This window comes from Cryptomeria japonica, chromosome 2 (assembly GCF_030272615.1).
Source record: "Cryptomeria japonica chromosome 2, Sugi_1.0, whole genome shotgun sequence".
In the NCBI taxonomy this organism is placed as follows: Eukaryota; Viridiplantae; Streptophyta; class Pinopsida; order Cupressales; family Cupressaceae; genus Cryptomeria; species Cryptomeria japonica.
In genome coordinates, this window is record NC_081406.1 from 169,281,285 (window position 1) to 169,425,463 (window position 144,179).

Genomic DNA, 144,179 nt, shown 5'->3' on the forward strand with positions numbered 1-144,179 from the left:
TTGATTTTGGCCCGTACTTTTTTGTAATGGTCATGTTCGAACGAACCCGACCATTTTTAACTGTTGGGTTTCGTTCGAACTCTAGCCGACGCATTTTTTGTTTTTTTTTCATTTGTGGAGTCGTATAAATGTCCATAAGTTTTTTTCATTTTTTATCACACAAATGATTAAAATAATTCGTATTTTTGGATGAGAGAAGACATTTGAAAATTATTTTGAGGGCAATAATTTGAAGGTTTTTTGTAAAAGCATGGGGAACAAGAAGAGAAGGCAAAATAAGTCTTCAAGGAATTATTCTCCCGAAACGGAAGAAAGATATCGAGAACAAAGAAGACAAAGATATCATGATGCAAGTATGTATTTTTAATTTTGTTTCTATTTAATTTAATATGTATTACGTAACAATTAATTAGTTCAATATTTTTTATCTAATATTTTTAATGAAAATTAATTTAAAAAATCTTAATTAAATTAATTGGAAATAATAGGATTAAAAATAACCTTGTTTTAGTTGGAAAGCATAATTAATTTGAGATAATTCATGTGTATTTGCAAATTTCAAATTCCATCAACTTGCTTGTTGTGTAAGTGCATTTTTCTCCTATATAATTAAGTCCATTTATAATAGATAAGACCTATTAAGTCATAAAATTAATAAGACCTATTATGTCATAATTTCTAGCTTCTAAATTATATATATTGAATATTTAATCTACATGTACAAGTAATTCCATGTGATAGGTCCTTTAATATCACATAATATATCTATCTTAAGGGGAGTTAAGTATATTAATTGTAAAATGTTTTTTCATACGTGGTCATATTGATTTTAATAATAAGGCCTATTAGGACTATTACGTTGATTATAGGTCTTAAATGTGACACAAATTTATAAGGTCTATTAAACATGTTGAATAATTTAGGTGAACTATTTATATGACTTCACGTACATGCAAAAACATTTCAGATTAGGAGGTCTATTATGCAATAATAGGTCTTAAATATACACAGATGTGACAAATTATAGTCCACCTACATTATGGTCCATAACAAATTAATATGAGGTCACCTTTATCGTATGCATGCATCAAAATATTTGTACTTTTAATTTTCAAAATTGGAATTTCTAATTTATCAAAATTTTATTTTGTGTTAAATTAGTGCTCAAAATTAGAGATTGAACTTTAATCCTAACCTGAGAACAAATTGAACTTTAAACCTAAACAGGTAATTTAATTAGAGTTATAACAATAAGGTCTTGAAAGTAATTAAATTTAATAAACCAAATTGAATGGGCTAATTTTAACATGTAAAGCTTTAAGCCAAATTCACCCCTATTCTTAAACCTAATTGAATAATCTCTGATTAATTTAAGAACCTTACACAAACTCTTAAATTATGTGCACAACGGGCTCGAGAAGAAGGGAGTTCTAAAGCGAGAGTCGAGGCAAACGAACTTGTTGAAGAACACAATATAGTTGATGAACATAGGGAGGAGATTGTCCAAGTTGAACCAATGGAGACCTTTGAAGGAGAGGGGTCAGGCTCCTTACCTCCTACCACTGGTATGGATGAGCATATTGTGGATCTAGCTAAACGGGTGAAGAGAAATATTTCTTATAAAAATTTAGATCATTTACTTGAAATGGATGTGGATGAGTTGAAATGTTTTAGTGAAGAACCTAGACATACTAAAAGGAGGTCAATGAATAAAAGTGGAAAAGAAATAATGTCTCATTTCAACAATCTTGATACTACACTAGAAAAAGCTCAATTGTTATCAATTGTACTTACTCATAAAGGCTTAATAGATCCAATGAAATTGTTGGGTATAGATACAACAAGTCAAAAGAAGAAAACTTCTCAGCTACAAAAATCTATTGTTGATAATGTTAAGAAAGGTATGGTGAACATTGGTAAAAAATCTCGAAAACTAGATAAGACCATTTCAAGAAGAGTGATGTTGACATCTTTAGTAAATGAAAGATTTCCTCAAAAAAGACAAATCTCTTCACTGTCATCTGAGTTTGGTTTTAGTAGAAGGACAATATCTAAATATGTTAAAAGGAGAAAGCTTTTGGATGATACTACCTCAGAAGGGAATTGGGCAATTATGTGTAGAGCTCTCGTTCTGATAGAATTGAAGATGTTGTTAGGAACTTTGTGACAAGTTTTTGGAATGATAATACTCATCCTTCATCAAATAGTAGAGATGTTATCAAGCAAAGGATTGGTCCTGATCGTTATGATCTACATGTAAAACATTGGATAGACACAACAAAACATGAATTGTATGTATTGTTTACTAAAACAAACCCTCATATAAAGATTGGACAAACCATGTTTGAACGGTTAAGGCCATATTATGTGAAGTTAAACAAAGTTTTTGAAACTTGTTGTTGTCGTTATCACATCGAATTTGACTTGTACTATCAGGTGTTTCGAAAGATTAGAGAAGATAGTGATGGTTTTGAAAATGCTCCTCCTAAACGAACAAGTCAATTCATAGCATCCATCTTATGTGATAAATCAGATGATAATGCAACCGGTCAAATAAATTGCATAAGAGGAATTTGTGGAACATGCGGGGACATGGCTAAATTGCCTTTGAGAGATGAAGATATTGACATGAGAAAGATGGTAAATTGTAAGAGTTACAAGTACAAAAAATTTGAAACAAAATTTGGAAAGGAATCTACAAGGCTAGATTATGTAGAAGAGGAAATACCTATTGGAACATTTATGGAAAATTTTTGTAAGTTGATAAAACCATACATATGCCATGGTTTTTTTGCCAAGTGGCAAGTAGAAAAATTTAAAAGATTAAGAGACACTTTACCACTTGGAACTATTCTATCTGTAGTTGACTTCGCAGAGAATTACTCTTTTGCACATCAAAAAGAGATTCAATCAGAGTATTACTTTTCAAAGCAAATCACTATTTTGGTGCATGTGTGTTATCGACATGCATAGATGAATTTGGATGGTGTTGATAGTACATTTGAAAATCGTGTCATTAAGAAAGAGTACCACTTCTATATCAGTGATGATAAGGAGCATGACACACTTTTTGTACAACATTGCTTTAAGAAGTTTTTTGAATATTTGAAAGATAGAGGCATAACAATAGTTAAACATTTTGTTTGGTCTGATGGATGTGCGGCACAATTCAAATCTTCAAGGCCATTTTATGCACTATGTAGATATCATCGAAATGACAAAATACCACATGTTTGGAGTTTTTTTGAGAGTGGTCATGGAAAGGGTGAACATGATGGTGCAAGAGCTTGTATCAAACGTGCTCTAAGAAAGCATCAACTAAAGTACACAGGAGAACGTATAGAAGATGCACATGATGTTGTTTAATGGTGTAAGAAAAACTTTGAGCAACCTAATTATCCTACGGAATCATCATCGAGAACATACAGACCCATTCCATATAGAGTGTTTTGGGAGATAACAGGTATGTGTTCTCTTTTAGTACTTTATTTAATTTTTTTTAATTTTTTAAAAAATGTTCCTAGTTCAAATGTTTCAATTTAACAACTTGATCTAAATGTACATTCTTGTACACATGTACATTTTGCAAATGTGGATAGAAAATCAATGCATGGATGCAAGAGTATGGAGAGGACAAGATCTTTGCATTGCGTCATGAGTACAGATAATCGCCCATGGACATTATACACTAGGGATTATTCATGTTTTTGTTCTGAATGCATTTTTGAAAACTATGTTGATTGCAAGAACCAAGAGCTTGGATATGTTAGTGAATGGAAAATGGTGCCACTAGATGTTTCTGACACATACGAGGATTCAAATGAGGATGAAAACTTTGGAGACATTCCTTTGATTTCTGGTGATTACGATCATATTTCAGGATTGATTAAAAAAAGTACATACATGACGTACACATGTAAATATTTCCTTAAAAATGACATATAACTTAGAATTTATTTAACTTGTGTCAAATTGCAGGAGATATTTTTGCAGTCATAGCAGAAGATGGAAATATAGAAGGTGTTAGTTATTATTTATTGTGTTGCATAGAAGAGAGAAAGAAGTTATCAAAATCTGAGATGAGTGATGGAATGTCATTTCCCACAGGTTTGAGTTTTGATTTGAATATATACATGTACAAATCGCTTATGTGGAAATTTTTAATTTCTCACGTTTCTTACATACATGTACATGTAGAATCAGTTGTAGTGCAAGGGACATATTTCAAACAAGTTAAAATTGTTCAACATGGGATTCATTTCACTGAATACCAAATTGACAACAAGGTATATTAGTATAGTCACTTGGTCATTGTTGTTGGCCTAATTCTTCAAACAGTTCCATGTCGAGGGTGGTCTCAAAAGTGGAGACTAGATAGTGAAGATCATGACAAAATATTAAGTGTTATTGAAGAACGTTCTGAACCACTTGATGTGGTATGAAGTTCTATATATATATTTAGTAATCCAAAGTACGTGCATGTGGTTCAGCCCACATGAATTGAATTAATACTCAAGATAAATTCTAGACCTCTTAACTTGTTTTGAAACTAAAGGGGAGATATTTTTTTAAGTTTAAATACATTATATCAAATTAGGATGTATTCAAAGTTAATTCAAGTACATGTACATGTTTAAATGCATGTTTAATTTGTATGTATAAGGTACTATATCTAATTCTAAATGCATCTAATTTGTAAGGATCACTAGTTAAAATAATTTAATTTAAAAATGCATATTTAAATTAGAATGTAATATGTACATTTGTAAAATTGATATAATATGAAATTGGGACATTTGTAATTAGGACATGTACATGTTGTCAACTATTTAACTACAGTATACATACCTAGAAGCTCACATACCATGTGAACTATTCAATACATGACCTATTAAGTTTAGTTTGTTCATTTCATACATACTCTTTTGTTTGAACATGTTCTTTTAAATGTTAATGCATATCTACTTGTATTTCTAACATGTGCACGTGATATATATATAATCCAGTCCAGTCCATCAAACATAAAGTACATATATAATCTAACATGTATGTACATGTGCACACGGAATATATAATCTAACACATGTACATATGCACGTGAAATATATGTATTCTCTAGTCTAAACTTCATATCACATGATGCAGTGGAAATATATATAATCCTATCAAACACAACAGAGATATAAAGTATATTCTAGTGTAAACTTCATTGTACATGTGCACATGTGAAATATACAATCTAATCAAACATGTATTTAAATCTAATCTAAACAAACATACAGTATAAATCTAATATAATCAAACATGTATAAATCTATATAATCCGATCAAACACAATGAAGATATAAAGTATAATCTAGTCTAAACTTCATTGTACATGCATGTGAAATATACAATCTAATCAAACATGTACATTTAAATCTAATCTAATCAAACATGTATAAATCTAATCTAATCAAACATGTATAAATCTAATATAATCAAACATGTATAATCTGATCAAACACAAACCAGGTATAAAGTATAATATAGTCTAAACTCCATGTACGTGCATGACTATATATAATATGAAAGTATATAAAAAGATAAATGTAAATGAGCTATAAAGTCTGGAGCAAATCAACAGGGATCATGTCAACTACGAACTGAGCGACCATCTGAGGGGGAGTCCTCCAAAAGTAGAATTTATTTAAATATTAAATATAATATATCTATCTCTCTAGACATGCATGTACATCAAATCCAAGTAGAGTTAAATAAAAATTTAAATATAAATTGTAACATGCATGTATACATACATGTACATATATGTACCAAAAACCATAACTAACTTGTACACTAACAACATCTAAAGAATCTCTCCTACGCACATGCTCAGAGCTCAAGGAAGGAGTGACATGAGCTAATTGCCAATTTAAGGATTAGTCCACGATCAATTTAAATGATCTACAAATTAAAACTTAGAACTCTAGATTATTTATTAAACATGATATATATATATTTATCCTACAAATTTGCAACATGTATACATATCTTCTAAAAATTTAAACGCACATGTACATGTACATACCTGTGTATCACCTAGAGTAGGTTGTATAATTTGATCCTGTCCCGTGATCATATCAACAACATCACTTGTGCCTGCATATCTCTCTCTAGCTGTACGTATCACTAAGGAGTGCAAGGGGCTAACTTGATGAGTGGGCATCATGGATGAAGTGTCTGACTGTAGTAGCATGTCCATAAATCCAGTATGGCTCAAATCTCTCAGCTGATCCTCAAATGAGTCCAAACCCTCATCTGTGATATGGACCTTATCAACTCGTATCTCCTCAAATGAATCCAAGCGGCCCTCATCTGTGATATGGACCTGATCAGCTCATAGCTCCTCCTCTGCAGCAACAGAGTGATCTGTAGGTGGGTCAGTGCCTAGAGCATGCATAAAGTGATGAGAATGCTGTGACTGCCTCAGGGTATGCGTCGATGCCGCTATAGCCTGACCATCTCTGAGAATCTCCTCTCTAACATTAGCCAATGGTATCCCAAGTCGAGATGAAATAAAGCTATAAGCATGTAGTAGGTCATCGGCTAAATACTATGACATCTGTACATGTCTACTACCTCCTACTATAGTTGCTACCTCATCTAGGGAGGGGATGCCAGCAAAAATATACCGATCATCTAAATCTGAAGCCCCCCCATGACTAGGAGATGCATGATCTATGGATGAATCGCGAGCGTGGTCGACTCATCATATATTTGCCCACCCTGTCAGAAGATATGGTGGTTGTTGCTGATGCAATATGTCCAATCCTATCAATTGCTTCTCTCTGAGAAGCAATCACAACATGATCTGCTATGGGTGCCATGGCTGGGACTACTGCAAGAAATCTCTGGGCAACAAGGTCCCTGTGTCTAGGTGGAGCTCTATCACTCCTACGATATGCATCTCTATCAGCAATCCTACCCCTCCCCTATCCATAATATCCTAGAATATCAAGGTAGTTTGGTTTCATCTGACAATGAACCTCAGCAAATACGTGTTGTGCAAAGTATAATGGTATCTGGTCGTTATTAGGATAACGACCATGGGCAGCTAAGAAGCATGGGTAAATCAGTGATGCAACCTGTGGGTCGATACATCTGGTGACCTGATATCCCATCACCTTACTCTTCTCCTGATATTGTGGAAAGCATCTCTCCTTGATGGTCTCCTTCGAGACCACCCCCACCACATCAGCAAAAGAATGAGGACCCCTCACCTCACTCCTCAACTGTCTATATATATCCTCTATAACCTCAAGTGAGAATGAGGTATGAGAAACTAAGCGGTCCCTCAATGTCTGCAAACTATCAAAAATGGACGTGCATGTACTCTTGTACACGCCATTAGTACGAGGGTCATCTAATATGGCCCTCAACCTATGCAACTCTCGATCACTGTACTAAAAAATAGTAGCAATGTCGAGCAAGGGGGGATCCGGTTGTGGAGGATCAACATCGTCAATGTGTGGCTCCTGATGTGGAGCCTGCGCAGGTGGATCCTGATCAGGAGCCTAGAAGGTATATCCTAGGATGCCATGTATCTAGGTACATGTCATAAAGTTAAAATAAATATGTAAGCAGAGAGAGAGAGAGGGAGAGAGAGAGAGGGAGAGAGAGAGATATCATTTTCATGAGAGAGAGAGAGAGAGAGAGAGAGATTATACATATAAATCTTCATGAGAGAGAGAGATCATTTTCATTTTCAAAAAATACATGTAAAAATTTCAAATATTTCAGTAAGAGAGAGAGAGAGATAACATATATTTCAAAGAGATAGAGAGATCTAACACGTGTATATTTAAATCTTTGACATACATAAAAAATTCAAGAACATGATATATAACATTTGGGCTTGGATATGATTATATTTGGGCCCATATGATTATAAAAGTTTTAAATCTGCATTATGTGATCTTAACGGGAATGTCATACGACCCCTTAAGACACTATGTGATGAACTAAGGGGTATGTTGTTCACACTAGGATTTTATAAGGGGTCATGCATATGTTAGGACACTATATGATCCTAAGGGGAATGTCATATATGCACAGTAGGATGTTATAAGGGGTCATATGACCCCTTAGGACACATAGGAAATGTCATATGTACAGTAGGATGTTATAAGGGGTCATATGTGACCTACTAAGGGGTCACGCATGTGTCAATGCATGCGTGACCCCTTAGGACCACATACAACCCCTTAAGACATTATGTGATGGACTAAGGGGTATGTCGTTCACACTAGGATTTTATAAGGGGTCATATGCGGTTCTAAGGGGTCATGCATATGTTAGGACACTATATGATCCTAAGGGGAATGTCATATGTATAGTAGGATGTTATAAAGGGTCATATGACCCCTTAGGACACATAGGAAATGTCATATGTACAGTAGGATGTTATAAGGGGTCATATGTGACCTACTAAGGGGTCACGCATTTGTTAATGCATGTGTGACTCCTTAGGACCACATATGACCCCTTAAGACACTATGTGATGAACTAAGGGGTATGTCATTCAAACTAGGATTTTATAAGGGGTCATATGCGGTTCTAATGGGTCAGGACCACATATGACCCCTTAGGACACTATATGATCCTAAGGGGAACATGTCATATGTACAGTAGGATGTTATAAGGGGTCATATGTGACCTACTAAGGGGTCACGCATGTGTTATAACACATGCGTGACCCCTCAGGACCACATATGACCCCTTAGGACACATAGGAAATGTCATATGTAAAGGTAGGATGTTATAAGGGGTCATATGTGACCTACTAAGGGGTCATGCATGTGTCAATGCATGTGTGACCCCTTAGGACCACATACGACCCCTTAAGACACTATGTGATGAACTAAGGGGTATGTCACGTTCACACTAGGATTTTATAAGGGGTCATATGTGGTTCTAATGGGTCACGCATGTGTTATAAAACACACGCGTGACCCCTCAAGACCACATATGACCCCTTAGGACACTATATGATCCTAAGGGGAATGTCATATGTACAGTAGGATGTTATAAGGGGTCATATGTGACCTACTAAGGGGTCACGCATGTGTTAATGCATGCGTGCATGCATGACCCCTTAGGACAACATACGACCCCTTAAGACACTATGTGATGGACTAAGGGGTCTGTCGTTCACACTAGGATTTTATAAGGGGTCATATGCGGTTCTAAGGGGTCATGCATATGCTATAACACATGCATGACCCCTCAGGACCACATATGACCCCTTAGGACACTATGTGATCCTAAGGGAAATGTCATATGTACAGTAGGATGTTATAAGGGATCCTATGTGACCTACTAAGGGGTCACGCATGTGTTAATGCATGTGTGACCCCTTAGGACCACATACGACCCCTTAAGACACTATGTGATGGACTAAGGGGTATGTCGTTCACACTAGGATTTTATAAAGGGTCATATGCGGTTCTAATGGGTCACACATGTGTTAAAACACTTATTGATGGACCAAGGGGTATGTCGTTCACACTACAATTTTATAAGGGGTCACGCATGTGTTATAACACGTGTGACCCCTTAGGACCATGTATGACCCCTTAGGACACTATGTGATCCTAAAGGGAATGTCATATGTACACTAGTATGTTATATGTGATCCTCTATGACCTCCTAAGGGAACGTATAGTGTCATCAGGGCATATGTGGTCTTAAGGGGTCATGTTGTGCGTGTAATAGGATGTGAAAATGGGTCACATTGTAGAGGATTTTTTTTGTCTAATTTGTTTAAATTTGTTATCCAAATTTTCTAATGTTTATTTAAATTAAAATTTATTAATTTTTCTAAAGTTTAATTTATTATATTTACGTTTGCGACATTTTTCTAATTTTCTCTTTTTGCTAATGCTTTTCTAAGTTCTGATTTACTACCTTAGTTTTCTATGTTTTTCATAACAATTTTTTAAAATGTTGAAAAAAATATACATATATACAATTATGTAATTTTAAAAACAAATTGACACATTTCAGTCAAAACATTAAATTATCAAACATTTTTCTAAAATAAGGAAAAACAATAAATTATCAAACATTTTTCTAAAATGTTGAAAAACAATAACTATATACAATTATTTAATTAAAAAAATAAATTAACAAACAAATTATTTATTAATTTAATAAAAAAAGACATTATTAAACCAAACAAAGGGTTATTTTGTGCACCTGATATTATAAAGGTCGAAAACTGAAATATGAAAGACGCTAGTTGCTGCAGACAAAGCTCGGTGACGTGATGCTGACGACTGGTTCGATCCAACCCCCACCAGACAGAAAAAGACAACTTTGATAATGACCCTTTAACTGTCACTTTCACTTTTTATAAATGTTTTAAAAAACCCTAACTGAAAAATGGTTCGAGCGAACCCGCTCGAACCCAAAAGTCACCCGCAGTTCGAGCGAACCAAGGTCCGTAGCGTGGTTCGCTTGAACTCCAAGGGGTAGTTCGAGCGAATACCCCTATTTCGCTCGAACACCTTAAAAATTGAAGTTCCCACTTTCGCGAAAACCCCTATTAGAAACTTTTGTGGAATTTGAAGTTGGGCATGTGATTAGACCAAGGAACGGCATGGCGGACAGGTTGTCCAAATAGGCAACGACTCTTGATGATGAGACGAAAAACATAGTGAAAGATTTTCATAATCTTGAGCTTGATCTCTGAGTTGGAATAGTACACCACCATTTTTTCAAAAGCTATTAATGAAAGGGTGGTGACTACATTTTAATATGGAGGCCACCTTTTCCTTGATTACACCAAGGCAACAATTAGCATTTATGGGCATAGTCACTAAGTAAAGAATGAAATACCTTTTCAAATTTGATGAAGATATTTTCATTCAAATCATGGAAATCCTTTTGGGTGAAGATTTTTTGACAACCAAACACAGGTACAGGATAAATATAAACATTGTGTCAACAGTGGTGGCATGGGAGTTGGAGATTGGATGGAAAGAAGATGTTGAATGGGTGTTATCAAAGGGTTGTGTGGAAAATGATTGGTTGTATGGTCTACATTCGATGTTGGAAAGGGCAATTTCGGGGGCAAGGTTTATGCCTGCAGAGGTGGCCAAGGGAACAAATGAGGAGACTCCTCAACAACTGATATTGTTTATTCACTAGGCATAGGGGATGAACAAGGATGAGTGAAGGGCAGAAACGTATATCAGTTAGGATTCGTTGATTCATTACTTATGGGTGAAGGAACGAGAGCGAGCCAAATGAAAGAGGAAGGCAGGGCTAAAGGAAGAACCAAAAGCAAGATTCGAGATGAAAGACCAATGGGTTAATGGGTCTTTGAAAGCAATGAGGAAGAAATGAAAAGAAAAACATTGTTTTTTGTTCAAAGCTTGTTTATGTAGTTACTTTATCGACTGTTATATGTTTTAAACTGCTAAATTGTATAATTGAGTGTATAGGGCAAAATACTGGTAAGTGGGAGTAGGGTTTTGGTTGATGTTTTGTTATACTATGGATATCATTTTGGAGCAAACTTTTGCAATGTCTCTTTGTAATGTGGGATAAAAGATACTACAACTTATGTACTTTGTTTTGAATATCAATAAAATACATATAATTGTCGATAAAAAAAATTATGATTTTCAAAAATACTAAAAAATAAAAAATATTTAAAAAAGATATATAAAATATAATTATAAAGAATACATATAATAATTAGATTTTTTTAAATAAAAATATTATATTTAATTTTTAATTTTTTAAATCGAATCAAATCCTAATAATTGACTTTATTGTCTATATTTTGACATAAAAATGAATTATTCGACTAAGGTTCGACTCGCTGCAATGGCTCAAGTCAGAAGTGGACTACTATTTTTCTAAACCTGGTCAGGATTCAAGCTCTGCGTAGACTAATTTCGGTTAATTCGCCGCAACAAACCAAAACGACAGGGAATTAATTCGCAATTCCTTCTAGTTTGAATGGAGAAAGTCTTTGAATGCGACATTAAAGGTAACCTCATTATTTCACGCCTGCAATAAATGATTTCTGTCACAATCTCTGGACGGGCTTCTGCATTTAGCACATAGGTACATCTGAACAATCGATTTATTCCATTCTCTTCGGATAGATTCAATTAAGCCGTGCAGAAAAGAATAGAAAATAGTCTTTTGGATGCATCTATTTTGGTTTCAAAATAGTAGTACGAATTGACTAACACGCGTGTTAGTAATGCGTTTTACATGTCGATTTTGTAATAAATGACTGCCATTGACTAACCTGTCGCTGACTAACCTGTAGAAAAAATCTGTTTTGAAGAAGTCTGTTTTGAAACCAGAATAACTTCGACCCACAAATCTGGTTTCCCTAAATCTGAAACCCTAATCCAAGTCCTGCCCTGCTCTGGAGCTGGGACCGGCGCTCAAATATAATCGTGTTACTTAAAAATGATGTCTGTTCAAAAGCACATAGCAGACTTGTTCAACATATGATGCAAAGAAATCTAGAATGTAAAGATCAAGGAAGAGAAAAATTGGTTACCTTCATTCTTACAGGGCGATGAAGAATTCCAAGAAGCCTAAGCGATCTGAGAATGTGATGCAGAACGTAAAGAATTTAGCCTGGAAATAGAGCGAAGAAAGAGTGGGGTTATAAAGAGGTGAAAAGGAGGGCATGCGCAAGAGAGTATTGGACTACATTCATTAATGGCGGCTTATTGTTCGAAACTTGTGTTATCTCTACGGGAGACCAACTCCTGTCAACAACTATCAACTTGGCCTGGAGTATAAACGATGGTTTTTACGGCAGGTGATTTGATTATACGACAGATATTACGTATCTTCAAAAGGATTTTATACAGTCCATCGCTCTGTGTCTCCCTGAACATCAATGGATGTTCATCTGCAAACAATAAGGAGGAAAACTAGGTAGAAGCCATAGAGCAAAGGATGGATTACTGCGGAGACAGAAAGCAAAATGAAACAACAGGTTTAAGGAAATAATCTTAGCCACTTGTTATCTTATGTGCCAAGAAAATCATCTGCCAAAACAACAAGGCAATGTATGCCAACGTTGTAAATTTGAGTTGTCTACAAGATTGAGTTAAAGCAATTAAATAAATCCACTTTCTTTTATGACCATGTCATCACACAACTGTTAAACTTTTAATTAAAAAAATAAAATGTTTTAATTATAAAGGAAGAGCATCAGTTGTTGAGCATGTATCAATTGTTGTGAGGGTTGTTGATACCTTTTGTTCCAAAAATTGAACAAATAAAATCTATTGTTTGAAACATAAAATATCATTTTTTGTTAGGAAATGTACCATTAGTTGTTAGGAAATGTATCAATAGTTGTTAGGAAATGTACTAATATTGTAAAAAGTAACCAATCAAGTGATGTCATATCAGCTGCACAACTATTGGGGCCTCTTTTGCACGCCTATTGGTCTCACTTTTTTGGGGGGCTGTTTTGGACACCTTGGCAAAAAGCATGCTTATGTGGCACCATACTTGATGATGTGGTGCTGAAAGCTTAGTTATAAGCAGGGGACTTGCCAAGTAAGCTACTGTAAAAAAATGGGAGTGATTTAGAATTTCCACATAAGATTTTGAGAAGCACAAAGTTAGGATGCTCAACTTCTGGTACTCTTCCCCTATTAGTTATCAAACTATGCTTGTCCGCCCCTAAAAATATTGAAAGAAGTGCGCAAAGGAAATGTGTCTACAGCTGAAAACTATAGTAACCAACAATAAGATTTATTTACAAATTTTAACATTTAGTTTGTGATGGTAAATTTGTTCTACTTAGCTTAACCCTTTAGGTGTTCTATTTTGACTAGTTGGACATTTTAGATGTAATTAATAAATTAGTAAAGAGTAATAACTTTTTCTTGTTTGAATGATTCGCTCAAGTTATTTTTAGTTTAACTTCTTTTATACAACTTATTTTTGGGGACAGAGGTTCCTATTATTCGAACTTTGAGTCTCTATGTAGAATTATGGAACTAGCATTTGGTTATTCAAGAGTGGATTCTTGAAGCATAGTTAGTCACTCTATTTAAATCTATCTATGAGATGAAAGGATTAGACACAAACATGGCAAAATGTTTCAAATCCCTGATAGTTGTTGCACAAATCATAGATTTTCAAAGAATCAAATAAAGAAAAGAAAAGCCATTATATAATCATAAAGAAAGAAAAATAAACCAAAAATCAAATGATACAAAGAATTTAAAAGAGTTATTTTTTTAATTCAATGAACCTATCCAAGATAAGTTCCACCAAAAACTGGGAGATTGCAAGAATGAACCATCAAGCTTCTTTTTCCTAGCTTGCTCAATCATGAGAGCCACAAGATCTTACACCATAGGCTTCGCATATCTATAATGAAGCTTCGCCCACACAGTTAAATCATCATCAACCAAAGATACAATTTGCATGTGTCTATTAAACTTGCCTTCCAATAAATCTTTGTTAGAAGAGGCTCTAAATAATAGTTGAAATTGATGAAGCTATTGAGAGAGTCTTTCCTAAATAGTCCCAAAAAAGAATAAGCATGGTTACCTTCAAATTCTACTTCATCTCCTATCATAATTTAATAGAATTACAGTATTGATCCTTCCCAACAAATAGAAGAAGCTCTTAAATGACTCTAATAGTGTCACAAATAATGATCTCAATTTCATTATACATTCAAATTAAAGATATATGCATAAAAATTGAATATAATATCTTTTAGAAATTTACTTATTCTTCCTATAGAAAAAAATTAGGAGAGAGAAGCAAATAGAAATTGAATTTAATCTCTACTATATCTCTCCCTCCATTTCTCTCTCTATTATAAACATAACATGACCCCATTTGTTAAATGGGCTATCAATTGACCTCACGTAGCGCAAATATATTCAAAATATAGAACAAAAATTTATCTAATTGATGATCCTATTTGTCAAATGAACAGACATATGTCAGAAAAAAGCATTTATTTGTGCACATGACACAGTGTACTTCTGAGAAAGTGTGTTATGAATGGTGCTCCTTTATTTGACTGAAGAGGATCTTGGGCTTGAAATTTTCACCACACACTAAAAGGGATGAGGTGACCATAAATTGATGCATTCATAATGAGATTTTTTATATTTTTCAAAAAATAGGCTCATAAAAATACAAATATTAAAATCTCATAAATGGTGAGTTGGGCCATCATGAAAATTGGTGACATAACCCAAAATGGTACTAGAAACATGTCCATGTGATGGTTTTCCTTGAAGCCTCATGATTTTCAAAATTTTGCTTTTTGACCAATACACGACAAGTTTGTACAAAACAGGGCTCAAGGATGATGACTTTGAACTGAAACCACATAATTACACAACCTAAAATATTTTGACAAGTACAAATCTTAGATAAGCCAGATATTGTATTTAATGCAAAAGTCTAAATTTTGAGTGTTTGAAAATTGGGGCAACACTATTAAAAATAATAACATTAACATTAAAAATATTCATATGATCTCTAAGTTAGAAATATCCATATTGTTAATAGCATATACATTAATATTAGTATTATTAAGGATAACATCAATGACATTAAAGATGATCCTTATCCATGTTACGATTTACAAAGAACAATAATACTGATGTCATAAAATTTAATCATTAATATAATTTGATAATTTAGTAATTAGGTAAGTAATAAATTTAGCTAGATCAAGATACTAATTTTTTATTGTATTGGTATGCAATTTTTGTTGGTATTTGGATGCGTTGCATTGGTTTTGTCATTGATGTCAACACTTATCAACACCTATCAGCACTTGGAGATCTTTGGTTATGTTCACCGGCATGTTCAGTGACTTATACACAATCACCGGTATCTGGTTCTCCAACAGGTTATATTGTTCACCGGCACTAAGGATGACCTGTTATCATTTGGAGATTACTTGGTTATGTCGAAGACATTGTTTTGACACTTTGTTTTGGTGATTTGGTCATTGATCTAACCGGGTTTGCATATTTGTTGTTACCAATAAATAGGTCTAGGTTATGGACCGACAAGCACTATCAGCACGACACGTTATGGAGATGATTTGTTATTATTGTAAATGCATTGAGTCGACATCATGCATCGCATATTGATTCATTTGTAATTGATTTAATTGTAATTTTCTTTGTAAGCTGACCTACACATTTGGTCTTAGGTTTTGGTATATATGTAAGATCTCATTTGTGAGATTGGATGAGGATATAGAGGAACTGGAAAAAGGATTGTAATAAGGTATATGCGAATACAAGCAGAGCTATACACACAGACATCATTTGAAGATTCAAGGAAGGTATGAAGAAGACAATCAAAGCTTAACCGATACTCAATCTAGCATATGAAGATGTTATTTTGAGCAGTACATTATCATTGGATTTAATCATCCAATTGTAGTCAGTGTGACTCCCATTTTGTGATTGAGCAGTGAGCTCCAGGCAGTTGGTCTTTCTGCATGTGCAGACCCCTTATTGTACACACATACTATCTGCAGTAGTATCATCTGATTGTGGGTAAGGTTTCCCATCGTGGTTTTTCCCTTTACAGGGTTTCGACGTACAAATAACTGTGTTATGTGTTGTGTATGTTATTTGTCTTTTTGTTTCATGCATTAAAATTTACCGGTACTGTTATTAACTGCTAAACTGTCTATCGACATTAAGTTTAGTTTACTGGTATTATGCACTAAATTTGGTTAAGTTATATTTGGGTTGAAATTAATAGACAATTGATTCACCCCCCCCCCCTTCTCAGTTGCTTCCGGGTCCTAACAATTTTTATCGAGTTTAAGAAAACTCTTTATTGTAGGTTTTGATCACAATGAGAGTTCTAGCAAGATTATGAAATATACGTATGTGGGTAAGTGCACAAAGATGGTGGTCAAAAAGGGGGGTATAAGTGGACACTTTTTTTCTGAAATCAGGTGAACCTGAACTTGGAGGCAAAATTTGAAATTCATCCACTCAAGATATGAAGATAATCAAAGAACAAATATTGTAGTACTCTGAATCTAGTTCTCAAACTACTAAACTTTTTCAAAATTGGATAAGATTAAGGGGGTCAAATCCTTCGCGCACGAAAAATTGACCCTAATTTTTTCTTAAAAACATAACATAGTTTCTAGCGTGCACATCAAAAAAGTCATAGTTAGATTTAGTATTTTGACAAATCCTTTGGCAGAAAGTTAGTTAAAAGTGAGCACTAGAAGATGTGTACTTTTTTGTAATTTTTTATTGAGTATTTTTTTTAAATTATTTTTCCAATCGAGCACATTCTGAAAATTAGGTACATGTTCGTGCGCGAAGCATAAGTTGCACTAAACAAATCGAAAATATAAATTTTTTTTAAAATTGTAAAGAATAAAGTGGACTACAATAATATATAAAGTTTTTTAAATTTGGATAAGTATATCAAAAGTTATTCAAAAAATGGTGCACCTATGTTTGTGAGAACTATGGAGACACTGGTAAAAGAAATTCAATAATAATATGTTATTGTTGTTCAAATTGAAAAAATATTATATGGCTAGAAAGATCAGAAGATGGGTGAAAATATGGTGGCCATTTTAGAAATACCCACTTGATGAAGTGTAAACCTGATGATGACAAAGTCGATAAACCAAGTTGATAAAATAAAACACGTCAAAAATGAGAGAAATGGAGGGAAATCAAACTTCCAAACCGTAGCTTTGTCATCCAGGCCTATTTCCAAGCCTAAACAGTCAAAAGCGCGTACGGGGTACTTATGGTTTAAAAAGTGTGTATGGGGTACTTATGGTGTAAGAAGCGTGTATGCACTCTTTTTACTATAAGCAACATGTACATGCTCTTTTTACTATAAATAGAGTGTACGTGCTATTGTATAATATGATATTGTATATATAATATGTGTATATATATATAATATATGTAATATATAATATGTGTATAATATGATATTATACATATTATACATATAATATATAATATTTATATATATATACATATGTATATAATAATATATAGTATATTAAGTATATATATACACATGTAAGTGTATTGTCTCCCCCTCTCAAACACATACAAGGTCTCTCTCTCTCTCTCTCTCTCTCTCTCTCTCTCTCTCTCTCTCTCTCTCTCTCTCTCTCTCCATACCCCATCCCTCCCTCTCTCCCCTTATCCCTTCCTCCATAGCCCATCCCTCTCTCTCTCGCTCTCTCCCCTTCTCCCTTCCTCCATACCCCATCCCTCTTTCTCTTCTTCTCTCCCTCCCTCCCTCCATACCCCACTGCAACTGTGTCTGCACTTCTATAGAAGTAAGTGAATTTATTTCTTGTTTGCAACTTCCTCTTTGATTTTTATCATGTATGCTCTCCTAAGAAAATTGACTGATGGATTTGTGTTTGTATATTGAATAGGAGGAATAGGGTTTGAAATTGAACCAGGGGTGTATTACCATGACAAACAAGGAAACCTGCAGCAATATTCTTCTCGAATGTGTTTTTAATGAGCTGAGCAGATGTGGAAATTAATGTCAACAAAGAAACATGATGAGTCAGAGTACCTGCAATATGTTTTTTAAAAAGAAAGAACCGGTAGGAAGAGAAAGAGAGAGAGTAACACAGATGATGTCTTGGAGAATGATAGTGGTGGGTATGCGAGAGTTCCCATGTTGTTACACAACACCTGTCACCTAAAGAAATTAAAGTTTGTTGTATGCATGGAAGTGGTAGTATATGGTGATCATCACTTGTCAAACGGCTTGGAACGGTACATACCCATGAAAGAAATCAAGTGTGTAATTCCTATAGTCACAATCGAGATCAATCCTATAAACTTGCAAATTTAATAGCATCATATGTTTTAGAACTTAGGCAATACTCTTAGGGTTAGGTCAAGCTCTTACACTTGCTTTTTAGCGAAGCCTCATTGTTTGTTCGCTTGGAGTCTTGTTGTATGATGTTCTATTCATAACTTTAAATTTAATATATCATTTTATTTATTAGCCCACCATATGAGCCCTTAGGTGTCATTAGAGGTCGTATTGTTTCCTAAGAGGTCATATGGTGTCTTGTGACCCCTTAGGTGTCATTAGAGGTCGTATTGTTTCCTAGAGGTCATATGGTGTCTTGTGACCCCTTAGGACACCATATGACCCCTTAAGACACCATAGACCCATAACAACACCATATGGTGTCCTAAGGGGTCATAAGATGCCATATGACCTCTCAGGACACCAATGACCCATAACAACACCATATGGTGTTCTAAAGGGTCATATGGTGTTCTATGACCCCTTAGAACACTATTTGGTGTTGTTACAAGTCCTATGGTGTGCTAAGGGATAATATAGTGTCATATGACCCCTTAGGACACCCTATGACCCCTTAGATGTTTTTAGGGGTCATATTGTGTTCTAAGGGTCATATTGTGTCCTGGATTTGATCTCTCTCTCTCTCTCTCTCTCTCTCTCTCTCTCTCTCTCTCTCTCTCTCTCTCTCTCTCTCTCTCTCTCTCTCTCTCTCTCTCTCGCTCTCTCGCTCTCTCTCCATACCCCATCCCTCTCTCTCTCACTCTCTCTCGTTCTCCCTTCCTCCATACCCCATCCCTCTTTCTCTTCTTCTCTCCCTCCCTCTTTCTTTTCTTTTGTAATTCCTATAGTCACAATCGAGGTCAGTCCTATAACCTTGTAAATTTAATAGCATCATATGTTTTAGAACTTAGGCAGTACTCTTAAGGTTAGGTCAAGCTCTTACACTTGCTTTTTAGCAAAGCCTCGTTGTTTGTTCACTTGGAGTCTCTCTTATGCTGACAATGGTCTAACTTAGCTATATCAAAACTAAACTACTGAAGTTCTATTGTATGATGTTCTATTCATAACTTTAAATTTAATATATCATTTTATTAGCCCACCATATGACCCTTTAGGTGTCATTAAAGGTTGTATTGTTTCCTAAGAGGTCATATGGTGTCTTGTGACCCCTTAGGACACCATATGACCCCTTAAGACACCATACGACCCATAACAACACCATATGGTGTTCTAAGGGGTCATAGGATGCCATATGACCCCTTGGGACACCAATGACCCATAACAACATCATATGGTGTTCTATGACCCCTTAGGACACCATTTGGTGTCGTTATAGGTCCTATGGTGTGCTAAGGGATAATATAGTGTCATATGACCCCTTAGGACACCATATGACCCCTTATATGGCACCACTAGCTAATGTTTCTAGGCTAGTGGCGAGGGATTGATGATGCTCAAGTTCAAATGTTTTCAATTTAACAATCAGTCTATTGATTTTAGACATATTTTTTCCTAACTGATTAATTAATTGCTCCCGTGTTTCGGGTGTGCGGTCAAAAGGAGGAATTGGGGGTGTATCTTGTTGTGGATTAGAAGAATCTAGTTTTTGAAACAAAAAATGAAAAAACCTAATCAAAATTAATGAAATTAAATTCAAAATGTAAAACAAATTGAACAAACGGGAAAGAAAGACAAAAATAAACAAAAACTAACCTTGATCCATAGTCTAGAGGAGAAATCTAGCACCCGTTCGCGGTTTAGGAGAGAAATGAAGAAAAAATGAAGTAAAAATGCACTATTCACGGGAAAATAAGACCTAGTTTTTTGTTTTTTTTTAACTTTTTTTGACAAGCACCGGGTACGTGGTTATCTTGGGATTATTAGTGCGTACGCGCTTATTTTCCTATAAGTAGCACGTACATGCTCATTTTCCTAGGTGTAGCACGTACGCACTCATTTTCCTAAAAGTAGCGCGTACGCGCTACCTTCTCTAGGCTCGAGAAAAACAAACCTAAGCGCGTACGTAGTGAATTCAAATTTTAGAACCGCATACGCGCTGCTTGTTTTTCCATGTTTTTTTGGGGTGGTGTCCACTTTTCTGACCACCATCTTTGTGCACATACCCATGTTAAGACCAATATTTTTTTGTTATCTATTGTTTCCAATAAAGTGTGGTAGAAAAACCTTTTACCTTGGACTCTCTCCTTCCATCTCTCCCTCTCTCTATATATATTTAGCCCTCTCTGTTACCCCCTCTATCTTTCCCAGGTTATAACTATCTCTATATATTTATCTCTCATCTCCCCTCCCTCTCTCTTGTATTCACTCCATCTCTCTCTCAATCTCTCGATTGCGTTATCACTCTCCCTAGATATCTCTACCTCTTTCACTATACCTCTCTATATCTTTATATCGCCTTCTATCTATATATCTCCCTCTCTCTTCCCCTCTCCCTATCTATATATTGACCCATCTCTCCCCCTTTCTCCCCCTCTCTCTATCTCCCCTTATATCTCCCACTCTCACTCCATCCCTACCCCCTATCTTTTTATCTCTACCTCTCTCTCCCTCTCTCTTCCAATATATATATCTTTCTCTTTCTTTTCCGATATATCTATCTCTCCCTCTTTCTCTCTTCCTCTCTCTATCTCTTCTTGTTCCTTTTTGTCTCTCTCCATCTCTACTTCTCCCTATTTATATCTCTTTGCATTTATATCTCTATCTTTCCCTATAACTCCCTCTCTTTCCCTCTCCCTATTGTAAACATAACATGAGCTATTCGATAATGGAGGTTGATTATCTTCCTCATTTAAAGGTTTTGTTTAAGTCATGTTTGGATATCTAAAAGTGGTCACATAGTTGATTTAAGCTATCACTTCCTCATGGAGACCTTTGTTGTACAAACAACATCATTTGCTAAATATCCTACCAAATGATATCATGTACTACACAAATATATACTAAAAATGGACCAAAAAATTCCTTAATTGACCTTCCACACCTATTCGGCGTACCCATTGCACACCAAGGTGCAATTGCTAGTTTGTATCAACAATGGATAAAACGCATGAGGCGGGTTGAAAAAATTTGCCGCCAAGCTTTGTGTGATCTTCCTGCCAAGAAAATTTTAATAAAAAAATAAGCAACTTCCACACTGGGAGAATTTAATTTTGACTCAAGAATAAAGAAGCTCATTATTATTTTGGTTATAATCCTTCACTAATCCTTTGATCAAAGTTACTTATATTGTGAAGGGCAATTGTTTTAACAGAATATTAACTAGTATATCTATATTTAAAAGATATAGGTAAATTATGTCGAGAGATATCATATAAGAGAAGGGAATCTGACGATTGTAGCAATATTATTAGTATACAAGAGTTTCAAAAATATGGATAATAATAGAGTTGCTTAAGTATGTACCAACATTATCTAAGACAACAAGATGAACCTGCAATTTAGAATCGTTAGATACTCACAATGTCAAGCCCACTCCTCCACTAACCTCTCAACACTACTTGATTTTATTGATTGTTCCCTTTTAAAGATTATGGCACTCTTCAACTATCATTTGAATGTAACGATTTCATATAGTTGGAGACAAGTGGCGAGGGTTCTATTTTTTTTGGAGTAATAAAATAATACCTCAACAAAAACCAAAAGATGGCATATGTCATGCATTTACCCGTCATTTGCATATCAAATTGTTTCAAAATTGAATTTTTGTTTACGAACATTTTGATGTCATTGTAGATGCCTCTTGGCATAATTAATTATAAAAATTATTAAATGCGATTTTATTTGAATTTTTTAATGAGGGAATTAAATAAAATATAAAATATTATTTTATTTGAACTTTTTAATAAGAGAGTTAAATAAAATATTAAATGTGACTTTATTTGAACTTAATAAGAGAGTTGTTTGTGTAACATTTTCATTATGCTTATTTATTTATTATTAATTAGTTTGGATAGATTTTTTGTTTTATTTATGAGTATTAATTGGTGTAGATAATGGAATCATAAATAAAGGGTACATTTCTTAATAATCAATAGTCTTAGCTTACAAATATAATAGTTTGATTGGGTAAGAGGTATGCAAACCTACCAACTTCGTGAGGGCTCAAACTTGGATGGGTGTTGAAACAAAACAACCTACAACTAACAAACCACACCCTCATCAATTTTTATAAAAATTGCTTACTTGTAAGCAATAAAAGAAATTAATAATTAAAAATAAACTTAAAACCTAATTTGTTGTCTAACATCTAGTCCAAGAGTAATTTGAGTCGCACCTAAAAGATTATGTATTCCTTTCTTTATTGGGGTTGACTTGAAATTGCATTTTTCAATGTCATCTATTCTTCATGCTTGGATGCTATGTATGCTTTTTTCTTAGATGCGATGAAATATTTGTGCTTTGATGTTGTGTATTCTTTGTTCTTGGATGTGTTTATGCTCTTCTCCCCATGTGTATTGTGTGTGTGCGTGTACGTGTGTGTTTGGCTCTTGTGACTATCTCCTAGCATGGTGGAGTGGATATTTTGACTCCACAAGGTTGGGTGGCATGGAAACCACCATTAGGGTATGGAGGATAGTAAATTGAGATTGCTTAGTGGAATCTTCTCTTCATAGATTTACTTTATGTATTTGGTTAGTTTCATTTCAAATGCAATAGGTATAATGAAAGGACATTTGAGCTCTTATATGATGTGATTGTAATTCTCTTTTATGCACATATCTATTGAGATGGGATGCAATGTAATTGAATCGGTTGCATTAGTGATTATGGTTTATGCGACTCAACATTAGTACTGAGCACAATGTCATTGTGATTTACTTTTATGATCAAATGTTGTAATGGTAAAAAAATGCAACAACTTGTATTTTGGGCTTAAAAGGAATCCAGTGAATCTTGGTTTTGTTGATCCACCTTGTAGTCATTATGTCTCCAAGCAATAACCTATAGTGTTGTGAAGGTTTCACGTCAATTTGGACTCTAGTATCATAAGTGTTTTCCCTTGTATCTTTTGGCTTAGGTCACAAGGTATGAGCATTGGTGAGGTCATAACACACCTCCCTACCTTCTCCTTTGCTTGTTAGAGGTCTTGTGTTCTCAAAAGAGAGAATTCTCCATTTTTCCTTGTGACATTTTCATCATTTTTGGACTCAAAACTTGTTATGTGCCTTCTTGTGTTGTTTCGAGGTGTTTGGCCTAATCGTGGGACCCCACCCTAGTCGAGAATCATTCATTGGTCTAAACATCGACTCTTTGCAGGGGCTACAACACCCTATCAAGACTACAATGCTAATAGAGAAGACTAGCACAAGAGTTGGACTATAGCACTTGTGCATTAGTGTCCTCTTTGGGCAATGATGTCCTTAGAATGCCCAATTTTGTTTCATTGTTAAAAGGTGATTTTTGATTGTTTCTCAGGGAGACCCTAAATACAAAAGTTGTTCCCCTTGCTCACTTGAGTCTTCCCAAGTCATCATTATGTTAACAAAAATCTTGCATCAACTATTAGGACATCTCCCTATCTTGGTTGTTTAGAAGTGACCAATCATCCTTTTGTTTGGGTGATAGTTTGTACCTACTGGTTAAGAATTCTCTTATGTAGTTTGGCATTTATGTTTCAGTTTGACTAAGGTAGTTTTTGAGTGGACCGAAGGTGATTGTGCACCCTCATCCTACTTCTTGTCTCAGAAATCAACAGGGTTGTCGTTTAATCAACCATTGTTGGCCCTTAGGCATCCTTTGTTGGTGTCAATCTTTTGAGCGTGCTGTGAAGTGTCTTAGCATGGATTGGAGGTCGATGTTTTTCTCATCCTGCCCTTGTGTGGTTTCACAAGAGAAAGCAATCATGGGTTGTACCAATCATCTTTTAGACATTGTTCCTTCCTTCTCATCGACTCATCTTGGTTGAAGTGTCCATGTTTGTTAGTAAGACATTGGTGTCACCTTACGTATGTGATGGTGAGATTGTTTTGGTTGTTGTACAACATCTTGTTGCATCTTCATTGTTGTAGTCTTAAAAAAAAACTGTTCTGCGAGGGTTTGTCTTGGTCCTTTGGGCAAAGAAATTTCATATCAGATGTAGAAGATGTCATAAATAGGACTATTTTATTCAAGAATATACTAATATGATTGATAATTATTTTTCTAAACCTGCTCGGGATTCAAGCTGGTGCTCGTTTAATTGGATAATAACAAACTAAAACGACGGTCAATTAACTCGCAATCCCTTTCAGTTTGAACGAAGAGAGTCTTTGAAAATTTCACGCCTGCAATAAATGATTTCTGTCACAATCCTTAACGGGCTTCTGCATTTATCACAGAGATCTGAACAATCAATTTATTCCACTCTCTTCCGAGAGATTTAATATAAGCCGTGCAGAAAAGAAAAGAAGATATAGTCTCATTCATTAGTATTACTATACAAATCTAGTTTTCCCCTAAATCTGAAACCCTGATCCCTGTCCTTATCTGCTCTCGAGATGAGACCGGCATTCAAACAAAATCGCCTTAATATACTATTCTGGGTTTTCCCTGAACCCGAAACCCTAATTCATGGCCTACCCTTCTCTCGAGATGGAACCGATCAATTTATTCCCTTCCCTTTCGATAAATTAAATATTAGCATTATTAGTATTACTGTATAAATCTCGGTTTCCCCTAAACCGGAAACCCTAATCCATGCTCTGCTCAAATAAAATCGATGGCTGTTCAACATATAACGCAAGCGTTGGGCTTTTCCTCACCGACAGCAGTGTATTCATAAGCTCTGGAGTCGTAGCTGCGGGGAACATACACAATTTCATATTTTGGAGCTTCCGCTTTGTTCTCTTTCTTTGCATCGTTCTGAGGCTTCTTCTCCTCTTTTTTCTCGCCCTCCTTTTTCTCCTCTTTCGCAGGTCCCACGCTCAGCAGTTCTGTGAAGCCAAATTTCCTGAGTTTAGAAGTTAAATAGACGGGATCTACATCCCCTATTACAGTCATCTTCCTCTCCTTCATGTCCACCGCCACAGAATCCACCCCTGCAACACAAATAAACATTCATTCATCAGATTTTGCAGCAGAATAAGCTTTCTATACCAGGATTACAAAGCGAGGAGGAGGGGTTTATATACCTTGAACACCTGCAGCCAGTTTGAGGGCCTTTCTCTTGGTGTTTTCGTCATCCAGAGCCAATTTCAGCACTATTTTCTGCACAATACAACCGTCAGCAAGCTGCAAACTAAATTCGAATCAGTATGTAAAGATCAAGGAAGAAAAAATTGATTACCTTCATTCTTATAGGTCGATGAAGAATTTCAAGATGCTTTTGTGATCTGAGAAAGTGTCGCAGAATGAAAGGAATTTAGCTTGGAAAGAGATGGAACTAAGAGTGGGCTTATAAGGACGTGAAACGAAGGGCATGCGCAAGAGAGGAAGGCTCGCGGTAGAAGAGTGTAGGAGTACAACTTTATGGTACAGTGGGCTCCGCCATTAGAGGACCAGGAAGCTGCAAACTCAATTATTTGTATCACTAGTGGATAAAACGCGTGAGGGTTGATAAAACGCGCCGCCAGTCTTTGTGTGATCTTGATACCTATCTCCAAACGGACTTTTCACGCCGGGAAAAAAATGACTTAAAAATAAGGTAATTTGACGCTAGGAGAATTTAATTTTTGACTCGAATAAAGAACTCACACGCCGGAAAATTTTGACTCAAGAATAAAGAAGTTCATTATCCTCTGATCAGAGTTACTTATATCGTGAAGGGTAATTGTTTTAATTGAATATTTACTAATTAGGTATAAATAAAATATTATATGTAATTTTATTTGAGTTTTTTAATGAAACATTTAAATAAAATATTAAATGTTATTTTATTTGAATTTTTTAATAAGAGAGCTAAATAAAATATTAAATGTGATTTCACCTTTTCAAACAAACCCCATCATTTTTAGGATCTTTATTTATTATTAATTAGTTTGGATAGATTTTTGTGGTATTTATGAGTATTAATTGGTGTAGATAATGGAATCATAAATAAAAGGCACATATCTTAATAATCAATAGTCTAAGTTTACAAATATAATAGTTTGATTGGAGTAAGAGTTATGCAAACCTACCAATTTTGTGAGGGCTTAAACTTGGATGGGTGTTGAAATAACACAACCTACAACTAACAAACCACACCCTCATCGTTTTTTTATAAAAAAATGCTTACTTGCAAGAAATAAAAGAAATTAATATTTAACTACTATATCTATATTTAAAAAATATATGTAAATTATGCCGAAAATATAGGTAAATTGTTCTAAGAGATATCTTATAATAGAAGGAAATCCAACAATTGCAACAATATTAGTAGTATACAAGAGTTTCAAAAATATGGATAATAATAGAGTTGCTTAAGTATGTACCAGCATTATCTAAGATGCCAGCATGCACCTGGAATTTAGAATCATCAAATATTCACAATGCCACTTGATTTTATTGATTGTTCCCTTTTAAATATTTAGGCACTCTTCCACTATCATTTGAATGTAATAGTTTCATATAGTTCTATTTGGAGTAACAAAATAACATCTCCATAAAAACCCAAAGATGGCATATTTCATGCATTTACCCGTCATTTGCATGTCAAATTGTTTCGAAATTGAATTTTTATTTACATACATTTTGATGTCATTATAGATGCCTCTCAGCATAAAAATAAACTAAAAAATTTACATGTGATGCCACCTCTGCGAGTATATATAATGACCCTCCCTAACTTGCTCTCTAACATCTAGTTTAAGAGTAGTTTGAGTGGCACCTAAAAGATTATGTATTCCTTTCTTTATTGGTGTTGACTTGAAATTGCATATTTCAATGTCATGTATTCTTCATGCTTGGATGCTATGTATTCTTTGTACTTAGATGCGATGAAATGTTTGTGCTTTGATTTTGTGTATTCTTTGTTCTCGGATGCATTTATGCCTTTCTCCCCATTTGTGCGCATGCACAGGTGTGTTTGGCTCTTGTTACTATCTCCTAGCATGGTGGAATGGATCTTTGGACTCCATGAGGTTGGGTGGGATGGAAACCACCAATTAGGGTCCAAAGGATAGTGAATTGAGATTGCTCAGTGGAATCTCCTCTTCATGGACTTTCTTTATGCAGTTAGTTAGTTTCATTTCAAATGCAATTGGCATAATGAAAGGAAATTTGAGTTCTTATATGATGTTATTGTAATTCTTTTTTTATGGACCTCTCTATTGAGATTAAATGTAATGTAATTCAATTGGTTGTGTTACTACATATGGTTTACATGACTTAGCATTGGTATTGAGCATAATGACATTATGATTTATTTTTATGATCAAAAGTTATAATGGTAAAAAGAATGCAGGAACTTGTTTTTTGGGCTTCAAATGAATCTAGAGAGTCTTGGAGTCATATAGGGTAGTATTGTTGACCCACCTTGTAGTTGTTATGTCTCCAAGCACTAACCTTATAGTGTTGTGAAGGTTTTAGGTCAATTCAAACTCTAGTGTCGTAAGTGTTTGTCCTTGTATCTTTTGGCTTAGGTCACAAGGTATGAGCACTCATGAGGTCATTACACACCTCCCTACCTTCGAAGTCCTTCACTTGGAGGTGTTGTTTTCTCAAGAGAAATAATTCTCCATTTTTCCTTGTGACATTTTCATCATTTTTGGACTCAAAACTTGTCTTGTGCCTTCTTGGGTTGTTTAAGGGTGTTTGGCCTAGTTGTGGGACCCTACCCTAGTTGGGAATCGTTTAATGGTATAAACACCAACACTTTGTAGGGACTAGAACACTCTATCAAGACTACAACACTAATAGAGGACACTAGCACCAGAGTTGGACTATAGCGCTTGTGCATTAGTGTCCTCTCTGGGCATTAGTGTCCTCAGAATCTTAGTTTCGTTTCATTGTTGGAAGGTGATTTTTGATTGTTTCTAAGGGAAAACCTGAATAAAAAAGTTATTCCCTTTGGTCTCTTGAGTCTTCCCAAGTCGCCATTATGTTGACAAGAATCTTGCATCAACTATTAGTACATTTCCTTGCCTTGGGAAGCATGTAGGTGTTTAGAAGTGACTCGTCATCCTTCTGGTTGGGTGATAGTTTGTACCTACTAGTTAGGAATTCTCTTATGTAGGTTGGCATTTATGTTTGAATTTGTCTAAGACGACTTTTGTGTGGACTAGAGGTGATTGTGCACCCTCATCCTACTCTTTGTCTCATAAATCAATATTGTTGTTGTTTAGTCAACCAATGTTGGCTCTTATGCATCCTTCATTGGTGTCAATCTTTTGAATGTATTGTGAGTGTTGTGAAGTGTGTCTTAATGTAAATTAGAGGTTGGTGTTTCTCTCATCCTATCCTTGTGTGATTTCACAAGATAAAGCAATCATGAGTTGTACCAATCATCTTTTGGATGTTGTTCCCTCCCTTCTCATCAATTCATCATGATTGAAATGTTCATATTTGTTAGTATTTCACTAATGCCACCTTACATATGTGATGGTAAGATTGTTCTTATTGTAGTTAACGCAACACTTCTTGTTGTAGTCTTAGAAAAATTGTTATGCCAGGTTTTATCTTGGTCCTTCCGACAAAGAAATTTCCCTTTAGATGTAGAAGATGTCATGAATAGGACTATTTTATTCAAGAATATACTAATATAGTTGATTATTATTTTTCTAAACCTGGTCAGGATTCAAGCTGGTGCGAGTTGGAATATGGTGGATTCTTTGCCTCTTTTTTTTACCAGATGTGACGTGAAGGGGAAATTCTTTTAACTCCATAGAAACAAATTAAAACGACATGCAATTAATTCGCAATCCCTTTTAGTTTGAACGAAGAGTCTTTGAATACGACATTAAGTAAACTCATTATTTCACGCCTGTAATAAATGTTTTCTGTCACAATCCTTAGACAGGCTTCTGCATTTATCACACAGATCTGAACAATCAATTTATTGCATTCTCTTCCGACAGATTTAATATAAGCCGTGCAGAAAATAGAATAGTCTCATTCATTAGTATTACTAAACAAATCTGGACTTCCCCTAAATCTGAAACCCTAATCTCTATCCTGCCCTGCTCTCGAGATGAGACCGGCATTCAAACAAAATCTTAATATACAATTCTGGGTTTCCCCTGAAACCGAAACCCTAATCCATGGCCTGACCACCTCTCGAGTTGGAACCGATCAATTTATTCCCTTCCCTTTCGATAAATTTAATATTAGTAATATTAGTACTACTGTACAAATCTGGATTTACCTGAAACCTGAAACCCTAATTCATGCTCTGCGCAAATAAAATAGATGGCCGTTCAACATATAACGCAAGCGTTGGGATTTTCCTCACTGACAGCAGTGTATTCATAAGCTCTGGAGTCGTAGCTGCGGGGAACATACACAATTTCATATTTTGGAGCTTCCGCTTTGTTCTCTTTCTTTGCATCGTTCTGAGGCTTCTTCTCCTCTTTTTTCTCGCCCTCCTTTTTCTCCTCTTTCGCAGGTCCCACGCTCAGCAGCTCTGTGAAGCCAAATTTCCTGAGTTTAGATGTTAAATAGACGGGATCTACATCCCCTATTACAGTCATCTTCCTCTCCTTCATGTCCACCGCCACAGAATCCACCCCTGCAACACAAATAAACATTCATTCATCAGATTTTGCAGCAGAATAAGCTTTCTATACCAGGATTACAAAGCGAGGAGGAGGGGTTTATATACCTTGGACACCTGCAGCCAGTTTGAGGGCCTTTCTCTTGGTGCTTTCGTCATCCAGAGCCAATTTCAGCACTATTTTCTGCACAATACAACCGTCAGCAAGCTGCAAACGACATTCGAATCAGAATGTAAAGATCAAGGAAGAGAAAAATGATTACCTTCATTCTTTACAGGGCGATGAAGAATTTCAAGATGCTTTTGTTATCTGAGAAAGTGTCGCAGAATGAAAGGAATTTAGCTTGGAAAGAGATGGAACTAAGAGTGGGCTTATAAAGACGTGAAAAGGAGGGCATGCGCAAGAGAGGAAGGCTCGCGGTAGAAGAGTGTGGGAGTACAACTTTATGATACAGTGGGCTCGGCCAATAGAAGACCAGGAAGGTGCAACCCCAATTATTTGATTTAACAGTGGAGAAAACACGTTGTGAGAGTTGAAAAGAGGCGCCGCCAGGCTTTGTGTGACCTTCCTGCGTATCTCCAAACGGGCTTTTCACGCTGGGAAAATTTTGACTCCAGAAAAAATAACTTTCACGTTGGAAAAATTTAATTTTGACTCCAGGAAAAATAACTTTCACAGTTGGAAAATTTTGACTCAGGAATAAAGAACTTAATTACCATTTGGGTTACAATTTTTTTTATCAGAAATAATGGTCATAAAAGCTTTGTAGTGTGAAGGGTAATTGTTATAATTAAACATTTGTAATCATAAATAAAATATTAAATGTAATTTTATTTGATTTTTTTTTTTTTTTTAGTGACATTTTTAATGTTTATTTATTTATTATTAGTTAATTGAAAGTTTGAATAGATTTTTGTTTGTTTTATTTATAAGTATTAATTGGATGTCTATAGAATTATAAATAAAGGGTACATCTATTAATAATCTATAGTCTAAGTTAACAATTATAATAGTTTGGTTGGAGTAAGAAGTGCAAACCTACCAACTTAAGAATAATTTGTTTAATTGAACATTAGCCATCATAAAAAAAAAATCAAACGTAATTTTATTTGAATTAAGTAATAAGAGTTGTATTGAGTGACATTTTTTATTCTTTTGATGCTTTTGGATTCGATTGTGTGCAAAAGATTTTGAACATCAACATTTCGAAAATTGATTTTCAAAATCTTTCGCACACAATCGAATCCAAAAGCATCAACAAAATTATTGCATGCATTGTGGAAATCTGATAGCATTAATTGACATTTTTAATGTTTATTTATTTATTTTTAGTTAATTAAAAGTTTGAATAGATTTTTTGTTTTATTTATGAGTATTGATTGGGTGTAGATAATGGAATCATAAATAAAGGGTATATTTGTTAATAATCAATAGTCCAAGTTTACAAATATAATAGTTTGCTTGGATAAGAGGCATGAAAACCTGTGAAGGCTTAAGCTTAGATGGGTGTTGAAACAACACACCTACAACTAACAAACCACACCTCATTCATTTTTATAAAAAAAAATGCTAACTTGTGAGCAATAAAAGAAATTAATATTTAAAAAAATAACTAAAAACAATACATAAAGCCCAACAAAATTGGGTCAAGTGGTGGGGAGCAAGGAGTTTCACACCATAGACTTAGGTTCAAGTCTCATTAGACAAGAGCTACCTTGTAGTGACCATGTGAACACCTAAGGTAGAGGTTATACTTCTGGTAATGCATGAACCAATGCCCCATCCTTATGTTTCTTCATGAGGGCACTTGAGGTAAGGTCAATTGTAACCATACTAGGGAACCAAGTCCAACCCCTTATCCTCCATGAGGGCCCTCAAGATCTCATATCGTGATTTATCTACGACATGTAGCATAGGGCATTTGGATGTCATCTAGAGGGATACATCCCTAATCTAAATTTGTAGCATATTGAATAAATAGAAGGTTGTGATCTCTATTGATTTTTGGTTGTTTCTTATTTTGTTGGTTCACGGTAGAGGAGGAAGCTTCCCCCTCCCAATCATTTATAGATACTCTCTTGTTTGATCTAGTTCTTGATCACTATTTTGGAAAAAATAAATTGATGTTGCAATTATTACAACTACTAAGAAGAAGGTATTTTTTTCAAGAAAAAATATATAGCATGTATCCTAGGATTTTGGTGGTTATCTTAGGTTCCCCCTCCTTTTAATAGATTTTGATTTGTCACATGTTAAACATTATAGCAGCTGGTTTACTTGGTATAATAATATAAAAAAGACTGATAATATTTTAGTTAGATTAGATAGGATTTTGGCTTCTTCTTCTTGGTTCAAAATGATATATATATTAATTTAAGGTTTTATAGAAATTGGATTAGCCCATGGCCCATCCTTTTAAATTTTGATAAGGATAGCTTCTCTAGAAGGATTCCATTTAGGTTTTAAAATTGTGGTTGAAATATAAGGACTTTGATGACATTATTTCAAATTTGTATAAGGGGCACCAATCCCTATATGCTACTAAAATGGATATTTCTTAAAAAAATAATAATATCCTTGAAATTTTTAGATTAAAGATTGGAATAGAATGGTGTTCAAAAATGAATTTTCTAAGGAAAAATGGTTTGGAAAGTAGAAGGATAAAAAATCAAGCTAGAGATCATGAAGGCTAGATATTTATTTCTTTAAAACACGAGGAGAAGTCTTTTCAACTTAAGGAAATCTATGAGTGCAAAAAAATATTTGAGAAACATAAGTCTATAATCAAATGACTTAACACAGAGAATTGTGATACTAAGTTATTCATAACTCTTTTAATATGAGAGTAGAATAATTTTAGTACAATTTAGTTTCAAAAAGGTTTGGAGGGATTGAGTTTTTCACTATTTTCCATCGACCTCCCTTCTATTTCTTGTAATGGTTATTTTGAAGGATTTTTTTCTCCTTCTAGAAGGCTTAGACAAGGATATCCTTCATCCCCTTATTTATTCTCTAGGTTGAATCTCTTATGAGATACATGACTTTCCTTCATAATAAATATTTTGTACTTGGTCTCAAAACTTTATCTATAAGAAACCAAAAATTAAGTAATTAGTGATATCAATAAGAGTTTCAAAGGTCATATTCTTATTTGTTCTTTAAATATGATATATTTCTCTCTAAAATCTTCAATAATTAGATCCTTACATATATTTAGGGAAACCAAAGCTTAAGTAATTAGTGAAAGGCAAGTGTATTTGTGTGTTGCCTAGCACGGGTCTTTATGATTCCTAGGTGACATGACACTAAAAACAATGTTATATTTGTTAGTGAGATTTCTTCCGATTTCATTTTTTGGCTTTTTTTCTATCTTATTGATAATTAGTCCACTTCCTTTCTTATTTATTTGATCCCTCTTTTCATCGTATCTTTCTTCTTCATTATTGAAACTCTTTCACTCTACATACACCACTTCATAATTAATAAAGGAATAATCAAGATGTAACAAATTTATATTATCAATTAAACAATAATATGCAAAAGAGAACACAATGTTAAAAAAATTAGTTACAATTATACTTATATTGTTAATTAAAAAAAAGTATTATATGCCCATTCAAAAGAAAACCATATAAGAGAAAATATCAAGTACATAATATGATTCCAATATGATCTTTACTTTGTTACAACTTCAATATAAAACCCTTACAAACAAATATTTACTTTTAAATGATGTATTCTTCTTTATTAGACCATCATCCTCAAAAATAAATGTCAAATTTTAGATGATGTACCCTTATTCATAATCTTATTACATAAACCAATTAATACTTAGAATTAAAATCATCATATAAACAAATTAATACTTACAATGAAAACCAAAAATTCTAATTGATTCTTTGTAATCTTGCAATTGTGCGCTCACTAACAACTCATATAATAAGCTTTTATGTGGATTTCTACCCAAAGTGGATATAGAAAAACATTTTATTTTAGAGTGTGATGTCTTCAACAACAACATGGATAAATATGTTAAAATCTTGACAGCTAGCTCTTGGTTAAATTTATTCATTAAGGGGAATATTGACAAAATGAGTTTGCTCATCATCAACTTGCATAAGATAAGGATTGATGTACAAAAGAACATTTTGTTTTAGAGTGTGATGCTTTCCAAGACAACATGGACAAATATGTTAAAATCTTGATAGCTAGCTCTTGGTATGATTTATTCATTGAACAGAACATTGCCAAATTGAATTTGCTCATCATCAACTTGCATAAGATAAGGATTGATTTACAAAAGAGCATTTTATTTTAGAGTGTGATGCTTTCCAAGACAACATGGACAAATATGTTAAAATCTTAATAGCTAGTTCTTGATATGATTTATTCATTAAATAGAACATTGCCAAATTGAATTTGCTCATCCTCAACTTGCATAATATAAAGATTGATTTACAAAAACCAATTTGATTAGACTTATTATCTGATAGGTTATGTTTAAGCCTTGTAAACGTTAAAATTGTTTTCTTTTTTCTATTCTAGTGAGAATGAAGTCAAAGAAGAGTCCAAATCTTCCTTGCGTGAGAGCCCCTTTGGAGGTGCCCACTTGTGCATCCTTGGATTGTGACGTTTCATAGAAGAGCCAGCTGTTGCTTCGCTGGAAGGTCACACAAAGCCTGGCGGCGCATCTTCTCTCTCCTCTCACCACGCGGGATTTCACAAATAATTGCATTTGCCTGTACGATAAAGCTGTCTCCTTCCGCATTCTCCTTCCCTGAATCTTCCCTCCCTTGCAGTTTCGCTTCTTTATATGTATGCTCACTCTTACATCCGGCCTACGCTAAATTCTTTGCATTCTGCCACAGATTTGCATACTTACCAGTCAAAACATCTTGTCATTCTTTATCGCCCTGTAAGAATGAAGGTAATTATCATTTTTCTCTCCCTTGATCTTTACATTCCGATTGGAATGCTTTTTGCAGCTAGCTGACGGTTCAATTGTGCAGAAAATAGTGCTGAAATTGCCTCTGGAGGATGAAAGCAGGAAGAGAAAGGCCCTCAAGCTGGTTGCAGGTATCCAAGGTATATAACCTCTCCTCCTTGCCTTGTAATCCTGGTATTTAAAGTTTATTCTGCTGCAAAATCTGATAAATGAGTATTTATTTGTGTTGCAGGGGTGGATTCTGTGGCGGTGGACATGAAGGATAAGAAGATGACTGTAACAGGGGATGTGGACCCTGTGTATTTAACCTCTAAACTCAGGAAATTTGGCTCCGCAGAGTTGGTGAGCGTGGGGCCTGCGAAGGAGGAGAAAAAGGAGGGCGAGAAGAAGGAGGAGAAGAAGCCTGAGAGCGATGCAAAGAAGAACAAAGCAGAAGCTCCAAAAATTGAATATGTGTATATGCCCCCCAGCTACGACTACAGAGCACGTGACTACACTCTTGTCAGTGAGGAGAATCCCAACGCTTGCGTTATTTGTTGAGCAACTCTGCTGTGTGCTTTTGAAAAAGACTGCTATGTGCAAGTTTAAAAAATATTATCTCGAGAGCAGGCCGGGGCATGGACTAGGGTTTCAGGTTTAGGGGAAACCCAAATTTGTACAGTAATACTAACGAGACTATTATCTTTTCTTTTTGGCACGGTTATGTTAAATTTGTCGAAAGGGAAGGGATTAAATTGATCGTTCAGATTTATGTTATAAATGTAGAAGTCCCGGCCAGGGATTGTGACAGAAATCATCTATTGCAAGAGATAAATAATGAGATTACTTGTGTGCTGGTTTCTGTCTCCAGAACAGGGCAGGGCATGGATTAGGGTTTCAGGTTCAGGGGAAATCTGGATTTGTATATTTTTCCTTTTGTATAGGCTCATATTAAATTTATCGAAATATAGGCGAAAATATTACTGGTTCAGATCTCTGTGACAATGCTGAAGCCAGGTGAAGTCTGTGTGAAGTAATTAATGGCAGGAGTGAAACAATTTAAGTATCTTATCCACAATTTTTTTCCATTTCAAGCTAAAAAGGATTGTGGTGCTAAGGTTTGGTCTTCACGAGTCGAAGTATTTCATTAAATTTTTTTTTTAAAATAATTAATCCTTTAATTCCTTTCGCCTATCATGCTCCCAAAGAGGGCTGTGGTACATGAAGTGAATAAAAAATAAAATATAGTCTGTACAGGTATGTGGGTTGTGGGTTTGTTCTTCATTGGTTTCGAGTTCGGTTAAGCTGTGGATCCTTTCTGTAAGGGATTAGTTTTGTAATATATAAATGTGTAATGTGTAATATAAAAACTGATTACATCTGAAATTTAAGATAGACCAATCAAAACAAGAGGAGAAACTTGACCTTTAAACCTTATAGACTAGATGTAAACCTTTGTAACTATGAGGAACGTATATGTTGTGACTATAGAAGTAATTCGTGCCTTTATGTTAAAAAATGTGAAACAAAACCTTAGTAGAGATAAAAATTCTAGAGAAGCAATGTAGTCAATGATCACAAAATCACTAAAGATGTCCATATCCCATATAGGATAATCTTGATCACTTGCACTATCGAAATGGATATTGTGTCAATTGGAAGTAAATTTAGCCAAAAAAACAGCAACCTCATTTCTTGCCTCCCCTTTTAATATGACTCCACTGGATAGCATTGAAACCATGAAGAAAGATGTCAATGTCTATTTTACATTCATTATGTCTAAACATAATCATACATTAACAAGCAATATATATTTATGTTAACTTTGGTTGACAATTTAATGCTTATTTTTATTCATTGCATATATATTCACACCCATTTCTATGCTCGAGACTTTATTATATTTTTACTATACAAATATACATGTATTCACTAGTGCCATATTATTCATTAGTCTATATTTTCTCCAATGCTCATCCATTCAATCATTGTCTCAAAGCTAGCACTTTTTATCGTAAGTCAATCTCAAGCGTCTCAAGATCAATCTTGAGGATCTCATAATTGATCTCAAGTGGCTTGGGATTAAATCCAAGATTATTAAATTTAATACTTAAATTATAAAATTCTCACTTCCTTTTAACTAGCTATTGTTAGCCAACTTAACAAACATTTTTATAAATTGTTGTTGTCTTGGTATTTATAATCTATCAATGTGTCAATAATACATACACAGACAAAGAAAAATCATAGGAGATTATAAGGAGAAAGCACCGAAGCAAATTTTATTTCAAGGCATAAATCATCTCAGTCTATATCATAAGATCATATAGGTCATTCACATGTTTGTATGTGTTGACTTCATTTGTACACCTAGAATTGTAGAAGTTGGTCCATTTAGGTGATTGACCTAAGAGAACTTGACCTAAGAAATTTGGCAATCTTCCAAAATGTGTTAATAAACGCCACCTTGACAATTTCAAAGACAAAAGGTGAAGGTATGCATTCGCCCATAATTTCAACATTCTTTTAGTTCAAAATGGTGCAACATAAATCAAATTTGCACAAATGTTTAGATTTGCAATATTCAAGATCAAACTCGTGGTGCTTAGGATCGATATGCAAAATTCTAAGAGCAACCTAGTTTAGAGTTCATTATATTTTTTTAACACAAAAAAGTGGTGATTTTGAGTTATGGTAAAAATTATGATCAAAACAAAAATCTATCGATTGGCCACCAAGATTAGCTAAGTGCTTTCATTTACCTATTTCCAAATGTAAAAGTTTTGATATATGATCTATTACAACTCTACTTAGGGTCTAGTCATGATTCTTATATTATCCTTTCATCTACCTAGGTCAAATTTGTATGCATGAAAATGATCCTTAGAACTTTCAAATTCAAATTATAAATTGGGCATGACTTAGACTCCCTCCTAACTAGATCAAATTGAGTAAGAAAAATATTAATTTGCATACTATGGCATTGTATAAAGGGACAAACCTTGATTCACTTTTAGAAATGATCCATTTGAGCATCACATACTATTATCATTTGAGCATATAACATTTTATTGGCTCCCAAAGTCACATCTCCAAAAATCCTAAAGGTAACACCAATACCTAAGGCAAGGGAATAGGGTGACAGGTTGGACTTATAATTAGATTCTACTAGTACTTACTTGGATGAATTCATGAGAGAGAACAAGTCTCTCCTTCACCTTCAAACTTTGGTAGGCTTGGGGTTGTTTCCTAAGGTTATTCTATAGGACAATTAATGATATATAAAAGTATATTTAATCTTTGAAAGAAAACATGCCCAATTGCACCAACTCCAAGGATTGTCACTAAGCCCAAGTGTTGGTTTATAATACAACCTTAATTTAGTAGAACATAAGAATTATGCATACAACTAAATATAAGACTAAGTAGTATTACTCGGTATGAATCCCCTTAAATTTAAATTGCAACACATGCATAATCTACAAATCATTCTCTCACAACTCATTGAATATATGATCAACCATAGGCTCACAAAGAATTTATCGTAAAATTGAAATGTTGAGTTATGAGAGAAGGAAATATCTAATTTGTTCTTATTCTATCACAAGACAAGAGGTAAGATTTTTTATTTATTTTTTTTAAAATTCACTACCAACACTAGCTCCTACTTCATTTGGCGATAGAATCAATACCTACAATAAGTGAAATAAAAATTTTGAACCAACAAGAGAACACAATTTGCATATTCAAACTACTTTGGAAGGTCAAGAATTCTGCATATTGTTGACTTACATCAAATATCCATTGCAAGCCAAAATTATCCCATATGTATTAAACAAACATCTCCATAAACATTTTCTAGTGTTTTACAATGCTCTACCATTAACTACCCTACCAATACAATTAGATTAGCAATTGTGGCTAGAAAAATGTTATAACATTGCTAATGAAATTATGTAAAATTCCCTTGGCAACATGGATTCATCTAGCTGGACAATAGGTCCCTTGGATGAAAAAAACACTCTTAATCTCCTATAAGATGGAAATTTCCATCATTTGATGCCCTCTAATACATTCATGCTAGCTTTATACATAGAAGGCTCAAAAGATCAACCATGATTACCTTTTACATTGATATATACAAACATTACATCCTAATTACACACACAACCCTAATTTTGTAGCTATTTGAAAAATCATGGCTACACTTGGGAAGAAAATTTATACTAGATCTTCATGTAGTTCTTGATAGCATGTGGAAATCCTACGACAACACACGAGACTCCTAATTATTGTGTAAATTTCATCTCAAGTGTGAAGGAAGAGAAAGTAGTTGTTGACAAAATGCTACAAGCACATGTAACAAAGATGTTACAAGAGAATGTAACTAAGGAGAAATAATAAGATGTTGTAGGTGAAATGTTGCAAGTATAGGTGTCAAGTAGCAACCTGAGCTTCTAGAGGAGTAGATAAAGCACAAAAAGGTGCATGTTATAGAAATATGGGAAGATGTAGATATAAAAGATTGCATGGTAGGAGAAGAGGGGATAAAGTTAAGATGGATGGATAGTAGTGGATCAAAACCCATAAAGAGAAGAGAAAAGAAAAGGCGGAACAATTGCATGAGAGTGCAATAGGTATAGGTGCATGAGAGTGCAATAGGTAAGAGGTTGAGGGTGGCATTACAAAAGGATGTTAATTCCAATGAGTTGTCAAAAGAGGAGGAAGAATATGAAGAGACCTCTAGATAGTCCCAACAATTGGTGTAGGCTTAAGTTTACTTAGGTAACCGACATTTTAATTTTTAGTTATTGCTGCTAGTATTTAATAATGCTTAGAGTGCATTTAATTTTTTGATTGAGGTAGTTATCTATGGTAGTTGTTCATACCTCATTACACCTCTGTCATATATTTGGGGTGTTCGTCCATTTTGTATCATTTCAATCGATTATTCTCTTTTGGCGAAATAGCTTCTCTTGGTTGTTGTGAAGTGTTTTTGTTTGCAAGTTGAGTTTTTGGGTCCTCTAACACCAACATGTGTGTAGGGGTTCACATATTTTATTACGTATTACATACGATGTAGTGGCGATGTGGGTCTTAATAATTGGCATGAACTAGAGGCATAGAGTTGGTCATTTGTAAGATTTATTGCACTTGTAGCCATAGATGGTTTCCACTTGCAATCATTGATGGTTTTCACAACCATCGGTGAGGGGGCTGCCATAGTGTACAAGTAATTGTAACAAAGGTGGCGACTTGCGTCCAAGAGACATGTAACAAAGAAGAGAGTGGGCATTGGATTACTTGCAACCACAAGAAGTCATATTGGGAGAAGAAGATACTTGTAGCAACTAGAGTTTTTCTCTTGGAGCAATGGGAACTTGTAGTAAAGGAAGTGAGATATTAGGAGTAAGAAAACTAATATAAACAAGAGGTTGTGAGGTGAAAAAGCATCATGAGAAGGGAGCGATGATGTTGCAGGTACATATATAATAACACAGTAGAATGAGAGCTCTTGTATATCATGGAGGAGGATGCAAGCATGACAAAGGTTCATATCATATAGTGGAGAGTACATGGTTGCTAATGGAGTAGTAGTGGTCGAATAAAAAGGGGTTGTAAGATGAGGAGGTGAAGATGGAAGTATTGGCTATTGATGTGGATGTAGAGAGAAGTTCATAGGTGTTGTAGGAGTATGTTTATTGGCTACATGGTTGTGTAGTACACAAAGTGGTCAACGAAGAGACCAAATATCTACGAGAAGGTGACAAAGACAAAAGAAGAGTGGTTAAAGAGGGGTCATGATGGATCAATGATATAATGGGATAAGCAAATGGTGGCAAGGAAGGTTTGAGTGGCTATTTTACGACCATGATTTAGTGACAAAATGGTTGGAGCAACAGCATGGAGAGTTTGTTGGGGAAAGAAGTGATGGTGGTAAAGATGGGTGAGTAGGTAGAATGTTGGCATATTCAATATTGATGGCATGATAGAAGAGGGTGAGGAGGTAGATGAGTTTGAATGCTCAAGAACTTTGGCAGGATCCAAGGAAGAGGTGTGAAGATAGGTGTTCAAGAAGGTTGTGTGAGAATATAGAAGACGACAAGGAATCAAAGCGAAGTTGTTTGTTAATAGCCAAAGAAGAAAGTTAGACAAGACCCCTAGGATGGAGTGTAAAAGAAAACAAATAGCAATTGAGAGGAGTTGGTCAATTTGACAAGCTAAAAGGAGTGTGATTGGTGAGGTAAAATAATAGGAAAGTTATGAGGAAACCATTGTGACTTAAAGTTGTAGGCAAGGCAGAGAGTTGCGGACAATGGAAGCTTAATAAGACTAAGGTGGATGAATATGCCTAAAGAGATAAGCAAAAGCAAAGACGTACAAGGAGGGAAGAGGTTTTGAGCAAGCTAAAGAAGTTGAAGAACATGCACAAGATCAATTCAGTAATATGACAAGAGAAAGAGGTTAGATGTGTGTGAGTAACAAAAGAAGAAAAGTTGCATGTGAGAAATTAATGGCCATGTGTAAGTGGCTAAGGTTATGTGCGAGGGAGAGTTCAAAGAGAGAGAGACGCTGAGTGTGTATACAATTGAGGAGTTGAGTATGCATGTGTGCGATTATGAGGAAAACAATATTTATATATACATACCATTTATAGTAATTTCAGGTACGTGTAATGGTATGCATGTATGCGATTATGAGGAGTTGAGTATGCATGGATGCATGTATGTGTAATGGTACAATTTAAAGTTACTTTTTGTGCGCTGTACGGAGCTCATCGATCTACATAGACTTATCAAAAATTCTCTCTTTGTAATCTCCTACAAGATCAAATAAATAGTTCAGAACAAATAAAACAATTTTTTTAATACTGTAAAAGCAGATTCAAATTTTTTACTGTTATACTATTAACAAAATTCAGTCTCCTTATTTTGCGGCTGCACTAAACACCTTAGCAAATCTGAAAAACACTTGCAAAAGGTTTTGTAAATATCAAAAATTAAAAGTTACAGAGCTTAGTTTAATCTCAAAAATCTCATATTCAGTTAAACAGAGCTTCCGTGCTCATGGATCTCATTTTCCTGAAAGTGACAAAAAGAAAGCAGCAAATTAAAACCATGAAACGCCGTTGCCGGGGATCGAACCCGGGTCACCCGCGTGACAGGCGGGAATACTCACCACTATACTACAACGACTTTGAAGTTGCAATTTATTTGTATTGTTTCAATTTTATTAAAATCTGTTTCAAAACATGGCTAGCCAATCATGTTCTGCATTTCTTTATTATTAGTACTTGCTGTTAGTCAATACTATTGTAATGGGTTTTTTGTTTTCCCAGTGAACTAGTTATTAAAAAAATTAATTTGAACCAATCACAAACAAATTTTCACTTTTAATTTTTTCAATCTTTTTATTTACCAAAGTCTAATTGTACAATTTTTAACATTATAAATTACGAAAATTATTTTTCTTACACTTATTGGCTAAATACAATTTAGCTGCGGATTTTTAGGAAATCCAAAATAATTAGTTTTAGTGGCAACTATATAGCCAGAAATATACGTAACTCCAATTAATAAATTAAATCAACTTTGTCCATGTTAACAAATAATTATTTATTCATTGAAAGCTCATTTAATTATACAATAGATATATTTTACTTTATTTCGATTTAATTTTAATCGAAGTAAAGTAAACCCTTACCATAATGTAAACCCTAACCCTTAACCCTAATATTAATCGTTATCCTAACTATGATGTAAATCCTAACCCTACCCACTATATAAACCCTAACCATAACACTAAACTTTAACCCTATCTTTAATCACAATCCATACCCTAAACCCTGACTATAACCTTAATTCGAACCCTAAACTTGATTGGAACCCAAATCCTAAACCTAACTCTAACACTAATCATGATGTAAATTATAACCCTAGCCATAAACCTAACCCTAACCATTATCCCTAATCATAATTTAACCATAATAAGTTTGCCATTAAATAAAGTTTAATATATCTTAGATTTTACAACACATATATAATTGAAAATAATCTAAATAGATATATTAAATTTCATATATCTCTACATAATAATACAATAATACAATAATATTATAATATAATTTATTTTAATAAAAGATCCTATATAATTATATATTGATTTATTTTATGTTTTCCATGTTGCGGGGTGCCACTGCCACTAGCATATGCTTCTCAAGGCGCCTATTTTTTACCATAAAGTCAAATAGACGCAAGAGAAGGATAATTATTTATATAGATTAAATTAAAATTTAAGGTATATATGCTAGTTAGTTTTAGTGGCAACTATATAGCCAGAAATCTACGTAACTCCAATTAATAAATTAAATCAACTTTGTCCATGTTAACAAATAATTATTTATTCATTGAAAGTTCATTTAATTATACAATAGATATATTTTACTTTACTTTGATTTAATTTTTTTACTTTACAATTTTTGAAAAATAATTTTAATTTATTTACATTGTTTACTAAAAAATTACTATTATTTATAGTTATTTTACTCACTTAAAAATTATTTTATTTTATTTTCTTAAAAAAATTATTTACTTAAACTAACTCTCTAGCAAATGAAACATCTATAATATTAAAGTCTTAAATAATTTTAAAAATTCAAAACTAAAATAAGATAAATATTTAATAAATAAATTTTTTGTTTATATAGGAATAAAATATTTTTAAATTTTATCACATGAATCTAAAACATTTTATCATATATAATCTTTCATTTTAATTTATATATTATGCTTTCCTCTTTGTCCCAAAAATTAAAATTGAAGCATTCGTTAAAAAAATATTAAATAGAATTATAATACTTTTTTAAAAATTTAAATTATAAATTATTTCAAAATAATAACAAAAATACATTATGTAAGATAATATAATAATAAAAAAATATTATAATAATTAAAATTACAATATTATTATACCATCTTATATTATTTTTCTATTAATATTAAATTATTTTTATTATTATTATAATATTTTAAAATTAGTATTAAATTATTATTATTATTATATTACTATTTTAGAAAAAAAAAATATAAAAATATATCACAAACTCTAAATTGTTTTTAAAAATATAATCAAATTCTAAAACATTTAAAATAATATTATAGATTCTAAAACCTTTATGTTCTTTACAATACCGAATATACAAATATCAATACTAATAAAATAATAATTGAATGCAAAATGTCTTTTCACCATGAATTAAAATCTCTTTACACTTTGAATGAAACTTCCTAAACCATTTCAGTCGATCAGTCATTGCCTTTATCGTAGATTTAAGGCTTATATTTAACCATAAATAATAATGAGTCATAATCCTCGATATGCATGGACTTCTAGAATGGGCAAACATAAAAATGTCAAATTGTATTTATAATTTTTTTGTTCGAAAGACATTTCATTTCAAGAGTTACTTATTCTTTTACCTTAATTTTTTAATTTAAATTAAATCATAATTATTATTAAAACTATACTAAAAACAAGGCAAGTACTAGCCACTATGTGGCACTTGTTTAATTAAAGTTGTGAAATTTTTCAAATTTTGTAAAATAAAATACATCATGAAAACTTGATCAAAGCCAAGCTCACCACATAGAATGAAAACATCTATATTGATCATCATTCATGTGACAAGTTTTTGTGCACAAGTTTTCATGAATTAAAGTTAATAATTTTGTGGGTTCATTTATTTGCTTTCTTATGTTTTTTTATTGAGGAAATTTGAGTTATGTGATGGTTGCGAAAATCAACCCTCCTTCTTGGAACCATTGATTTTTTATCTAGATCACCATAAGGGAATTGACTAAGGTAGACTCCCCTTTAATTATTATTTTGCAATGTTTCCATTCACATTTCAGTTTGACTAATTTATAAAGAAATTTGAACAACTTTTATACCTAGTTGAAAATGATTAGTACACCTTTAATCTATTAAAGAAGCTCTCTTGAAATTTGTAGTTGATTGTCTAATAAGGTCAAGGTTGCCCTAGGAGACCTAGATTGCCTTATTAGCTGTTAAGAAGTCTCTAAGCAACCCACCAATTTGTCATTTCTTGATTTCAACCTTAACACATGCATTGCTCAGGTTTAATTTTTTCATGTCTATGCTAGTCTTTGACATTTAAACAAGATAAAATATTAGAGATTTGTCTAGTAAAATTGGTTCATTTATTATATTTTATCTTTTCCCCCATGATTTAAGGATATAAAGTATATTGCTTGCTCTAGAAATTCCCTTGTAAGTCAATAGTTGAAATCTTTTGTTACATTTCTACATGTGGTAAGCAACATCCTCTATTACATTTGGGACCATATTTTCAATATTTATTCCATTCATGTGTATTGGGACTTAATAATTTCTTATCAAATTACATGTTTTATACTACTCTCTTATAGTTGTGCATTTTATAGAAGCTTGGAACCTCTATCAAGAGTCTCCTCAACAATTTTTCAAGATCTCATCATTTGATTGGACACGTTTTATCCCTACTTAGCATCATAACAATGCTTGTTAGGAAAGGCCAAAGCTATCATATAGTGTGTATGGTCTTGGGCGGACTTGACTCGAATGATCATAAAGCTTCCAAATATTACAAGTACTATCTACATCTAATTTTAAACATTTTCCTATTAGGCCACCCAACCACATAGTTGAATCCACATTCTCTTATTGACTATTTTTTTTAATTGCATAATTAATCATTTTGTTGATTTATTTATTTATACATCTCGATTTATTTGCTTGTGCATAGTTTGGTCTAGTGTCTTTTCAATTGTAATCTAAGTTCTCTTGATTGTTAATTATTTTTAGACTATTTGGAGATATTATTAGTGAGATATTCATTAGCTGTGATAAAAATAAAAATAAGAACCATCTTTATCTCGTCATCATTTTTCTTATTTCCTAATTCTTTCATTTGGTGAACTTGACTTTTTCACTAGTTGCTTTCTATGTATTATTAACTCTCTCTCTCTCTCTCTCTCTCTCTCTCTCTCTCTCTCTCTCTCTCTCTCTCTCTCTCTCTCTCTCTCTCTCTCTCTCTCTCTCTCTCTCTCTCTCTCTCTCTCTCTCTCTCTCTCTCTCTCTCTCTCTCATGCCTCTATTTATTTCTTTTATAGGGTGAGATCTTATCCTACTAGGACAATTCCATATTGTATTCCTTACTTAATTCTAATAATGGTCGAATCATTTTCTTCTTTCGCCTTTGCTAATCATACCACTTCCTTTTTCTCTACTATAGAGAAATTTAATCAAGAAGCCTAATCAAACCTTCAAAACTAAGTAAAAATTGCACAACAACTATTGTCACTTAGATATACAACCTTGCTAAGTAATCCACCTAGCTATTTAGTGAAACATGGGAAGATCTCTCAGAGTTGGACTCTGATAGTTTGAGATCAACCTTCGAAAAGGGTTGGTTCCCTTGGCACTTCACCTAAATTAATCTAAACTACTACTACTTTCTAAGGAAAAAGGGTGAAAAGGACATAAAATTAACCTAACTGCTACGAAGTTGATGCACCAAAATATTTTTTGGCACCTATAATGTTGTTTTAAACATATGCGACTCGGTCAATAACTTAAATTGCAACATACACAACTCAAAAATTGATATGTTCTTGCATAAGCATCTCATAACCAGGTTTAACATCTAGAACAACATTTAGGAGTTAAGAATATCTCTAAATGACAATTTATCATAACTAAATCCTTGAACTAATGGACAATATAAATTGCGACTTGGAAAAATATATATCTCTATAAAAATGTAATAGAAAAGGACTTGAAATCAAGGATAAAATATTATATCACAAGATTACATTAAACATTTCCAAAATCTCATAGAGTATATAGTTCCTTTGAACATAAAAATAACTTATATCATTGATTTATAAGTACAAAATTGAATCCAAATCTATTTTATGTGTGTTTTATCTAGAGAATTGATTTTTACAATGCTCGATGATCCTCATGATGAATTACAATACTACTTAGCCCAAAAAGAACCTTCTAAGAGTTACAATACATGGCCAAGAAAGAAAGAACTGGATGAAAACTTATCATAAGTAACCTATTTCTCAATCCCCAACAATGGAGAGAAGATATGACATACTTGAAAATCACAAATGACACATTGTTCTTGACCAACCTCCACGTGGTGCTAGGCAACTGACTTCTTTGTTTTGATCGAAATGGCTATCCAACTAACAAAATGACACACTTCCTAGTTATAAAAAGTGCTTGACTATCAAACGAACGAGCCATTTCATTAGTTGGATAGGCATCGAATGTTTTGACTCTTTTGAAAACAAAACATTCTCCAACTAGCATGTAGAGGAATGAGTTGATTTACTTCTTCAACTGAAGAGTTTACCACTTATTATAACTGTCCTTGATGACCATAACTTCCTCAAACTGCTCCAGTGTGAAAAAAGGGCATGTGGCTTAATGATTTTGAGGGGAAAGGTATTATTCCATGCATTGGATTAGACTTTTTTTTCTACTTTCCTCAACCCTTTTCTACCTTCTTTAACTTGTGTCACTACCATGATATTGTTAAGGTGTAAAGATGGATTATATGGATAGACCTGTTGGCAATTAAAACTCATCAGGTGGATTATAGTGCATGGATAATGGATTGGGGTTGTCATTGATGACAACTCTTCATGGGAATCCTATCTGCTAGTCATGGATTTTGATATCCGGTGGAGAAAGTGATCCAGTAATCTATCTCTGGTATTTCAGGATAAGCATAACACTTTTGGTCTGGAAGCGTTGTGGTGATTATAGTGGTTAGATTCGTGCATGGGATTATAGGGTCGACGTAGAGAAATCATTTGGACGCTATTTGGTTGATCCACATGTGTTTTGATGATCCGGTCTTAGCCGACATCGGGTTACACGTTACATTGCATATTATGCTTGGCCGACTTAGTGAATGTTTATTTGGTAGTTATAGATATATAGCATTGATGTAGAAGATCTTTTTGGATGAATATATGAGCGAGTTGTGATAGAGAAACCCTTTTGGCACAGTTTCACGTGTGCATTCTTGATCCGGTAGCTAACTGAGAAGCGAAACATAGCAGAGTTGCAGAGGTGTTACAGTCATATTTCTTGCACTTAACCGAAACTCATCCAAGCATTGTTTGATGCTATTTTGGAGTTCAAACATTGTAGTTATCATTGTAATTGACCTGTAAGTTAGTGAGACTTCCATATTGTAATTGAACCTTTGGTTCTAGGTAGTGTGCTTGAATGCAAGTGCATTCCCCTTATGTAATATTTATGTACTCCTGATCACAGTATATGAATATTGTGGGTTCCAATCCCACTGTGGTTTTTCCCTTTCCGAGTTTCTACGTAAAAATCTTGGTGTTATTATTTTGTGGTTGACTAACTTGTGCTTCTGCATTTTACTTTGTTGCATTTGCTTCTAGTGGTTTGAGAAAGGTGAATCCTCTGGATCTGGACAAAGCAATGCAAAACCTAATCATAAGAAGAGCAAGAATTCTCTAGTAAGACAACCTAATACCCATAAATTCAATGGTAGATGTTTTACTTGTAATAGATTTGGGCATATGGCAAATCAAGGCAAAAGTAGGATGAATAATGGAATCAATAATATGAACAATGGTCCTACCTTTACCGGTCAGTGTTTCATGTGCAATAATTTTGGTCACAAGTCAAACATGTGCAGAGCAGTAATGAACAATTTTCAAAACAAGAGATGTTATGCTTGTGGAATGTTTGGACATATCTCTAACCAATGAAGGATGAGACCAAATCAGATGAATTTCAAACCTACGCAGAGAAATGTTGTTTGTTGTGCATGCAACGAAACCGGTCATATTTCAAAATTCTGCAGAAGCAAGAATAATGATCCAGTAAACAAAGGAAAATTATATGAGAAAGGCAAAGCAAAGGTAGAAGAGATCAAGAACAAGCATGAGAAGATGTGGGTTAGAAAATATGAATCCAAGGCAGATAGTGGATCTGCACCTGAATCTGGTGCAGGATCTTCATCTGGTAACTAAGGCATTTGGCCTTAGGGGGTGGCATCTTCAGGCACAATATTGTAGAACCCCGTGGAGAGATCTGTGATCAATCATGGTTGATTGCATATGCTTGGAGATGATTATCCAGAATTCTTCTTGCCAATCTTGGAATCCGGTAGAATGGATTATGCTAAATAGGGCATCCGGTTGAACCTTACCAGTGCATTTATGTCAACTTAAAATTAGGGTGTGCAAAGTTAAAAAAGGTAAAATGTGAATAATTTCTCACATTGCGAGCAAATATTTGAAGCTGCAGAGCAAGGTGAACCAATTTCTAAGGTGATCATAAGGCTTGAATTCATTCGACAAGGAGTTCTTGTGCATCAACATAAGAAAAAAGTATTTACCGAAGTGTTTGAACCCTAAATTTCTTGAAATGTCATCTTCTTCTGTTGATACACCTTTGGTAGTAGAAGTTTCTGAGCAAGCAAGGTTGTAATTTAAAAGACATCCTTTTAATTTTGTTGAGGATGACCCCAATGTTACTTTTTCATCTGTTCCCTATGGAGTTTTTCATGTTGATGATGTGAGGGCATATATTCACTGCACAATTGAGGAAACTGGAAATAAGGACATCCTAACCCTGTATGCTGAGTGGATAATGGATGAAGTTGGAAATCCCAAGCTGAAATATGCACAACTGCAGAGGAAGGGTTTCACGTAGTTTGTTTACTTTTCAACATTCGATGAAGATGACTGGGTGAGATACATTTTGAATTGTGTCCATGATGAATTCATATGGTTGGATAGACCCTACAAGATAACCAAGCAGGCCATCCATCCAGTCACATGCCTGAATCAAACTGGTGGGAAACCTAAGCTGAGGAAGGTGACAAACCCTACCATTACAAAGCTAATTGGTGCTCAATTTGACAACAAGTCAATGACAATTGATGATATCTTGGAACACGATGTCAGATTTGGATCTAAGATTATTGGATACAAATTTTATTAGTTTAGCAGATTGAATTCGATCTCTGGTACAACAATATATGTAACCTATCAGATGGTAAAAGAAGGTATGCAGTATGATTTGTGTTCAATTCTTCTTGAAGAGCTCTTGAGAAACTTGATGAAAATTTTCAAATTCGGTTCATTGATTGTTCATCTAGCATTGTACTTCATGAATGAGATCCCTGACACAGGCAGAGTCCAATGGGATTATGACTTACCAGTGGCCTCTTAGATCAAACAAGGTCTACAGAGATTGGGAAACAGAGAGAATTAGACAGTTGTCTTGTGGAGCTTCTTTAAAACCTTCCAAGGCATAATGAAGAATAGAGTAAGGATCCCTAAGGAGGTAGTAGACAAATATGCAGACTCTATCTGTTTTATGATGGATAAGAACCAGTGCCATATGGAGGCAGTAGAACCTAGAACAGTGTGGATAATACCAATGGGTTATAAGGTTGATGCTCAAAATATTTAAGGTTATGCTCAACGCCTTCTGAGAAAACCGGTTGACCCTTCTGAAGAAAAATTTGGCATATTCAAGGAGAAAGACATAGAATTGCATAAGAAATTAACTCAGCTGGAAAGGAAGAGAAAGGTAACAAAGATGGCAGAGGTAGTGGCAGAACAGATGGGCTTTACCAAGGAAGCTATTTAGAAGGCTAAGGAGAAAGAAGAGAGTGAATCTAAGAAGCCCAAGTTGAACTGGTTCCTTCCCAATCAAAGCCTAAGGAGATTAAGTCTTCCTCTACTCCAGTAAAGTCATCTACAACTCAAAGCTCATCTGAAAAAGAAGTATTGAAGCAAAAGAAGAAGCCTAAGAGAGCTTATGTATCTTTATCTCTCATTTCTTCTAAGACTGGGTCAGATGAGGAACCAGAGAATGCAAAGAAGAAAGAAGAATTTGTCCGGGTGATTAGGAAACCGCAGTCTGGTGGTCCTCAGCCGAGCAATAAGACACAATCTGAACCCTCTCTAATTGGTAGGCCTAAAAGGGGAAGAAGACTAAGGAGAAAATTTGATAAGGATCTTGAATCCAACAAGGTGGAAGGTAAATACACCATCATTCCCCCATTAACTGCAAAATAACTAACTAATGAAATAGGTAAGGATGGTAAGCTTAAGAATATCAGTGTTTACTATGATAATTTTTATGAGAATGAGCATAGGGAAGTTGAGGAAGTTGTTGTGTTGCATATGCATAACTTTAGTAAGTCATTAATTGAGTTAGAACGCAGTATTCCGAAAGATATGTATAATATTCTGATGCTAGAAGACTAAACTGCAAGAAAATTAGATAAAGAAATGAAGATCGTGAATTGATAAATATCAGTGCTTGCATATCTCGAGAAGAAGTTGATAGACTTATGGAGCTGGCCAACTGGAAAGAATTCAGAAGCAAAAATAGAGTAAACAGGCTCATGGTTGACATGGTTGAAGAAGTAAGAAAAGAAACTGAGGAGATATGGAAAAAGTTTCTAAAGATCATCTGGGTGCCAATCAATGATAATGAATCACAAAAGGAAGATACCTCTCATCTGGTAGACCAAACCCATTCAACCTTTGATGCAACAGATAGTCAAAATCCTCTGGTTGATCACCCAAAGATGGTGGAAATGAAAGGAGAAGAGGCTCAAGAGACTCCTAAAGATGATACTACACCAAGTGGTGACATCAGTGCATAGGTTAAGGATAAAGAAGTAGCTCTCACTGAGAAGGAATAGGATAAGGTACAGGAGAAGGGAGAGAAGAAAACGAACAATGTCTCGGTAGTCATGGCAATTGACACTCCTAAGGACAAAGGGAAAATAATACTCCCAGAGATCTCCATTAATTTTGATAAACCTCTTGATATTGGTCAAATGTCTCCAACAGAAAGGTTAATGGCAGTTGCATTAGTCCAAGCTAATGGTAGCTACAGTAGTCCAAGCTCAAGCTAGTCAGAACTTTGTGAAATCAGAGACCGAGGACAAGAAGCTGATTGAGTTGTTAGTAGGTGTTTTACAAAAGGTGGTACCGGAAGTGCAATTAGATCCTAATTCTAATCCCTCTGGTAAGCTCTTACAAATAATTTACAATATCAGTACCAATTTTGAATCACGAGAGAAGGCAACCACCAAGAAGGTATTGTATAGATTCAAGGAGGTGAGAATGAAAACCTTCTAGAAAATGATTGACAATGACAGAGTTAGATTAAATAAAGGACCGCAAACTATCTCTAAGGCATTGAGTGAGGGTGAAAAGATATACAAATCGTGCCTTTCACTGTCCAAATTCACCTTAGATATTGATAAGCATATGAGTGTTTGCTAGGGCAAACTTGACAATATATCTCAGACATTTGATTCAAATGTTGCCCTTGCCAACAATATAGAAGGTCAGGTGATGGCTTTAACTAATCAAATCTTGAGCCTAAATTCAGAAAAGGAGAGAATTCTGAGGCGAGTCGGTGAGCTCTAAAATGTTATTGCTCCCCAGATGGACACCATATTGAGAAACAAAGTTGATTGCTTGAAGACAATGGCTCAACTAGTTCCATCAAAGTTGAAAGATGTAGAGATATATGCCTATGTTTTCAGTGCATTCATCATAGTTTTGGATAACTTGACGAATGGGTGGGATACCCACTTAGGATTTTTGAAGACCATTTTTGCAGATCTATCTTCAAGTATGTATAATATATCTGGTATATACCCCTGTATATAAGTTTTTGAGCAACATCCCATCTTTGGCATTGTTGTCAAAGGGGAAGAGTAGAGTGAAAAATGTACAGAATGATACAGGTTTTTTGAGATTTTCATCTAAGGGGGAACCTTAGAAATTTTGATCCGATGTACAGGTTTCAACACTCATTTTTCTTGAGTGTTGCCATCAATGCCAAAGGGGGAGATTGTTGGAAATTGACACTCATCCAGTGGATTATAGTGCATGGATAATGGATGAGGGTTGTCATTGAGGGAAACTCTTCATGGGAATCCTATCCGGTAGTCATGGATTTTGATATCCGGTGGAGAAAGTGATCCGGTAATCTGTCTCTGGTATTCAGATAAGTAGAGCACTTTTGGTCTGGAAGCATTGTGGTGATTGCAATGGTTATATTCATGCATGAGATGATAGGGATGACATAAAGAAATCATTTGGACGATATTTGGTTGATCTACATGTGTTTTGGTGATCTGGTCTTAGCCGACATCGGGTTACACATTACATTGCATATTATGCTTGGCCAACTTAATGTATATTTATTTTGTAGTTATGAATATATATGACTGATGTAGAAGATCTTTTTGGATGAATATATGAGCGAGTTGTGATTGAGAAACACTTTTGGCATAATTTCACGTGCACATTCTTGATCTGGTAGCTAACTGAGAAGCATAACAAAGCATAGTTGTAGAGGTGTTACAATCAAATTTCTTGCACTTAACCAGAACTCATCTAGGCAATGTTTGATGCTATTTTGGAGTTCAAACATTGTAGTTATCATTGTAATTGATTTGTAAGTCAGTGAGACTTCCATATTTTAATTGAACCTCTGGTTCTAGGCAGTGTGGCTGAATGCAAGTGCATTCCCCTTATGTAATATTTATGTACTCATGATCACAGTATATGAATATTGTAGGTTCCAATCCCATCATGGTTTTTCCCTTTCCAGGTTCCCACATAAAAATCTCGGTGTTATGATTTTGTGGTTGATTATCTTGTATTTGTATATTTTACTCTGTTGCATTCGCTTCGGGTGGTCTGAGAATAAGTTTGAAAGTTTATTTACTAGTAGAAAATTGATTCAACCCCCCCCCTCTCTCTCAGTGTTCCTTGATTCCAACAAGACCTTAATCATGGATATCATACCTTATAGCTTGTCATTATTTACTTTATCTATGACACTACCATACATGCCATTGACTATGCCCCTCTTAGCTTCTCTTGTGCTCCTTCTATCATAACAATGTATTTGATTGTAATGATGATGACTTTCCAATGAAACCCCTTTTCTATTGTTGTTTTATTGTCATGTTGTCATCCAAATCTACGACTCTGCTCTTGTAGAGCATTATCAAACCTCATGAAGTCTTGAAATTTGTCTTCATATCATATAACATGCTACTATTATCTGTAGTCTATAGCTTTTTGGTTTTTGTCATATCGTAATCTTTCATTAGGTTTTTGTGTTTGTCCTAAGATCTAACTTCTCCTCTCTGAACTTTTAGAGATTTTCATGTAATGTGACCCTCTTGTGATTTTTGTCATGCTTGCTTTAAATCTTTTGTCATTTATGAAAGTTTTTCCCCTTAGAATAGTTGTTCATTATCCTTTTTTTTGTATTCTAAAAATACTTTGTCTTTGAAATTTCATAGAATACTGTTGAAATGTGGCAACTGATCAGCAAAGTACTGTACACTTAGTACGTATCCTTGTCATTTTTTTTGTTGATGAAAACCGACATTGTAATAAAACCCTAAAAAGGTCGACTTTGTTTGTTTCCCTAAAAACGCATGTTATAAGCGGCTGGGATGCTTAAGGCATTGTAATGTTGATGTACTATTTTTGCTAAATAATAAGAAAGATTGGACGATTGTGTATGGTGGACATAACCCATTCTAGGTGAACCATGTTATTTCTCTGTGTTATTTGTGTCCTATTTTATTCCTTTATCTTTTGTATTTAAATCTGCATATAATTGTTAGTTCATATTTGCTTTGAATCTGCTTGAAACCCTAACAATTGGTATCAGAGCGAGGTTTTCTGTAAATTGGCAGGACTTTCAGATTTGAGTGGGAGCAATGGAGGATTCCAAATTCAAGGTCGAAAAATTTAACGGCCAGAATTATCAGTTATGAAAAATGCAGATGGAGGATTACCTATATCAAAAGGATTTGTGGCGGCCATTAGAAGGAAAGGCAAAGAAAGCGACCACAATGTCAGATGAAGAATGGGACATTTTAGATAGAAAGGCACTGGGATCCATTCGATTGTGCCTTGCACCGTCTGTAGCTTTCAATATAACAAAAGAAAAAATGGCTGTAGATTTGATGGCAACATTAGCTAAGCTGTATGAGAAACCATCGGCTTCGAATAAGGTATTTCTTATGAAGTGTTTGTTTAATTTGAAAATGAGTGAAGGAGGATCTATAGCGGAGCACTTAAATGAATTTAATACAATTACCAGTCAATTGTCTTCGGTAAAAATTACTTTTGCAGAAGAGGTTAGGGCTCTCTTGATTTTATGTTCTTTGCCAGAAAGCTAGAATAGCTTGGTTATGGTTGTAAGTAACTCTGTCTCTGGAAAAAATACTTTGGTATTTGATGATATTGTTGGTGTTATCCTAAGCGAGGAAATGCGAAGGAAAATCACAGGTGAGACTCCAACATCATCAAGTAGTGTTTTGAATGTGGAGAACAGAGGAAGATCAAAGGAAAGAGGAAAAGGCCCTTGGAATGAGAAGTCACGAGGGAAGTCAAAGAAAGGATGCTCTCAATCTAGAGGAAAGAAAGATTGTTGGTACTGCGGAAAGCCTGGTCATCTAAAGAAAGACTGTTGGTCTCGGAAAAACAAAGAAGGAGACAAAAATGAAAATGACAGTAAGGAAGCTAATATTGCAAGTAATACTTTACAAGATGCTTTAATCTTATGTTTGGATAATGTTAATGATTCCTGGGTAATAGATTCTGGGGCTTTATTTCATGCTACACCCCATAGAAAATATTTTTTAGATTATATTCAAGGTGATTTTGGACAGGTATATTTGGGTGATGATGAGCCCTATCAAATTGTTGGAAAAGGAAAGATAAAGATCAAGTTGCAGAATGGTAATGACTAGTTTCTGCAGGAGGTAAGACATGTTCCTAACTTAAGAACAAATTTAATTTCTGCAGGGCAACTAGGTAGTGAAGGTTGCATAGTTACCTTCTCAGATAGTATCTGGAAGGTCAATAAAGGATCATTAGTAGTAGCTAAAGGTGCGAAGGTGGGCACATTATATTTGTGTACTGGTAACACTTACTCTACCTTAGCTACTACAGATAAAGTTACTGCAGGGACAACAACAATAGATGCTGCAAGAACAAATTCGATAATGTGGCACCATAGGCTTGGGCACATGAGTGAGAAAGGGATGAAAATCCTTCACTCCAAAAATCTATTGCCAGGACTAAAGAAGATTGATTTAGAGTTCTGTGAAAATTGTGTTTATGGCAAACAGAAAAGAGTAAGATTTCTCAAGGTTGGGAAAGAGAAGAAGAGTGAGAAGTTAGAGCTTGTGCATTCAGATGTATGGGGACCGGCTCAGGTATCATCTCTTGGTGGCTCTTGTTATTATGTTATTTTTATTGATGACTCAACCAGAGAAACACGGGTATATTTTCTAAATCAAAAATCAGATGTTTTTGAAACTTTTAAGAAATGGAAAGCTTTGGTTGAGAGTGAGACAGGAAAAAGGTTGAAGTGTCTCAGATCAGATAATGGAGGTGAGTATTGCAACAAGGCATTTGAAGATTACTGCTCCTTAAATGGGATTAGAAAGCAGAAGATAGTTCCAGGAACTCCACAAGAAAATGGTGTGTCTGAGAGAATGAATAGGACTATCATGGAACACGCGAGGAGCATGAGATTGCATGTTGGATTGCCCTTACATTTTTGGGCAGATGTTGTATATACTGTTGTCTATTTGATAAATAGAGGACCTTCAACCCCTTTGGATGGTGGTATTCCAGAGGAGGCATGGACTAGTATAAAGGTAAATTATTCTTTTTTGAAAACCTTTGGTTGTGAAGCTTTTGTCCATGTTGATAAAGAAAACAGAACCAAGCTTGATGCTAAATCTCATAAATGTACCTTCATTGGATATGAGATAGATGAATATGGCTATCGGTTATGAGATTTTGAAAATAAGAAAATAACTAGAAGTAGAGATGTTATATTCAATGAGAAGGTTATATATAAAGAACAGATGCAGGAAAAGAAGCATGAACAGGACAAGCAAGAATATGTGGTGTTGGATGAGATTCCTGAAATTGAAATGCCACAGGTACCTGATGCTCAGCAACAATAGAATGTCCCACAAACTCCTGCAAGTGTTAGACATTCTACAAGGTCAAGTAGATCCCCTGAAAGATTTTCTCCTTCTTTGTATTCTATATTATTAACTGATTTTGGTGAACCAGAAGAATATGAAGAAGCAATGCAGGTGGATACCAAACAACAGTGGGAGCTAGGCATGAAAGAGGAGATGGACTCCTTGATGAAAAATAAGACTTGGGACTTAGTCCCTTTACCTGTAGAAAAAAGAGCCTTGCCTAACAAATGGGTTTATCAGCTGAAGGAGGAGGAAGGAGGTTAGAAAAGATATAAGGCCAGACTTGTGGTAAAAGGTTTTGCATAGAAAAAGGGTATAGATTATGATGAAATATTTTCTCCAGTTGTATAAATGACTTCAATTAGAACTGTACTTAGTCTTGTGGCTGTAGATGATTTACATCTTGAACAATTAGATGTGAAAACAACTTTTTTCCATGGAGATTTGGAGGAGGAAATTTACATGTTGCAACCACAGAGATATGAGGTCAAAGGTAAGGAGAACTTGGTGTGCAGGTTGAAGAAAAGTTTGTATGGCCTAAAGCAAGCACCCCGCTAATGGTATTTAAAATTTGATAGCTTCATGCCTGAACACGGCTATCATAGATGTCATTCTGATCATTGTGTATATTTTAAGAGATTGGATAATGGCAGTTATATTATCTTGTTGCTTTATGTTGATGACATGCTTGTTGTTGGGTCTAACATGGAACACATAAATGATCTTAAACATAAATTAGCCAGGTCATTTGCTATGAAGGATTTGGGTGCAGCTAAGCAAATTCTGGGTATGAGGATTACACGGGACAGAAAAAATAGAACCTTGAATTTGTCCCAAAGTGAGTATATAAAGAAGGCGCTGAAAAGATTTAACATGCAGGATGCAAAAGCAGTTAGTACACCTTTGGCTAGTCATTTCAAATTGACTAAGGAGATGTGTCCAAAGGCATAGGAAGAGGTAAAGAAAATGTCTAACATCCCGTATTCATCAGTTGTTGCCAATCTGATGGACGCAATGGTATGCACAAGGCCAGATATTGTACATGCAGTGGGAGTTGTGAGCAGGTTTTTGAGTAACCGAGTATGGAACATTGGAATGCTGTGAAATGGATCCTTCGGTATTTGAAAGGAACCACTACGAAGGCATTATGTTTCAAAGGATCTAATGCTTCTCTGAGTGGATTTGTTGACTCTAATCTGGCAGGTGATACTGATTCACGGAGGAGCACTACAAGGTATGTTTTTACTATAGGGGGAACTGCAGTCAGTTGGATTTCTAGGCTACAAAAGGTTGTTGCACTTTCAACCACTGAAGCTGAGTATGTTGCTGCTACAGAAGCCAACAAGGAGATGATTTGGTTACAATGTTTTCTAGAGGAATTGGGTCAGACACAGGAGGATTGCCCATTGTATACTGATAGCCAGAGTGCCATTCATCTTGCGAAGAACTATGCTTTTCATTCAAGGACAAAGCACATTCAGCTTAGGTACCACTTCATCCAGACTGTTTTGGACGAGGGTTAGTTACAGCTTGAGAAGATTCACACAAGTGAGAATCCTGCCAATATGTTCATGAAGGCAGTTCCACAGGAGAAGCTGATTTCTTCATCAATTTCTATTGGTCTTCTTGATTGATAATTGTGGAATTTATACCAATCGAGTCCTAGTGTTTTATCCAGTGGTGTCGTGTAGTATCAGTCTCCAAGTGGGAGATTGTTTGGTGTGGAACCTGATCAATCTCCAAGTGGGAGATTGTTGAAATGTGGCAACTGATTAGCAAAGTACTGTACACTCAACACGTATCCTTCCAGATAGTATCAAAAAAAAAAATTTGCCATTTTTTTTGTTGATGAAAACCGACATTGTAATAAAACCCTAAAAAGGCTGACTTTGTTTGTTGTCCTAAAAATGCATGTTATAAGCGATTGGGATGATCAAGGCATTGTAATGTTGATGTACTATTTTTGCTGGATAATAAGAAAGATTGGATGGCTGTGTATGGTGGACGTAACCCATTTTGGGTGAACCACGTTAAATCTTTGTGTTATCTGTGTCCCATTTTATTCCTTTATCTTTTGTATTTAAATCTGCATATAATTGTTAGTTCATATTTTCTTCGGATTTTCTTGAAACCCTAACAAATACAGTCTATTCACATGATAGTCCTTTAGCTTTACAAACTCATAAGGCTGTTATAAAGTGACAACAAATTCTTCTCAAGGAATTCTCGCTTGACTATGCTTACTGAGCTCTTTGCTTGCAAAATTATTATTCAAACTTTCTCTTTATTGTCCAGCCTATGATTTCTTCAATTCATTGGTTTACTTGTCCTTGTTACTTGGGATCAATGCCTTAAGTATTACAAACAAACCTATTTTTTGGCTGTCCTATTTGTTAACTTGATGACCACTTATCCTTTCTCATTATCCGCTTGTCTATAATGCCCTCATTTGTTGTAATATTGACTTGCAACATCTTCAATTCTCCAATTTTCTTCCATAGTAGCTAACATCTTCCTTATAAGTTGCCTTGACACTATTTTCATTGAATGTCCAAGGGAAGTGTTGTTTTTATTAACCTTATCAAAAACTTGTACTTGTTACCAACATTTGTTGTAAATTTATGCTTACTTTATATCTAAATCAATATCGTTGCTTCTAGTACAAATTTCTATACTAATGTAAAGCTTGTCTTCTATTCATCATAACATGTGCACTAAAATTGGATGGTAGTGTTGTGCATATGTCTATGGTCAACTCATCAATATTCCCAAACATCTATGGGTCTAATAATATTTTTTTAGGTTTCTTACAAATCTCTATGCATAAATTACAAAATAGTCGAGATGAAACTAATGTCGAACATTTAATCTAACAACCCACCCATGTTTGGTTGATTGGGTGACTATTCAGTATTTTTAGAAACTCTTTACTATTATTTTGGCCATCAATTCAGTTTTTGGTTTTGACTTGTCTTCCTAGTTAACAATTGTTTAGTATTTGCTATTGTTAGATTTTGATTTAGTTTGTGTAAGAATCTTTTAATGAGTTGGGGAGTTGTGGGCAGTATATGTAGGATTAGAAATAAGTGGGAGGAAACTTTTAGGATTTTTTGTAGGAAGAGATGAACTTGATATGAAGACAACAATCTTTTGATCCATTTCACCTTTTTATTATGAAAATATAATACAAGAAGTCTACTTGTTGCAATGACAGAAAATAAGGTTCACAAGTTTAAGCATGCAAACTAGGAATTAAATCTATTTCAAATAATTACATTTAGACCTGATAATCAACTCATTTGGTTCAACCTCGAATTCTGGATGGGAAAGGGGTTGAGCACAAGGTGAATTCAGTACTCCTTGGGTTTGTTTTGAAAGTGAGCAATTAAAATGACGTGAATTAAATGCAAGAACTAGGGTTGATAATGCAAAATTGACAATGGTCAACATATACAGGTAGTTCCATAACATATATGTAGAGAATGAGCATAGATCTAAAAATGGGTAAAGGAGATTGACTTGCGTCTAAAATATAGACTCAAGAATTAGGTACTGATGCTCTGCAAAAGGGATTAGAAAATCTGCTTAATGGCAACACACACAAGAGCACAAGAAACAAACATTAGTGTTAGCAACAAAAGATTATCCTAAACAAGCATATCAAGAGAGATATTAAGCATGAAATAGAAAGCATACAAACATAGAATAGATAAAATATACTCCTCCAAATGCTAATCAAGATGCTCATAGTTGCTCCTCCCTTGTTCCTCTCCTCTCCAAGTCCCACATGAGTGTAGCTCTCAGCTTTTAGCACTAGCCATGGATGCCATATGGAGATTCAAGATTGTTGAATATGATAAGCAAATGCTATGCAAGTGTAGATAGTGATGTTATGAAAAATCTCTATGCTAATACTAGTATAACAACAATACTCTAATTCTTCCTTCTTTGCTTGAGGAGAAGGGTTCTATTTATAGAAGAAATGGAGAAATGAAGGGTTAAGATTGAGTAATCTTAACAAGGGTTAGGATTGAAAGATATTCAATCCATGTGAGACCTTCAACCCAATCCCATGTTGACAAGTGTCACCATGAGGAGGCTTGAGAGGAGAGATAAGGAGCATTAAATGCTTGAGGGGATAGGATGGTTACCTTAGGGGGTTGGGTTAGGGTTAGGTTAATGGATATTCCTTTTATCCAAGGGATAAATGAATGTGAAAGAGTTAAATGGTTACCTTAGTCAAAGAAATAAATGCTTTGAAGAGACCCATGAGTCAAAAGGATGGTTAAGTTAGAGGAAAGTCTCTAACCAAAGGTAAAAGGTGAGTTAACCATAAATGGTTGTGTAAGAGCCTTTAATGGTTTGGAAGACTTTAGAGCTTAACCTTTTGAAGACATAAAGCCTTTAATGGTTATTAAAGACTTTGGAGGTTTTTGAGACGTGACTTCCTTTTATTTAGGAATGTGACAATGATTAGGATAGGATTAGGATAATTAGAAAGAGTTAGAAGAATCTAGAAGGGATTTAGGCATGCAAGTGGATTTTGTAGGAGAGTGCAAGTGGGAGGAATTTTGGGATTTTCAATTAAAATAAAATCAATCATTTCAATTAAATGGTGTAATTTGCATTTCAAATAAATATTAATTTATTTAAATGAGAAAAAGGAAGATAAAGCATTAAATGCTTGAAGACTTTAAGGGAAACCTTTAAAGGCTTAAAAAGACTCTAGAAGGAAGCCATTAAGTTTGAAGACTTTAAGGGAAACCATTAAAGTCTTAAGAAGACTTTAAGGGAAGCCATTAAGTTTGAAGACTTTAAGGGAAACCATTAAAGGTTTCAAGTGGGTGAGGATAAATAGGATTTTAAATAAATAATTTATTTAAAATAGTTGTGCAACTTGCATTTGTAGGAAAATGCAAGTGGGTGGAGGATAAAGGTGATTTTAAATAAATGTTAATTTATTTAAATGTGAGAGATGAAATTTTGGGGGATTTTAAATAAATATTAATTTATTTAAATGTGAGAGAAGATTTAATTAAATAAATATGATTTATTTATTTAATTAATGGTCTGAATTTGGTTAAGTGAATTAATTCAAATAAATTGAATAATTTATTTAATTAATAGGAGAAGAGGGTTAAGATGAATTAATTAAATATATTAATTTAATTAATTATTGATTGATGGTTAAATAATCAAATAAATACTAAATATTCATTTAATTAAGTGGACAAATTTATGTGACTACATTTGCCCCTCTTTGGGACGGTGCGATTTTATCGTGCCGTTTCAAAGAAAGAAAAATAGGTGTGAAGAAATGCCCCATAAAATGTTAATTTAATGGGTGGTATGCCCCCTCAAGAGATGGGCCGAATTTTTTTGAAAAATCAAGCGATCTCTCGAAAAAGAATGAAAAATGGAGGGGATGTAAAATAGAAGAAATTAGAACTAATGATGAAAGAATGGGAGAAAATGGAGTGAATACGAAGAAACAACAAGCCAACGAGTACCCTGAGGTCATGCAAGAGATACAAAGCAGATGTAGTGTGTGGTTTGGATTGATGCTATACAATTGATCAAAATTGGTTGGACAATCTGGTGCAATCGGTTTAATTGTCCTGGTCAAGTCAAAGCATGGCAGTTGATGTCAGTTGGTCTCTTGGACAGGATAAAATTTGAGTAAGTGAATCAAAGTGACCTGATGTGACTTAGACAATTGATGTAATTGCCCGATGAAGTCAAGGTATATGAAGCAAAATACTCGTTGAAATGTAGACAATTGATGTAATTGTCCATTAGATTGTGTTTGGATTGGTTGATCAATTGATAGTGTGTGTGTGGGATGGATGGTTGTGGTGAATCATAGCAGCCCCGTTGAGACTTAGGTCATTATGATAAATGCCTGTTGTAGTCTAGGTTTGCCATAATCGATTACCTGTTGAGACCCGAAGATACTTGATCAGAGTATCTGTTAATAGTCTAGGTGTGTGTGAATCGATGTGCCTATGTAGACAGAGTAATTGGCTTGATTGGGTTGATGGGAGATGATGTAGGGTATGTGATGTTGATTACCAACATGGGGAGGGGGGGTGAGGGTTCGATGTTAGATAGAAGAAATGGAGGACCTATGACGCATTCCTATGGAAGAAGAGGAAAATAGAGTATCCATTGTCATTACTATGTATGAATGATATGCAACTATTATGATTGTATGGATGGATGGAATGCAACGGAATGCAATATATATAGATGAGATGGAATGACGATCCATAATGCTTTATTTTTCATCATTGAGCTTTTGAATTGTTGTAAGAAAATACAAGCAACTTGACATAATGATTCAAGATGACCTGAGTATTCCTTTCATGGATTTTGATATAGCAAGTTAATACAAGTAACTTGATATAATGGACCAAGTTGACCTGAGTATTGCTTGCAGAATAGACAAGGATTATCTCCTTTCATGCATGACTTGGATCGTCCTCCTTGATCTTAGGTTGATCATATCCTGAGACAAGTGCATACTGTACTAAGAGATAAAACCTTTATCTAGTTGGATGAGGTAGGAGGAACCAAAGAAATAGCATTCGTACCTGCAAACAAACAACATATACAAAAAAAATAAAGAATAAAGAATATGGATCCTCGATAATGGTTCATGCTCATATGGTCGAGGTATACACTGTAGTAAGCAAGCCGTAATGATCTATGATTGTATTTTGCCTATGATCACGTAGCTTAGTGAACTTCCCATGTAGACACCATTAGTACATGCCCCAAAACTTCATCAGAATAATTCGCAGAGGATACACAAACAATGTTGTAAGATCCTGATATAAATAACCCACAAATCAACCAAGTATTTGATAGCTTAAACAAAATTTTCTTGTCAACGAAAATGTCATCTTGTCTTTGTTTTGGTAAGGAAGGATGCATCCTTGTTGAAGACAGGTTGAGTGTTGATGTTGATTGTTTGGTTGATTGATAAGTGGTCATTTGTTTGGAGTATGTCGCAATGTTGTTTGGTATCCTCTTTGAAGAATATATGTACAGGGTGTTGCCATGTTTTTGATTGATTTTTGATGTTTTCTGATGTTTTTGGATTTTGTGAGATAGTTTTCAAATGTTTTTGGTATTTTGATGATTGTTTTCAATGTTTTTGGTATTTTGATTGTTGTTTTGAATGTTTTTGGATTTTGTGAGATAGTTTTCAATGAAGAACCCAATGAATCACAAGATAATGTGGAATCCACTTCCATCAAATAGGTTAAGGGCATTGCCCACGATTTTTTTTTTTAGACATGGCTATGGAAAAGCGGGATATTAGACACATGAAGTACTTTCTTGTTTGCAAATCAATAACCAGCCATGACTTTGGATGGATGGATGAGTGGATGAAATGAATGTGATCGCAACAAGTCTGAAAGACAATGGAGCCATAGCCTTTACAAGTGGCACATGTTTGCCAGGTTTTCACCATCGCACTTACCCAAGGTGCCACCGGAGTGGTTGTTCACCGTTTGGATGCATGATTTTTCTTTACTTTTTTGATGTTTTTGTATTTTCTTCAGGACATTTATCTGAATGTTTTTGGATTGATTTTCTGGTATGTATGAGAGCCTGATACTCTGTACAACTTTTACATATAAAACCATTTGAGGTGCATGTTGTTGATCGGATCTGCTAGCGGTTCTCCTTCTGAAGTAGCCAACTGATATGCCCCAAACCCAAATACAGTAGTGATAACATATGGATCCAACCAATTTGATTCAAACTTTCCCTGATGTTCTCTATTTGGTTGGTTACGAGGATTCTCTCGAAGAACAAGATCACCTACCTCAAATGTACAAGGTCGAACTCGGTGATTGTAGCTTCTGCTCATGCGCTGCTGATAGGCTTTGAGATGATTGTATGCATCTTGTCACTTCGCATCAAGTAGTTCTAAGTCCTGAAGATGTGATACTCTGTATGCTTCATCATCTATTAGATTATGCAAGGAAACCCGTAGTGATGGTATCTCAACCTCAATAGGTAAGATAGCTTCGGCACCATAGACCAATGAGTAGAGAGTTGCGCCTGTAGGGGTTCAAATGCTAGTTCAATATGCCCATAGTGCTGGATTCAATTGAACATGCCAATCACGACCGACATCGTTGATTGTCTTCTTGAGGATTCTCAATATGTTTTTATTCGATGCTTCAGCCTGACCATTGCCTTGTGGGTAATAGGGGGTGGAAAAGCAGTGTTGGATATGAAACTTTTCACAGAGCTCACGAACATCTTGATTTTTGAAAGGAAGCCCGTTATCTATGATAATGGACATGGGGACACCATACCGGCAGATGATGCAATTAAGGATGAATGAGGTGATCTGCTTGTCAGTGACTTGGGCAAGTGGAATAGCTTCAATCCACTTTGTGAAGTATTCGGTGGCGGTAATAATGAATTTGTGGCCGTTGGATGAAGATGGATGAATTTTACCCACAAGGTCAAGGCCCCATTGACAAAAAGGCCATGGTATTGTAATTGGTTGTAGTTCCTATGTTGGTGCATGTATCAGGTCTCCATGGACTTGGCATTTCTTGCACTTTCTGACAAAGTAGTAGGAGTCTTTTTCCATAGATGGCCAATAGTATCCATTACATAGGAGTTTCTTGGCTAGTGACGGACCACTTGAGTGAGTCCCACAAATTCCTTCATGTACCTCTTCCAAGGCCTTTGTTATCTCATCTTGTTCTAGACATCGAAGGAGAGTACCATCAAGACTGCATTGGTATAGGGTTTCAACAATAATGGTATATCGAGTGATTTGACGAATGAAAGTTTTACGTTGGTTATTTGATTGGTTGGGAGGAAGGGTGTGATCGTGGAGATAGGTGTAAAACTCACCATACCATGGGGATTCGGAACCGACAAGGCGACATATCATCTCAGATTCGGGGATATCATAAGCGGGAATCCAAAGCTGTTCGACCAAGAACTCATAGCGTGTTGAATTTTTCGGAAGATCAAGGAGAGATGCAATAGTAGCCATAGTGTCAGTGGCTCGATTCTGATCTCTAAGTATCTGCTCAAAGGTGATAGTAGTAAATGATGCCTTTAGACTGTTCACCATTTGCTTGTATGGCATGAGCTTGTCATCCTTGGTCTGATATTCATCGGTTGCTTGTCGAATGACTAGTTGGGAGTCACCATATACTTGGAGTTCTTGTAACTTCCATTGTATGGCTAGGTCGAGTCCTGTGATCAAAGCCTCATATTCAGCTATGTTGTTTGTGCATGGAAATGTGAGCCTATAAGACTTCAGGATGCTATCACCTTGAGGTGTGATAAACAGAATGCCTGCCCTTGAGCCATGCCTAGTGTATGAACCATCAAAGTATATCTTCCATGGTTGTACCTCTGTGATCATGAATATCTCTTCATCTGGAAAATTGGAAATGAGGGGATGATCGCCTATGAGGGGTGCATCGGCCAACTGATCGGCAATAACTTGCCCTTTGATAGCCTTACGGTCCACATACTTGATGTCAAATTCACTTAGAATCATCACCCATTTGGCCAAGCGACCTATCAATGCTGCTTTACTGAGTAAGTATTTGAGTGGATCAATCTTTGCAATGAGCTGTACCTTGTGTGTTAACAGATAGTGCCTCAATTTAGTGGTTGCCAAGATTACTGCTAGGCAAGCTCTCCAAATAGGGGTGTAATTGAGTTCATAGGCAACCAGTGTGCGAGAGATGTAGTAAACAACACAGTATTTCCCTTCTGCATTATGTTGTGCCAATAATACACCCAATGCGGTACTTGTTGCAGATATATAGAGTAATAGAGGTCTGCTCGGATCTGGTGGGATCAACAATGGTGTATTCATGAGATAGTCTTTAAGCATCTGGAATGCTTGCTGGCATCTGGCATCCCACTGAAAGCGTATGTTCTTGTGTAATAGGTGTGTAAAAGGATGACACTTATCCGCCAGTTGTGCAATGAATCTTCGTATGGATTGGAGTTGCCCTTGTAATGTCCTTAGCTGACTGATGTTCTTTGGTGGTGGCATGTCCATGATTGCCTTGACTTTTGCTGGGTCGACCTCAATACCTTTGCTTGAGACAATGTATCCGAGAAGCTTCCTTGAGGTTACTCCAAAGACACATTTCTTTGGGTTGAGTCGAACATGATATTGTTCTAGTCTATCAAAGATTCTCTCTAATATGTCCAAATGACCTTCTCTTGTGAGTGATTTTGCCTGCAAGTCATCAACATAATCTTCCATTATGGTGTGCATCATATCAAGGAAGATAGTGGTCATTGCTCGTTGATAGGTCGCTCCTGCATTCTTTAGACCAAAAGGCATTACATTCCAGCAGTATGTTCCCCATGGACATGTCAAGGTCATCTTATGTTGATCCTCTGGTGCAATCTTTATCTGATTATACCCTGAAAAGCCATCCATGAGTGAAAGCATGACATGTCCTACTGTTAGGTCCACTATGATATCGATATTTGGTAGGGGAAAGTCATCCTTAGGACATGCCTTGTTCAGATCTTTGAAGTTAGTACAAATGCGGATGCCCCCTTTTGGTTTGCCGACAGGCACAATGTTGGATATCCAATCTGCATAATCAATGGGTCTAATGAAGCCAACATCTAGAAGTTTCTTGAGTTCAGCTTTGACTAATACTGCTATCTGAGGATGCATCTTACGAATTTTTTGCTTGACAGGTTTGGCTCCTTCTACTACTATGAGGTGATGCATGACTAAATCAGGATCAAGTCCAGGTATGTTTGCATATGACCATGCGAAGTTAATCTAGCGCTTCTGGAAGAATTCAAAAAACTTGGGCTATTCCTCTGAAGTTAAAAGAGATGCCAGATGTATGAGGTGAGGAGTTTCAGGAGTCCCCACATTGTATTTTTTGGTTTCTTCAATGAGAATCGTTGATCATTCCTGTTGTGTGCTACAGGGAAGGATGTCAAACCTTTCATCCTCAAGCATCTTAGAGAGGTTTTCACCATTGGATACGCTCTTTCTTTTTACTTTTGTAGGATCAAACAATGCCATAGTGTGGTTTTCACTGGAAGATCCATGCTTTATTGTTATATTTTTGCAGCTGAAAGGTTTGGCATCTGCCCTAAAGTATGTTGTGCTATTAAGTTCTATGGTGAATCCAGTTTTGTGATCCCTGCTTGGTATGTTATCCCGTAAGTCCAAGAAGTCAATGATCACTTCATCATTTTGGAAGTGGTCAAGACATGGGGGATTAGGTTGGTTCCATTCGATGAGTTCAAGATGGATAATGGGCATTACCTCGTCGATTAGGTTAAGTTTGTTAGATGTATCAGTGAGGGTTAATATGTTGTGGTGAAGGTCATTGATGGTACTCTCCCTGTCAGAATTAGGCGTAGGATGAGACGTAGGGTCTGTGGAAGAAGTTTCCAGCTCAAGAACCCAAGAGGTCTTTATCTGTGCTTCTCCATAAACAGGGATGTCTTTGCGGAGTGGAGGTAGTGATGTGTCCTCCTCATCTAAAGTGTTAAGCTGTACTGAATCAAATTCCCACTCATGCGAGTCGGTTTCTGAGTCACTTTCTAGTAACCGGTCACTGTACCGTATTGGGATATCCTTTGAGTCAAATACTGCAGGTATGATCGGTGTTGTAGGAAGGATTATGGGGATCAATGAATCTGATACGGGTAACATTGGTAGCGTTGACTTTGTTGCTTCTACTAGAACTGTTGATGTCATAGATACTGCGGTGGGTTCGGGTACAATTGTTGTTGCTAGGGGTGTCTTTGATGTTGCTACTAATGGTGTTGCTGGTTTGATTGATGGGATGACTGGCGTTGCCAACGATTTTGATGGGATCTTTAGTTTCAATGGGACAATTGTGATGTTCTGGGGTGTTGTTTTTATAATCAAGGGCGGTCTCTTTGTAGTAGGTTGATACAGTGGTTTGATGGGTTTCCCTTTGAATCTGAGCTTAGGAAAGATCTCTTTTTGAAAGCCTAAGCCTGCATTGTATTTGGGTTGCAATTCCGGCAGTAGTGGCTCATGTCGCCCTTGTTTACAATAGCCCAAAGCACTTTGACCATCATATCCCATTCTTTGCATAATGAGAAGACCTTTGCCATATTGATCTATGGGAAGTTGAGCTTGTGGAATGTCAGTGGTGATAGGATCCTTATAGATCCATTCTACTACATCTTCATCTTTGGTTTCCTCTTCTTGACTCTTTCCAAGAATGAAAGGTGTCAACGCACATGTTGGTTTAACAAGTATCGTTTGAAGTACTTGTTGAGGTTTTCCATGTGTTTTAGGAGAAGCAGGAATTTGTCCAACACAAAAGAGTTGGTTTAAATTGTATTCTCTCAGACCCTCCTTTGCAATTTTCATCTTGAGCTTTTCTTGCTTGGGTATAATAGTGTTTGAACTAGAGAGGGAAGCTGGACTTACGTATGATGTGGAGGAGATGGCTTCTCTATTGTTGGGAATGGTAATCTCTGGTTGATGACTTATGTTATGACAATATGCAAAGGGGTTTGCATCACCCAGGATTGTGATTTCTACACCATTATGTGGGAACTTGATACACTGATGGTAAGTGGATGGAATGGCTTGCATGGCGTGTATCCAAGGTCTCCCCAACAACAAATTGTATGGCAGAGAAAGGTCCAGAACCTGACATATGATGTGCTTCACCACAGGGCCCACTCGGATTGGTAATACAACAACTCCTTTAGATGAATGCTCTGCATCATCATAAGCTTTGATTGTGATCTTCTTGCGAGGATCCACTGATTCAATGGCATATCCTAAAGCTGTGACCAATTGTAGTGTACAAATATTCAGGCCTGCTCCATTATCGATCAAGACTCGCTTGATCCTATGCTGGTTGATAAATCCTTCAATGTGTAGTGAGGCGTTATGAGTTTGTTGGAAGGAAGAGTTGTCACTTTCGGAAAAAGTGAGACAAGGGGATGATCTTAGACTTCCAACCATGGCTTGGAACTGATCTGTATTCAAGTTAGCAGGGACTGATGCCTCTTGGAGAGCTTGATCCAAGATTGTTTTATGAGACGAAGATAGGTGCAATAACTCTAAAATGGATATCAGTGTAGGCATTTTGTCTAATTGTTCCACAAGATTGTACTGCTTTGGTATGGAGGTGGTGCCTTGTGGAGCTGCTTTTATGGTGATCTTTCCACGACGTGTAACAACATTGCAATCAGAAATGGGTGGATTTTTTATGGTAATAGTTGCAATTTGTTCACTGGCATCATACAGGTGATTTACAGTGTAATTATATGCAGCTTGCATATAATCACCGGTATCAGTGCCTCTCCTGGAAGTGGAAGGACCCCTTTGATCTTGTGATGGAAGTGGATTTTTGAACATCAGATGATCATTGTTTGTTGTCTTTGGGTCATGCCCATCGATTTCAATATCACCTCGGTCAATAAGATCTTGAATAAGATCTTTTAACCGATGACAATTGCTTGTCTTGTGTCCTTTTCCTTGATGAAAATCACAGTGTTCAGTATCTCTCCACCATGCAGGTTTGACTTGCGGTTCATAGTTTGATGTTTTGGGTAGGGTTACCAAGTTTTGAGAAACCAATTGTCGTAACATTGTTTCGATGGGTTCCCCTAAGGGAGTGTACGTTCACTTTGGTTTTGGTTGACGTTGTCTAGGTCCATCTTGAGATGTGATTCGGCCTTGATTTTGAGGAGCAACTGTGTTAGTCTTGGGTGGGGGATTCTATCCTGCAAATCAAACCACAGGTTTTGCACTTTTGATAGTTCTGGCATCCACAACCCCGTCATTGACGACATTTTTGTTTTTGTTCCAGAAGTTTGGTTTGTCACTGTTGAAGCATGGACGAGGGTCATCCTTTGGCTCATTGTAGATTTTGATAAGTCCTTTCTTGATGAGGGCCCGCTCACATTTCAAGCCTTTGGTGATCATATCATTGAAAGAATCTGTGGCTTTTACGTCTAGGTGAAATTCCATTTCTTTGTTTAAGTTGGAAATAAATATTTCCACTAGTTCTTGTTTAGGTAATTGAAGAGAATGTCTGCTAGACATCTGACGCCATCTTTGCAGGAAGACTGAGAAAAGTTCACCTGGTTTTTGTTTAGTGTTACACAGATCAGCCATGGTGATATCACGTTCAATGTTATGTGAGTAATGTGCTAGGAACTTCTGGATGAGTTCCTCAAATGTCCTAATGCCACCTGGTAATCGAGAAAACCATGATATGGTTGTTCCTCCCAAGCTTTAGGGAAAAAGGCGCATTAGGTATGTATCCTTGTATGCCACTTCGAGGTATGCTAAATGGAATTCTCTGACATGACCGTGAGGATCTCCTTTTCCTCTATACTTTTCGAACTTGGGTGTTTCGAACCCTTGTGGAAAAGGTGGCATATAAAGATTCCTATCAAAGGGATAGGGACAAATGTCATTAAGTGAGAATTGATTAGTCTTCACACCACTATGGAGTTGTTGGGCGAGATTTTCAATTTGTTGCCGCAACATCTCTATGTCATTTGGAGGAGGAGGAGGTGGTGGATTACCTTGAGGAATGTTATATCTGATGCGATCTCTACCTCTATCATCCTCATTGCAACTATGTTGTTCTGATGCTTGTCTTAGTTGTGCAAGATCAAAGTCAGAGGGGAGTTTAGCTCCTTCTTGAGCAAGTCTTAAAAAGTGAGCATCAGCATTACTCCTGAGTATTTCATCAAAAAGTTTGTTAAAGAGAGGGTTGTGTTGTGCCCCTTCTATTGTCACAAGAGTAGGAGTACTTGGGTTTTTTTCATTCGCATTTCCTCCAAGTGCTTCTTGAAATTCATTGAGATTTTCCTCTTCTTCTTCTTCAATTTCTATTTCTCGTTGCCTTGACCGTGATCGGGTTTGGGCCATTTTGTTTACAAGCTTTTGTTAAAGTTGGGTGAAAATGATGATGAGTTGTTGATGAAATGAAAGATTTATGGTTGGTGAAGTGTTTTGCATACGGATCTCTAACACTTAAAGGTAGATATGACCAAAATTCTTTCTTGAATTGCTTGTTGTGTTTGATAAGGTTTGATGTGATAAGGTGTAGAGAAATCTAAGATGTGTTACAGACTTAACTACCTAGTAATGAGAGGATTCACTCATACACTAGTTTTAACATGCATAGATATGTCTCTTAGGATGAGCTTATCCTAGATGTAGAAACAATATAAAAAGTGATTTGTTGTGTTGATTCAAGCAATATCCAAAAGAGAATTTAGGACAAGAACCTCTTAATGTTTTGAGAGTTGAAATGAAGTGATGAAGTGAAGGTGAGAAATGGATGAAATGTTTAACTTCAATAAAGCTTTGTGTCACAAATGGAACAAATTCTACCTCTTCCCTTTCAGGTGTTGGTGGCATTTCTCGAGCCATGTTGTATGTGATACAAATGTTTGGGAAGAAGTTGGGATTGATCTTGCCTCCTTGGTTTTTGTGATAACTCAAAGCTCTATATTGCATAAAAGCTCTACGGTTCAATGATTCTGGATCAAATTCGTTTGATTTTCCTTGAAGATAAAGGCGCATGTGATGCAAAAAAGCTCTATGAGAGACAAAGATTTGTCTATTTAGATAGAAGAATTTCTGCCTTTTGATTAAAGCCTTTGAGCTCAAGGGTCTTCTTTTCAAGTTGATGTGTTGATGAAGATTCTTCTTTCTCAAGATGTGAAGAATGGTCATATATTTTGATACTCTTCTCTTTGTTTTTGATCTTTTTGGTTGTTTTAAAAATATTTGGTTGGATGAATACTTGTTCTGAAATTTTGGATTTTATGATGTTTATTTGACAAGAAAACAAAGCAAGCACACAAACACAAGCATGTTGCCTCAAAGGCACAAATGAGTATGGGTCTAGATCAACCCAATCCTTGGACTTTTTATGACCCTTTCCTTTAAGTGTATTTTAGGTGTTTTTCTTTCCAAACCCTGAAGTCAGCTCAATTTGCACTTGGTCTTGACTCAAAATGAAAACACTTCAAACACTCTTTATCCCTAAGGTCAAATGGCCAGTTGCGATAAGTTCAGCCCACATCTCGATATTTCTTTGACTTTGGTACTACATACCTTATGAATCCCACCGTGGCAGGTAAGGATGTGATATACTAAATCTTGCATGAGCATAACAAATAGATGATCCCTATGATGGGGGAGTCACCACTTTCATCAAGCCACAAGTGGCTTTTCAAAAAGCTATGTTTCTACTCAAGGAAATATGTATGGTGAGTATCTTGGGAGCAAAACCTTCTATGCTCTTGCACTGAATTTCTCACAAATATCCTCAATCAATAGAACGGGTGGGCTACTACTTAAAGGTGTTTAGTAATGTTTTATGTTTTTGGACATAAGTTCATTCTGTAGTGACTCACTTAAGAGCCTTGTAACTTGTGGTGGGGCCCATTTGTCCTTTCGGCAAGTTACACTGTAGGAATAGCTATACCCAAGGCTACAACTTTCGCTCTCACTTGATTTCTATAGTGTCTCGAAGGATTTACCACGTGAGGTCGTCCTAAGAGTGATGTGTCTCTTAGCAGGCCTCTCTTAAAAATATAAACTTTGAGTGTTACTAACACTTTTCTCTTGCACCTAGGACCACGAAAGCCAAGGGAGAGGATAGTGTGTGTTAGAAGTAGGACCACTCAACAAACTTTGCACAAGTGTGCCAAACATAAAAGATACTTGTTCTTTTTAACTCATCATTTGCAATGTGATCTAACTATCTGGAGATGTTGCTCCAACAGTCATGGTGTTCTTTTTATCCTTCAATGGCAAAATGTGTTGTAATCTAGGAACTTGAAATCTTGGTCAACTAAATTGAAAAACACGTTTTTGCTTGAAGTAAAATCGTTTTTGAACTTTGAAGAAAACAAAATGGCTTGTTCTTTTTAGTTGGCCCCAAAATGAAATGTTGATTGTGAATTTCCTTAAGTTGATGCAAGAAATGAAAGTTGTGTTGTTGATTTTAAGCACCAAAATAAAGATTGTTCCTAACTTGCAAATAAACTTTGAAGTTTGTGGTTCTTTTTAATTTGCAAGTGGGGTTCTTTTTACAAACCAAAACTAAAGATGTGATTCTTTTTATGATCCAAAATGAAAATGTTAGGTTCAATTTTTAAGCCAAAAGAGACAATGAATTTGTTTTAATCCAACTTTGAAAACAAAGTGAAAGAAAGAATTCAATGCTTTCTAATCTAACTCCTCCAATCCTGCATAAACAAACAAACAGTTATTCCAAAAAATAAAATAAAATGAGGTATTGGTAGGCTTCTACAAGCCTAGGTTTTGATTTTCGGTTACAATAAAAAAAATTACAACTCTCTGTTACAATAGCGCCACTCTATGTAAACAAAAAAGCGCTATTTAACACGAAAGCGCTAAAGCGCAACCTGTGTGCCAATTTAAACAAAAAAGTTAGTAGTTTTGTAGAGAAATCTTGTGTTGGATTCACGTCGGGTTCACCAAATGATGCTCTGTGCAACTCATGTATAAATGAATGTGCAAGGGTTAAATGGTTACCTTAGTCAAAGAAATAAATGTTTTGAAGAGACCCATGAGTCAAAAGGATGGTTAAGTTAGAGGAAAGTCTCTAACCAAAGGTAAAAGGTGAGTTAACCATAAATAGTTGTGTAAGAGCCTTTAATGGTTTGAAAGACTTTAGAGGTTAACCATTTGAAGACATAAAGCCTTTAATGGTTATTGAAGACTTTGGAGGTTTTTGAGAAGTGACTTCCTTTTATTTAGGAATGTGACAATGATTAGGATAGGATTAGGATAATTAGAAAGAGTTAGAAGAATCTAGAAGGGATTTAGGCATGCAAGTGGATTTTGTAGGAGAATGCAAGTGGGAGGAATTTTGGGATTTTCAATTAAAATAAAATCATTCATTTCAATTAAATGGTGTAATTTGCATTTCAAATAAATATTAATTTATTTAAATGAGAAAAAGGAAGATAAATCATTAAATGCTTGAAGACTTTAAGGGAAACCTTTAAAGGCTTAAAAAGACTCTAGAAGGAAGCCATTAAGTTTGAAGACTTTAAGGGAAACCATTAAAGTCTTAAGAAGACTTTAAGGGAAGCCATTAAGTTTGAAGACTTTAAGGGAAACCATTAAAGGTTTCAAGTGGGTGAGGATAAATAGGATTTTAAATAAATAATTTATTTAAAATAGTTGTGCAACTTGCATTTGTAGGAAAATGCAAGTGGGTGGAGGATAAAGGTGATTTTAAATAAATGTTAATTTATTTAAATGTGAGAGATGAGATTTTGGGGGATTTTAAATAAATATTAATTTATTTAAATGTGAGAGAAGATTTAATTAAATAAATATGATTTATTTATTTAATTAATGGTCTGAATTTGGTTAAGTGAATTAAATCAAATAAATTGAATAATTTATTTAATTAATAGGAGAAGATGGTTAAGATGAATTAATTAAATATATTAATTTAATTAATTATTGATTGATGGTTAAATAATCAAATAAATACTAAATATTCATTTAATTAAATGGACAAATTTATGTGACTACAGGTACAATGATTCTAGGTGTCCTTGTCCAAAGCTATTAGATGCAAACAAATGAGATATTTTGGGAATCATAATGTTGCTTTGAGTATCCCCTTGAAAAACCCATCAATAAAGTGTCGAACACTATTTTCCCATTGCCATTGTCTAGGGTTTTTTGGTTCTTCAAAATTAGGTCTAGTGCATCTCAATATTTTCTTCTTAGATATATCATTTCCATCTTTAGATCTTATTAGTTGCAAAAATAAGAGGGAAAAATATTTTTGGGTTGATAAGGGTTTTCCTAGGTCAAACCCTAGGTTTGGATTTAACCTTGTGATGAATTGAAATGAAAGTGAAAGTATGCCTTGAAAGTGCATAGGCTAGATCTAAACTTTAAAATGTTGAATTGGAAATGTTATACCTTTATGAATCTTTCTTTGAAGTATTCATGAAAAGGTCAATGTTGTAATGTAGGAATCTATGGATGTCTTCATAAGAACTTGATCATGGATACCATCTTGAATTCTTGAAATCTGAATACTTGACCTCTCATTCACTAGTCTAATGATGCTTGATTGTTTGCTTAATTGAATTTTCTTGATAGGAATTTAATTTGAAATTAAGAGATGTCTCAAATGAGGGGATAAGACTTTCTTTTATACCTCAACCCATGAAACGTGTTTGAAATTAAGAAGGTCGACATGAGAGATATATTCCCACCCAAAATGTTTGACCATAAGAGGGTCCAAGATTGGGCCCTTTTAGTCTAGAAAAGGGCACTAGGCATCGCTATCTAGGAGGAAAAGGGTGCTAGGCACCCTTGTCGAGTCTACCTGGGCTAGATCAAGAACTAGAGAGCATAACAAAAAATGAGGACTGTAAATATGATGTTGGTGTGAGTAGATTTTGACAAGATAAGGGAATAGAAGGCACAAATGCCAATGTGAGGCCCAATTGAGTATGAAATTGTATAAGGATACAATTTATGATGCTACATTTAGGCCCTAGTTTAGTGGTATCGTGAAAATATAATCATACTCTGAGTAAAGTACAATATAGCTTTGAAAATATTTCATAAAGATATTAAAAAGGAAAGACACCCCACACCCCCAGGGACTTAGGATCTTATTAGTCTAATATCAAAATAAAAGAAGAAACACATGAAGAGAAGAGAGAAAAAAAGAAGAGCGTGACTATGTTGGCATAGTAAGGCTATGCTTACTACGAGTCATGTTAGGAAAGAAAAAATTGAACTGAAAAGTTGGTGCATGAAGATTACAAAAGAAAGCCTCCAATTGCAAAGTAATATGAAACAAAGATCAACTACATAATGGGTGTTGCAGCATGCACCAAACATGTCATGTGGTGTGATATAAAAATGTACAAACCAAACCTTGTGGTGTGTGCACAAAGTGTAACAAAGAGTGGAGTATATGCCCCACGTTAAAGCGATTGCATACACCTTACTAGAAGAAATTTCTTTAAGGTAGCATACATGCATCCAAAAGACAAGCACATCACAACAATGAAATTCCCCCAAGCATGAGCAAATAAAAAATGATAGTTCACAAGACACAAAGAGAGAGCACACAAGGGATCCACTAATTGGGGTCAGTATGCGCATAAGATAAATAATGTATATTAAGTATAACTGTAATGAATTGAACTTATCCCCCAAATGTAGTGGAACTACAAGCACAAAGAAAGAAGAGCACATTAGATGATCAATAAGAGTCTTTTTGGGTCAATATGAAAGATACTAAAAAGAGAGATCTCAACACTTTGCATCTTTCCCAAGTAGACAACACAAAAACAAATATCCAACAATAGAACACTTACAAATGTTTTTGAAGGGAATATTGGTTTTTATAGGAAAGGATTGCAAGACTCAAGATGGATATGAAATCTAATCTTATGCTAAAGGGTACTTCATCGAATTTGTTTGCTAGTGAATTTAATAAAGATGGAGCTTTTGGAGGAGGTCCTTATTTATTTTGAAATGTATGTCTTTTATGAAGCATTGATTTGTTGGTTTGAACTTATTGGAGAAAATCCCATTAGTAACCCCAATTTGGGTTTGAATGTATGATCTTCCCCAACAGTTTTGGTTTTCCTATGTCTTTGAGATAATTTTTGGCTCCTTGAAAAAGGTCATATATATATTTAGACCTTTTCATTGGCATGGGCAATCTACCTATAGTAAAATATGTGTTGAACTGTATCTTTCTTCTCCTCTTCCAAAAAATGTTATTCTTTGTGCAAGATATTTTGAAATGTCTTAGGCACTTGATTATGGAAGTCTTCCCTTTAGATGTAGAGGATGTCATTAATATAGCCATTACGTTCAAGAAAGTCCTAATATTTCTAGTAGTCTTCATAAGGAGAAAAAAATAAAAGAAGAATTAATGATTCCAAATAAGAAATAAAATTTTAAAAATAAAGAGCTAGCTTCTCATAAATTCCAAAAGAATGTTGAGCTATCCTTAGGTTCTAGGAAAGATGAAGTTAACAAAGAATAACTACACAATTAGAATGGAGGGACAACCTCAAAGGAACTACTTGAAAATTATGAATTGAAAGGTGATTAGGAAAGAAAATTCAATAAACAAGAATTTGAAAATAATTAAAAATCATAGTATCAAGGGAAAGAGATAAGATCCCACCAATTCACTTCTCCACGAAAAAGAATCAAGGATTTAACAAGCCCATTTAGAATATTTGAAAGATTGTGTCTTATTCATGAAAATTTTAAAAAATAAATAAAAATAAAGAGAAAGGGAGTTTTTGGATAAAATAAGACAGGGAGACCTAATTAGTATTTTACTTTTTATATAATGACAGAGATTGTAATTAGTATTCAAGCTCAACAAGAGGTTGTTTTAGAGGAAACCAAGAAAACTATGGTTTATTAGTGAAGGTGTTTTCCTTAGATCCCATCCAAAAATCTTTATCTTTAAAGGGTTGAAATTTTTTAATCTAGATATTATTTTGTTACATGAAACTAAATTTATGAGTATTGATAATTTCAAAATTTTCTAAGGACGTAGAAAATGGGGTGTTTCAATAAAAGAAGCTAAAGGTTTAGTTGGAGGGTCAGCTATAATCTAGAATTGCATAGTGATCTCCATATAAGATATTTTATCTTTTGACTCTTAAATTTTAATTAGGACTTCTTCCCTGCTATTGTTTTGGTTCTCAATCCCTAAATGTAAAGGAGCACAATTGAGCCCAATTTTCTTTTGTTTTGAGAGTGAACATGGAATAAAGATGTTTGTGGGAAGATATTTCTATATTCTATGAATGATGTTTTTTTTAATCATTGTGACATTTGTCATTAATTTTGAAAATAAAGATGTTTCTAGTTGATGTTATTAGGGTTCAAAATGATTTGGATAATCGCAAGGAGAAAGATTTTTCTATTAAGATTACTATTAATCTTTTTTTGTCTTAGTGCGATATCAAGATTTTTTTGATTGATGGTTTTTTCTTTAATTCCATTTTAAGTTATTTTTTTAACGAAATCTCTCTTATCAATTTTTTTGGGTTTATTTTCTAAAGCCTTTTTGGAGTGTATCGATCTTATAATTGGGTAGACCAAATTTATATGTGATAGTAATATGTATCTTTCATAGGACACAACTATTATGGTTCCAAAAACATGGTATGTTTGCACGGAAAGTGGATAACACGAAAGTTAGTCGTACATTATACATCGTTGATTTTGCTAGCTACGACTGCGATTTTCCAAGCGATCAATAACACGATGTACGATTTGGCTATTTTGGAGCCAATTTAACTTCCGCCTCTTTTATATACCATTGATTTAATGACCAATTTTATTTATTTTTGACTCTATTAGGTTGCAATCCTATTGAGGGGGCTTCCTAAAACATCTCTATATTACTATAAGCATGGGGTTTGATGGATTTTATAATAATGACAAAACTTAAAACTTTAAGGTTCCAAGTTTTAGAAAGTTGGTATCTTATGATTATTTTTTAGTAACAAAGAATGTTAAATATACAGTTATATAGTTAAATACAAAAAAATATTTTGGGTTGAGAAAAAAGCTTTATTGGGTTATGACATTCATAATAATGTTATTTTTGATACTATGAGACAAACTATTTTGCTTAATATTTGAAAAAGTAGATGTTCAACCATGTTTTCAAATCACATTTTGCACCAAGAAATGGAAATTCTTAGGTTAGGTTCTACTCTAACATCATGAGCTACAATTTGTTTCTCTATTTTGCAGCTAAAGAATGATGTCTATTATCACAAGTTGTTGGAAGAAATCAAGCATCAATTTTTGTTGCTTCGCGATAAAGATATTCTTTGTGCTAGACAACTTCAAAGACAATTTGAGTTTATATTGTAATGGTTTTTTAATGCTCTATCAATTGTATCTTTAAAAAGTTTTGTTGTTGGTCAAATCTATTATGTTTGGGTTGGTTATCTTATTATATCTAAGATTTTTTAATATTTGTCCTCTAGTTTTTAGTAGTTTTTCTAGTTGTGCTTAAGTGGATTTAATTTTTAGTAGTGTTGTTGTTGGTCGTATTAACCTTGTATGTATAGGTCTAAGTTTTTCTAGTGTTCTTATTGCAGTTTCATTTTTTAGACTTTTATTCTTTTGTATTACATGTTTCAACTTTATTCGGTAACAATTTTTTTTTTTAGATATACCCTTATTTATTATCCTATCATAGAAACCAATTAATAATTATAATTAAAACGAAAAACTCTAATGAATACTCTCAACGCTTACCTGGAGTGTTCTCCAATTTGGAGACAATTGGAAAGAATTCAAAAACATCTAATCATAAGTAGTTTTAAAATCAAAACCGTTGTCCCATATGAGATTCTATTGGTAGAAACTAACACCTATCATTTGGAAGCTTCAACGATGGTTTGTTTGGTAAGTTTTCTAAAGAAGACTCAAAATATGGAAAAAAACATTGTTGGCCCAAGTTGATTACGAAGGAAAGACTAGATAGAAGGAAGAACATATGGATGAAACAAAATGACAAATGGATGGAAAAATGGGACATGAGTATACAAGAGCCCAGAGACCAATGAAGAAACAAAAAAAATCATGAAGCGAAAATCCATGAGTAGTTTATGGACAAAACAAGATGGACGTAACAAAGTCTATTATATCACAAGATTCAACCCCACAAGAGACCATGAAAAAAAAAAACCTAGATAGGAGGGAATATTAAATGGAAAGCAAAAATGCTAATGGCTCAATTAAGAACCGGCTCTCATCACTTGAGGTGTGAAATAGGTAGATGGATGATACCCAAAGAAGAATGGGAAAAAAGAATATGCCTATTTTGCAACACACAAGCACTAGAGACAACAACATTTTGTCATGGAATGCCTGACATACAATGACATCTATACCACCTATGAAGACATTTTGAAAATGGACAATTTAAACTCTCTGTCTAAAGAAACAAAACTCGAAAAAACAACAAATCTATTGATCAAAATTTACTGCAAAAAAACAAATCTTGAGAAAAGATTACATAATGTTTAAAATCCTGATAACCTGATTTTTTGAAATGTGCGCTATCGATAGATCCCATAAACTACTTTGATCTCATTTACATTTTTAAATTCCTTCATTCATTCTCTAATGCAATTGATGGTAATTTTAGTCAAAGAAATATTCCTATTGAGAATGGAGTCAAATAGAAGTCCAAATATGTCCAATTCTTCCTTGCGTGAGAGCTCGTTTGGAAATGCCCATTTGCGCGTCCGTGGATTTAGACCTTTCATAGAAGAGCCACCTGTTACTAGGCTGGTAAGTAACACAAAGCATTTTCTCTCTCCTCATACCACGCGGGATTTCACAAGTTGTTTCCTTCCCTCCCTTGCACTTGCCTTCTCACGCTTCTTTATATGTATGCTCATTCTTCCGTCCCTCCTACGATGAATTCTTTCCATTCTGGCATAGATTCGCACATCAAACACTTAAAAATATCTTGAAATTCTTCATCGCCCTGTAAGAATGAAGGTAACTATCATTTTTCTCTCCCTTGATCTTTACGTTCTGATTGGAATGCTTTTTGTAGCTAGCTAACGGTTATATTGTGCAGAAAATAGTGCTGAAATTGGCTCTGGAGGATGAAAGCAGAAAGAGAAAGGCCCTCAAGATGGTTGCAGGTGTCCAAGGTATAAAACCTCTTCCTTTTTGCTTTCAATCCTTGACATGTAAAGTTAGTTCTACTGCAAATTCTGATGAATATTTGTGTTGCAGGGGTGGATTCTGTGGCGGTGGACATGAAGGATAAGAAGATGACTGTAATAGGGGATGTGGACCCTGTGTATTTAACCTCTAAACTCAGGAAATTTAGCTCCGCAGAGTTGGTGAGCGTGGGGCCTGCGAAGGAGGAGAAAAAGGAGGGCGAGAAGAAGGAGGAGAAGAAGCCTGAGAGCGATGCAAAGAAGAACAAAGCAGAAGCTCCAAAATATGAAGTTGTGTATGTTCCCCCCAGCTATGACTCCAGAGCTGTCAGTGAGGAAAACCCCAACGCTTGCGTTATATGTTGAGCAAGTCTGCTGTGTGCTTTTGAAAAAGACTGCTATGTGCAATTTCAAGCAATTTTATTTGAGTGCCAGTCCCATCTTGAGAGCAGGCTGGGACATGGACTAGGGTTTCAAGTTTAGTGGAAACCCAAATTTGTACAGTAATACCAATAAGACTATTATCTTTTCTTTTTGGCACGGCTATGTTAAATTTGTCGAAAGGGAAGCGAATAAATTGATCTTTCAGATTTATGTTAAATGCAGAAGTCCTGGCCAGGGATTGTGACATAAATCATCTATTGCAGGAGAGGATAATGAGGTTACTTGTGTGCCGGTTCCGTTTCCAGAACAGGGCAGAGCATGGATTAGGGTTTCAGGTTCAGGGGAAATCTGGATTTGTATGGTAATACTAAAGAGAGCATTTTATTTTCCTTTTGTATAGGCTCATATTAAATTTATCGAAATAGAGGAGAAAATATTGCTGGTTCAGATCTCTGTGACGATTGCTTAAGCCGGGTTTTGTAAAATAGGTAATATAAATAAATAATAAATTATATAAAGGTATAATGTTAGTTTTATTTTGATAAAATATATTTTTTAATATAATGGTAATAGAATATATTTTTTTAAATGATTATGTATTAAATCTGTTAGTCTTAGAAGACTCCTAGTACAATAGTTTCAAAGAATTCTAAATTTTAAATTGATTGAAGATAGGAAAATAAAATTGATTCAAGATAGACTAATAAGAATAAGAGGAGAAACCTTCTAATCTTATAGACATGATATAAATCTTTGTAATTATGAGAATACAAGAAATTTGTATTTTTATGTTAAACTAGCACTTGTAACAAAAGGAGGTGCAATGGTTATGCATATAGTAAAATATCCTAAAAAAATGTTAAAATCATAGATTAAATTTGTTCTATTGAAATTGTGGACTTTCACATGGCAATAGCAAGAGGCAACTTTAATAGAATGTTTACAACTTTAATAGAATACTTCCACCTCTCCTTACATCTATTTAGTTTCTTGGTCTAGTACCATCCTTTCATTTCTTTTATCTGACCATCTCATTCTCATGATAGATCATAAGTATGATCCGAAATGTTACAATTAAATTTTTACATAATCAAATCCAAAAATATTGTCACACTAATATCATGAATTGCAGAAGTTTCATGTTTTAATCTTACAAATCAATGTCCCATTCTTCATATCTTTGTGTTGAACCTAATTAACAAGGTATGGAATATTCATCTACGCATACCAATTAAGGATTGAGAGATTAAAACAATTATTTGCCTATACAATTTCTGATTCAAGACATATTGAAAAAATTATGTGAATTTACTTTTCATGGGAGAACTTCTATTCTTGAAAGAGAGTTCACAAGTTCAAATCTTGTAGAAAATAAAGTATGTACGCTTTATTTGCAGCAGAGTTAAATGTTCCTATATGAAATACAAGATAGTCTCATAATACTATAATTCTATAAAAGAATGCATATCATGAACTAAAAAAATCTATTATCATTTCTACAAATATAATTAAATGAAATTCATAAATACCCGAACTTAATTTATCTTTTTTTTTCTATTTAAAAATATCATTTTCCTACAATCCATTATTTCTGAATTCAACTACATAACATCTGTTTACCGGCTACTCAAAAGCAACCTATAACATTTCAACTAAACATGTGGGAGATGCAATTGCAGGGGTGGTAACGGGAGCGTGCGTAGCATTCTCTGTGGTCTTCTACCAAAAAAAGAAGTTGCAGATGGAAATTCAAGCCCAATTATCCAAACAGAGGGCATAAATCCTAGCAGTAAACAATGGAGGAAAGCCGGTGAAGCTCTTCACTTGGAAAGAGATGCTCAACACCACCAATAACATCGCAAATTATCAATTGCTTGGAATTGGGGGCTTTGGCGAAGTATACAGGGGAACCCTCAAAGACGAAACAAGTGTAGCTATAAAGACAGCCAAACTGGGCAACAGAAAAGGAACAGAGCCAGGTTTTCCCCAATTTATCACAAAGATGTGAAATTCACTAACATTCTTCTGGACTAAAATATGAATGCCAAAGTCTCAGATTTTAGGTTGTCTCACCTTGCAGAGCCAGGTTTTTTTCACATTTCTACTTGTGCTTAGGGAATCATGTTGAACTTGGATACAGAGTATTATAGAAACTATCAGCTTCTTGATAAAAGTGATGTCTACAGTTTTGGTGTGGTGTTACTTGAACTCGTGACGTTTCGGAAGGTGATTGACTTCAGCAGGAATTTTGATTATGTGAACCTGGTTGTTTGGGTGCTTGGAAAACATGAGGAAGGAAAAGTTATGGACGTCGTAGAATCTCGCTTGACAGAAAAGGCTTCGCCTTTGGTGTTGGATACCATAAGAGTTGTGGCTTTAATGACGGTGGGTTGCTTGAAGGAGAAGAGGCAGGACACCATCGCCATCACGCCTCCAGCTATTCTGGTTTCAAAAACACAACTGTCGTGCTAGGGATGTCAGTAACATGATAGTTATACACCGTTGATTTTGTAAAGAACGGTTGCGATTTTTCAGAAGTGTCAATAACACGTGTTTGCTAACCTTGTTTTAGAGCCAGAATAAGCGATCACATCGTTGGTGCTTCTATATTTATTTTGACTGATGGACATACAACGGACGGATCCCATGGTGAAATCATACATAAATGATGTAAGAGCGCTAGATATTGGGAACTTCATTATGGCGATGCTAGGAGAAACAAAAAATTTGCTGACGAAAAAAAAATGTTGTGAGGAACTTAATTCCGGTGGGCTTTGCCCATCATAACAAAAGAAACCTAATTAACAAAGAGATTTACAAATTTGGTAGGAACGACATCCTAGAAACCAAACATCAACAACAAGGTGAACACCAATAGAGATTAAGAATCTAGAGAAGCATTGAAATCAATGATCACAAAATCACTCAAGGCATTGTCCAAATCTCTTATAAGGTAATCTTGATCACTTTTAGTATCAAAATGGATATTGTGACGATTGGAAGCAAATTTAGCCCAAAAATTAGCAAAATAATTTTCCTCTCTTTCAATATGGTTCCATTGATAACATTGAAACCATGAAGGATGTTGCATTCATAATGTCTTAATACAATCATATATTAACATGCAATATATATTTACGTTAAGCTTAGTTTATAATTTAATGCTTATTTTTATTCAGTGCATATATATTCACACCCATTTCTATGTATGGGATTTCATTATATTTTTATTTATACAAATATGCAAATATTCACTATTTCCATATTATTTGTTAGTCTATATTTTCTCCAAAGTTCATACATTCGATCATTGTCTCAAAGCTAGCACTTTTTTTTATTGTAAGTCAATCTCAAGCGTCTCAAGATCAATCTCGAGTATCTCATGGTTGATCTCAAGTGGCTTGGGATTGAATCCAAAATTATTATATTTAATACTTAAATTGTAAAATTCTCGCTTCCTTTTTACGTAAGCGAACTTAATAAACATTTTTATAAATTGTTATTGTCTTGGTATTTATAATCTATCAATGTGTCAATAATACATACATAGACATAGAAAAATCATAGGAGATTATAAGGAAAAAGCACCAAAGCACATTTTATTTCAAGGCATAAATCATCTTAATCTATATCATAATCATATAGGTCATTCACATGTTTGTGCGTGTTGTCTTCATTTGTACGCCTAGAATTGTAAAGTTGGTTCATTTAGGTGATTGACTTAAGAGAACTTGACCTTAGCAATTTGGCAATCTTCCCAAAGGTGTTAATAAACATCACCTTGACAATTTCAAAGACAAAAGGTGAAGGTAAGCATTTGCCCATTCATTGCAACATTCTTTTAGTTCAAATTTGTGCAAAATAAATCAAATTTGCACAAATGTTTAGATTTTCAACACTCGAGATCAAACTTGTCATGGTTAGGATTTGATAGTCCTAAAAAATGACGATGCAAAATTTTTTCATACTTTATTTAAGATTTTGGTCATTTTGAATTAGTATTGCTCTCTGTCACAAAGTTTAGGGTTTTGGGTATATGTGTTTTGTCTAAGTCTTTTATTTAAACCCTAAGACTGTTCTATTTCCGTGTTACTTTTTGTTTTAAAGTTGACGGTTAGTTTATCCTTGAGGGGGCCATGTTATTTCCCTAGCAGTCAATTCTTTGGTCGGCCCTTATAGTTTCCTAAGTCTAAACTTTTGAGTATTTCGGTTTTTATATTAACGATTGAGTAGATCCTATGGTTCGCACAACCCCACGCTTGAAAGTGCAAGGAAGATAAGAATCGCGACATCATGAGATGATGCCATGTGCCCTCGGTGGAGAAGGTTGAGCTAGCGGTTTGACTCTTCAAAACATTGATGTTGCCAGGTCCCAGTGGGTAAAGAATGAACGACTAATGGTTCCATCAATTTGCACATGCTTCAATGGACGACGATGTTATAATCCAGGTGAAAAGGTTCTCAATTTTTAATTTGCAAAGATTGGTGGGCACTGTGGCCGCAAGGTAAAGTATGAACAGATCCAACGACCCTCGTAACCTCGTGAAAAAAGATGCAAGAAGGTTATGGACTGCGGCATCACGAGACGATGCCACGTGTCCTAGGCTAACTGAGAGGACCAGCGGTGGGACCACTGATAGTGTTAGGCTAGAAGATGACATGGAGTTGCTATGCCACATATTTTGATAGGTCCACATGCCACGATGGAAGGTCAATGTCAGATTGACCATTGGTGATTCGTTTGATTCGCCAGGCTGGGCAAGATCTACGACAGAGTTTTAAACCAAAAAATTTAAAAGGTAATTAAAGGCATTTTTGTCACCCATGCAGGAAAGTTAGAACGTACAAAATGCAGGCTTGTCGACATGGAGTAGGATAGTGACAAGTCAGGACACTTGGATGACGACTCATTCTTAAGGAACTAGTTTGAAGGTTTCTACTGAGTCGAGGTTGATTAGACAAGCAAGGACGATGGTTTCAGAGGCATGAAGGGATTTGGATAACTTCTGAGTTAGAGATAAGAAATCGCAGACTTCTCTATGAAATTAGAGGTTGCTTGTTGTCAGGGATTTTGAAGAGGAAATTGTACAATCAAGGAAGAATAAGATTAGAACAAAATCATTCATGTAAGATGATCCATAGCAGGAGGCAGTGTATTCGATAGGCATGATTTCTAGGGTCCATAGCTGGCAGGGTGGGTAGAAAGCACCAGAGTGATGATTTTTCACGTGAATGAGTATCACTGAGTGAAGTGATTTTGATTATAAATACAATGGGGTGGTGACTCAATTGGTAGAATAGAAATGAAACCTCTTCATTTTCTGAGAGTGGTTTTTCATCAGCAAGGAAGATGATGTTTGAGCAGTATCGTGCATGGAGTTGTTGTGTTCTTTGTGATACCAGATGTGTGTTCTTTCTCCTGTGTGAGTTTATTTATTGTCAAAGAGGTTGTGAAAGTGTGAAGGATTGTCAGAGGGGGCACGAAAGCCTTTTCTTATTAGAAAATGTCACTCATGATACATCTGGTGCTTCTACTATGCCACTGGTTGGCTGGCGATTTGAGGAAGGATCCCATAGGGGAATGAAATAAGGATATTTTTGGGTGGGGAGCGGCAGCTAGTCACCTATGCGACGACATGGAAGCTGCTACCCCTTCCCAACATATTATGTTTCCCTGTAAGCTCCTCCTTCCACTTTCTCTGATCCTAGGCATGAAGGTTGAAGCCCCTCCTCTAATTCAGGGGCGACTTTACTTCTTGCCAGGATCCATTTTCCCTTTCGGGAAGGGAAACACTCTATAGGACAGAACGTAACATCTCACACTCCATCCGAAGGTATCAAGGTGATAATGGCACGGCTCAAGCACTTTTGTTTCTATCAATTTTCAGTTGAAAATTTTGATTTTATTTCATCATTGGTGCCAGCTTATGGATAAGGAATATTTTTTTGTGACAGAATCGCATATGGCCCGTTAGGCCTAATTGTTGAGAGTAAATCATCTGATGACATGTGTCTCTTGCCCTGAAGCTTGTTGCTCCCTTTTATTCTATAAAGGCCATTAGAAAGGGTTCTGAATTTTGGTTCCTCTTCTAGTTTCGTAGCAAGTTTTAAGTGGAATAAGCAAAGTATAGAGTCTTTTGCAGAGAAAAATAGAATAAGTTTGGTGTCATCTTTCTGTAGGTTTTGAAGGACTGAATTGTATACTGTTTTATGGCAGATATAACATTTGAATAAATAAAATTGAATCCAAGCTTTATTTCTCTCTAATGTATGATTTTACTATCTTTTGAATGAAAAAAATCAAGGGTTTATTTCCTTCAGTGCATTGTTATGATGTATGTGATTTGTGTTTATGCTTTGATCCAAGGGGTCGATTAAATGCTTAAATAAAATCGTAGAGTGGTAGGGCTTGTGCAGGGATTTTGATAAGTAGTTTTGGGATTGGGTTGTAGATGAGATTTATTGTAAGGCAATGTTTCTTAGATCAATATGCCATCATATTATTTCTACTGTAATTTACCTTATATTTCATGAATTTGACTCCCCAATGGATAAGGCACTGGTCATTAGCTTTTCAAAGTCTTTTCAATCAGCTTTGTGCTCCATTTATCTGTCTTTGTTACAAACTATTGATTATTAGAATACTTTTTGATTCATTTGTCTGTTATTATCTATTCTACCCGTCTCATCCTCCAATTAGGTTGAGGATCATTGAATAATTTGCCACCCTTGAGCATTCTCCCTGTTGTTGAGCATGCACATGAGATCATATTCTTTGTTTTAGTGAACTGTTGAGTGCGGTGCAGAGATCATAAAATTCACTAAGGGATCACCCTCCCGGGTTATGTAGAGCCCAAAGTGTAGAAGGATTTGAAGAATCCTTGTCAGTTGGTCCAAAGTTGGAGTTGGCTTCTCTATAGATATTTGAAGTATCAACTTGGTTTTTGCCTCTTGCAGTGTAAACCCATTTGGGAACCAACAAGATTGATATGCAAAATTCTAAGAGCAACCTAGTTTTAGAATTCATTAGATTTTTTAAACATATAGAAGTTGTGATTTTGAGTTATGATAAAAAATAATGATCAAAACAAAAATCTATTTGTTGGCCACCAAGATTAGCTAGGTGATTTCATTTACCTATTTCCAAATTTAAAAGTTTTGATATATGATCTATTACAACTATGCCTAGGGTCTAGTTGTGATTCTTATATTATCCCTTCATCTACCTAGGTCAATTTTGTATGCATGAAAATGACCCTTAGAACTTTCAAATTCAAATTATAAATTGGGCATGACTTAGACTCCCTCCTAACTAGTTCAAACTGAGTAAGAAATATATTAATTTGCATACCATGGCATTGTACAAAGGGAAAAACCTTGATTCACTTTTAGATATGATATATTTGAGCGTCACATAACATTATCATTTGAGCATATAACATTCTATTGGCTCCCAGAGTCACATCTCCACAAATCCTAAAGGTAACACCAATACCTAAGGCAAGGGAATAAGGTGATGGGTTGGACTTATAATTAGATCTTGGTAGTACTTAATTGGACCAATTCATGAGAGAGAACAAGTCTCTCCTTCACCTTCAAGCTTTGGTAGGATAGGGGGTGTTTCCTAAGGTTATTCTATAGTAAAATTAAGGATATATTAAATTATAGTTAATATTTGAAAGAAATCATGCCCAAGTGCACCAACTCCAAGGATAGTCACTAAGACCAAGGGTTGTTTTATAATACAACCTGGATTTAGTAGAACATTAGAATTATGCATACAACTAAATATAAGAATAAGTGGTATCACTTGATATGAATCTCATTAAATTAAAATTACAACACATGCATATTCTACAAACCATTCTGTCAAAACTCATTGAATATATAATAAACCTATGTTCACAAAGAATTTATTACAAAATTGAAATGTTGAATTATGAGGGAAGGAAATATCTAATTTGTTCTTATTCTACCACAAGACAAGAGGTAAGATTTGATTTTTTTTTTAAATTTTCACTATCAACACTAGCTCCTACTCCATTTGGAAATAGAATCAATACCTACAAGAAGAAGTGAAATAATAAATTTGAACCAACAAGAGAACAAAATTTACATATTCAAACTACTTTGGAAGGTCAAGAATTCTACATATAGTTGATTTACTTCAAATATCCATTGTAAACAAAAATTATCCTATTTGCATTAAACAAAGATCTTCATAATTATTTTGTAGTGTTTTACAATGCTCTACACTACCCTACCAATACAATTAGACTAGCAATTTTGGTTAGAAAAATGTTATAATATTGCTGATGAAATTAAGTAAAATTCCCTTGGTAACATGGATTCATCTAGCTGGACTATACATCCCTTAGATTAAAAAAAAGTCTTAATCTCCTATAAGATATAAATTTCCATCATTTGATGCCCTATAATACATTCATGCTATCTTTATATATAGAAGGCTCAAAAGATCAACCTTGGTTACCTTTTACATTGATGTATATAAACATTACATCCCAACTACACACACAACCCTAGGTTTGTAGCTATCTGAAATAGGTATAGGGGCATGAGAGTGCAATAGGTAAGAGGCTGAGGGTGGCATTAGCAAAGGATGTTAATTACAGTGAGGTGTCAAAAGAGAAGGAAGAAAATTAAGAGACCTCTAGATAGTCTCAATTGTTGGTGTAGGCTAAAGTTTACTTAGGTAACCAATATTTTACATTATTAATTATTAGTTGCTAGTATTTAATAATGCTTAGAGTGCATTTAATTTTTTGATCAAGGTAGTTAGATGGTAGTTGTTCATACCTCGTTACACCTTTTTTTATATATTTGGGGTTTTGTACATTTTGTATCATCTTGATTGATTATTCACTTTTGGTAAAATAGCTTCTCTTGGTTGTTGTGAAGTGTTTTGATTTGCAAGTTGAGTTTTTGGGTACTCTAACACCAACATGTGTGTAGGGGTTCATATATTTTATTACCTATTACATATAATGTAGTAGCATCACAGGTCTTAATAATTGGCATAAACTAGAGGCATAGAGTTGGTCATTTGTAAGATTTATTGCAGTTATAGCCACTGGTGGTCTCCAATTGCAACTATTGATGGTTTCCATTTACAATCATTAGTGAGGGGGTTACCATAGTGTAGAGGCACTTTGTAACAAAGGTGGCTACTTGCATCCAAAAGACATGTATCAAAGAAGAGAGTGGATGTTGGATTACTTGCAACAAGAAGAGGATACTTGTTGCAACTAGAGTTTTTCTCTTGGAGCAATGGGAACTTGTAGTAAAGGAAGTGAGATATTAGGAGTAAGAAAACTTATAGAAACAAGAGGTTGTGAGGTGAAAAAGCATCATCAGAAGTGAGCGATGATGTTGCAGGTACATATATAATAACACAGTACAATGAGAGCTCTTGTATATCATGTAGGGGGATGCAAGTATGACAAAGGTTTATATCATATAGTGGACAGTACATGGTTGCTAATGGAGTAGTAGTGGTGGAATGAAAAAAGGGTTGTAAGATGAGGAGTTAAGCATAAAAGTATTGGCTATTGATGTGGATGCAGAGATAAGTTCATAGGTGTTGTAGGAGGATGTTTATTGGCTACATGGTTCTGTAGTGCACAAAGGCATCAAGGAAGAGACCAAATATCTATGAGAAGGTGGCAAAGACAAAAGAAGATTGGTGAAAGAGGGGTCATGATTGATTAATGATATCATGGGAAAAGCAAGTGGTGACAAGGAAGGTTTGAGTGGCTATTTGAAGGCCATGATTTAGTGACAAAATGATTGGAGCAACAACATGGAGGGTTTGTTGGGGAAAGAAGTGATGGTAGTAAAGATGGGTGAGCAGGTTTAGGCAAAAAAATAAAGAGGCCGTGAATGATGAGGATAGACATTTAATGTTAATATCAAAGAGTAGGTGGCAAGGATGAAGAGGAGGTTGAAAATGTGTGCATTAATTATGCAAGGAAAAAATGTGGGATGGAGATTGGCATGGATGAGTTGGAAGGAGTCATTGAGGGGATGATTGTACCTTATCAACATTTATTGAAAGCCTATGTTATCAACATTTATTGAAAGCCTATGTATGCAAAATAATGATTATGTTAGATCTTGAGGAGATCTAGATAGAATCTTGGTATATGCAATATTGATGGCATGATAGAAGAGGATGAGGAGGTAGATGAGTTTTAATGCTCAAGAACTTTGTTAGGATCCAAGGAAGAGGTATGCAGATAGCAGTTTAAGAAGGGTGTGTGAGAATATAGAAGATGACAATGAATTAGAGAGAGGTTGTTCGTTAATAGCCAAAGAAGAAAGTTAGACAAGGCCCCTAGGATGGAGTGTAATGGAAAGCAAATAGAGATTAAGAGGAGTTGGTCAATTTGACAAGCTAAAAGGAGTGCAATTGATGAGGAGGAACAATAGGAAAGTTATGAGGAAATCATTGGGGCTTAGTTCTAGGCAAGGTAGAGAGTTGTAGACAATGGAGGCCTAATAAGACTAGGGTAGAGGAAAATGTCTAAGGAGATAAAAAAAAAGAGGTACAAGGAGGGAAGAGGATGTGAGCAAGCTAGAGAAGGTGAACAACATGCATGAGATCAATTGGGTAGTGTGACAAGGGAAGTAGGTTGTGTGTGAGTAACAAAAGAAGAAAAGTTTCAAGTGAGAAATTAGTGGCCACATGTAAGTGGCAAGGTTATGTGCGCGAGAGAGAGAGAGAGAGAGAGAGAGAGAGAGAGAGAGAGAGAGAGAGAGAGAGAGAGAGAGAGAGAGAGAGAGAGAGAGAGAGGTTGAGTATGCATGTATGCGAATGTGAACAAGAGAAGCACAAGTTCGTCATGTAAAAAATATATTTTATGCAAAATGAGTCTTTGTGTTTATTGTTCAATGTTGTCCAATTGGTGTGATAAGGTGCATTAAGAGCAGGTCTCCATTTCTATGTAGTTTTTGGTGGGTTAGGTGATACTGTTAGGGTGTAGGTTGTCATAGATGTCAATTGTTGCAATTTGATTTACAACAAAGGGATAACCTTAATTTGCTTCCACATAGAGCGTGTAGAGTTCTCACGGAGCCACAAGGTAGTGTGCAACTTGCATCAAGTGGTATCAAGGCACTTAGCAAAGAGCAACTACCATCACATTATTACCTAGATTTCAACTTTCACAAATTCAATATTGTTTGTTTGTAACCCTCAAATGGTTAGAGGAGTCCTCTTGAGAGGGGAGCATGGAAATTAAAACAAAAGCACCGAAGGTAACAATTGAAATAACTTCTCTGAGATATGATTTTGTCCCAAAAAAAAAATTTGTCATAATATTATGTATTTCTATTTCACATTTGTACAATCGAAATTAATTTTTATTCATAAAAATTTATGAAAAAAACAATATTTGTATTTACATACCATTTACCATAATTTCAGGTTTTTGTAATGGTACAATTTACCGTTACTTTTTGTCGCTGTACGGAACTCATCGATCTACATAGACTAATAAAAAATACTATATTTCTAATCTCCTAGAATAACAAAATTAAAAGTCAAAAAGTTAAAAAGAGAATAGTTGAATCTGAAAAATCTCATATTCAGTTAAAGAGAGCTTCCATGCTCATTGTTCTCAATTTCCTGAAAGTGAGAAAAAGAACGCAGCAAATTAAAAGCATATAACGCCGTTGCCGGGGATCGCACCCGGGTCACCCGCGTGACAGGCGGGAATACTCACCACTATACTACAACGACCTTGTTAACGCTGTTTTGGATGTTTTAAATATTATTTAAACCAGTTTCAAAACATGGCTAGCTATTTTTCATATAATCAAATACATCATGAAAACTTGATCAAAGTCAAGCTCACTACATAGAATGAAAACATCTATATCAATCGTTATTTATGTGACAAGTTTTTGTGCAAAATTTATAATTTTGTGGGCTCATTTATTTTCTTGTGTATCATGTTCTTTTGATTGAGGAAATTTGAGTTGTTGTGTGATGGTTGCGAAAATCAACATTTCGTCTGGGAGCCATTGATTTTTGATCTGCATCATCATAAGAGAATTGATTAAGATAGACTCTCCTTTAATTATTATTTTTACAAGGTTTCCATTCACATTGCAACTTGTGACTCATTTATAAAGAATTTTGAACACTTTTATACCTAGTTGAAAATGATTAGTACACCTTTAATCTAGTGAAGGAGCTCACTTGAAATTTGTAGTTGACTGTCTGATTAGGTCAAGGTTGCCCTAAGAGACCTAGATTGCCTTATTAGTTGTTAAGAAGTGTCTAAGCCACCCATCAATTTGTCATTTCTTGATTTCAATCCTAACACATGGACTTCTAAGGTTTAATTTTTTTCGTGTTTCTATTAGTCTTTGACATTTAAACATGATAAAATATTAGAGCTTTGTCTAGTAAAACTGGTCCATTTATTGTATTTTATCTCTTCCCCCAATGATTTAAGGATATACAGTTTATTGTTTGTTCTAGAAATTCCCTTGTAAGTCAATAGTTGAAATCTTTTGTTACATTTCTACATGTGGTAAGCAACAACCTCTATTACTTTTGGGACCATATCTTGTAATTTACAAAGCAAAACCCTTCCATCTTTCTAATTTGTAGCATTTATTCCATTAATGTGTATTGGGACTTAATAAGTTGTCATCAAATTACATGTTTTCTACTAATCTCTTATAGTTGTACATTTTTTAGAAGCTTGGAACCTCTATTAAGAGTCTTCTTAACAAGTTTCAAGATCCTACCATTTGATTGAACAAGTTTTACCCCTACTTAATATCATAACAATGGTTGTTAAGAAAGGTCAAAGCTATCATATAGTGTGTATGGTCTTGGGTAGACTTGATTCTAATGGTCATAAAGCTTCCAAATTTTACAAGTACTATCTTCAATATTGTTGCTTCTACTACAAAGTCTTATTCTAATGCAAAGCTTGTCTTCCCTTCAACATAACTTGTGCACTAAAATTGGATGGTAGTGTTGAGCATTATGTCTATTACATATTTCTATGGCCAGATCCTTAATGTTCCCAAACATTTATGGGTCTGATGAAACTATTTTATCTTGTTTAGAAACCTCTATGCATTCATTACAAACTAGTAGATGGGTAAGTGCACCAAGATGGTGAACACAAAAGTGACCACATACAAAAAAAAATGAAATTTTTCATAACCTGTGCATGTTCTATGAAATTCAAAAATGTGCTAGGCTTAGTAGCCAAAAATAAAAATAAAAATAAAAGGTTCCTCAAAACGCATAGTTTTGAGGAACATTTTGAGGAACGTTCACAATTTCTCATAACCAGTACGGGTTATGTAGAACTGGGAACCAAAGAGGAAGTGGGGAGAGAGAAAGGGGGGAGGGAAGAAAGAGAAGGAGAGATGGTGAGAATAGGATTAAGAGAGGGAGAAGACGAGAGAGAGAGAGAATAGGAGAGAGAGAGAGAGAGAGAGAGAGAGAGAGAGAGAGAGAGAGAGAGAGAGTAGGATAAGGAGAGGGGGTGAGAGAGAGTTAGAGAGAGAGAGTAGGGGGTAGGAAGATAGGGGAGGGAAAAAGAAGGGGATAGGAAGAGAGGGAGAGGGATAGGGAAAGAAAGAGAAGGGAGAGAGGGTCAGAATAGGATTGAGAGAGAGAGAGAGAGAGAGTAGGGGGTAGGGCAAGAATTTGGGGAGGGAGAGAGAGTTAGAGACAAAGAGAGAAGGGGATAGGAAGAGAGGGAGAGATGGGGAAAGAAAAAGAAGGGAGAGAGGGTGAGAATTGGATTAACACACACACACACACAGAGAATAGGATAAGAGAGAGAGAGAGGGAGAATAGGATAAGGTGACGGGGAGAGAGAGAGAGAGAGAGAGAGAGAGAGAGAGAGAGAGAGAGAGAGAGAGAGAGAGAGAGAGAGAGAGAGAGAGAGTAGGAAGATAGGGATAGAATAGGATAAGGAGAGGGGGTGAGAGAGAATTAGAGAGAGAGAGTAGGGCGAGGGGGTAAGAGAGAGGATAGGGGATAGGAAGAAAGGGAGAGAATAGGATAAGGAGAGGGGTAGGGAGAGAGGGGGAGAGAGAGAGAGGAGATTGGGAGAGAGGAAAGGAAGAGGGAGAGGGAGAGAGAGAGAGAGAGCGAGGGCGGAGATGGGAAGAATAGGAGAGAGAGAGAGAGAGAGAGAGAGAGAGAGAGAGAGAGAGAGAGAGAGAGAGAGAGAGAAAGAGAGAGAGAGAGAGAGAGAGAGAGAGAGAGAGAGAGAGGAGAGGGTGAGAGACTCAGAAAAGAAAGAAGTATGAGGGGGAAGGAGATGAGATAGAATTCAAGGAGGATAATTAGGGCTCACAATATATAGAGACATTGATGGGGAAAGGAAGACAAGACAGAGAGGAAACAAAGAGAGACATTCGTGTATACAAACATATATACATATATCTATATAAATATATGTATATATAACTATAGATATGCATATATACATACATAAATACATATTATATATGTATGTATATACATATGTGTAGTAAATGCTAAGTTTACAAGCATACATGTTGATGTCTTCATAACCTGTACGGGTTTTGTGAAACTCAAAATGATGGTTTTAGTTCTACATAACCCGTACGAGTTATGTAAAACTATGAATGATACTTTTTTGTTTTTCAAAACCTGAGCGGGTTATCTTGCGCATAAGAACCCATGCGGGTTTTGGCTTGGTAAGAGGGTTGGAAAATGACCCTAAGGCTTGCAAGCCCATTTTCCCTCCATTTTTGTCCCTTTACACGTTTTTTCATCTTCCATCATGATTTTTCGACTTCGTCATCATTAGGTTTACAAATGATCAAGTGGGTGTCTCTAAAATTACCACCATAATCTCATACGTCTACTCAGCTTTCCGATCATATCAATTTTTCTATTTTTGGACAACATTAGCATAGTAAACTTTAATTTTCTTTACCAGTGCCTTGACAGTCCTCACAGACATATGTCTAGCATTGTTTTAATAACTTTTGATATACTTGACCAAATTCAAATTAAATTACATATTATTGTTCTACACTAGATTCTATACACTTTAAAATAAAATAAGTTTTCATTTTCGATTATTTTGATGCAAGTTATGCCCAGCGCACGAACAAGTACCAAATTTTCAGGATGTGAACACTTGAAAAAGTCATAAAAAAAAAATTCAACAAAAAATTACAAAAAAAATAGACAACTTCTAGATCTCACTTTTACCTATCATCCTACCAAATTATTTTGTAAAATAATAAATATAACTATATATTTTGTGCAGCGCACGAAAAACAACTATGTTGTATTTTTCTCAAAAAATCGGAACAATTTTTTGTGCATGAGAGGTTTGACCCTCTAATCTTATCCAATTTTAAAAAACTTTAGTACTTTAAAAACTAGATTCAGAGTATTACAATTCTTATTCTTTTCTCAACTCCTAGTTTTGAGTGCATGACCTTCAAATATCTCTTTGAAGTTCAGGTTTATCTGTTTTCAAGCAAAAAAAAAAAAAAGTGGCCACTTATACCCCCTTTTTGTTCACCATCTTGGAGCAGTTACCCAGATATGAAACCCTCTGAAAAGCAAGACTTTCACCATTTCTAAAAACTGTATATCTCAACAAGAATCCAAACATGTAGGGTGCAATAAGTATCATTTTAAATAGATTATTTAGCTCATATGCAAAATTCCTTGATATTGGAATTGGCAGGATCGAAGAATTTGTAAATGTAGCGTCATCAATTTGTTGGAATCTCTATATTCTCTAGCAATTTTAAATAAGCCAGGATGACTTTGAATCTTAGATATAAAGATGATAAGCACTAACATTCTCTTAGAGGTCCTTTTGCAGATGCATTTTGTTATATTTTATAAATTCACGGTGTTCTAAAAAACTAACATGTAGCTTCCTCTACAATGAAGAGAGCCTTGCAGATGTTACATACATAAAATTTGAAGGAATCTCATCCTTCATCACATTTGTGCCCATATGCTGCACAAATCCCTTTCAACTGCTCTTACAAGACATGCGATCTCTGATTCATTATTTTCACATCACTTGTTGTTGAATTAGCATGTTGGACATTTACTCTCAGATTCTGAAACCTGCTTCTAAACTCATACTTTATTCCTAGAAAAAATTCTCTTACAAAATCCACCATATAACAATATTTGATCATATTATTTTGCAAAGGTGAACCTATCAATGCAATTTTGTGTTGGGTTTCACTTGTTTCAATGCCCGAGATTAGCCTTTGTAATCTTAATCATATGGGATTCATCACATATATAGCTCAACTAAATTTTACATATTTCTCAAATCACTTTGGAAACTGGTTGGGATGAACAACATATCGTAATGCCTTGTTTTTGGAACCCTATTCCAACTTCCAAAAAAAAACCACAAAGTTTATATCCATTTTGTGGATGGCAAAAAATAAATTGTCAATGAGTAACAAAATATGTGGGAGATGGTTCTAAATCACCATGTTGTGTTAGCAAATACCCTAACAACTCCTGCATATTAGCAATCTAAGGTCTCTTGCCTAATATTGTATTCAAGGAGAAGTATTGTAGATCGTGGAGTTCTAGTAAGAGTAGGGAAAAAAAAAATGCCCAAGGACCTAATAAATGAGGTGCCAAAAAGGAGGGAAGAGGATGTGAGTAGGCTAGAGAAGGTGAAGAGCATACACAGGATTGACTAGGCATTGTGGTAAGAGAAAGAGGTTGTATGTGTGAGCAATAAGAGAAGAGAAACAACATGTGAGCAATGAGTGAGTGAGTGATCATGTGTAGGAAGAAAGATCATATGAGAGAGAGAGTAGTCAAAGAGATAGAGAAAGAGGATACGAGTGTGTGTCTAACCAAGGAGCTTAGTATGCATGTGTGTGGGTGTGAATAGGGGAAGCACATGTTCTTGCATGTAAATAAAGAAATATTTTTCATCTAACAAAATTATTCGTTATGTTTGTTATTCAGTGGTGTCCAATATGTGTCATGAGTTGCACGAGTTTCATGAAGGGTAGCTCTCCATTGTTGTGTGCAGTTACTGCAAGTTGGGTAGAAGTCTCAAGTTGTAGGCTATCATAGGCATTAGTTGCTACAAAACCCTTGTTTACTTCTATGTAGTGGTCATGGGCTTCTTATGTGATTTCAAGGTAGGATGCAACTTATGTCAAGTAGTATCAAAGTACCTAACATGGTTGGCTCCCATTAGACTAGTATTAAAGCAAGGCACAATTCTAGGAGTAAGAATGAGAGTGAGTCCTTCAAAGTCAGGTTGCGATAGGAGGTAAACTCATCTTTGTGTGTGCAAGATAGCCAAGATGCCACCAAAGAGAGTAACAAAAGTTATAATAGTTTTAGCAATTTTGAGGCAATCTTGAAATCCTTGAGGGAGACTAGAGAAAGGTTAGAGTCCCTAAGGATAACAAGAAAAGAAGCTAAGGATGTGCACCAATTGTCCCAGGGGTCAAAGAGGACCAAATAATGGAAGAAAATTATCTCAAGAGGAATTGAGTAGGTCGAGATGTCATGTGAGTAGCCTAAAAATGGAGCAATAGACCATGTGTAGCCCAAGGAAAACCTTGTGGATGCCAAGGAAAAGAAGGGAGTTCTCATGGATGAGAATAAGAATGAGAATGCAATCTACAAATTGTAGCATGTTGAGGGAATAACTCTAGAGAAGATAGGTAAGGAGTTGAAAGTAGACACAACTTAGGTTCAAGAAGTAGACACAAGTCAAGTGCTACAAGTAAGTGTATTGGGGTAGTCCATGTGAGAGGTTGTAATGGCGATATAGGACATCATCGAGGAGCTACAAGTGTAGCTTCAGTGATACAAGTAAGTGCAACAAAATGGTGTAGAGGGGATGATGCTTAGGAATTGCACTACAATTTGGTGCAACAAAAGAACACATGGAGCATGTTGTGTAGAAGAGGTTACAAGTAGATGTGGCGGAAAAGGAATATAGTCATAAATTTACAAGGGAAGATGATGTAGTTCTAGAGATGTTGCTAGTCAAAGTAATGAAAAATAGTGTGGAGGTTTTGGAAGTTGAGGTAGTTGAAGATGATAGGTGTTGTCAGAGAATGTAACTAAGGAGAAAAAATAGGATGTGCAAAAGATATGACAAATTAACATCCAAGGAGGGTAAAGAAGAGGAGAGCATGAATGAGCCATAGGAGTTCATCATGAGCATAGAGTTGAACCCAAAAGAGAAGAAGCTCACACTTGAGGAGTATTTGTTATACAAATATTGGAAGAAGATGTGGATATAGAAGATTGCATGGTGAGAGAAGAGGGGAGAAAGTGGAGATGGATGGCTAGTAGTGGATCAAAACCCACAAAGGGAAGAGAAAAGAAAAGAAAAGGAGAAGCACTTGGAGAAGATTGGATAGAAATAGGTAAGAGGCTGACGATGGCATTAGCAAAGGATGTTAATTCCAATTAGGTGTTAAAAGGGGAGGAAGAAAGTGAAGTGACGTCTAGATGGTCTCGACATGTGAGCAGGGGATCACATATTTTATTACCTAATACATATGATATAGTAGCATCATTGATCTTAACAATTGACATGAACTAGAGGCACAAAGTTGGCTATTTGTAAGATTTCTTGCACTTGCAACCACAAATGGTTTCCACTTGCAATCATTGATATTTTTCATTTACAATCATTGATGACGGGGTTGCCATAGTGTAGAGGCACTTGTTACAAACATGGCTACTTGCATTTAAGAGACATGTAGCAAAGAAGAGAGTGGGAATTGGATTGCTTGCAAGAAGAAGTCATAGTGGAAGAAGAGGATACTTGCAGAAGCTAGAGTTTTTCCCTTAGAGCAATGGGAACTTGTATAGAGGAAGTGAGATATTAGGAGCAATAATTTTGTGGCAACAAGAGGTTGTGAGGTGAAAAGGCATCATGAGAAGGAAGTAATGATGTTGCCATTACATATACAATAACGCAATACAATGAGGGTGCTTGTCTATCAAGGAGGAAGATGTGTTTGACAAAGGTTTATATCATATAATGGAGAGTACATGGTTTCTAATGGAGTAGTAGTGGTAAAGTAAGAAGGGGTTGTAAGATAAGGAGGTGAGGATGGAAGTATTGGCTATTGATGTGGATGTAGAGAGAAGTTTATAGGTGGTGTAGGTTGATGTTTATTGGTTACATTGTTGTCTGGTGCACAAAGGGATCAAGGAAGATACCAAATAGTTGCAAGGAGGTGGTGGAGACAATAGAAGAGTGGTGAAAGAGGGGTCACGGTGGAGCAATGATATTGTAGGAAAAGCAAGTGCTGGTAAGGAAGGTTTGAGTGGTTATTTGAAGGTCATGATTTAGTGACAAAATTATTGGGGTGACGACCTAAAGAGCTTGTTGGGGAAATGGTGGTAAAGATGGGTGAGCAAGTTTAGGCAAAAATAAAAATAAAGAGGCCATGAATGATAATGATGGACATTCAATGCTAATATCAAAGAGTAGGTGACAAGGATGATGAAGAGGTTGCAAAAGTGTGCATTAATTGTGCAAGGGAAAAATGTAGGAAGGAGATTGGCATGATGAGTTGGAAGGGGTCGTTGAGGGGATGATTGTACCCTATCAACATTTATTAGAAGCCTAAGTGTGCAAAATAATGATTATGTGAGATCTTGAGGAGATCTAGATAGAATGTTAGCATATTCGATATTGATGGCATGATAGAAGAGGATCAGGAGGTAGATGAGTTTGAATGCTTGAAATATTTTTTGTAGGATCCAAGGAAGAGGTGTGCAGATAGGTGTTCAAGAAGGCTCTGTGAGAATTTAGTTGTTGCTTACCTATGTTAATTTGTAATATCTTTTAGGTGTACCATCTTCATACCACTTGTCCAAATCTCATATTATGTCCCCCATCTCCCTCTAAGGGAAGCATACCAGTAGTGGACATAGCTAACTTCGCGCACCTAGAACTCTCAAACCGTACATCGGATTTTGATTTATTTTCTTTGGTTGTCTATGTATATGACTTAACTGCTTATAACTAAGGATCTAGCTTCTGGGTAGTAATGATGCACGTTGTGGAATTTCTTTATGTGTGCAAACGTCAAAAAGTGGTCATTTCAAAGTGTCGTCCGATACATAATCACCTTTGCGCCAATAAAATAGAACTCAAAGTAGCCAGTAGTAGTAGACAAATGTCGCAATAGTTATGCACAAATGTCCTAGTGGTGGTGCACAAATGGGTCAATTATGAACAAAAAAGCTAAAAAATTATCCATTATTGGTACATGTGATGTTTATTAATGAACTTTTCATTATCATTTTTCTGGCTCCTTTTAAATCTAACAATTGGGAGATTGGGTTGAAAAAAACCTGTCCACTATTGGTACTCTTCCCCTACCTGTCTCATTCTTTTTAGTCTCTTTAGATCTGCAACCAACCCATTTTCAATCTCTTTATGAATCATGCGATGAGATCCGAAACATTGATGCAAAAATATTTCACAACATCTAATCCAAAAACAGCCACACTTAAAATTTAAATTACATTATTAAACAATATTTTTTATTCCGTAAGCAAGATTTCAAAAAAGTAAGAACCTTTTACAAAGAGAAGGATAGAAAATGAAGCACAGAGGTCATCCCCCTACACCTGTGTATCCTTGATCTACTTAGACTTATAAAAAATACGTTTTTATATTGTAAAAGCAGATTCGAATTTGTCACAGATGTACTAACAACAAAATTTAGAATCTTAGTAAATCTCATTTTCAGTTAAAGAGAGTTTGCACGCTCATTGTTCTAAATTTCCTGAAAGTGAGAAAAAGAATGCAGCAAATTAAAATTAGAAAACGCCGCTGCCGGGGATCGAACCCGGGTCACCCGCGTGACAGGCGGGAATACTCACCACTATACTACAACGACTTTGGTGATGGAAACATTTATACTTGTTTAATTTTATTAAAACCAGTCTCAAAACAGGGCTAACCAAAATTCAGTCTCTCTATCAAATCTGAGAAACACTTGCAAGAGGTTTTGTAAATCTCAAAACATAAGAGCTAGAGAGCTTAGCTGAATCTCAAAAATCTCATTTTCAGTTAAAGACAGTTTGCATACTCATTGTTCTCAATTTCCTGAAAGTGAGAAAAAGAACGCAGCAAATTAAAATTATAAAACGCCGTTGCCGGGGATCGAACCCGGGTCACCCGCGTGACAGGCGGGAATACTCACCACTATACTACAACGACTTCACAAGATTTAAAAAGATTAAAACTATACCAAAATTAATCGAGTTATAGAAACTTACATAAGTTTCCTTCATGATAATCAACAATGTATCATATTTTCTCAGCTTTTACAAAATTGAACAAGATTCTTCACAATATATATAAAATTGCATTAAATTTGCAGCTTCAAAATCAAACAATATTATCATTTAAAATAAAAATAAAACTGTACCAAAAATAATTTAATTAAAATTTAGGCAAAAGAAAAATTACCAAAATTTCACAAATTTAAGCAAATCTTACAATAACAGAAAAATTATCAGTTGATAGTAGAAAAGACTCCAAAATCTTTTGAAGGCATAACAAATTTTTTTTTATTCTAGATGGTTTAGAAAAGGCTTATCGGTATAATTACTACCAGTAATTTATGCCAACAAAATTGCATAAGAATTGAATTTGAAAGCTAGCAGCTCTATCTGGACAAAATTGGAAATTTATGTTGGAATTGGTATCAAAGCATACATAGATCTGATGAAAATAATTTAATATGGTTATTGCACTGTTGTCATCATCTTTACAAGGATTTTACAAATTAAATTATGATTGCCCATAAAATATGTGGATCAAAAAGTAGAAGTTTATAACTGAAGTGGATTTAAACCCAGTATCATTACAAGTGTAGACTGAAATCTTTTTATCAAAATCAATGAATTGTGTGTTCAAATTAGTTGTTGGTACTTCAATTTGAATAGACAGCTACATTGCACCTACCTAAGTATAAGATTTTACTGATTATGTATTAAATCATCCATTATTGTTCCAACTTCATCAATGCATCTACATGCTTAATATTCCCTTCTACTATTTTTAGTCTTCTACCCTTCAAATTCACACCATGTTGTCACATAATAGTTCCATATAGTCATGGCTTGTTGCACAGTGAGTTGCATTTGTGGCTATTTTTAGCTCATGGCCAGAACTATTTAGTTTGCCTTTGAGTTTGGGATGGACTGTAACTGTGCCATGTAGTCAACATATCCAAGAATTCTAATATTTGGAAATGGATCTCATTTCATTAGATAAAGGTGCACAATCTTTGAAAGGGTTGTGTTGATAAACCACATAGGATGGAAATCAGCTCAGAAACAAAGACACAACACTAAGATCCATTGGTTGGAGTAGAGGGGATAGCAAAATCATCATATTTGGCACCGTTCTCAAAGCATTCAACAAAGGGTTGGGGAAAACACAAAATTTGAAAACCACATCAAATCAGCTCATAACGAGAACTATGAGATCAACTCATTACCAGCACTATCAATTTTTTATAATCAGCTAATTACCAACACTATGAAATCAGCTCACTCCAGGTCATCATTTCATAGTTACAACTGCTACAAAAGCAATCATAGTTTTTAATGTTGGCTTAATTATAATTGAGTATGCAAAACAAAAGACAATGCTAACACTGAACCACTTCCAAGCTCTTTCTGTTTCAAACTGTGGAAAACATTATGTAACTGCTAACAAGATTTTGCTTCATTCAAGTTTGCTTGCTTCCACTGGAAGACTTACTTTCTAAATTTTATCAGAGCACAAAGAATATCCAGCACAATACACCCAGAAATATAACTTACAATAGATATGAAGAAAATGTTACTCCAGGTCATCATTTCATAGGCACAACTGCTACAAAAGCTATCATACTTTTTAATTTTGGCTTAATTAAAAATGAGTATGCAAAACAAAAGATAATGCTGTCTAATTTGTTGTACATGTTTAAAGGAATTGTTTATTAATAAATGTCAAAGAGAATTTTTTCGTATGTCATTGATTCTATTTTTTACTTGAATTAGTTTTGTTATTTTCTTAATCTACATAGTTATTAATTTATTTATCCAACTTTTTTAAGGTTTTTCCAATAACAAACTTGCAATCCTGTATCAAAATTTCCTTACCTTCTACCAATATTAGAGCTTAGAAACAAGGTCTAGCGATCCATCCATAATTAGTTAGTACTCTCTTTTTGGTGTGGAGATAACTCCCATATAAAACTATGTAATTAGTTAGTACTCTCTTTTTGGTGTGGAGATAACTCCCATATAAAACTATGTCACAGTGAATCAGTCAATTTAGATTCAAGATCTGTTATTTCAGTTATAATGGAATATGAAACAAACTTGATATAGCACAAAAAGAAATATCTATCTATAATTAATATTTGGAGCACTGAAACAACCTTCAAATTGTTTATTGGTGTTCTTCACAAATCATTTGTAATTTCTCCCAAACAGGACCAGCAATGCCTCTCGGAATGTGCTCTAATAAGCATTCAATACATACAAATTTAAACAAAATTGAAATTGAAAAACCTTCTATGGGGTTTAAGTGCCTCACTGAACCTCAGAAGAAACATTCACCTGCAGGTAGAGCTCCCATATTCCTCATTTCGCCTCTATAGCCTTTGCCTCTTTCTCTACTTTAGGTGGTCCTAAAACTGGATATTCAATCCATCAAAGGAAGGTCTCAGTGGAGCCTAAAGAAATCGAGAGGGATCTCCGCCCCTTAAAGAAAATAACATCTTGTGGGGTAAGCCTGGACAACATTCTTAAAATTTGTCCATTTAGGTCATGTTTGATTGGACCTATACTTGTAATGTTGTACATTGTTGCCAAATGTGTGCTTGAGTTATGGGCTAGTGAGAAGAATTGAACTAATACTTTAGTATTTAGGAAAATGGGATATGTGCTTGACTATTTTTTGGTGGGTTTTTTGAGTCACTAAATCTAGGAAGTAATAAAACATGTATGGTTTTTAATGTGCGTGTTATTTTCCTCCAAACAACTCCTATGCATCCCCACATTTATAGCAATGGGGACATATGTCTAGGTATGCATTTCATAATGGTAATTAGAAGCAACTTTTCATAAAATTATGTGCTACATGTAAATGTTCTCATGAATTACACATTGAAACAACTTAGTTTAAAATTATGTCTTCTATTCTTTTCTGATTTTCTCATGGCTTTAATTCAGTTTTGTTTTGTATAAATCTGATTTTAAGAAAAATTAAGAAGGAACAACCCAATTCATAATTAAAAACTGGTGACTTTATGGCAAAATGATTTGCTGGTTGTAGAATTTGAAATGCCATTATTTTAACATTCAGAAGTTAATGTTTGTGGCTGTAATTTCAAAGTTGGATACCTAGGTCAAATGTCATAGTAATAACCTTTAGTGTGTTTCTGAATAAGCGTGATTGATTAATTTCTCAAATTCATCAATTAAATTTTAGTTAAATATTTTCATTATGTAGTGTATCTACAGTGAAACTCAGAAAGACTACTTGTAAGAGATCCTTCAACATGTTTTGAAAATGCTTAAATGTTTCCTATTTTTCCATATTCTGATTTTCTTATGGGTTAGTGTTTGATTGTCTTTCTTAAATGACCTGTAATTTATGTAGAGTAGCACTTTCATATTGGTTTACATGCCAGTAATTCAAATTAACTACTGGATGCGTGAGAAGATAATCTAAGAAAATGCAATGTTGTCATCTTCAACAAAAGCCAAAGTAAGTTCAGGTTGCATATTCAAAGATTCATCAAGGGAATTTGGCAGGTCCAGAGCTTTGGGTGCCAAATGGGTTGGCTTCTGTGAAATCATCATTGCCCAACTACCACTAACAATTGCCTGCAATTTTGGATGGAATTTGCCAAATAGCAATGTTAGCAATGTTAGCAATGTGATCAGCAATCAGGTCCTAAAGTATTAAGGGAATGAATGTCAAGGAATTACAGTGTATAGTATACAAACTAAAACCTTATCAAGGAAACATTGTTAGGGGAAAAAAAGGAACAACGAGACAGAGTAAATAGATTATCATTTGACAGCCCCAAAATATATTATTTTCATGATGTTATGTAATTTGTTCATTAGCGCACCTAGCAGTTGGCCTTAAAATTCCCAAGATCTTTTTTTGTTTTTATTTTCGTACTGTAAATATATGGTCTGTTCCAATTGCAAGGTTCTCTCTTGATTTGTGAAAATTCTGTTGAACACATAACTTAGAGGAAATCTTTCACACAAAACACTTAGAAATTAGAATACAAGATGCTTAAGATATGCACAAATATTACAACACCACTTACCAAATTTACCAGGTAGGAATGAAGCTGTTTTCCTACTGATCTTAAAGTACTCTTATTCATATGTATTAAAACTGGAAATTGTTTTGTTGGTAAGCATTTGGAAAAATTTAAGAAAATGCAATTGGCCCGTGTAAATCCAGTCCCCACAATCTTTTCTCAACATTTCTCAGCCCGTCTCATAGTGGGATCCTTACAACAGGCCATGCACAAAATTAGTTCCCCATAAAATCTCATTTGTGAGCATTAACCAAAAACTGAACACTTAGAAATTAGAATACAAGATGCTTAAGATATGTACAAATAAAGTACCAGTTACCAAGTATGAATGAAGTTGTTTTCTTACTGATCTTAAAGTAATCTTATTCATATGTATTAAAGCTCAAAATTATTTTGTCAGTAAAGATTTGGAAACATTTAAGCTAATGCTATTGGCCCGTGCAAATCCAGTCCCCACAATCTTTTCTCAACATTTCTCAGCCCGTCCCATAATGGGATCCTAACAATAGGGCATGCACAAAATCAGTTTCCCATAAAATCTCATTTGTGAGCATTAACCAAAAACTACTACAGTATTTAAGCCATACACCAAATCGGCACTATATTAAAAGATTAAACTTGTGCATGACTTAAACAGATATAGTAATAATCTTGGTCAATGCTCACAGATGAGATTTTGTGGCAAATCTGAATTTCTAAATTGTTTCTAGTTAATATTTACAAATGATATGTTATTAGCACTATGAAGGGTTCAAGATACAAATTGAACAAACTGAGACTCATATTTCATAGAGTTGATGCTCATAGTGTCGGTGATTATTGAGTGTAATGTTGCTATGCAAGTTACCTGCACTATGAAGGGGTCAAGATACAAATCAGAAGAATTCAGAGTGTATGTGACAACAAAAGAAAGTTGAATGTCACAACAAAGGTCCATACTACAAAATATTTCCTCTGCACCAGTCATAAACAGAAATGTACATTGAAGTACAAAACATTTCCTTGCAAACTCCGGTATGGAGGTTCAACTATCAAGATAAGTAGAGGCCCAAAAAGTGTAGGCGTGTAAAAACAAGATAGTAAAATACATAGATAAACCAAATAAAATGTGGACAACCTCATAGTGAAGATTGAAATTATTTGTATAGCACATTGCTTTGAATGCATTTGCTAATCCAATTCATATCATAGGTGGCCTTGCGTAATTCCACATTAATGAAAAACGAGATGCGCTCAAATGGCATCAAGTTATGGGAAATTGCGACTGAAAAAACCCAACCATAGTCAAGAATGAAAACTTACTACTGAGATTGGAAATGAAACAATGAAACAAGAAAGGTCATTCATTTCAACAGGATGCACCTTCACAAGAACTCAGTGGATGCAATTCGCCGATGCTTATCCGAAAAGCGGCAGAACTACATGGTTTTTCCTCTCATCCTTCTTTCTTTCCAAACCTGCACCAAACACAACCTTCGAAGCATAGATCTTGTTTAATTCTCCAGTTAGGGTTCTTTCCAAAATCCCTAAATCCAAGGGCCAACATTTATTAATTTTTATGGCTAAGATTTGTTACGATTTTCTTTAAATTTAATTTGACAAGTTGCCCTCACTAACCTGTATACAAGCCATGTTCTGATATCTGCACCTTTGTTTGTCCAAATGCTCCTTCAACCTGAAATACCAATACCCAAATATTTATATTTAGCATGGCAACAAAAATATATATTTATATGTGTGTTAATAAGAGTGATTGAATCCGGCACATCTAGATTACAATGTTCTATTCTGACCTTGGTCTTCGACCACCACTAATACTACCCATGTGAAAACCTAAACTCCACAACGCCATCCATCCTTATAGAGCATAAATGCTATGAAAAAGCTGTAGACCAAAACAAACTAACAAGTTTTAGAAATAACAGTTGGCATACTCCATACCGACTTTAATAGAGTAGAAAAAGGGCTGCCAATAATGCTTGAAATCACAATATAAAGGATTGCGTTCCCTCATTAATTAGGGTGATGAAAACAAAACAACACAACAACCAATCCAACACAAAATCCCATCAATTTGTACGACAACCTTGTGCCACATTTGTTATAATTTGAGAGGGAAATTAGCAATACCTAGAGAAGCAGCAAAGACTGTAGACCAACAAAGCGCCAACATAGCGATATAGTGCAAATACCTGTGTGAATGCATGTCGAGACATAGTTTGAATGCCATCTAGATGATCACCATCGTTATTCAAATTACATTGTTCGGTAAATTCTTCAGACGCAATCACAAGAATTCCAATAAATCCAAGCAACAGATAGGGGAAAGGACCCAGTAGTTGAGCATGTACCAATTGTTGTGAGGGTTGTTGATACCTTTTGTTCCAAAAATTGAACAAATAAAACCTATTGTTTGAAACAAAAAATATCAATTTTTGTTAGGAAATGTACCAACAGTTGTTAGGAAATGTACCAATAGTTGTTAAGAAATGTACTAATATTGTAAAAAGTAACCAATCAGGTGATGCCATGTCAGCTGCACAACTATTGGGGTCTCTTTTGCGTGCGCCTATTGGTCTCACTTTTTTTTGGGGCTGTTTTGGACACCTTGGCAAAAAGCATGCTGATGTGGCATCATATTTGATGACGTGGCCTTGAAACCTTAGTTATTAGCAGGGGACTTGCCAAGTAAGCTGCTGTAAAAAAATCATAGTGATTTGAAATTTCCAAGTAGGATTTTGAGAAGCGCGAAGTTAGGGTGCATGATTACTGGGTCCTTTCCCCTAACTCTAAAACAAAAAATCACGCATCAAAATAATGGAGGTGTTTACTGTCTGCACAACCATCAATGTCCAGGACAAATGAAATAACTTCACTTGTCCGCACAACCATCAATGTCCAGGACAGATGAAATAACTTCACTGACAAATTCGCACGAGACGTACCATGTACAACTAAGTTTGGCAGACCACGGGAAATGGTGACCCGTAAAAAATGTGGCGGGAGAAAATCCAACCGGAAGCTGACAATTTATGACGCAAAGCTATCGGAGGCTGACAATTTGCCGGTGCACTGACAATTTCCGATGCAAAGCTACCAGAGGCTGACAATTTGCCGGTGCACTGACAATTTTCCAAGCATAAATGCCCCCACTGAAAGCCTATCGGCTTAAATATTTAAATTAAAGTTGCCTTGATTTTTAAATTTTGTTAAGAGAAATATTTTTTCTTCAGTCAAAATTTTAGATATACGAAAATTGATGCAAAAAGTATTTAGGGGAAGAGCATCAAGAGTGAATCGTGTTCTAATAGCCAATCATTCCTTGTGCACTCAACACTCCAATTACTAATTTTAAAGGAGTCGGAAAAATGATAATAAAAAGCTCATTAATAAGTTTCACATGTACCAATAGCCAATCACTTTTTATCTTTTTTTATCCATATTTGATCCATTTGTGCACCTCTACTGGGACATTTATCCACAAGTACTGACAATTTTAAGTGGACAATTATTGGAAATTCTTTAAGTAGGTATTAGATGACACTTTGAAATGTGTACTTTTTGACCCTTGTGCGCATAACTGATTCCACAACATGCATCATTACTACCCAGAAGCCATAAACATTATCTATAAGCGGTTAAGTTGCATACAAAGACAACAACAAAAAAATCATTGAAATCCAATGTACCATTCAGGATTTGTGGGTGCTTGAAGTTAGCTACAACCACTATCGGTACACTTCCCCTAGTTTATTGTATATATAATAGATATATTTTTTTTAAATGATTAGAATTAATCATATCATATTTTACTTGAATTTGGTATCATAGTTAATTTTAATATGGATGTATCTTAAATGGTGTGTTACAATTGAAATACACTTCTTGATAGAATTTGAAGTTTTCATTATGAGTAGGCAAGCGATTTAGTGGTGAAAAAGATCACTACCTACAAGTATTTTTAAGTTTGAATATTTGACCATCCAATATTCTCATTAACATACCTATAATTCCTTACATGAGTAAATACAATCCTTATCACAAAGCAACAACAAATAATGAAAATTAAAGTCAATATAAAATACCAAAAATAACACAAATAACTCTTGTATTTGATGATGTACATTCCACAAAGCACTTGAGGATGAATCTACATCTCTACAATATTTAGAAATTTAAGCTCCATTATTAAACACTAAACATTTAATATTTAGAAAAGAAATAAAACTTCCTTATTCACCATCTTTTGGTAGGGATGAAGTACATAAAATTGCTATTGAGTATTTGATTAATGAAGCTTTTGATGTTTAACAAGAGTGTAGAGAGACATGTGAGTTATTGGAGTTACAAGGTTCCCCTTCCTAGCATGCCCTCTACTTTACCTTTATTAAAATATTGGAATCCCCCTACTACTATGCCTCTAGGAAACCCCTCATTTTCAATTCTCTCCCCATCAAAATTTTAGAGTTTTACAATCCTTGATCCTCCATAAACCATGGTTGGGATGTCAGACTCCTCTCTCACATATCTCACCTTCTAACCTCGATCTTCAATTGAAGGCATGAACCATGACTCAACATTCACAACCCCACTATTTTTCATTACCCATCTCTACCTAACACCTTTCATGTTAGGAGTGCCATTAAAGTGTAGAGTGATGATGTGGCTCCTTGTGGGATCCCTCTTGGCATTAACATCTGACTTAGTCCTTCTAAATCCAAACCATTTGTAATTCTAGCAAGGTAAACCACAAGAATACAAACAATTTCAAACCCAAAGTAGCTCATCACCATACTTGCTAAGAATTCATGTAGGTTGTAGAGGACCCTTCTCCACACCTTCTAAGCCCATGTTCACACAAGAGGACGTTGTTCCTGGATCAATATGAAGGGAAACAACACTCAACATGGATGAGAAGCCATTTTTGTGTACCAAGACCAAGATGGAGACAATTATGCAATTTTGATGCTCTTCTTGGTTGTCTATCATGGAAAACCCATAAATAAACCCTAACCAAAAATCATAATGAGCACTTATTATTTAGACATGCATATTTGATGATAAAGAATAATAAGTTCATGGAGATTGAAGGATAAAATACTTAAAAATATTGCAATGAAGGATGTAAACCCTTTAGCTAAAGGAGTAGTCTTACCAAGAGCTCATGTCCAAGATTTGATAGTAAAATCAAGACGTGTAAGTGGATCCACTTATCAAGTTCCCATTGAAATAAAAAAGAAAGAAGGAAGAATACTTGCTATTTGTTGGTTATTAGAATCATCCAGAAAACGTTCTGATCGAAATATGCATTTCAAATTGAGTTACGAAATAATGGATGCTGCCAGAGAGAAAGGCAATGCTATACGCAAGGAGGATATTCATAAAATGACAGAATCCAATAAAGCTTTTGTGCATTACCATTAACCCACTAACTATATAAATAGATCCGTGGCTATGCAACTAATATTTTGATCATTAGGGCATACTATTGTATGTTTTATTGTAGTGGATGTCATAGCCACATTTTGCAAGGGATTTCAATCCAAATTAATGTAAAGGAAGGGTTCTACAATTTTATGTTAATTTTTAACTTGATTTGTAAATCTAGTTATTTGTATGAATGTAAAATCATTATTACATTTGGCTTGACTAGTTATTGCATAATATGTTTCAGGCTATCACCTCTTTTTATTGTTGAACTATATTCATGATATAAGGGTTTGTTGTTATTACATTGGAGTAATTTTTGGACAATTATTTAATTATTTATTAATTAGGTCCTTTAATTGTTTTTTTACTTAAGCTAAACCTAGGTGGTTTTCATTATCTAGAGTTTGCTTTTCTAACATTAGTTCAAGATGTAGTTGAGCTTAATTTAGCTCCTACTTTACATTGCTTTAGCTCTCCTAATTTTAGCATTACAGTTTGCTTCTAGGGTTTCATTCATGCTTTATAAGGATTCATTCATTCATAGTAATTGTACTCTCAATATTGTATCTCCAATTCTTTTGTGCAATAATACAAAATTCTCTAGTTGTTATAGAGTATGTTATCTTTGCTTGATCTCTTTTGTGTGCTAAGTGTTTTGATTGTAGATGATTTTTTGGCTCCTATGGTTGATCATCAGCGTCTACATGGTACCAAAGCATCATATCTGTCAAGTTCTTGTTCACATGCTTGAGGGATCCAACCTGAGATAATTTTTTGTGCATATTGGACTCAAATGAAGGTTTCCATTGCATTCGCAATGTCAAAAAACCCTAAGGTCGATTGTCATTTCATCAAAATCTTAGCAGTTGAAAAATTGGGTCCAATTGGCCACATGCACGGAAATTAAGGCAAAATCTAGGGGTAGCTAAACTTTCTATGCACTTTGGAGAAAAAGAAAGGTCACCATCATGCTTAGGAGGCAATAACCTTAAAATTTCCTATCAATTTGTCTAAATTGAAGATCAAGGAATTCTTTGTGAAAAATTTTAGAATGTTTCCATTGATGAAATGAGATTTTCACAATCCATAGATTATCTATATAGAAGCTTTTGGAAGTGATTGCATAAACTCGCACGCAATCACTTCTAGAAGCTTGCATATAGATAATGTTTCCATTTTCAAAAGTTTTTGTTTTTTAGAAAATTTCTATTTTAGGAAACTATCTATTTTTGTACGGTTTTTATTTTTGGAAGCTTACTATTTCAATTAACTTTCTATTTTCAAAAAGTTGCTATTTTTTCATTTTTTTCATTTTTGGGAACCCTTCAAGCCTTCCAAGTCTTAATTCACATGCAATTGGTTTTTTGCATTTAACTTTGTCATACAAAGCCAAAATTGGACAAATGAGATATTGTCAGAAAATTGGTTCCAACACTGATCTAACTTTACAAGTGGTTTGATCAGTCTACACACCAATTTTTCATACCAGGCTTCCAAAGTCAGCTTTCAGTTTCACACTTCTGGGGTCATAACTTGAGCAAATAGACTCCATTTTCAACTTTTGTACATCATTGGAAATCTATTAAAGTCCTTTATTCAGATTTGCAATATTTTTTTTAGAATATTCACCAAGTACTTAGTAACCCCAATTTTGGTCAATTTCACGCTTCTGGGGCCATAACTTGAGCAAACATACCCCATTTCTCAACTTATGCACATCATTGGAAAGCTATTAGAGTCCTCTATTCAGATTTACAATAATTTTTTAGAATATTCACCAAGCACTTAGTAATTCCAATTTTTGTCATTTCTCAACTTTGTGATTTCTCAGCTTATCCAAGTGTAAAAGGGTCCATTTTTCTTGTTCTGGGGGGTAGAATAATCATCTTTCATATTTCTATATTTCTCTAAACCTATCCTAATGGTAGATCCTTCTATTGAGAAACTCATCCCTCATAAGTATCATAGCTAGAAGACTACAATGATCAAGTTGCTTTGATCTAGGGGTTTATGGTCTTGTTTAGATGAGACTCAACCCAACTTTACTAGTGATTTTGAGATCATTTAGCGTAGGTACAAGATGAATTAGGCTATGGTTTTGATTGGCCTATATGTTTCAAATAGTTTTTAATTCTATATTGATTCCCACTCCACTCCTACGGCTATGTGGCTGCTCAAATTTGAGAAAATTTTGGGGATATTAATGAGTTTCATGCACTTTAGCTAGAGACAAATTTGACATCGTTGGTGCCTGATTCATTTCCTTCCATTAAGGACTTTCTGGAGAAGTTCAAATCCATAAGATCATAGCTATAGGGTTATGGCAAGAAGAAGACTAATAAGGAGGGCATCTTCTTGATTATGTCCAAGCTTCAAGGCCAATTTTAGTTGTTTGATTCATCATTCTATTCCACTATGGATGTTGTGGGTATCATATACACTATGCCTTCATTTGAGGTATTTTGTGAGTGCTTGTCATGGGAGTAGGTCAAGCTATCATAGCTTGATTCAGTTTCTTGTTCCAAATCTTAGGCTTTGGTTGCTTAGACTCCTACATCTATAGGAAAACATAAGAAGTAGAAGCAAAAGAACACAGGTACAAAATCCACTCCTCCATCTTCAGAGTCGCATGGGGGTAAGTGCACAAAGATGATGGTCAGAAAAGTGGACACACAAAAAAAAACATGAAAAACACCAAAACGCGCACGGGGTGTTTCAAATTTAAAGAACCCCGTACGCGTTTATGCTCGTTTTGTTGAGCCTAACCAAAGCTAAACCATGTGTGCGGTTTAAAAAATACTAACTGTGTACGTGGTTTAAAGAATACTAACCGCGTACTCGGTTTAAAGTATACTAACCGCGTACGTGGTTTAAAAACTAAAGTTTGTCAATAAAATGCAATTCACTTAGCATTCCATTAGGTTTGCCTTTTATCTTTCTTATACTTTAAGTTATATTTTATGTATATATTGTCAGGATGTTTGAGAGTGGTTCCAGATCTCTAAGAGTTATAATGCAGATTCTAGTTTTTTGAGTAATCTTGTAAATTTCAGACTTAGTCAAATTTCAGTAATCAACATGCTCATATCAGCATTATGTCTCTCATCTCTTCCCTACATTCCCCCTCTCTCTTCCTTAACCCCTACCTTTTTGTCTCTTAGGCATCTCCCTCTCTACTTTCTTCCCTCTCTCGGGTATCTCTCTGTCTCTTTCTCATCTCCCTCACCCTCTTTCTCTATTTCATATATCCCTCTCTTTCTCTCCATCTCTCAAATATCTCTATCTCTCACTCTCTCCCCCTTAAGTGTCTCTCTCTCTCATTCTCTCCCTCTCCCTCCCCCTCCCTTTCTCTTCCTTTTTCAAGTATTTCTTTCCCTCTAACTCTCTTTCTCTCTCCCCCTCTCGCTTCATTTCTCTTTCTCTCAAATCTATCTCCTCTCTATCACATCTCTGGCTCTCTCTCTCTCTCTCTCTCTCTCTCTCTCTCTCTCTCTCTCTCTCTCTCTCTCTCTCTCTCCCTCTCTCTCTCTCTCTCTCTCTCTCTCTCACACACACACACACACACACACACACATTCTTTCTCTCTTAAGTCTCTCTCCCCTATCTGCCTCTATCTCTCTATCTCACTCTCCTCCTCTGTCAAGTGTATCTCTTTCCCACTCTCTCCCTACCTCCCCACCTCCCTTTCTATTTTTTACTCTCTCTCTCTCTCTCTCTCTCTCTCTCTCTCTCTCTCTCTCTCTCTCTCTCTCTCTCTCTCTCTCTCTCTCTCTCTCTCTCTCTCTCTCTCTCTCTCTCTCTCTCTCTCTTTGAAGTCTCTCCCTCTCATCCTCGTTCTCTCTATCTCACTCTCTCCTTCTCTTAGGTGTCTCTCTCTCATTCTCTCCCTCTCCCCTCTCCCTCCCTCTCTCCCTTTTTCATTACCTCTCTTTCTCACTCTCTCCCTCTCTCCCTCTCTTCGCACCTCTCTCTCTCTAGCCTCTTGTAATATCCTTCCACCCCTTCCTCCCTCTCACTCAGACTCTCTCTATCTCTCACCCTCTCTCTCTCTCTCTCTCTCTCTCTCTCTCTCACCTTTCCTCCCTTCACCTCTTAGGTCTCTCTTTCTCTCCCAATCCCTCTATCCACCTGTGTGTGTGTGTGTGTGTGTGTGTGTGAGTCCCCTTCTCTCTGTCACTCTCTATATCTATCTCTCCCTCTATTTCCCTCTCTCTCTCTCTCTCATTTATCTCTTGTCTCTCCCTCTCAGTCTCTATCTCTCTATCTCACTCTCCTCCTCTCTTAGGTGTATCTCTCTCCCATTTCCTCCCTTTCCTCCCTCTCCTCCCCCTCTCTCCCTCTCTAGGGTCAAAAGGTATTCTCAGGGGTCATATGGTATCCTAGGGATCCATGCATGTGTCCTAGGACACCATATGACCCATAACGACACATAAGAGGTCATATGGAGTCCTAAGGGGTCATACGACACCATATGATCCCTTAGCACACCATACAACCCATAATGACACCAAATGGTATCCTAAAGGGTCATAAAACACTATATGACCTCTTAGGACACCATACGACCGATAACGACACCATATAGAGTCTTAAGGGGTCAAATAGTGTCCTAAGGGGTTGTAGGAGATCATATGACCCCTAATGACACCATATGGTGTCCTAAGTGGTCATAAGGTGTCCTAGGGGTCATACGACACCATAAGACACATAACGATACCATATGGTGTTCAATGGGTCATTGGACACCATATGACCCTTAGAATGCAATACGACCCCTAACAACATCTAAGGGGTCATAGGACACTATATGATCCCTTAGAATACCATACGACCTATAATGATGCCAAATAGTGTCCTAAGGGGTCATAGAACACCATATGACCCTTTTGGGCACCATATGGTGGTGTTATGGGTCGTATAGTATCCTGAGGGGTCATATGGCATCATATGACCCCTTAGGACACCATATGATGTCGTTATGGGTCGTATGGTGTCTTAATGGGTCATATGGTGTCCTAAGGGGTCATAGGACACCATATGACCTCTTAGGAAACAATATGACCTCTAATGACACCTAAGGGATCATATGGTGTCCTAGGAGGTCATAGAATACCATATGACCCTTTAGGACACCATACGACCCATAATGACACCATATGGATTCCTAAGGGATCATATGGTGTCCTAAGGGATCATAGAACACCATATGACCCATTAGAACACCATATGACCCATAACGACATGTAAGAGGTCATATGGAGTCCTAAGGGGTTATAAGACACCATATGATCCCTTAGCACACCATCCAACCCATAATGACACCAAATGGTGTCCTAAGGGGTCATAAAACACTATATGACCTCTCAGGGCACCATACGACCCATAATGACACCATATGGAGTCTTAAGGGGTCGTAGAAGACCATATGACCCCTTAGGACACCATATGACCCCTTAGGACACCATATGACCCCTAATGACACCATATGGTGTCCTAAGTGGTCATAAGGTGTCCTAGGGGTCATACGACAACATAAGACACATAATGATTCCATATGGTGTCCTAATGGCTCATAGGACACCATATGACCCTTAGAACACAATACAACCCCTAACAACATCTATGGGGTCATATGGCATCCTAAGGGGTCATATGACACTATATGATTCGTTAGAACACCATAGGACCTATAATGAAGCCAAATAGTATCCTCAGGGGTCGTAGAACACCATATGACCCTTTAGGGCACCATATGGTGTTGTTATGGGTCATATGGTATCTTAAGGGGTCATATGGCATCCTATGAACCCTTAGGACACCATATGATGTCGTTAGGGTTGTATGGTGCCTTAAGGGGCCATATGGTGTCCTAAGGGGTCATAGGACACCTCATGATCTCTTAGGAAACAATATGACCTCTAATGACACCTAAGGGATCATTTGGTGTCCTAAGAGGTCATAGAATACCATATGACCTTTTAGGACACCATACAACCCATAACGACACCATATGGAGTCCTAAGGGATCATAGAACACCATATGACCCGTTAGGACACCATATGACCCATAACGACACGTAATAAGTCACCATACGACCCACAATGACACCATATGGAGTCCTAAGGGGTCAAATAGTGTCCTAAGGGGTTGTAGGAGACCATATGACCCCTTAGGACACCATATGACCCCTAATGACACCATATGGTGTCCTAGGGGTCAAACGACAACATAAGACACATAAAGATACCATAGGGTGTCCTAATAGGTCATAGGACACCATATGACCCTTAGAACACAATACGACCCCTAACAACATATAAGGGGTCATATGGTATCCTAAGGGGTCATAGGACACTATATGATCCCTTAGCACACCATAGGACCTATAATGATGCCAAATAGTGTCCTAAGGGGTCATAAAACACCAAATGACCCTTTAGGACACCATATGGTGTTGTTATGGGTTGTATGGTGTCCTGAGGGGTCATATGGCATCGTATGACCCCTTAGGACACCATATGGTGTCATTATGGGTCATATGGTGTGTTAAGGGGTCATATGGTATCCTAAGGGGTCATAGGACACTATATGATCCCTTAGCACACCATAGGACCTATAATGATGCCAAATAGTGTCCTAAGGGGTCTTAAAACACCAAATGACCCTTTAGGACACCATATGGTGTTGTTATGGGTTGTATGGTGTCCTGAGGGGTCATATGGCATCCTATGACCCCTTAGGACACCATATGGTGTTGTTATGGGTCGTATGGTGTGTTAAGGGGTCATATGGTGTCCTAAGGGGTCATCAGACACCATATGACCTCTTAGGAAATAATATGACCTCTAATGACATGTAAGGTATCATATGTTATCCTAAGGGGTCATAGAATACCATATGACCCTTCAGGACACCATATGACCCATAACGACACCATATGGAGTCCTAAGGGATCATAGAACACCATATGATCCATAACAATGCCTAAGGGGTCATAATACACCATATGACCCATAAATATTATCCAACCAATGCATCCACACAATCCAAAGAAACCAATACGTTCATTTTCTTCAAACGTTCTAATTTATATCCTATCTTCTTTAAAAAAAAAGAAAACCGACCACCTTGTCAATCTTCTTATCACCTTATATACATGCAAACAAAAAGAAGATATATTGGAGAGAGAGAGAGAGAGAGAGAGAGAGAGAGAGAGAGAGATAGAGAGAGAGAGAGAGAGAGGCACCTTGCACGCACTTGAGAGGGGGAGAGAGGGAGACAATACACATACATACACACATATGTGTATATATATATTTAATATATTATATATTATTATATACATACATATATATATATTTAATTTTTTATATTATATATAAATTATATATTATATGTATATACACATATTATATATATACAATAGCATATTATACACACTCCCAAAATTTAAACAAATTTAGCTCGTACGTGCTATTTATAGTAAAAATAGGGCTACGCACTTTTTATAGTAAAAATAGGGCTACGCACTTTTTATAGTAAAAATAGTGCATACGCACTTTTTATAGTAAAAATAGCATGTACGCGCTTGTTACACCATAAGTACCTCGTACGCGCTTTTTATACCATAGGTACCCCATATGTGCTTTTGTTTGTTTAGGCTTGGAAATAGGCCTGGATGACAAAGCTACGGTTTGGAAGTTTGATTTCCCTCCATTTCCCTCCTTTTTGGTGTGTTTTATTTTATCAACTTGGTTTCTCAACTTTGTCATCATCAGGTTTACACATCATCAAGTGGGTATTTCTAAAATTTCCACCATATTTTCACCCATCTTCTGAGACTTCTAACCATATATTTTTTAAAAAATTTGAACAACAATAACATATTATTATTGAATTTCTTTTACCAGTGTCTCCTTAGTTCTCACAGACATACGTGCACCATTTTTTTTAATAACTTTTGATATAATTATCCAAATTTTAAAAAAATTATATATTATTGTAGTGAATTTGATTCTTTACAATTTTTTTTTAAAAAATTGCATTTTCGATTTTTTTAGTGCAACTTATGCTTCGCACACGAACAAGTACCTAATTTTCAGGATGTGCTCGATCGAAAAAATCATAAAAAAAAATAGTTATCAAAAAATTACAAAAAAATACACATCTAGTGCTCACTCTTACCTATCTTTCTGCCAAAGGATTTGTCAAAATACTAAATCTAAATATGACTTTTTTGATGCGCACGTCAGACACTATGTTATGTTTTTCTGAAAAAATCAGGGTCTATTTTTCGTGCGCGAAGGATTTGACCCCCTTAATCTTATCCAATTTTGAAAAAGTTTAGTAGTTTGGAAACTAGATTCAGAGTACTACAATATTTGTTCTTTGATTATCTTCATATTTTGAGTGGATGACTTTCAAATTTTGCCTCCAATTTCAAGTTCACCTGATTTTAGAAAAAAAGTGTCCACTTATACCCCCCTTTTTGACCACCGTCTTTGTGCACTTACCCATGGATATGATTTGAATTCTTCAACCTCTTACAAGAGGTCTTAATCAAGAAAGGATAAGCCTAAGTGTGCTTATTGCACCAATGTTGGACAAGATGAACATTTTTGTTATGCATAGTAGATTGATGAGTTGGAATAACTTCTTCGGAAGAATAATATTCAACCTCCTTCATCTAGTCAATCATCTTCAACCACTTTAGGACCTAGACATTTTGGGCCTTCATCTATGGCACATGGTGAAGACAAGATGAAAGGCCATTCTCTCTTTGCATCAACACATTCTTAGTCCTCTAGGTGATTTCTAGATTCAAGAGCTTCACATCATATGACATCATTAGAGGTTATGTTCTCTTATTTTGAGCATCATGCATTTTCATAGATTTTGATGGGAAATAACACTGACATGAGTGTTAATGGGAGTGGTTCTATTGAGGTTGATGGTGACACATTCAATAATATTCTTTGTATCCCTACATTATCTTCCAACCTTCTTTTCATTTACTAGATTACTCATAGTAGGACATGTAAGGCAATTGAGTTTAACCCTTGATTTAGTGCTAACCAAAGATTTGCATAGTAGAGAGTTTGTATAGTTGGCAGTGTTGATCATGCATCTTGATTGTATGAGTTCTCACATTTTGCTCCCATTGAACATACAATTCCATTAATTGGTCCTACCTCTCATGCATTGAGAATGGACCAAAAATATGAGGAGAGGTTTGATCACTTGAACCTATGTGTGCTTCAGTCATCCACAATGGTTCCTAAGAATTGTTTTGATCCTCCTCCACCTCCTACTTCAAAGATTAGTTCAGTTGAGCAAGTTGATTGTTCCCTTCCAGTTTCAACAAAGTGAGATGAGTACTTGTCAGACAGTGCAAGATTGTTTGATACATCACACACTCCTAATATAAGAGACATGATTGAGGATATTCTATTCCTCCTTGATGGCAGTTTGATAAAATCATCCCATCTTCAGTGCCTTCAGAGGTTGTTCAATAGGTATCTTCTTGGATCTACTTCAGTTGATTTAGCATCTTTTGATTCAGACAATTGGACAATTGAATAGTCTTCCATGACACACATCATGAGACTTCCTTAGATCTCCTTTCATGGATTTGTTTGCCTTGGTCACTTGATTTGCTTCGTCCTAAGGGGAGGAATTTGGTTTGCCACTCTTGGATCTCCATCAACATTGGTCCTTGAGTCTTCATTTTCGGTATTGAAGCTTCTTCATTGTGGGGGAGATACATCGTCTCCTCTTTTCTCTCCTATGGGAGGAATCTTGATTATACTTTTGTGATTGATTCTATACTTGGGGAGGCCACTTGGAGTCCGTCTCAGTCACATGTAGTACCTTTTTCATTTCATTGCATCTTTCACTTTTGGAGGGGTTTTTTCCCATGTGTTTTTTGTCCTTTTATTCATTTAGAGAAACCTCATTGGTGTGAGTTGCATTGGTTTGTACATGAGTACCTAATCAAGCCTAGTTGTCGCGACTCATTCATGCATGCATTAATCTTTAGCTCTTTATCTTATCCCTAAGTTAATCTTAAGGGGGGTGTTCGAGTAATTTTAGGACAATTATCTAATAATTATTTATTAATTAAGTCCTATAATTACTTTTCACTTAAGCTAAACTTAGGTGCTTTTTATTATCTAGAGTTTTTTTTTTCTAAAATTAGTTTTTGATGTAGTTGAGCTTAATTTAGCTCCTAATCTGCATTTCTTTTGTTCTCCTAACTTTAGCATTAGGGTTTACACCTAGGGTTTCAATCATCATTTATAAGGTTTCATTCATTCATTGTAATTGTACCTCCAATATTGTAACTCCAATTCTTTTGTGCAATAATACAAAATTCTCTAGTTGTTATAGAGCATATTATCTTTGCTTGATCTCTTTTGTGTGATAGGTGTTTTGCTTGTAGGTGATTCTTGCCTCTTATGGTTGATCATCAACTTCTACAATTATTTATGTAAGTGTAAGGAAAAGTTTATGGGTTTACTAGAGTCAAGTAGGAATAGATAAGGGCACATCATTTAGGGTCAAATGACAACATTTGAATCATAGAGTTTTAAAGTTATGATATAAACATTAGTTTAATCTAGGGTTTTTTTAAAGATTCTAATATTTATTATTTAGTCAAAATTTAAATAGGCAAAATATTTACCTTAATATTGAGCTCAAGGCATTACATGGTAATTAAATTAACTATAAAGAAAAAACTTAATGAGTTGTTGTGATTTAAAAGTGAGATCAAAGATCTCATACAAGAGAGGAGAAATTCTCTATATATTTGGTTTATGAACTATAGAGCCTTTAATTCTCAAAAGGGAATACATAGGTTTGGTCTTCATGAATGAACCCTCAAGGATTAGATTTGGGTTTAGGGATTAACTTGATATTGAGAGCTTACCACATTCAACTGTGAGTACCCAAGTGGTGGTGAAGAGTTGATGTCATGATGGTGGTTGGAAAGGTTCAGAAGTTGACACTTCTAATTAAATGAAAGATGCTTGGTTAATTAAGTTAGTACTTGTAAAAATAAATAAAATTTAATTGTAACTAAAAAATTATCGGTTATAATCTAAAAAAGATGTAAAATATCTAATTTGATTAGAATGAGACAAAATGTGCTAAGCTATGTAGCACAATAGTATGATTAGATATGTATTGATATCTTTATAAGGAACCAAATTTGAAGTTTGATTTATTAATTGAGACTTGATTTTCATATGATGAGCCATCATCTAATTATTTATATTATTGACATTGATTACACAATATTGAAAATTGAAAAGAGAGATAAGAATTTTTTACAAATATAAATTTTTAGAATATGAAATGTTCATTACAAAATCAATTTATTTCCTTGTTAGAAGATTATACAAACTTAAACATAATATTTCCTTATAATTTTATTAAATTATTAATAAAGTTTATTTGTAACTAATGCATGCTTAATGACAATTGCATCTTCTTCGCTATTCTTATAAATAAGCGAGCCATGGATATTTGTTTAGTAGCTTTGATCCACTACCGTCGATTCTTTTAATCCAACGATGCAGCTGAAGCGATGTCTTCGCTGGGATTCTGGAGAATTTCCTAGGTAGATTAAATATAGAATCCTGGTAGGTAAAATATCATAATAAATAAAAAAGATAAGACTAAAACATTTAGGTTTCGTTGCAGGCCGAGGAGGTGAAAATAGCAAGAAAATTTGAATGTACATTGTTAAAAATCCGGGATTAAATGCTAGTGAAGTCGTCCGTATCTATAAATTTGGTCCTTCGAATCTTCTTCTGCGCATTCAGGGATTCGAGCGAGCCAAATCTTGTAACATTTAGCTCACTATTTGAATTTTTCTGATAAAGAGTTCAGCCAACTGCTAAATTCTACGGTATGTTTCCTCTGTCGATTCTTTTTTCATTCAATCTGGTTGTCTTTTTTGCGAAGCTTATTATCAAACACTTAATTTTTGGTTTTGGTAAATTTTTTTCAGGGGACATGTCTCCATTTGTGAGTTTAAGTCGATGATTGAAGTTTTGTTGAGTAAATTTTATTTATTTGTGGTCATATAGTTTGCTAGGCCGGTAAAATTTGAATTTGATGGTTTACAGGCGAATGAATTTGTTAGAGATTGTCATGAAATATTGACAAGAAAATATGAATATGAATTTGGAGTTACTGGAATTTGGTATTTTGCGCAGAGAATGAAGGATTCGGAGAGCTTTTGGTCACTTTTTGGCTGTAAACATTGGGATTAAGGATTTTCACGCGCAACCTGTATAAATTCCCGGGTTTCTGCCTCATGCCTACGGATTCAAGATTTTTGTCATCTATTTTTCTGTTTTGAGAGTTTTGAGTTTCTTTTTGCTGCTTCTGGAAGCATTCATTGTGTGTTTTGCATCAACGTTTAGGAGTATTAACGAGCTAAAGGAATAGAAAGTTTTGTTTTTAGCTTTGAGAAATCTGAATGATCTTGCTGTTTATTTAAAGTGGAGATGACAACATCAAAGAACCTAATTTCTTGTGGTGAATTTTTTCAATGGGCTGTCCGCAAGCGCATGGGATGGGTGAAGCAACAAGTAAAGAAGAACGAGAAGATTATGGAGAACAAATCCACCATTTGTTTGGACAGACTTGCTGCAGCAGGAATAATCCCCTGTTCCCCACAAGAACAGTGCCATCAAATCCCTTGTTCCCCACAAGAACAGTGTCATCAAATCCAGTCAGCCCTTGATAAAAAGATAGCACTGCCCTCCAATAACAGCTTTCATTCCCTGCCACCACCTACTGAAAGAAGTACTAGTTCACAGCATCGGACTAGTCATATAATGTGCACCAGGAACGGCAATAATACAGAGAGAAGGAACACAATGCAAGACAACAAGCCCTTGTATCTGGAGACTTTTGTTAGGCCAAAATTGAGCCTAAGCCTATCCTTCAGAGAGAAAGAGGAAGATTTCCTGGCAATAAAGAGCTCAAAGTTGCCATTGAGGCCCAAAAAGCGTCTCAAGTGTATCCACAAGGCAATACATGTGAGCGTTCATCTTGTGCTTTTCTTATATTTTATTTTATCTTTTTATTTGAATCCTGGGGGTGGCACAGATACAACAGAGAATATAAGAACATTGTGTTGTTATTTCAAGTCGTTAGCGTCTGCCTAGTTTTTGTTATAAGGTTCCTTAATATAATTAGCTTTTCTAGTGGTTCCGTTGAGAGGGCTTTCTAAAATTTGGAAGTAGGTTGTACAGAAAATTAAAATTAAGGAGTTCTTTGCAGAAAAGTAGTTCCAAATGGAATCTGAAATTGTCATGTATGTAAGTAATGTCTTTTGAAGGAGGTTTTGCCTAAAATCATTATTAAATCTCTCTGTTAGAAATTTTCACAAAGCAAATTTAACACAGGCTTCGTTTTGGCTATAAATCTGTCAAGAAGATGCACCCCTTTTCCCACGTTGAATAATAAATAGAGCAGTGAATAACAATGCAAACCATTCTTTTCAAAAAGAGATTTCATAACTGTTATTCTTGAAAACTTGTGCCTTTTACCCTGATATTTTTTGATCTATATTTCTCCAATCAATATTTGTAGGATTCCTGCTGAGAAATTGCTGTAATACCTTTTCTAGAATACACCGTTTAAAGAACATTTTAGATGTGCTTTAAACTTTGTCTATGATCCATTTTTTAGGGAAATTTAACAGTGCTTTGAAGTTGAAAATACATACTGTTTCATTTGGACACCAATGATTACGGATCTTTCTAGAATTCTTAGACAGCCCTTTTATTTGGAATGATTTTGCAATAATTGCACGTCATGGTTGACTGTTGTTAATAATTAAAGAATATTAGTTATCAGAAAGTGAATCAATTTCATCTATTGTAAGCCGCATGCTTTTTTGCAGGATGTTAGTCCTGGTTGTTGGCTTAGTGACATTTCTCAAGAACGGTATGAAGTCAGGGAAAATAAATCCACAAAAAAGGTAATTTGTTAGTTATTGCATCAGCAGTTTCTTATTGACTAGATGCAAACTTCTCTTAGACAACTTTTTTGTTTCTTGCCCTAACAAGTGCAGTATGTAATTGATGCAGAGACCAAGGGGTTTGAAAGCTATTGAAAGAGTAGGTGGTGACTTGGAATAAGCAGGCTGTTCCATCTCAACTGTACTTGAGTGCTTACTTCAATGTATCTATCATGCATAGTATTCAATCACATTGATTTGTAAGGTGAGATTGGAGATCACCATTCAATTTGTCTTACATGACCAAAAATTTCAATCCAAGCCTTGAAATCTTGAGGAACTCTTGATTGGTTTGCATGTGAAAACAAAAGAAATGTATAGAAATCAAGTAACATTAACAATTATGATGGATGTAATTTGCTGACTTACACAACAATCCCAAAGCATTATGATGGATGTTAGTCCTGGTTGTTGGCTTGCTCATGTTTCTCAAGTCAGGGAAAGTAAATCCACCAAAAAGGTAATTTGTCAGTTATTGAATCAGCAGTTTCTTACTGACTGGATGCAAACTTCTGTCAGGCAATTTTTCTGTTTCTTGCCCTAACAAATGCAGTAAGTATTTGATGCAGAGACTGAGGGGCTTGAAAGCTATGCAAAGAGTAGGTAGTGATTTGGAATAAGCAGGCTTTTCCATCTCAACTGTAATTGTAAAAAGTATCCACTTATGTATATTGCATAGCATTCAATCACATTGATTTGTTTGGTGAGATTTGGAGATCACCAGTTTAATTTGTCTTACATGACCGGAAATTTCAAACCAAGCCTGAAAATTTTGAGTGCAGTATCCACTTATGTATATTGCATAGCATTCAATCACATTGATTTGTTTGGTGAGATTTGGAGATCACCAGTTAATTTGTCTTACATGACCGGAAATTTCAAACCAAGCCTCAAAATTTTGAGTGCCATGTTTGTGAAATCAAAAGAAATGTATAAAAATCAAGTACCATTAATAATTATGATGGATGTAATTTTCTAACTTACACAACAATCCCAAAGCATTATCTATTGTACTAATTCTTTATTTTTCTTGACACATTATTGTTGTTTCAATCTTTAGGAATTCCTCATAGGCATGCATTTGAAAGCATTTGCATTAATCCTTACTTTTACAAACTTGCCTAGATAAGTAATTCTTGATGCCCGTCAGGTTAAGTTGTTTAGAAGTTGCTCCTCTTATTTCATTTCTGTGTCCTTTTTCATTGTGAGAACACTGACAAACCATAGATAGATGTAACTAATTGAATTCCCTGACAACTGCATTTGAAGCTTGGGAGAATTTGTTTGGCTGCCCAAATAGTCATTTTTGTTGATGAGCATAATATGGTCAAACCTTTCATATTCACAATAAACTGGTAAGAGGCCATCTCTTGGTGTTGCTAGCTTTCTTTTGTACGTGATAAAAGGAACGAGTGATATTCTTGCCAATTGTTTGATGTACATTATTGAATTATATTTTCATAGCGAGTATGATGCTTCACTGCAATGTATCTTAAGCTAGCTGCATCATGCAGTATTATTTTGCTTTGATGCTAGTAAATGTTATAGTATCCTTTTGTAAATCTACTATGTCAATCGATTTCAAATCTTTGGGATAGAAGACAGTAGTATCTGTCTATGTGATTTTCTTCCTTTTTGTAGATATCATAGTTGTAGGTCTCAATTGAAGCTGTTTTTAGATGATAGACAAGATTGGTAAGTTTTTACTTGCCTGATGCAAAAATAAAGAGTGGTGACCATTGGTTACTAGCAGCATTTGAGTTCCAATTTCTATTGATTTGATTTTTTTTAATAACTTCAATTTGTGTGTCACATCTGATAGTTTTAATAGTTCCCTTGTTTTATTTAAGCCTTTTCATAAGCTTCAACAATTAGAATTCAGTTGAAAATGGACGTATGCCTAACATTGATAGAGTTTCAAATATGTCGTGTGTCACGTTTCCTCGTGGCTTAGAAAAGTAATAGATTAATATCAGATATTGATTTACTAGTTACATTTATGTTTGGCTATTTATATTGCTACTGAAGATATACAACTGTCAACATTTGTCATTGGTGATGGATTAATGGTAGTCAACTAGCATAAATACTTCTTCAGGTGTTTAACTTTTCTTCCTTATTTGGTGGTTTGAGCTACAACATGCTGATTTGAATTTTGTTAGATGTTTATGATCCAATCTGAGAAATAATTAAAATAGCCTACACTTAGTTTCTATAACCCTATCTAGGTTTACATTTATTTCAACAGTAGTACTGAATTTATATTGGAATACATATCTTCTAAAATTCAAATCAGAAAAATGACATTAATATAATGTTTACATTAATTTGATTGGATTTAGTCTGTGTAATATAGAAGATTTGGTGCATAAGTTTTGGAAATATCAGAAAATCATCTTGGTGTCTCAAATTTTATAGTTTCTTATACTTATTTTAATTTGAGGTTCAATTTTGAAGAGACAAGAAAATAAATTGAATTATGAATTATTCAAAATATTAAAGAATTTTAAGAAGGACAAAGACTTACCATAGCCAACCAATATATCTCCTTTACCACTGATTTAGTGAGATTGAGATGTAAACCACCATGATTATCTTTGGCACCATCAGTAGATATTAAGGTGAAAATAGACTTATGTTTATTATTTAATATCTATGCTCTTCTGACATTCATTTTGCATAAGTATTTCCTCAAATGCGATTCCAACACAAACATAAGAAAAAGGTCTTGGCCCAAGGATTTTGTTCATGCACATAGATGGATGTTTTATGGAGTTTTGATGAATGTGATTACCATTTAAAACTCGTATACTTATATTTAAAAAATATATGTAAAATTTGCCAAGAAATATCTTATAATAGAAGAGAATCATCTATAAAAATAAATGTTCTAAAATACTAAATCGAGAATACAAATCCATTAAAGTCCTGCATGCAAAAGGTTGTGATAGCTGGAGACAAGTGGCAAGGGTTCTATTTTATTTGGAGTAATAAAATAACACCTCCACAAAAGCTGAAACATGGCATATTTCATGCATTTACCTGTGCCATTTGCATGCCAAATTGTTTCAAGAATGGATTTTTGTATATGGACATTTTGATGTCAATGTAGATGCCTCTGGGCATAATTATGAGTCCATGAGGTGGTTCCTCATATTTTGTAGACATGAACGTTTGTCGGTGATTAAATTCCTTTCCAATGATATCCATTGCCTAGCCTTACAAGAAAAAGTTGTGCTTAGACAAAGAGAATGTGTGTCATGTATCAACACATTTTTGCATGCCATAAGAAAGACAATATCATTCAACATAAGAACTTTTTTTTTCTTAATCTTCTATTTGTTAGAGCACATAATGCTTTAGTAATGATACAAAAACTTACGACTTTTAGCAGGGTCTAAAACAAAGAACCCTTTGCTTAGGTACACCAAGTAAGTAAATGGACATACAGAAAGGGCTAAGCCACAAGAAACCATATATGTGCTACAATATTCTTGTCATATATTTATCCAAGCTAATAACATTGTGTTACTATTTATGACTCTTAATAAGCACTTGAATTTGTATGAGTCATTTTTTTAATCTAAAAGCAAATTCAAACCCTCATTGCATGGGGTAATTGGACACTAGGTGTAAGGTAATATGAGCTTAACAACATGAAATCCATTGCCTTAAGACAATATCCCATTTTACTTTTAACATGCATTGCTAAATTAATTAGGGCAAGTTCACACACCAGGGTAAAAGTACAATGTTGTGTCACACTTTTATAAAGACACTAATCAATAGAACTAAAACTGCTTAACTTCGACAACATAAAAGTGATATTTATAAATTGAATTTTGAAATGACGTAAATTGATCAAATGTAAAAATATTAATGAAATTTATGTCTGTTATTTTTTAAATTTTTGTAGGAAAAAAAATGATTTTTTTTTTATAAATTCAAAGATAGATTTTTCATTGCTGAAAAATGGTGAAAATCAGGGGTTCTAGTCGCCATTACCAAAAAAAGTGAAAATGGACTTTATTTTTTTTGGATTTTTTGTTTCCAAATAGAAAACATATATATGCAGTGTTAAAAAAAATAAAAAATTTTGATGTATATTTTTCTCGTTATAATATTTTGAAGTCCAACATAGCTAAATTTGATAGTTTTCATTTAACGTCACCTTTTGACTACTAAATTTATCGTTAATAAAAAAAAAAATCCTTTTTGAGAAGATTCTCTCATTTGGTGAAAAATAAATTTTTAAATTTTTTTAATTTCTATTCAGCCTCTTTTTTAACATTAAGAAAGATACTCGCAATGTTTAATTAATAAAAAATATTAAAAATAATCAAAATAGTAAAAAAAATATAACTGGATTCGTGACTTCGAGCTTTGTAAAAGGATATTTTTCATTTTTTGTAAAAAAAATTCTAACGAAAATTTGACTAGAAGTTCAATCTGGTGAAAATACGGAGAAAATGGTCATTTTGGTGCCACATGGCAAGCCACGTCGGCTAGTTCGACCAAACTATGGGAGTCCGATCGGACTCCTGCCTGCCAAACTTGGTCCCCCATCCAACCATGGGACAAAAATAGATTTTATTTATTTTTTTGTTTTATTTGAGAAGTCAACTAGCTCGATTATCAGGGTCAATTTGACAACCATTTGGATGCATTGTTGATGAATTTTACAAGGCATTTTTTATTCAATTTAATATTTTGATGTTAATTTTAATTTATTCATATTTTAATATTTAAATTACGTGTATAATTTGAGTTTTTACCCATTTTTCATTTAAATACTATTAGAAAGTTTGTCTACATGTCTGTTTGTTTTTCATTTCTAGTTTAATTAGGCTCACATTTTTATTCCATTTTGGGGTTAATTAACTTGTTTGAGGTGTTTTATGCCTGTGTGCTTTGTGTTTAGATAGAACCCTAAAGATGATAAAAAAAGTATTTGAACTCCCCTCGTCTTCTATTGGGCGTTAGGTGTAAGCGAAATTGTTATCATCTTCTTTTTAGGTAGAAGGGCATGTCCTCCCGAGAATCCCATAAGGCCGGTGGGAGGGGAACAACCCAAGCGGTACCATCTTCTGCCCATTATATAAATTAATACATTAGGAAAAAGTCATGATGCCTTGGTGACGTGTATCTACACCGACGGTACTCCCTAGTATCTGCACTATGTGTACGCACTTGTATGGAGAACGAGGAGTGGGTTCTTGAATGAGCTGTCGTCGCATGGGTAGACACCAAGTTTTGCAGAAGTTCCCCCACTAAACACCTTAGAGTAGTAGCCCACCCTTTTTTTGTCCAAACATCGCGATAGCTTCAGTGCAAGGGATAGATGGTTTTCCCCCCAAGACACTCACCATAAGGCTCCCGTGGGATGAGACAAAAATCCTCAACTTAGCATAAGCTACTTGTAGCTTTCCGGGGAGAGGGTGATAGGGTCATCCTTCCAGTTCTCGAGGCCCCTAGTTGTTCTCTCACAAAAAAGGCAAAATTAGTGAATATACCCCTCAAGGTGTCCCTAAACTTGACTTGACAGAGATTCCAGGTTGTGGGATGAAGTTACCGCCATGAGAACATAGACCTTAGGATAAGAAAGTGTTTGATGTGTTTTCAGTTATGTTTAGACCCGTGGAAATTGGGATGAATTTGGCCTATGAACATACACATTGATCACATTATTTTTTATAGTATCAGTAGTTGTAACGATCATTGTGTCTTCTTGTTTGCGATGTTTGATCTAAATGGATACAAAAAAATTATGTATATGTTTCTATATATGTACATGTATGTGTTTATGTGTGTGTATGCATGCATGTGTGTATGAGTATATATGTGTATGTGTATGTGTATACATGCATGTTTGTACATATGTATGTGCACACGTGTGTGTATATGTGTGTGTATGTGTACGTGTGTGTGTATGTGTGAGTATATATGTGCATGAGTAGATGTGTATGTGTGTGTATGTTTATGTGCACATACATGTGTGTGTGAGTGTGTGTATGTACATATGTATGTATGTATGTGTGTGTGTGTGAGCATGTGTGTATGTGTATGTATGTCTATATGTGTGAGTATGTGTTTATGTATGCGTATATGTTTGAGTGTGTGTGTATGCATATGTATATGTATGTGTATGTGTGAGTATGTATGTGTACATGTGTATGTGTGTATGAGTATATCTGTGTGTATGTATGTGTATGTAAGTGTATGAGTGTATGTGTATGTATGAGTATGTGTGTATGTGTGTGTATGTATATGTGAATGTGTGCATGTATGTGTGTATGCGTGTGTATGTATGTGTCTATGCATGTGTGTATGTATGTGTGTATGTGTGTATGTGTGTGTATGTACATGTGTGTGTGTGTGTGAATGTGTGAGTATGTGTATGTGTGTGTATATATGTGTATGTATGTATGTGTGTGTGTGTATGTGTGTATGTGTATGTATGTGTATGCGTGAATATGTATGGGTATGTATGTATGTGTATGTATGTATGAGTGTATGTATGTGTGTATGTATGTATATGTGAGTGTATGAGTGTATGTGTATGTAGAGTATGTGTGTATGAGTGTATGTATGTGTGAATGTGTGCATGTATGTGTGTATGTGTGTGTGCGCGCGCGCGCGCGTGTGTGTGTGCATGTATGGGTGTGTATGTGTGTCTATGTACGTTTGTGTGTGTGTATGTGTGTGTGAATGTGTGTATGCATGTGTGTGTGTGTATGTGTGTGTGAATGTGTGTATGCATGTGTGTGTATGTGCATGTGTATCTATGTATGTATGTGTGTGTATGTATGTGTATGTGAGTGTATGTGTATGTATGAGTATGTGAATGAGTGTGTATGTATGTGTGAATGTATGCATGTGTGTGTGTGTGTGTGTGTGTGTGTGTGTGTGTGTGTGTGTGTGTGGGTGTGTATGTGTGTATGTGAGTATGTGTGTGTATGTACGTGTGTGAGTGTGTGTATGTCTATGTGTATGTGTGTATGTATGTATGTGCGCATGTATGTATGTGTGTGTGCATGTGTATCTATGTATGTATGTGTATGTGTGAGTATGTGTGTGTGTATGTGTGTATGTGTGTATGAGTGTATGTGTGTGTGTATGTATGTGTGTAGGTATGGGTATGTATGTATGTATGTATGTATGTATGTGTATGTGTGTGTGTGTATGTGTATGTGTATGTGTATGTGTATGTGTATGTGTATGTGTATGTGTATGTGGATGTCTCTAAAAGAACTGTGCAGAGATTTATTAGGAAAAGAAACATGTTGGATGAGAATATTGCAAAGAATTGGGTCAATTTGCAGGGTTCCTTGAAAAGATAGAATTGTTGAAGATGTAAAAAGACTTGTTATTGAATACTAAACTAGTCACTCTCGTGTTTCTTCCAATAGAAGAGACACTATACAAATTAGAGATGAAGATGGTACAAAAATCACACATCCAAAATAGTTTATAAACACAACACAGAGCGAACTGTTTGAAGCATTCAAACAAAAATTTCCAGATGTCACGATATGTCAAAGAATGTTTTAGGGATTACGACCATGTTTTGTGCATATCAATAAGGTACATGAAACTTGTTGTTGTTGAAATCATGTTGAATTTCAATTGCACCTCCAGTCACATAAAAAGGCAATGACATAAACTAATCCAAATGTAGCCATTCCTGTAAGTGCAACACAGTTTGTGAAGTCTATTTTATGTGAAATATTAGAAGGTTTAGATGAGTACAATGTACAATGTATAAAAAATACATGTGTTGATTGTGGATATTTGAAGAAATTTGTACAAATTGAGAACATTGATCTTTCAACGCAAGTTCTATGGAAGAGATTTGAATATGAAAAATATCAGACAAAGTCAGGAGCTGAATCGAAAAAAAATATGTTAAAAGAGAGTGAATTGCCTTACAAAGAGTTTGTGTAGATTTCACAATATGATATATCCACATATCCTACATTGTTATGGTGCAAGATGGCAAGGAAAACAATTTCGTATCTCAAAAAATTGGTGTCCTCTGGGTTGTATTCTTTCAATAGTAGACTTCTCTGAGAACTATACGTCTAGTCCTCACACAGAGATTCAAAGTCAATACTATCATTCCGAGCAGGTTGCCATTTTTGTACAAGTTTTGTATAGACATGCAGAGTTTCATGTGGATGGTGTAGAATCTGGCGAAGATGAAAAATTTATCATTAAAGAAGCTCATTTTTATATCAGTGATGATACTTGTCATGACGGGAGTTATGTAGCACATTGTTTTGAGAATATTTTTAAAAAATATCATACATTGTCAGAAAAATGCTTCACAACATTGGATTTGGTCTGATGCATGTGCTGGTAAGCGAAAAAATTGATTAAATTTCTTGTATAATTAAGTTTTGTAAACTAATATAATAGATTTGATTGTAACTTCACATGACAATTTAAATCTGCAAAAGTGTTCAATTGGTTGTCACAACAGTATGCTAAAAGTGGTCTAAAGTTTTTGTGGAACTTTTTTGAGAGTGGACATGGAAAATGAGAGCATGATGGAGTAGGAGCCTATGTGAAGCATGCACTTCACCAATATGAACTTGGAGGTAACAACATACGGAAATTCAAGTCAGATAGTAGAATGACACAAAAATTATTTTGGGGCACGTGACACGACATACAACAAACACTATTTTTGGGAAGTTAAAGACATTAATTGATCAAATCCTTATAATTGCCAACCAATTAATGGCATTAGAAGTTTGCATCAAGTGATGACTACAGGACATAACAAACCTCTTGTGATTCATGTTAGAGAAAAATCATGTTTTGTGTTGATTGCATTGAAAACAATGCAAATGTTCAACAATGTCAAAACATTAGAGATAGATTTGTTTCACAATGGGAGATGAAACAATTTGTCACAATGCCTCCTTTTGAAGAAAGTGACATCGTAGATATTCATGATCCTATATATTCAGCTGATTATGAACGTCTTTCTGATTTAGTTGTGTCAGGTACACTTGCATTTTTAAAAAAATCCTTATGCATTTTCATGTACTTTGTTTAATTTTTAATTAAATTCGAATTATTTTTACATTCTACCATACACTTCATAATTTAATCGTTTGTAATTTTTCATGTACAGGTGATATTTTTGTTGTGCTTGCAGATCTTGACAATGTAGAAGGTGTTGACTATTACCCACTACGATGCACAAAACCAAAATGTAAATTGTCAAAATCAGTTGAAGATGTTGATGGACAACAATATCCCACTAGATCAGTCATTGTTGAAGGTACTTATTATCAACAAACGAAGATAGATAATAATGGTGTTACATTTACTGAATACATGCCTGGCCAAAAAAGTTTTGCATTATAATCATTTAGTTATAGCAACAAGATTACATTTTGAAACATTACAAAAAAGAGGTCGTAGCCCCCAAAAGTGGAGGTTGTCTATTGAAGATCATGAAAGGATATTAGAGATAGTAAAAGATAGAGAGGATCCAGATTTTATGTACCATGAGCTCACTTGATTTATTAGAACAAGTGAACTCATGTATTTTTTGACCAAGATACATGTCTATATATGCATATATATGTATACATACATGTATATATATGCACATATATGTATGTACTATTATTTTGGATCGTCATATATATGTACGTATGTAAATTTGAGCTATTTTTTGGATCACTATACATATGTACATATGTACATTTGAGTTATTTTTTGCAACATATGTACACATGTACATATACATTCGAGTTATTTTAAATTACAATATATACATATGTATGTATGTACATTTGAGTTTATTTGTTGCAACTGCTTTGAAATCACAATTTGAGTTAATTTGTTGCATGCTATCTTATAATGATTTTTTTTTGATCGGTAAATATTTTTTCATTCTATTGATTCAGAGATTTCAAAATACAAAAATTGTTGTCAACCACCATGCATGAATGCAGACAGAAAGAAATCCATACTGCCCACAGTCCCAGCTTGTAAATTATCCTACCCTATAGCTTGTAGAAGTAAACAAAAAACCAGTTCATTGTTGGTTATCCAAAAATGTTCCAGCAATGATAAAAGTTTTGGAATTAAAAACTAACAATTGAAATCATTTGGAAGCAAATTAAAAAACATTGGCCTATAGGCCGCTCACTCACTATCCCCCTAGGTCACCTCCTCCCTTCCCTCCTCGAAAGTCGATGCTTTCCCTTTTGCCGCTTTAGCTTTCATTTTTGGAATGTAGTCTAGGCACCCGAAGTCGGGGTCGCCCTCCAAGCTTGCCAGTAACTATATGGCCCTGCCTTCTTCAAATATATCTCTCAATTCCCTACCAACCTCCATCCTTGCCACCACATGTAGAGCCTTCAGGACTTCATTCACCCTGGTTAATTTCACAAAGAGTTTCATAGCTTCCCACCCCACACGAGCACATTCATGAAACTGGTATTTGATTTCATCCTCTGGACCACGAATAAAAGGAAGCAATTCCTCTTGGTCGTCCCCTTCCTTAATTTGAATGCCAACTCGCAGTACCACCCACTCTAAGATTGAGTCCAGGGTTAATCAAGAAATCCCCATCTATCAATTTGACCAAAGTGAGTTTCACCTTTTCCACCTCTGGTTCGAATTCATAGGCCCACCCCAGAATCAGAGAGCATACCTCCATGTTAGTTCGATAACGATGACAGATATGTGCCACCTCCTCTACAAGCATCAGATGAGCTGCCGCCCACAACTTCTCCTCCTTAAACCGAAACAATCCGATTTTTTTCCCAAAAAGGGGACCAACTTCTTGTCTGTTCATAGTGTGAAATTTGCCTCCATGGTCACTTGCAATTTCAATGAACACTTCCTGCAAAACAATGTCATATAGAAGCTACAAGATACAAATTTGTTCTTCTTCAAAACAAACTCTGGCATGCAGATCAAAAGGTAATAAATTCTACCTCCATCGAATAGGATGGGTAATGAGTGTGGAGGATAAGGCATTAATGCCATGAGATCAAGAAAAGGATTTCCTGCCATCCTCCACTCCCCCCCTTCGTGTGACCTGCCACAGACAACTCCTTCTGCAACAAGCAGTTGCCACCTTGGTAGTTGTACTTGCCAAATTTACTCGCTTAACAAGTTGAGGACTGCACATTTATTAAAAGACTGCACTTTGTACCACTCCCACACGCGACCATCGCCTTTCCACTATTTGGCCGCACAACTATCCAATTCACTTCCAATGTTTGACAACACATCTGCCACTGCATTTTCTCCCCTCCTAATATGCGTGACACGAAACTCTATGAATGTGTTGAGTTTCTCTCAGATCATCGCCGCCCATCTGTTTAGCTTCCAACATGGCGTGTTGCCTTTAGCTATTGCATTAATCACTATCTGAGAGTCCCCTTCTAAATGAAACTTTTGGACTATCATGTTTGAGGATAGTTTTGTAGCTAGAAAGGCCACCTAGACCTCTACTTCATTGTTGGTGCCATCCTGCAATAGTTGAGCTCCTTTGAATATGATATGTCCATTGTTGTCTCTTGCCATCACACCCGCACTTGAGGTTCTCGAGTTTCCTTTTGATGCACCATCGAAATTGATCTTTATCCATTGTTAGCTCGGTGGTATCTTATAATGATTTGAATCACTCAGTTGAATTGAATTAATTAATTGATTTGAATTGATTCGATTAATTAATTAGATTAAATCTTTGGATGTATTTGAATCGCTTAATTAAATTGATAAATAATTAATTCATTGGATTGATTTGAAAATTGATTAATTGATTTGAATTAGTTTGATTAATTCATCGAATGGGTTTAAATTGATTTGAATTAATTTGATTAATTCATCGAATTGGTTTGAATTGTTTTGAATTAATTGGATCAATTCATTAATTGATTTGAATTAGTTTGACTATATCATTGATTTGGTTTGAATTGATTTGAATTAATTTGATTAATTCAGTGAATTGATTTGATTAATTGATTTGAATTGATTTGATTAATTGATTTGAATTAATTTGATTAATTCATTGAATTAAATTGACTTGATAATTTGATTAATTGATTTGAATCATTTTTTTATTTGAATTGATTTGATTAATTTAATAATTAAATCAACAATGAAACTAACTAAATCAAATCAACAATTAACAGTTCAACTAACTAATTGATTTGATTAATTTAATAATTAAATCAACAATTCAACTAACTAAACCAAATCAACAATTAACAATTCAACTAACTAATTGATTTAATAATTCATTGAATTGGTTCGATTTGATTAATTGATTTGAATTAATTTGATTAATTCGGTGAATTCATTTGATTAATTGATTTGAATTAATTTGATTAATTCATTGAATTGAATTGACTTGATAATTTGATTAATTGATTTGAATCACTTTTTTATTTGAATTGATTTGATTAATTTAATAATTAAATCAACAATTCAACTAACTAAATCAAATCAATAATTAACAATTCAACTAATTGATTTAATAATTCAATTAACTAAATATCAAGATTTATCATCTAAAATAACATGATCAATTATATGTAACTTGAACTAATTATAAAAATATAACATAGACACATACACATGTAGTAAACAAACAATTAATCTCATCAAACAAGTGTGCTTGATACATATATAATGTCATCAAACATGTACACATGTTCGATATGTACAAGTTTTAGATACATAAACAAACATGTACAAGTGTCTGATATGTATATAATCTTATCAAACAAGTGTCAGATACATATATGTAAAAAAAGTACATGCACTACATACATATAATCTCATCAAACAATGACAATGTATAAACTAAGTCAGTTGATCCTCCACTGATCCATGTTTTGAATGTTGTCCCTACACAAGAAAGTACATGTAAGCATACACATATATAAGCACATGCAAATGTTATCTAACTATAAATATGAAAATTTTACTTCAACATAAGTACATGCAAATTTTACCTAGTCCGATCCATCATCTGCACCACTAGAGTGTGCATGGGCCTTAGGTATCCGAGATGAAGAACTCAAACGTGGTCCATGAACTTGGATCATATATAATTCAAAATTAAACTTGTGTTAACTAACAATTTTGAAGTTTCAATCCATTATTCAAAATCAATTAAATAATATGACCTTACAGAAAAAAACAATGTGTACCTGACTGTGACCATGTGCAGAAGCAGAAGGACGTTGCATGTAATGCCCCTCCCCTAATCTGAGTCTATTTGACCTAGTTGACTTTTTAGTGGCTTACATGGATGGTTGATACATTATGATTGTGATGTTTTTATCCAGTTATTATGCTTTGGAGTGTGATTTGGTGAATGTGATTATGCATTATTGCTTATTAAAGAGTAGATATTGATTATGCACTATTTCTTTGAATGAGTAGATGTTAATTTTTCTTATGCATTGAATTTAATAAAGATGAAATGTTAATTTTATTCGTGTGTTACTAACAATGGACTAATACATTTACTTCATGTGTGAGTTTCACTATATATCTATCCTCGTGTTTGTGTAGAGTTTGTATGGGGTGCGAGGAGATGATTTTTCATCACTCACTTCGGTAAGACATGGAAAGTCACGATTCTCCTTCACTGGTGTGGTTATCGTGTTTGTATATATATGTGTACGTGTGGTTCAGTGATGAAAGAATTGTAGGTACAAGGTACCGACTCCACCTGTCTCCACAAGTCTGAGCGTACCTCATTAACCCGATAGAAGTGGAGTAGATAGTCTTAAGACCCTAATGTCATCCCTAGCTTTGCTTGATGGTGAGCATTGTCAGTCTTTTGTCAATCCCATCGAATCGCCAATCAGGCAACCTTTTTGATGTTGGTATGCGGGTCATGCCTTTATTTTGTCTAGTTGAGTTTTGTGTGTTGTGTGTTTTGTGACTTGGTTTAATTCTCTTCTAGTATTGCTTTATGTGGGATTAATTATTAATACCTTAGTGTGATCAATAATTAATGGATATTGTCATGCATTAGTTAAATAAAGGATAAATTATAATAGGACCATTATATTATAAAAATAAATAAATCAATCTTTCTAGGTTGTTTAGTTAAATTAATACATTTATATCATATAGTGGATGTTGTATTGGGTTATATGTTTTTGTAAAAAGTTATTAAGACTATTAAAATAATAAATATCTTGATGGCTTTTTGTGTGAGAGAATTAATTTTGAAATTAAAAATTTGAATGGTTTTAAATTTGAGAAACAAAGTCAAATTGTATTATATGAAAAGTGGAATTTACATAAATAAAGTATTGTGCCCTAAAAAGATATTTTTGATGAAAATTCCTTAATATTTGGGAGAATTATTCAAAAAAGGGGTTCTTTTTCATTCTACAAAAAAATTTCCTCTCTTTGGTGGAATGGGGGTTTTTGCTGGAAGTTCTGGTATTTTGGGAGGATTGGGTGCTCTCCTCCAATTTTTCTTCTAGGAAAGAAATGGAAGGTTGGATTATTAAACTTTTGTTTTGTTCATTTTCTTTACATATCTATGAATGTGTGACTGAAATTGTTTTATTTCTTTCCCTTTCTTGTTGAAAGAATTCTTTGTTTGAGAAATTGGGTTATGGGGGTTGTTCCAGATTTCAGTATTTCCCAATTTTTGGGAATCAAGCAATTGGATGTGAAACACGATGAATAGAAAATCTCTTTGGAATTTGTTATCAGAATCATTGTTTTCAAATTTTGGTATGCATATTATTGAATTATTCACATTCATTTAATTGCCAAAATTATTTACCTTGGGTAGTGATTTTATCATGCTATTTTATTTTATTTGGACAAAGGGTTTTAGTTGTTGTTCAGATTTTATTATATAAATTATCAAATTAAATTGTTGTTTTTATTGTTCTTATACAACTTTGTTTTGATTAAGTAAAAGTAGGTATTTGAAAGGTACCCAAACCTTGTACAAACCAGGAGAGAGAACTGCTAAAAAAAGTGCCTGGTCACTTCAAAAAACAAAATGAACCCACCAAAAGGGATCAACTAAACACAACATTACATAATAAAGTATCTCGGTACAGACATCAAAAGGAAAGCATAAAGATAGCAAAGAGACCTAACCAGGGACAACAACGGAAACTAAATACTATTCATAATTTCCTCAGTGTGAACAACCATTTGTTTCATGTTGTTCGCTGAGGTCTTCAGATCCTCCAGCTCACGACCTTCGATGTTGCCTTTTTTCTTTGTGTTTTCTCTGGTCCTCCTTTCATGCCCTTTCTTGTTCGACTGCTCTTTATCACCATCCTTTTCTGCATCATTCTCGAACCTGTTAATAAGGATGTTCATGTTGTCCACTGAGGATTTGAGGATTTGGAAATTTTGGTTGGCTATCTTCTTTACATTGAGCTCCAACTTGTCAATTCTGGTGCTGAAATCTTTCATTTTGTTTTCCATTTCCTTAGGATCTCCCATCTGGTTGACCTTTTTCTCCATTGCCATAATTTTTCCAACCATACATTCAATAGCTTGTGCATTATGCAGAATGGCTACCAGTTCTTTAACATGTTCCGCCAAGGGCTTGTCACCAACTGTAATTCTTGCAATGGCCTGTGTATCGATTTTCAAACTGTTAACATCCTTCACCATAGTAGCAATGGTCTCACAGAAGGCCTTAACAGTGTCTTTTTCACCATTGTCACTTTTATCCCCTTTTTCCTCCTTATGCAGATTTGTGGTATTCACGGTCTCCAAATTATCCATCACCGGGTTACCCTCCCCTTCTTTATCCTGACTATCAACCACCTTGTTTTCTTCAACCTCCTCTTCCGATTCAATCTGAACATGATTGAAGTCGGAATTGTTCCCCTTTTTAATGTTCTTTTTCTAAGCCTTCTTTCTAGTGGTTTTCCCTTTCCTTTTTTTAGCATATTTTTCCTCAAGGGATTCAGTTGCAGAGTTTGATGTATCAGAGTCCACAATAATCCTCCTTTTCTTGGCCCCAATCCTCCCTTTCTTGCTAGTTTCCTCTGACTCTCCCTCAGTTTCCAAGTCAAAATTAAAACCACTATCCTTACTTTCTGTAGTTTCATCTCTAGCATTTTTGCCTTTGATAGGCTTTTCAATGCACTTCCCCTTTAGCATTTTATAAACTAGGACCATAAGCCCTTGGTGGAGGGCATGATCACCTTTAGGATCCCTCTGGATTTCCTTTATAGTATGATCCATAGAACAAGCTAGGTAATAGCGAAGGCTAACCCTTTCTCCATGACGAAAATGATTAAGAAGAACGAAGTGATGCCCGTAGGCCCTGGTAAACCTACCGTCTAAGGTAATGTATTCAATTGAAGTGAAAAGAACAAACCTCCAAGGCCTACAAATTCTCTTCGGGGAGTGGTAGGAATTGTCAATTTTGATCATCTTTCTCCTTTCTCAATCCATAACTGGAAACTTGTCTACAGCTTTGTCAGATATTCCTCTGTCCCTGTAAAATTTCATACCCTCAGTAGACATCCCCGTGGCCTCGGCAATAACCTCTTTGTCGACATTCATCATCTGTGAACCAATCATAATTTTTTCATTTTTCCAGTTCTTGATGAAGTAAGAAGTAATTGTGTGGTCTTTCCTGTAGGATT

At 35.0% G+C, this 144,179-nt stretch overlaps 5 protein-coding genes, 1 long non-coding RNA gene and 4 other non-coding genes across 14 annotated transcripts; 3 read left to right on the forward strand and 7 right to left on the reverse strand.

Moving 5' to 3' along the window:
• Nucleotides 1-25,257: 25,257 nt before the first annotated feature.
• Nucleotides 25,258-26,334, reverse strand: LOC131065956 (heavy metal-associated isoprenylated plant protein 39). The gene is made up of 3 exons (XM_058000565.2): nucleotides 26,147-26,334; nucleotides 25,992-26,067; nucleotides 25,258-25,898 (listed from the first exon to the last, which is right to left on the reverse strand). The coding sequence occupies exons 1-3, from the start codon at nucleotides 26,150-26,152 to the stop codon at nucleotides 25,588-25,590; spliced, it is 393 nt and encodes a 130-aa protein (XP_057856548.2). The 5' UTR covers nucleotides 26,153-26,334; the 3' UTR covers nucleotides 25,258-25,587.
• A 3,536-nt stretch (nucleotides 26,335-29,870) lies between these two features.
• LOC131065955 (heavy metal-associated isoprenylated plant protein 39) lies at nucleotides 29,871-30,906 on the reverse strand. Its single transcript, XM_058000564.2, has 3 exons — nucleotides 30,754-30,906; nucleotides 30,599-30,674; nucleotides 29,871-30,505 (listed from the first exon to the last, which is right to left on the reverse strand). The coding sequence occupies exons 1-3, from the start codon at nucleotides 30,757-30,759 to the stop codon at nucleotides 30,195-30,197; spliced, it is 393 nt and encodes a 130-aa protein (XP_057856547.1). The 5' UTR covers nucleotides 30,760-30,906; the 3' UTR covers nucleotides 29,871-30,194.
• Nucleotides 30,907-35,199: 4,293 nt separating this feature from the next.
• On the forward strand, nucleotides 35,200-83,140 carry LOC131065953 (heavy metal-associated isoprenylated plant protein 39). 3 transcript variants are annotated; one of them, XM_058000562.2, is made up of 3 exons: nucleotides 35,200-35,418; nucleotides 82,222-82,297; nucleotides 82,383-83,140. In XM_058000562.2, exons 1-3 carry the CDS (start codon nucleotides 35,305-35,307, stop codon nucleotides 82,673-82,675), a joined length of 483 nt encoding a protein of 160 aa, XP_057856545.2. In that variant the 5' UTR covers nucleotides 35,200-35,304; the 3' UTR covers nucleotides 82,676-83,140. The 3 variants fall into 3 exon arrangements, with proteins under 3 accessions (XP_057856545.2, XP_057856544.2, XP_057856546.2); XM_058000561.2 differs by lacking the exons at nucleotides 82,222-82,297; nucleotides 82,383-83,140 and adding exons at nucleotides 35,501-35,576; nucleotides 35,669-36,406 and having other exon boundaries at nucleotides 35,254-35,418; XM_058000563.2 differs by lacking the exon at nucleotides 35,200-35,418 and adding an exon at nucleotides 81,982-82,139.
• Nucleotides 42,540-42,611, reverse strand: TRNAD-GUC (transfer RNA aspartic acid (anticodon GUC)). The gene has a single exon. It is a non-coding gene; the product is annotated as a tRNA-Asp (tRNA).
• LOC131859572 (calmodulin-binding receptor-like cytoplasmic kinase 3) lies at nucleotides 82,903-85,165 on the forward strand. The gene is made up of 4 exons (XM_059213493.1): nucleotides 82,903-83,054; nucleotides 84,373-84,503; nucleotides 84,592-84,672; nucleotides 84,834-85,165. Exons 1-4 carry the CDS (start codon nucleotides 82,903-82,905, stop codon nucleotides 85,163-85,165), a joined length of 696 nt encoding a protein of 231 aa, XP_059069476.1.
• A 9,217-nt stretch (nucleotides 85,166-94,382) lies between these two features.
• Nucleotides 94,383-94,454, reverse strand: TRNAD-GUC (transfer RNA aspartic acid (anticodon GUC)). Its single transcript has one exon. It is a non-coding gene; the product is annotated as a tRNA-Asp (tRNA).
• Nucleotides 94,455-103,549: 9,095 nt separating this feature from the next.
• TRNAD-GUC (transfer RNA aspartic acid (anticodon GUC)) lies at nucleotides 103,550-103,621 on the reverse strand. Its single transcript has one exon. It is a non-coding gene; the product is annotated as a tRNA-Asp (tRNA).
• Nucleotides 103,622-103,872: 251 nt separating this feature from the next.
• Nucleotides 103,873-103,944, reverse strand: TRNAD-GUC (transfer RNA aspartic acid (anticodon GUC)). The gene has a single exon. It is a non-coding gene; the product is annotated as a tRNA-Asp (tRNA).
• Nucleotides 103,945-108,963: 5,019 nt separating this feature from the next.
• On the reverse strand, nucleotides 108,964-110,009 carry LOC131065915 (uncharacterized). Its single transcript, XR_009111522.1, has 3 exons — nucleotides 109,864-110,009; nucleotides 109,688-109,745; nucleotides 108,964-109,543 (listed from the first exon to the last, which is right to left on the reverse strand). It is a non-coding gene; the product is annotated as an uncharacterized LOC131065915 (long non-coding RNA).
• Nucleotides 110,010-125,163: 15,154 nt separating this feature from the next.
• LOC131065952 (uncharacterized) lies at nucleotides 125,164-128,338 on the forward strand. Of its 3 annotated transcripts, XM_058000560.2 has the most exons (5): nucleotides 125,164-125,415; nucleotides 125,726-125,801; nucleotides 126,080-126,556; nucleotides 127,426-127,503; nucleotides 127,613-128,338. In XM_058000560.2, exons 3-5 carry the CDS (start codon nucleotides 126,083-126,085, stop codon nucleotides 127,661-127,663), a joined length of 603 nt encoding a protein of 200 aa, XP_057856543.1. In that variant the 5' UTR covers nucleotides 125,164-125,415; nucleotides 125,726-125,801; nucleotides 126,080-126,082; the 3' UTR covers nucleotides 127,664-128,338. The 3 variants fall into 3 exon arrangements, with proteins under 3 accessions (XP_057856543.1, XP_057856541.1, XP_057856542.1); XM_058000558.2 differs by having other exon boundaries at nucleotides 125,726-126,556; XM_058000559.2 differs by having other exon boundaries at nucleotides 125,182-125,415; nucleotides 125,636-126,556.
• Nucleotides 128,339-144,179: the final 15,841 nt, after the last annotated feature.

Coding starts and splice junctions, on each gene's coding strand:
- LOC131065956 (XM_058000565.2), bottom strand. Junction 25,899..25,991: donor ACTGGCTGCAGGTGTTCAAG/GTATATAAACCC, acceptor TTTGTGTTGCAG/GGGTGGATTCTGTGGCGGTG.
- LOC131065955 (XM_058000564.2), bottom strand. Junction 30,506..30,598: donor ACTGGCTGCAGGTGTCCAAG/GTATATAAACCC, acceptor TTTGTGTTGCAG/GGGTGGATTCTGTGGCGGTG.
- LOC131065953 (XM_058000561.2), top strand. CDS start 35,305: ATGTATGCTCACTCTTACATCCGGCCTACGCTAAATTCTTTGCATTCT. Junction 35,419..35,500: donor ATCGCCCTGTAAGAATGAAG/GTAATTATCATT, acceptor TCAATTGTGCAG/AAAATAGTGCTGAAATTGCC. Junction 35,577..35,668: donor GCTGGTTGCAGGTATCCAAG/GTATATAACCTC, acceptor TTTGTGTTGCAG/GGGTGGATTCTGTGGCGGTG.
- LOC131859572 (XM_059213493.1), top strand. CDS start 82,903: ATGTTAAATGCAGAAGTCCTGGCCAGGGATTGTGACATAAATCATCTA. Junction 84,504..84,591: donor TAAACAATGGAGGAAAGCCG/GTGAAGCTCTTC, acceptor GCTTTGGCGAAG/TATACAGGGGAACCCTCAAA. Junction 84,673..84,833: donor CAGAAAAGGAACAGAGCCAG/GTTTTCCCCAAT, acceptor ACTTGGATACAG/AGTATTATAGAAACTATCAG.
- LOC131065952 (XM_058000558.2), top strand. CDS start 126,020: ATGACAACATCAAAGAACCTAATTTCTTGTGGTGAATTTTTTCAATGG. Junction 126,557..127,425: donor GTATCCACAAGGCAATACAT/GTGAGCGTTCAT, acceptor GCTTTTTTGCAG/GATGTTAGTCCTGGTTGTTG. Junction 127,504..127,612: donor AAAATAAATCCACAAAAAAG/GTAATTTGTTAG, acceptor TAATTGATGCAG/AGACCAAGGGGTTTGAAAGC.